The sequence below is a fragment of the Pseudorca crassidens genome, chromosome 9 (assembly GCF_039906515.1).
Source record: "Pseudorca crassidens isolate mPseCra1 chromosome 9, mPseCra1.hap1, whole genome shotgun sequence".
Lineage (NCBI taxonomy): Eukaryota > Metazoa > Chordata > Mammalia > Artiodactyla > Delphinidae > Pseudorca > Pseudorca crassidens.
The window spans coordinates 84,898,437-85,007,273 of record NC_090304.1 but is presented as its reverse complement, the minus strand read 5'-3'; the positions used below and the strand labels follow the sequence as shown (position 1 = coordinate 85,007,273).

At 40.7% G+C, this 108,837-nt stretch overlaps 1 protein-coding gene across 8 annotated transcripts; it reads left to right on the top strand.

The window, feature by feature from the left end:
* Positions 1–4,178: 4,178 nt before the first annotated feature.
* ALKBH8 (alkB homolog 8, tRNA methyltransferase) lies at positions 4,179–75,175 on the top strand. 8 transcript variants are annotated; one of them, XM_067750912.1, is made up of 13 exons: positions 4,191–4,344; positions 10,898–11,033; positions 14,484–14,721; positions 17,441–17,572; positions 18,613–18,708; positions 20,751–20,855; positions 21,970–22,040; positions 38,004–38,110; positions 58,445–58,596; positions 61,424–61,680; positions 73,056–73,205; positions 73,326–73,398; positions 74,203–74,330. In XM_067750912.1, the coding sequence occupies exons 1-13, from the start codon at positions 4,223–4,225 to the stop codon at positions 74,208–74,210; spliced, it is 1,647 nt and encodes a 548-aa protein (XP_067607013.1). In that variant the 5' UTR covers positions 4,191–4,222; the 3' UTR covers positions 74,211–74,330. The 8 variants fall into 8 exon arrangements, with proteins under 8 accessions (XP_067607011.1, XP_067607013.1, XP_067607006.1 ...); XM_067750905.1 differs by lacking the exon at positions 73,326–73,398 and having other exon boundaries at positions 74,203–75,175; XM_067750906.1 differs by lacking the exon at positions 73,326–73,398 and having other exon boundaries at positions 4,328–4,466; positions 74,203–75,175.
* The last annotated feature ends 33,662 nt before the right edge of the window (positions 75,176–108,837 follow it).

Genomic DNA, 108,837 nt, shown 5'->3' with positions numbered 1-108,837 from the left:
CTTGGTCTCTCTTGCTCCAGCCCTGGTAAACATTTTGCTCTTAAGGACTCATGTGGTTATGTTGGACGCCTAGATAATCTATTTAAAGTTTTGCAAACAATTATATCTGCATATTCACAGATTCCCAGGATTAAGGTGTGGATATCTTTGGGAGTCCATTATTCTGCCTACCATTATATGTAACACATAAATATTCAAAGAAAAAAGGGGAATTCCATTGGAGCTTCATTTCCTAGGTGAAAAGATAGAGACTCTGCTCTTTTTATCCAGCTAGAGACGCTAGTGGGGGACAATGTGTCTGGAGTGGCAGCAGCTACCTTGTAACCAGGAGACGTCAAGAATGAAGATAAAAGTCAACATACCAAGGATAGTGGAGCAGGAGACTAGAAAGCACCTAGGTCCTCTTGATGATATTTTTTATTAATTATTTAATTTATTTATTTTTGGCTGTTTTGGGTCTTTGTTTCTGTACGAGGGCTTTCTCTAGTTGGGGCAAGTTGGGGCCACTCTTTATCGCGGCCTCTCTTGTTGCAGAGCACAGGCTCCAAATGTGCAGGTTCAGTAGCTGTGGCTCACGGGCCCAGTTGCTCCCCGGCATGTGCGATCTTCCGAGACCAGGGCTTGAACCCATGTCCCCTGCATTGGCAGGCAGATTCTCAACCACTGAGCCACCAGGGAAGCCCTTGATGATATTTTTGAATAGCAGAACCATGCCAGTGATTGCTTTTGTCTGGATGGCTTGTCATTTGATGAAAAGTAATGATTTGTTTACAAGCAAACAGTTCAGTTTTCTGTCACTGGCAACCAAAAGCAATCTAAATGTTATGTTGCTCCTAGCCCTGATTTCTGGAACTGTACTGTGGGACACATCTCTACTTTTCTACACTTTAAAATGTAGTGTTGGCCAATCTGATTAAATTAATTTATATTGTAATTCATAATAAATGTCTTCAGTGGTGGTGTCAACCTTAGCTTCACCTTGAGGCTGTATTCAGAATTACAGAGTCCAGGAAGAGGGTCCAGAGGTCAGCAAACTATAGCCCATGAGCCAAAGCCTGCTGGCATAAGCCATGGAGTTAAGAAAGGTTTTCATAGTCTTTTTTTTTTGACCTGCACCACACGTCATGTGGGATCTTCCCTGACCAGGGATCGAACCCATGCCCCCTGCATTTGGACCGCAGAGTGTTAACCACTGGGCCACCAGGGAAGTCCAAAAGGCTTTCGTATTCTAAAAGATTGTAACTCCACACCGCCTGCCCCCCAACAACAACAACAAAAAAGAATATGTGACCACAAAACTGAAAGTTTATTATCTGGGCCTTTATGGAAAAATCATGCCAACCTCACTAGTCCCAAAGAGGATTCACCTATCATGAAGTTGAGACTGGGGTTTTACTAAGGAAAGAGTTATTAGGTAAGCATTCAATACCTTTGAAAAATTATTATAAATCACTGTGTAAAGCTTTTGGCACAGGTAAAGATGAATTCTACCTTCAAATTAGGTTTCTTTTCAGTTCAACATTTATTGAATTTCTATTATTACAAGAGTATGGAAGACACTGGAGTTACATAATGAATAAAACAGGGTCTTAATGTAGCTAGAAATCACTTCAGGAAGTCATCTTCTCTGGCAGAAATTATTCACACAATATTCTGAGCAAAAGATAAGGGCCTGTATAAAAAGGATTGCATGCAAAATTTCATATGGATTGGGAATTCCCTGGCAGTCCAGTGGTTAGGACTTGGCTCTTTCACTGAGGGGGCCTGGATTTGATCCCTGGTTGGGGAACTAAAATCCCGCATGCTGCACAGTGTGGCCAAATTAAAAAAAAAATTTTATATGTATCTGCTTTTTCCTAAGGATATGAAAATAAGGATGGACAGCAAGTGGTTGGAAATTTGGGCCTGTAACTCAGGATCAGAAGAGTAGAAAAGGAATGAACAACCATTTAATAGCTACTTTATATATGTTAGTTAAATTGTTATATCAATCCCCAAAGGTAAATGCTGTTTTGCAATTTCTGCTTCACGTCATACTCCAATGACCATATTGCTTTCACTAAATCAAACTGTCTCCTAAAGAGAAGCAGGGACTGAAGATAAGATTAGAAGAGTCACAAATCTCTTTAAAATTCTGGAGAGCCAGATAGGGAGACTGTAGAATAAAAGAGTCAAACACAAAACCTGAAGGATTGCCTGCATTTAATCATGGAAAAAGGAGAGAAGCTAGTGAAAAACTCTGAAAACAAGTGATCAGAATGTGTAAGGAAAACAAGGAGAGAATTGTTTCACAGAGGCCAGGAAATTTAAAAGGTTTAAAAGCTCCAGTACCTTCAAGCAGGGTGGATGCAGAGATGAAATAAACTGAATTTGGTCAACAGGACATAAGGTGATATTTTGTTTTGCTGTCCAATTTTTTTCCCTTTTTAAAATTAATTTTTATTGGAGTATAGTTGCTTTACAATGTTGTGTTAGTTTGTACTGTACAGCAAAGTGAGTCAGCTATACATATACATATATCCCCTCTTTTTCGGATTTCCTTCCCATTTAGGTCACCACAGAGCACTGACTAGAGTTTCCTGTGCTATACAGTAAGTTCTCATTAGTTATCTATTTTATACATAGTATCAATAGTGTGTATATGTCAATCCCAGTCTCCCAATTCATCCCACCCCCTACCCTCCTTTCCCCCCTGGTATACCTACGTTTGATTTCTACATCTGTGTCTCTTTCTGCTTTGCAAATAAGTTCATCTATACCATTTTTTCTAGATTCCACATATATGCATTAATATACGATATTTGTTTTTCTCTTTCTGACTTACTTCACTCTGTGTGACAGTCTCTAGGTTCATCCATGTCTCTACATTGTTGTCCAATTTGGTAGCCACTAGCTAAATGCAGCTATTTACATTTAAATTAATTAAAAAGTCAAAATTCAGCTCCTTAGTTGTATTAGCCACATATGAAATGCTCAAAAGCTACATGTGGCTAGTGGCTAGCATATTGGACAACTCAAAAAAAGTTTCCATCATCACAGAAAGTTCTACTGGAATGTATTTTTTTAAAGCATCCAGTAGTGCAGAAGCAAGAATGCAATGGGGAGATTTAACATGTTTTCCCTTATGCCGTCTATAGTAGTTTGCAACATCTGGTTGATTTGATTTCTCTAGCTTGAGTTTGTGTCTTCACTTTTGCTATTCATTTTCAGTCTCACACTCGTTTTACTGGACTATTGCAATGGCTGCCTATCTGCTTCCCCAACTTGTTCCTTCCTCCTTCTAATCTTTTCTCCATACAAATCATTCATCCTCTCAACAACACTCTTGTCAATGCCACTTTTCCTGAGCAGCCAACCTTAACTTTTACTGATAGTCCACTGTGGTAGGGTGCAAATGGGGGCACTGTCTCAACACCATAAGTGATTTCCTTCCCACTCCCAAGTTTCCTTCCCTGCACTCACACAGCTCATAATCCAATGCAAGCAGCATGATTATAATACATTCATATCACACAAATAACGTTAGAGCAGGAACAATAGCTAATCATCACCCTCTCCTATGTCTTTTATTTCTGATCTGTTACCAAATCTTTTCCCTTTTCACTTCACCACTGCAATAGCCTGTTACCTAGTCTTCTTTTAGTCTCTCCTCCTACCTTCCACCAGAAGCTCCGGTCAAATTACCCAATTTCTTTCAGGGATCCCCTTAGGCCTACAGAGCAGAATGGCGTAAATTCTTCTAAAATGTAGCACAGCCCATCTTTCCTCTCCTACCTCCCTCAACATTCTTCCACACATCTTTCTATCACCCGGTAGTATTCACCATTCCCCTGGCACATTCACGCATATTCACCTCCCACTCTCTTGTCTATGCGGTGTCATCTTTCAGACCCCAAGCTTCTCTCCCATTCCCTTAAGACTCAGGAGGTAAGACGCACAGAGCCCAAGGCGGAGGGGGTCATTACTCAGGGACCGAGGGACAGAAACCTGTTTGACCGTGTCCATTTGGGGAGCTACCCCAAATAAGCTGCACTAACAACCCTTGCTATGCCCCTCGCAAAAGTCAACCTAATTTTCACTGTAACGGAGAGCAAGCCCTTCTCTAGTCAAAGACTCTTGGCAGAGAAACAGGCATTAAAAGCTCTGGGAGGCGAAAGGGATTGTGGGAACGCCGGTCATCTCCCCGCAGACTCATGGGAAATGTAGTGCAGTTTTCTCCAACATGGCTGCGCCCAGGAGAGTTGATGTGCTTGTACCCTCTGCGGCTTCTGGGGATAGAGTGGGAGAAACTGCCGAAGGAGAGAGCACTCGCGTGGCGAGAACCCAACCTGAGTCAAGGCGGAGGTTTGTGGCACTTCTTATTGGCGGACATGATGGATGCAAATCGCCGCTTTCTCTTTTTGGCCTCTTCCGGTCTCCTCTATCTGCCTCAAGAGCTTCGGACCTCACCAGGGAGAGGAGGGATGGTCCGTGGGCAGTAGGTTGTCTGTGCATGGGGTGGTCCTGTCAGAGTTTGAGGTGCACGTGCTTGTATTTGTTGCGGGTGCTCACGTTGTGTCTGTGTCAATGTTCTGTTTCTTTTGGGGTTGGAGACAGGCGGTTGCAACCTGAGGAGTGTTGGTCAGTGGTGTTAGCTTTAGGGGTTTTTTTGACCCTGCCAATGCAGTGAAGAAAGGATGTTGCTGGTGGTCTGGTAGCTTACAAAGCTGAATCTTCCTATGCCCTTTTTTGAGTAAAACCGGAGACCCCTGGGCTTGTGGTACTGTGAGCCTATAGTTTGCGCTGATTTCATTTAACAGATACTTACTGAGTACTTGCTGAACTCTAGGCACTCAAGTGATGTGCCTTCAAGTAGGTCACAGCCTTCTGGGTGAGCCCAGCACACAAACAGGGAATTATAATATAATGTGAAAATTGCAGGGATAGAGATACACATTAGATATTAATGAAAACATTGAAGAGGGCCACCAAGCTCAGAATCCTGGCAAAGAGGTTTAGGAGGTAAGATGGCAAGTTTAATAAGTTTAGGATTACTCAGTAAGCGTTTATTGAGTAACTCCTAGGTGCTAGGTCCTGTTCTACGTGCTGAGTGCTACAGGGTGAATAATACAGACCAAAAAATCTCTACTTTGTTTTTTTCTTATTTCTTATTTATTTATTTATTTACTTTATTATTGGCGGCTCGGGTGAGGCACGTGGGATCTTCGTCGAGGCATGCGGGATCTTTCTTTGTCGTGTGAGCTTCTCTCTAGTTGTGGCGCGTCGGCTCCAGGGTGCGTGGGCTCTGTAGTTTTCTGCACGAGGGCTCTAAGTTGAAGCACGCGAGCTCAGTAGCTGTGGCGCGAGGGCTTAGTTGCCCTGCGGCATGTGGGATCTTAGTTGCCCCGCCAGGGATTGAACCCTCGTCCCCTGCATTGTAAGGTGGATTCTTTACCACTGGACCACCAGGGAAGTCCCAGAATCTCTACTTTCATAGAGCTTACCTTCCTAGTAAGTTAAAGGAGGAAGACAGAATAAAGACAATTACTGAGGGCATTAGAAAATATAGAGTAGGTATTCTTCAAAGAATTAAAATGAGGTGATATGACAGTGATGGGTCAATTTTTTCTAATCATTAAAAAAAAATTTTTTTTAAATAGGTAATGCAATTTGAATAGCTGCTAAATTCAAAACTTACAAAAGAGGAGCTTCTCATTCCTGTACCTACTCTACCTGTTTTCCCTTCCTGGTGGCAACCCATATCACTGATATCTTGTATGTTCTAGAAACCTGTATGTATAATTTGTATGCCTGTACTGTACTTTATAACCAGGGCTCATTTGATAGGAATTGAAGTTGTTTCCAATCTTTGCTATTAATTAAATTTAATTTACATACTAGCATAGGAACATTTGTCTATACTGCTTGGTTCATTTAGGCTGTCTTATTTAAGGAGAGCATAGACACACATATTACCATTACCATTTAGGCAATATCCAATAGGATGTGTTGGGGTTAAACTTACTAACAGAGCAGATGTGATTTATAAACCCTTGTTATCCTATGGAGAGTGTGCTTAGGCTGGACTCAGCCTGGCTGGTATTCTAATAAATAGTGACCTGGCTCCTGTAACATCCCATAACAGTCCCGTAACATGGCAAGGAGCACGCAAGCCTTTGTGCAAATCCCTTGTGGGAAATCCCTTGGCCAGAGAAGTGGCCTTGTTAGAAAGGGGCACCTCCACATCTCAGCAGCTGGTATCAGCCTATTCCTTGGTGAGGTGACTCTACTGGTCTTTCTTCACATGGAGTAATATTGCCTCACTGAGGGAAGAAGGGAAAGGGGATGACAGAAATGTGATTATGAGGCTCCATCTACTGGTGCTGGACTCTAAGTGTCAGACTTGAAAAAATGTATTCAGCATCATCTTTTTTCTCATTTCTTCCACTTTGCAGTCTTTGCTCATGTAACATATTTAGAAAAAAATTCTTAGTAGATTCATCCCTGTTCTTCATTGCTAACTGCAAAAATGATGATCTTGGAATGGAGTGGCAATAAGATAATTCTTTTGAGGGTGCTCAGCTTTTCTTGGTCTTCCTAAACAAGTCTTATCTGGCTCTTCTGGAAATTAACAGTAATTTAGTAATAGACGTATTTAATACTTTTTACAAAGTTATGAGACAGTGTCAAAGAATAACACAGCCAGACATTAGTTAAAGCAGTGAAAACAGACTTTATTTAGTAATTATTGACAGTAGGAGAAAGAGCTAAACTCCATTCCAATTTGTGTGGAAGTGATTGGGGGGTGTGTGTGTGGGTGCTCAGTAGAGTCGGAGAAGTAAAAAATTATAAAGGGTGGGTCAGTGTAAATGCAGTTAGGCCAGCTGGCAGTTGTCAAAGTTAGGATTCCATCCTGTCACAGAGACTGAGAGACAGAGGCCCTGTCCTTCCTTATGATTACATTTCAAAGGGGGAATTCCCTGGCAGTCCAGTGGTTAGGACTCCGTGCTTTCACTCGGAGGGCGCAGGTTCAATCCCTGGTGGGAGAACTAAGATTTTGCAAGCCTCATGGTGCCGCGAAAAAAACAAAACAAAATAAAAAACATTTCAAAGGAATGGTTCTCAGGTTCTTGAGAGAGACATGTCTGAGTTGCAGGAGATACATGTTCACAATTGTAAGCTGGTTTTTCTTTCTCTTTTTTTTTTTTGTGGTACACTGGCCTCTCACTGTTGTGGCCTCTCCCGCTGTGGAGCACAGGCTCCGGACGCGCAAGCCCAGCGGCCATGGCTCACGGGCCCAGCCGCTCCGCGGCATGTGGGATCCTCCTGGACTGGGGCGTGAACCCGTGTCCCCTGCATCGGCAGGTGGACTCTCAACCACTGCGCCACCAGGGAAGCCCTGTAAGCTGGTTTTTTTGGGCAATTTTATTTAATTAATTTATTTTTTGGCTGAATTGGGTCTTCGCTGCTGCATGCGGGCTTTCTTTCTAGTTGCGGCGAATGGGGGCTACTCTTCGTTGTTGGGCTTCTCATTGTGGTGGCTTCTCTTGTTGTGGAGCACGGGCTCTAGGTGCGCAGGCTTCAGTAGTTGTGGCACGCGGGCTCTGTAGTTGTGGCTCACAGGCTGTAGAGCGCAGGCTCAGTAGTTGTGGCGCACGGACTTAGTTGCTCTGCAGCATGTGGGATCTTCCTGGACCAGGTCTCGAACCCGTGTCCCCTGCATTTGCAGGAGGATTCTTAACCATTGTGCCACCAGGGAAGTCCCGTAAGCCGTTTTTAATAAGTGCTTTAAAAAAGAAGGGAGGTCAGGGGCCTATTGTTAGGAGATGTTAGAACAAATAGTGAAATATCCAGGCAGCATTTTAAGTTTTCTCAGGCAGCCATTTTAATGGGGAGCTGGGGTCATCCTAGGGTATGGCTTTATGCTGCTATAAGCTAGAGTTTGGTGAAGTTTTTTAGTGCAGGGTTTGGATGGAGTTATGTGCCAAGAATAGGCACTATTTTTCCTGTTTTATAGGTGAAGAAACCTAAGCACAGAAATAAGTAAGTAACTCGCACAGGGTCATATAGCTAGTAAATTGTAAACCTGAGGTTTAAACCTAGAACCTGGACCCCTAAACACTGTGTTATACTGTCTCAAAAAACTGAAGGAGGCTCTGGGGAAACAAAAATATGATTTAATTCTTGTCATCAAAGAGCTCATAGTCCAGTGGAAGGGGACAAACATTAGAACAAATAATTAGTGCAATGTTAAAAATATATATTCAGCTGTCCCCTTCCTATGTAACGATGACTCCTAAACCTTTCTGTCTAACCTCATTTCTTCTCATTTTTCCACTTTATGTTTTTCATCTGCCAGCCAGACATTGCAACTGTGTATCTGAACGGTACTTCAAACATTATATCCTAAATCTGACTTATCACCTCCCTTACTGAGCAGCTCTTCCTGACCCTCTTCTGACTTTCCAGTTTTGGAATGACATCACTAGCCTCTCAGTCACTCAGACTCTGTCCTGCTAGTAACTGATCTCTGATTCTTCTCTCCCTCATGTCCGAGTAGTCATCAGGACTATTGATTATTCTTGAACTTTTCTTTTGCCCTCTCCCCTTCTCTCCCTATTTCCTTTCTTCCTACATACAGCCTTCACCCTAGATCAGGCCAGCATTTTTACTTGTTAAGCAGGGTTATTGCAAGTCCTTTTGCCTCTCATTTCCCTATTGTGCTGTCCAGCCAGCCTGTTTTACTGGCCTTACCTCCTATCACATGTGCTCCATGTATTAGTTAAACTGGATTACTGGCCGTTGTTTCAATAGTCTCAGCATTTTTCTCTGTACATAAAGATTAATAATTAGAGTTTTGACTGTTTGAGAGCTGTTTTGGAATATGATTTATTTTTATTTTTATTTTTTTGCGCTGCGCTGGTCTCTCACCGTTGTGGCCTCTCCCGTTGCGGAGCACAGGCTCCGGACGTGCAGGCTCAGCGGCCATGGCTCACAGGCCTAGCCACTCCGCGGCATGTGGGATCTTCCCGGACTGGGGCACGAACCCGTGTCCCCTGCATCGGCAGGCGGACTCTCAACCACTGCGCCACCAGGGAAGCCCTGATTTTTCAAAAAATAAATTTATTTATTTTATTTATTTTTGGTTGTGTTGGGTCTTCATTGCTGTGTGTGGGCTTTCTCTCGTTGCAGTGAGCGGGGGCTACTCTTCGTTGAGGCATGCGGGCTTTTCATTGCAGTGGCTTGTCTTGTTGCAGAGCACGGGCTCTAGGTGCGTGGGCTTCAGTAGTTGTGGCACGTAGGCTCAGTAGTTGTGGCTCGTGGGCTCTAGAGTGTAGGCTCTAGAGTTGTGGCGCACGGGCTTCGTTGCTCCGCGGCGTGTGGGATCTTCCAGGACCAGGGCTCGAACCTGTGTTCCCTGCATTGGCAAGCGGATTCTTAGCCACTGCACCACCAGAGAAGTCCCTGGAATATAATTTTATTTAACTTCTTAAACTTATTTCATTTGCTAACTTTGAAGACTTTCAAGTGGGTGAAGAGTGGAATCAGTGGATAAGCCAATATTCTCTGCTCTAAAAAATTATGTCTACTACTCACTGTCTTTGCCAGACACATCTATTTCTATTTTTAGCTTCTGTTCTTTATTGCCTCACTGGATACCCTCCCTTCCACGTGACTGTATATTTCTTGTCCTTTGATACTCAGCTCAAGTCCCCTTTTGTTTTGAAGTTCTCCCAAACTTTTCCAGTTGACATTGATCTTATCTTTTTTGTCTCTAATTTGTATCACATCTAAAGACCATTAACACTTAATTATCTAAAGACACGTCATATTCTTTCATTGTTTAATGTTTGTTTTCCTCAACTAACTTATAAACTGGTTGAAAGCATAAACTATGTATTATATTTGTATGCTGTAGAGTGCTGAGACCATAAGTAGGCATGTGTATATTCACTCATTATCATTTGTTTATCCCTTCAACAAATTTTTGTTGAGCACCTACTGTGTGCTGGCATTCCTTGGAGTTTACATCCTGATGGAGGAATTAAGCCAGCAAATTAATAATCACAAATTGTGTTAAGTTCTGTGAACAAAATAAAATAGACTTCTATAATAAAGCATAATGTAGGGTGCTGATTTGGATAGTGCAAAGACCTTTTTTGGAATAGCACTCAGTAACTACTTGCTGATTGACATATTTCAAAAAAAATGAAAACACAATTCTATGGGGTTCTTATACCTGTTATTTTAAAAATTATAGATACAAAAATATATAACATATAGCTTAAAAATAATAAAACAAACACCTAAACCACCACCTAGCTTAAATATTTTTGATGCCTCTATGTGTCCCTTTCATATCACAGTTCTGTCCTCCCCCCATGAAATAACTTCTCTCCTGAACTTTGTGTTTATCATTTCCTTGCTTTTCTTTGCATTATGCTACATATGTATTTCTAAACAACATATGGCTTACTTTTGGATTTTGAACTTTATATAATGGAATCATACTGTATATTCTTCTGTAAATTTTGTCTGTTTGTTTCTCCCTTTTTTCCTTTCCTAACATTATGTTGTGAGATTTGTTTGTGGCACATTTTACCTTGGACTTCATAAGTAAAGGGAACGCATGTGGGAAAATATCTCACTTAATAGCACTAAAGCATTGACATGTTTTGTAGAACCTACCAGAGATGCTATTAGATGTTCTTGCTTCTTTGTTACCTTCTTAAATATTCCTTTATTGTCCATGCATCTGTTTGTTCTCACTTCTCTTTGTTAGTGACAAGTATGGTAACCATTTAAAAATTATCGCATAGAAATATTTATAAACTATAAAATACATGAATAGTATTATTATAACTGTTTCTTGGGACTCTTTAAGGTTGACATTTTATACTTTTTTTTTTTTTTTAAGTATTGCCATGGACAGCAACCACCAAAGTAATTACAAACTCAGTAAAACTGAGAAGAAGTTCTTAAGGAAACAGATTAAAGCCAGGCATACTTTGCTGAGACATGAAGGCATTGAGACAGTATCCTATGCTACTCAGGTGACCTAAAACTATTATTATCATTTGAATGTAAATGTATTGCCATGTTAGTGTGTTCTAAGTAATATTTCTTAATAATTGCTCAGAGAAGAAGGCTATAATTGTTCCATCATGTGTTACGATCTGTGTTAAATATACATATGATAAGACCTGCTAACTTTCTATTTGGGGACATAGCCTAGTATAGTTTGAATTTCCACTGAGGAAGTTGTAATTCTGTATTAATAACAATAACACTATACAACTGTTTACAGTTTACAAAGCATACTTATATTCATTATTATATTTAATTCCCTAGAAATCCTTATGAGGTAGATGAGAAAACTAAGGTTCTGAAAGGTTGTGATATGTCCATTGATATAAGGTGCTGAATAGAAACCTAAAGCTAGATCTTTTGTACCCTAATGCAGTCTTCTTTCTTCTATTCCTAACTTCATCTCTATTATAAAGTATTTGATTATATGCTGTGAAACATTTCTTATTTATGAGACCTCATTTACAAAGCCTTTTTATTTTCTTATGGGCAATGATTAAATGATATATATGTATGTATGTATAGATACCCCCCCCACCCACCTTCCACACACACACACACACACACACACACACACACATACACACACAAACTCTTCCTGGGCTATGAATGAGAAGAACTTATTTTAACTCTTAGCTTCTCCACGTATTTGTACATGAGCAGTACCCTTTGACTTCAGCTTTCTTCATTTGTAAGGACATAGTATTACATACTTTTTATTCCATTGGATTGTTACATTCTAAAGAGAACACGTATATGATAGTACTTCTTAGTCATTAAAATACCACATGAATGTAAAGTATTCTTATCATATTCTTTCTGGTTGTAAAGATATAGGATAACAGTAGTAAGGCAGCTTAGCTAGCATCTAACTGAGGACCAAAGACATACAATTTAGGAGGTGAAGCTGGGATTAAAATTTAGACCTCTTGATTCTCAGACCAGTACTCTTCTCTAATGCTTTTTCTGTCTTCCGTACTGCATCATAGTTTAGGAATGAGTGCTCTATTTAGGGAGATTTAATATTAGCAGGTAAAAGGCCCAGACTTATATTTTCTTAAATATTAATAACTTCAGGCCCTCTCACCCGTGGCATCCACGCACAGTGTGCCTCACGCCCAGGTTCCTGCACTGTTCCCTCGCAGCCATGAGACGCCAGGTGCTCCTTCTGCTCCTGCCACCCGTGCTGGCCACACTGGGGGCTCGGGGGCTCCATGACCGATGAAATACAGTGTAACGTGATGAGGCAAGCTGCCTGTGGTGGGAGATGCATTCCTGTGGCCTGGCTCTGCAACGGAGGGCAGGAGTGCCTGGATGGGGCGGACGAGCAGTGTGCTTTGCAGGTGCGAAATCTTCATCAAGCGCTAATCACTGAAGAAACAGTTGTAAGGTATCATCCAAAAAAACCAGCATCATGGAGAATTTTTCCTTTCCTGAAGTACACCTTCAATAAAAGCACATATACATGAAAAAAAAAAAAAACCCAATAACTTCAGAGAATTTAAACCAAATCCCTCAAAAAAGGATGGAGTGGATAATAGATTAGAATTAATGTCTGCACGCACTTCCTGCCAAGACCACTGAGGCTGTGAGGCATTCAGAAGATTTATGATATACCCTATTTTCATCAATTCTCAAGCATAACTGGCATTTTTTCCCCTTACAGGGGTTGTGAAGACAAGTGGTAAGAAAAGAAATGGGTTAAGTTTCTTTGCTGCCTCTGAAACTTGTTTCTGGTTGAGGTTGACTTTTTTCTTCAGATCTCTAGAAGCTTTAATCATATTTTATAGTATTGTATTAATGTGTTTATTAGTGTGTGTGTGTATACTTACATACATATAAAGTATTGGCTGCCCCATGAAAGAACAGAGCTTTACTTATTATCCAATTTTTTTTTTGCGGTACGCGGGCCTCTCACTGCTGCGGCCTCTCCCGTTGCGGAGCAACAGGCTCCGGAACCGCAGGCCCAGCGGCCATGGCTCACGGGCGCAGCCGCTCCGCAGCATGTGGGATCCTCTCGGACCAGGGCACGAACCCGCGTCCCCTGCATCGGCAGGCGGACTCTCAACTACTGCGCCACCAGGGAAGCCCTATTATCCAATTTTATAATAATTGTTTTATATTCTTTTAAAACAGTGTTCTAGATATTCCCATTTTATGCATATGAAGCTAAAACATTATGTTCTACACTCATAAATCAGGTGTTGGCAGACTACTGTCTTCAGGTCAAATCTGGCTTGTGAGATAAGAATGAGTTTTCCATTTTTAAGGGTTGTTTAAGAATAAAACAAGACTATGTGGCAGAGGCTTATATGACCTGTGAAGCTTAAAATATTTACTATCTGGCCCTTTTCAGAAAAGTTTTGCCAATACCTGGTATAAATGATGAAACTGATGAGTGTAGGCCATCAGTTGTTTACTTTTGTTATGCTACAGAGTTTAAAGATCTTAATGCTGTGTAGAATGTTTTTTAAGTACAGAGACTATAATGGCACTAGGCCATAAGCATCAGAATAAAAATAGAAAACCTCCCCTACCTAATTCCTTGAGTAAAGTTGAACAGGATTGCAAATGACAGGAAGTAAGCATGATATTTACAAAGGAAAAAAATTTAATTGCAAAATGACTGAATAACCCACAAACAGAGGAAATTTTTCCTGTTTTATGTTCAGTAGAACTTGTAATTGTTTTTTTCTTCCAGCCAGTACCTTTACCTTTAGTTTTTAGTAAACATTGTATAATGGTTATATCAAAAAGTATGGATTCTGGAAACTGACAGAAGTAAATTTGAAACCCAGCTCCAACTAATCACCATCTTAACCTCATTTTTCTGATTTTTAGTTTCTTTCTGTATGAAGTGGGGCTTATATTACCCACTTTGTAGGATTGTTGTGAAGATTATGTTAATGAAGATTGAGTAGGTAAAAACATATAGCACAGTGTCTAGCAAAAAAGCAAGTATTGGGCTTCCCTGGTGGCACAGTGGTTGAGAGTCCGCCTGCCGATGCAGGGCACACGGGTTCGTGCCCCGGTCTGGGAAGATCCAGCATGCTGCGGAGCAGCTGGGCCCGTGAGCCATGGCCGCTGAGCCTGCACGTCCAGAGCACAGGCTCCGCAATGGGAGAGGCCACAACAGTGAGAGGCCCGCGTACCACAAAAAAAAAAAAAAAAAAAAGGCAAGTATTATGTAAATCCTTGTTTCTTCTCTCTGCCTCCTCTGTTTCATTGTGTTAAATTTATGAGCAGTGAAAGTTATCTTTTAATTTGTATGTATATGGTCATTAAGAAATGAATATTTTACTGAAAAGGCTATTAAAAATCAGTATTATTTACAATATCTTATTTTTAAATTTCATTTAAAAATAACAGATTGATATCAATTGCTCATGTTACTTTCTTTTTTTTGTTTTTTTTAGAGCCTGATTGTTGCCAATGGTGGTTTGGGTAACCGAGTGAGTAGGAACCAACTGCTCCTGGTGTTAGAGAAGTGTGGATTGGTGGATGCTCTCTTAATGCCACCTAATAAGCCCTACTCATTTGTAAGATACAAAACTGTAGAAGAATCCAAGAAAGCCTATGATACTCTCAATGGAAAAGAAATAGTGGATGACTTAGGACAAAAGATTATTCTGTACTTGAATTTTGTGGAAAAAGGTATATCATACAGGTATCTTTTTAAAAATGGTTTTTGCTTTTGTGTGTTTTCTTTTCTTACCTCAGTTGGAAGTTTCAGTTATTGTGAAACAGAATTGAATGTCAGTTAAGCAACCCCTTTTTGTTTAACAAACATTCTTTAAGTGCGTAGTTTGTACAGGCATGGGACTAGTAGTTGAAGGGAGGTGATTTAGACATAGCTTACCAACCTAACAATACATGTATTATGTATGCATGTTATTTTGGAGCCCTGCTATCTAATTGTGTCTTTCAAAATTTATTGTTGAGGATTTAGATCACCAATTTATTTTACAGTGTCTACCCAGAAGCTTTCAATGAATCACTTAGGAATTAATTGTGATCCAAATGATTACGTGCCAAGGTTCATGATTATGGAGGAGCAACTTTAGCTACCAAAGATCCCCAAAGCTTTAGAGTGGCGATGTCCAGTAGAACATTCTGTGATGATGGAAATATGTTCATATTTTATATCTGTACTGTCCAACACGATTGTTTGGTTTTTAAATTTAATTTTATTTAAATTAATTAAGTTAATTAATTTAAATAAAAGCTTTGTAGACTGATTTACAGAATTGCTGCAGGGATTATTACATCTTTTCACCACTGAGCCATGGAAATGAGATACATTGAGATGAACTTAGACTTCTAATCTCCTCCTATTATATTCATTTGCCACCTATTTAGGCAATTAAAGAGTTTTGTTTAGATATGCTGGGAGTGGGTAGGAGAGTAGAATATGATCAAATTTATGTTTTATAAAATAAGGTTCAAAGGAAACTTTAACTCCTTTATAGATATATTTTAGAAGTTATAATTCTCAGTGTCTATATGTACTTAATTTTTAAAATTTCTTTAAAAATTTCTTTAATTTATTTATTTTTGGCTGCAATTGGGTCTTCATTGCTGCACGCCGGCTTTCTCTAGTTGTAGTGAGTGGGGGCTACTCTTCGTTGCAGTGCACGGGCTTCTCACTGTGGTGGCTTCTCTTGTCATGGAGCATGGGCTCTGGGCATGCCGGCTTCAGTAGTTGTGGCACGTGGGCTTAGTAGTTGTGGCTCGCGGGCTCTGGAGCGCAGGCTCAGTAGTTGTGGTGCACGGGCTTAGTTGCTCCGCTGCATGTGGGATCTTCCCGGACCAGGGATTGAACCCATGGCCCCTGTATTGGCAGGCGGACTCTTAACCACTGCGCTACTGGGGAAATCCAATATGTACTTAATTTTAAACCTGACTTAAGCTTTCAGATTTTGAAAGCTAGATTTTTTCGTATTTTGTGTTTGTGATCAGTTTTTGAAAATTGTATGCTTTAGGAATAAGTCTTTTTTTTTTTTTTAAAATTGGGGTACAGTTGTTTTACAATGTTGTAGGAATAAGTCTTAATCAAAAAATATTGTCCTTGGGTTTCCCCCCATTCAGCATGTTGAACACTGTAAGAAATTGCATGAAATGAGTTTTGGAGTGTTTTTTATTTGAAATCCTGTATTAGGTCCAGATGTACTTTTTTAATGTATTTTTTATTGAAGTATAGTTGATTTACAAGGTTGTGTTAGTGTCTGGTGTACAGCAAAGTGATTCGATTTTATATATGTGTGTGTGTGTGTGTGTGTGTGTGTGGAAAAGAATATGAGAAAGAATATATATGTATGTATACATATATACATACATATATATTCTTTCTCATATTCTTTTCCATAATAGTTTACTACAGGATATTGAATATAGTTCCCTGTGCTATACAGTAGGACCTTGTTGTTTATCCATTCTATATATAATAGTTTGCATCTGCTAATCCCAAACTCCCAAAACCATCCCTCTCCCACTGCCCACCCCCCTTGGCAACCAACCACAAGTGCATTCTCTATGTCTGTGAGTCTGTTTCATTTGTGTCATATTTTGGATTCCACATATACGTGATATCATATGGTATTTGTCTTTCTCTTTCTCACTTACTTCCCTTAGTATTATAATCTCTAGGTGCTTCCATGTTGCTGCAAATGGCATTATTTCATTCTTTTTTATGGCTGAGTAGTATTCCAGTGTGTGTGTGTGTGTGTGTGTGTGTGTGTGTGTGTGTGTGTGTGTATGTTTGTATTTACCACATCTTCTTTATCCATTCATCTGTCAATGGACATTTATGTTGCTTCCATGTCTTGGCTATTGTAAATAGTGCTGCTATGAACATTGGGGTGCATGTATCTTTTTGAATTATAGTTTTGTCCTGATGTATGTGCAGGAGTGAGATTGCTGAGTCATATGACAACTCTATATTTAGTTTTTTTAAGAAACCACCATACTGTTGTTTTACACTCTTCTATTACTTGACCATAGGAGCAAAAATGAGTATTTAAATTTTTTTATTCAATATTTAGAATCTGGTTTGTTTATGGAGGTGCATACTGTAGATATTATGAGAAACCTTTTTTCTTAGTGAGATTTAAAAAGTGGCTTAATTGTGTTCAAACAAAATATTTAAGTAAATACTGTTCTATTTGCTATTGGTAATTGCAGTGGATAAAATGTACCATAATTTTTATCTTGGCCTTTATTTTTTGTTTTTAATATGTTGTGTGCCTTTCAGCATTCTTATTTCTAAAAATGAGGTTTGGGGTTTTATGAACTGATAAATGGCTATTGGACAGAATTATTTGTCTATGAGAACTTTAAGTTTTGTATTTTGACTATTTTAATTTCATTTCCCCAGCACAGTGGAAAGAGTTGGGGCTTCAAGCCTTGCCTCCAGGCCTCATGGTAATAGAAGACATTATTTCTTCTGAGGATGAGAAAATGCTTTTGGAAAGTGTTAACTGGACAGAAGATACAGACAATCAAAATTGTAAGTAAAACTTAAATCTGGTATTTAAAAGTTTCTGCAAAATGCCTTATCCTCCTTTGGTTTATTAAAACTCTGTTTCCTCAAAATTACTGAAAGTACCCTGGATACAATGTTAGGTAAGTCATACCAACAATTCTTAAGAGCATTAATAATAAATAGCATTTATATAGGTATCAATTTAAAACTCCAAACTGATTAATATTTATTAGTCAACATTTGTGCAACTAACATTTATAAGCCGTTTTATATACAGTTGGTTGTCTGTTCCGTATCCATGAATTCCGTCAACCATGGATTGAAAATATTTGGAAAAAAAAGAGAAATTCCAAATAAATAAAAAAAAAAAGAAAAAGAAAAAAGAAAAATTCCAGAAAGTTCCAAAAAGCAAAACTTGAACTTGCCGCATGTTGGCAACTATTTACATAGCATTTACGTTGTTATTTACAACTATTTTACATAGCATTTACGTTGTACTAGGTATTGTAAATAATCTAGAGATTATTTAAAGCATGCTGGAGGACGTGAAAGCTGTATGAAGGTTACATGCAAATACTGCACTATTTTATGTAAGAGACTTTATTGTCCTTGGATTTTGGTATTTGAGGGAACCAATCCCCCAAGGATACCCAGGGACAACCCTATATTGTCTTATTTGGTTCTCTCCACCCTAAGACAAATTTCCTATGAGGAATCAGCAGTTCAGTAACATATCAGTATAATGTAGTAAGAACCTCCTGGAGAAATTTACAAATTCGTTACTTTGACTCTTTTCCAGATCATTAGCAATCTTATGAGTGGCAGTGGACATGTTTAGCTCTTTCAGATTGACTGGGTGAAACCCTTAAAAGTTTGTTTCAATTTTAGACTTAAAAGAATAGCAGCTATGAGGTAGAATGTTTCATTTTACTAAAGACAATAATTTAGCAGTTAACAAAAGTTACCATTACTAAACCAATCCTTATTCATAAAGTTGACTTTGAAATACATGAGGAATCAAATTCTTTTTCTCCTAAATAGTTTACTTTCTTCTCTTCATACAGTTCAAAAATCCTTAAAACACAGAAGAGTAAAGCATTTTGGCTATGAATTCCACTATGAGAACAACCATGTAGATAAAGATAAGCCATTACCTGGGGGTAAGTAATTGTTGTGTTTTTTTTATACATTAAAAAAAAATTTTTTTAATTTATTTATTTAATTAATTTATTTTTGGCTGCATTGGGTCTTCATTGCTGCATGCAGGCTTTCTCTAGTTGTGGCGAGTTGGGGCTACGCTACTCTTTGTTGCAGTGCATGGGCTTCTCATTGCGGTGGCTTCTCTTGTTGCGGAGCATGGGCTGTAGGTGCATAGGCTTCACTAGTTGTGGCACGCGGGCTCAGTAGTGTGGCTCGTGGGCTGTAGAGCACAGGCTCAGTAGTTGTGGCACACAGGCTTAGTTGCTCCGTGGCATGTGGGATCTTCCTGGACCAGGGGTCGAACCCGTGTCCCCTGCATTGGCAGGCGGATTCTTAACCACTGCACCACCAGGGAAACCCAGTAACTGTTAATAAATAATAAGGACTGGTAAAAATTAATATATTAATAATATTAGGATATCATGGTTGAGATTATTTTTATTTGTCATTTGTAGGTAAACTTATGAAACAGTTGATTAAATTTAAACCATTTTAATTAACTAAATAGTGTCGTTTTGTGTTAAAAATGTTATACATATAAATAAAGCTAAATTTAATTTCTCTTGAACACTATCCATACTCCCATACTCCTCTTCAGAAGTAGTACCATTAACAGTTTAGTGTATACTATTTCAATCCTTATAAATGAGTTTACATCCAAATAACCTGTAAACGTATATAGGTGTTAACACGTAGTATTACATTGTATGTTATAAATTGTATATTCATATATTACCACATTATCACAATATGTCTTAGAGATCTTACATAGGTTTTCATTTTACTGAATGTTCAATAATAGCTTATTCAGTTAATTTCCTTTTGCTAGACATTTAGGCTATTTCTAGTTTTTAGCTGTTACAAGTTGTGCTGCAGTGAATATCTTTGTATACACCTCTTTATGCATTAAAGCAAGAGTTGCTCAAGGGAAACTACTAAATTAGAATTGTGTCAGAGTTATGTTCGTTTAAAAATGTCAATAGACACTGACGAATTGCACCCTAAAAAAGCTATACCAACATACTCTCACGAAGTGTGCACCTCCTTCCCCCTACCCCTAGCAGCATGTGATATTGTAAAACTTTTAACTTTATAATCACCTGATTACTAGTGGGGTTGGCCATTTTTATTTCCTTTTCTGTGAATTCTTTTTCATCTTCTTTACCAGTTTTTTCTAATGGGTGGTCAAATATATTAATAAGAATTTGCTACATAATCAGGATATTAATCCTTTGGTAGAATTGTTCGTTGGAGTTAAATTTATCTGTATTTTTATGACTTTAATCTTATTTAAATATTTCCTTTGCCTCATGAAATAACATTTATGACTCCAATAAAAGTAAGTTAGTTCCACTTTGAAAAGCATGTTTTTTAAAGAGAAATAATTTAAAATAATTAAATTTAAAGTAAATTAATAATTTAAAATAACAAAAAAGAAAGTGGTCAGGATAATTTCCAGTATATAATATCATAAATGTTATAATCTTATTTCTGTTTTACAAAATACCAAAATTGTTGTCTGCAAAATTGTTCTTTTGTACATTTTATTTGATAAAATCAATAAAATAACTTTAAAAGATTCTTAAAATTTTGTTTTAATTTTACTTTGCTTGTGAGTTTACTGTTATGTTTGGATCTGACCACTAAACTAAAAGCTGTGTGATTTTGTTTTGTTTTGTTTTGTTTTGTTTTTGCGGTACGCAGGCCTCTCACTGTTGTGGCCTCTCTTGTTGCGGAGCACAGGCTCTGGACGCGCAGGCTCAGCGGCCATGGCTCACGGCCATGGCTCACGGGCCTAGCCGCTCCGTGGCATGTGGGATCTTCCCGGACCGGGGCACAAACCCGTGTCCCCTGCATCGGCAGGCGGACTCTCAACCACTGCGCCACCTGGGAAGCCCCAAAGCTGTGTGATTTTTATCATAGTGACTATTTTTTCATTCTTGGGTAAAACATGCAAAGTAAATATTTTAATATGTTTCACCTTTATGATTACTGGTTTCAGGTCTTCCGGACATTTGTGATAGCATTTTGGAGAAATGGTTGAAGGAAGGTTTCATTAAACATAAACCTGATCAACTGACTGTTAACCAGTATGAACCTGGGCATGGTGAATATTTCTTCTTCTAAAATTCCAGTCATATATTTCATAACTAAGTGGGTTATATAACTCTAAGATCAAAGATAGTATTTTTTAGCTCGAACTGACTCTTAATACGCTTATGTTTGTTACCTGTGTTGATTTCAATCCATTTGCAAGTCTACGCTCAGTCTCTTGAGGAATTTGCATCTCTAAGTGTAAACAGACACAGTTGCTATTTGTGATTTTCTTTTGTTCTCCCTCAACATTTTTTTTTTAGAGAGGGAGAAGATTGCTTTAAAAACAAAGGAGGCATGTAAAGTGGAAGAAATCAAATAATTTACAGGTACATAGAAGAAGACTAACTGGTTGGATCATCATGCTCTTCTTTCTCTTCTGTCGAGAATGTGGAAGACAATTCTAGGATGACATTTTAGTAAAAAATCTTTAGGTTATTGATTTTTTGCACTTGTTAGCAGCATCTTCGTCTGATATTTGTACTAATCAAATGATATTGAGGGTTTTATTAATGGCAGGAGTTGTGGCGTTTTTTCCTTCTCTGCATTTATCAGGATGTTTTATGATAGCTTATTTACCTATCAGTCTTTCCATTGGTCTATAAGCTCCTTGAGGACAGAGATTGTGTCTTACTAGGTTTAGGTACCCTCACCATGTAGCAAGGTTCCTTTCAAGTAAGAGATACTCATTTAACATAGATTGAGAGACTGGTGGAAGAAGCCATATCTTAGTTATTGATAAGATTAGTCTTCACACCTGGCTGTTGTTTTTGTTCTACAGGTACTTGGGAATCCAGTATTCAGAGGTCAAAATGACTTTGTTAGTTATATTTCACACTTCCTCTTGGGCTGGGATTGAGTAAATGTTCTAGTTAAGGAGTGACTCTCAAATCTTGATTTTACAGTCAAGTCACAATGGTGCTTTAACATGAAGTTATATTTTTAGTTTAGACTTAGTTTAATTTTATTCACATTGACCTTAAATGTTTCCTTTTAACTAAAATTACAGTACGTTCCAGTTTATCAAATGATGTTTTCACTCTAATACTATGAGGCTATATTTAGAGTTGTCTTAAATCTACTAAAAGGAAAAATGAAGTGACCTGTTATCCTATCTTCCATCTCAGGAATTCCTGCTCATATTGACACACATTCTGCGTTTGAGGATGAGATCGTTTCTCTCAGTTTGGGATCAGAGGTAAATATTCAAACATTTTTATTAGCTATCAACAAATGCCTTACCTTATACAATGCCCTTTTCATAGGATTTCTCACATTTCTTAATCCAAGTGAATTAAGATTTTAAAATGAAATGTAAAGGCACCATTAACAGTTTCATTTCTTACAGACTGTGAAATTATCACAGTCTCTTCTTTTAGGTGTCCAAAGTTTTATCTATCAGTTCATCAGATGCCAGGAAAAGTCCTGTAAGTTAATTTTTACATTTTACTTTTAGAAGTTAAATAAAATCCAGACTTCCATTTTGCAATAATTTACTGTAGCAGCATTACCATCTAGTGGCTAAAGATAGTAGCTGCAGGCTATAGATGAAAGAAACAAAACTAAAATGTAAGTGTCTGGAATTGTGATAAACTTTTTCACGTATAGTATATGATTCAGTCCCTTCAACAACTTTGAGTAGTAGAGGGTAATGTCCTTATCTTTACAAATGAATAATAAGAGGTTCATGTTTATTCATTGACTTGTTTTTAATAGTTGTACTTTATTTGAACTGCTAAAGAAGCTATCAAAAGTCTGATTTAAAGCAATCCTTGCAAACTGCAGATAGAATTTTAGATAGAAAACAACTTAAAAGCTTTTGTACAGCAAAGGAAACCATAAGCAAAACGAAAAGACAACCTCAGAATGGGAGGAAATATTTGCAAATGAAGCAACGGACAAAGGATTAATCTCCAAAATATACAAACAGTTCATGCAGCTCAATATAAAAAAAAAACAACCCAATTAAAAAATGGGCAGAAGACCTAAATAGACATTTCACCAAAGAAGACACACAGATGGCCAAGAGGCACTTGAAAAGATGCTCAACATCTCTAATTATTAGAGAAATGCAAATCAAGACTACAATGAGGTATCACCTTACACTGGTTAGAATGGCCATCATCAAAAAATCTACAAGCAATAAATGCTGGAGAGGGTGTGGAGAAAAGGGAATCCTTTTGCACTGTTGGTGGGAATGTAAACCATACAGCCACTGTGGAGAACAGTATGGAGGTTCCTTAAAAAACTAAAAACAGAACTACCATATGATCCAGCAATCCCACTACTGGGCATATACCCTGAGAAAACCATAATGGAAATGGACACATGTACCCCATTGTTCATTGCAGCACTGTTTATGTAGCTAGGACATGGAAACAACCAAAATGTCCAATGACATTTCGAGATGTGATACGTATGTACAATGGAATATTATTCAGCCATAAAAAGGAATGAAATTGGGTAATTTGCAGAGATGTGGATGGACCTAGAGTCTGTCATACAGAGTGAAGTAAGCCAGAAAGGGAAAAACAAATATTGTATATTAACACATATATGTAGAATCTAGAAAAACGGTACAGATGAACCTATTTGCAGGGCAGGAATAGAGATGTAGACATAGAGAACGGACATGTGTTCGTGGGGGGGAGGGGAACGTGGGAAGAATTGGGAGATAAGGTTTGACATAAATACACTACCATGTGTAAAATAGATAGCTAGTGGGAACCTGCTGTATAGCTCAAGGAGCTCAGCTCGGTGTTCTGTGATGACCTAGATGGGTGGGATGGGGGTGGTGGGAGGGAGGTCCAAGAGGGAGGAGAGGACTCAGTGGTTAACAGTCTGCCTGCCAATGCAGGGGACATGGGTTCGAGCCCTGGTCTGGGAAGATCCCACATGCTGCGGAGCAGCTGGGCCCGTGTGCCACAACTATTGAGGCTGTGTGCTGCAACTACTGAAGCCTGTGCGCCTAGAGCCCATGCTCCGCAACAAGAGAAGCCACTGCAATGAGAAGCCCGTGTACTGCAACAAATAATAGCCCCCGTTTGCTGCAACTAGAGAAAGCCCACGCACAGCAACGAAGACCCAATGCAGCCAAAAATAAATAAATTTATTTTAAAAAAAGAGAGAGGAGATATAGATATACGTATAGCTGATTCACTTCATTGTACAGCAGAAACTAACACAACACTGTAAAGCAATTATACTCCAATTAAAAAAAAAGAAATCAGAATTTCAGATCTGTAAGAATCTTTAAAATATGAGGTTGTTTCAAAATCTGATCTTGTTGCTGGATGCAAATACTGTTTACTAGTATTTGTTTGCATTTGCTTAGTTCTTATCACTAACTATAGTGCTTTGGCTTTTTAACTTTTGCTGAGCTTGTGTGATTATGTTGATAATGTGACTACAGAGCTAGTGTATTTGATAAGACAACCATCTTATCAACTACATGTGTGGATTCTTATTAAGTGCTTTCAAAAATAATGAGGACAGGAAGGGAAAAGAGCTCTTCTCTGACTGGTTTATTTTAATTTTACCTCTTATCCTGGCTTGTAGCTTTAGGGGACCAGTAAAGAACATCTTTGTTTTTTCCTTCTGTGTAACCAATTGAGAAATGAAATGAAAGATAAATGAATATCAGACTGTCAACTTAACTACTGAGAAAACATGGAAGATCATGGCTTTGGATCTGTAGCCAAGTGGACTTATTAATAATTCACCTATGAATTAGACATACTGTCCTTTACACTGGTACAACTGGAGACTTTTTCTATAGAGGCAGAGGCTGCCCCTATAACAGAGGACATGAGGAAGCATAAATTAGATTCTGCAAACCAGCGGGATTTGAGAAGGAGAGAGGAAAGGGCTCATCCAAGCAGGTTTGGCTCCAGGCTAACCAATCAGCTGAGGTGCCTTCTCTCCTGGGGAGTTGGAAGTTAAGGAATGGAGAAGAGCGAGGTTTGTTCTTATTACTTTCACTCCTATAGAGATTCTCTCCATTCCTAGGGAAATATAAAAAATGGGGCCTAAGTGTTCCTCCAACACCCTAAAAGTTCATTATATAGTTGTTTTTTTCTGATGTGGACCAGTTTTAAAGTCTTTATTGAATTTGTGACAATATTGCTTCTGTTTTATATTTTCGTTTTTTGGCCACGAGGCATGTGGGATCTTAGCTCCCCCTGACCAGGAATCGAACCCGCACCCCCTGCACTGGAAGGTGAAGTCTTAACCACTGGACCACCAGGGAAGTCCCATTATATAGTTTTTATTTTTTTAACAGACCTTTATCGGGGTATAATTGCTTCACAGTACTGTGTTAGTTTCTGTTGTACAACAAAGTGAGTCAACCATATGCATACATATATCCCCATATCCCTTCCCTCTTGAGCCTCCCTTCCACCCTCCCTATCTCATGTCTCTGGGTCATTGCGAAGCACCTACCTGATGTCCCTGTGCTATGCTGCTGCTTCCCAGTAGCTATTTACATTTGGTAGTGTATACATGTCGACGCTACTCTCACTTCGCCCCAGCTTTCCCCTCCCCTCCCCCATATCCTCAAGTCCATTCTCTATGTCTACGTATTTATTCCTGCCTTGCCACTAGGTTCATTAGTACCATTTTTTTTTCCTTTAGATTCCACATATATGTGTTATCATACGGTATTTGTTTTTCTCTTTCTGACTTGCTTCACTCTGTATGACAGACTCTAGGTCCATCCACCTCACTACAAATAACTCAATTTTGTTTCTTTTTATGGCTGAGTAATATTCCATTGTATATATGTGCCACATGTTCTTTATCCATTCATCTGTCAATGGACAGTTAGGTTGGTTACATGTCCTGGCTATTGTAAATAGTGCCACAATGAACATTGTGGTGCATGTCTCTTTTTGCATTATGGTTTTCTCAGGGTATATGCTCAGTAGTGGGATTGCTGGGTCATATGGTAGTTCTATATTTAGTTTTTTAAGAAACTTCCATACTGTTCTCCATAGTGGCTGTATCAGTTTACATTCCCACCAACAGTGGAGGAGGCTTCACTTTTCACCACACCCTTTCCACCATTTATTGTTTCTAGAGTTTTTGATAATGGCCATTGTGACTGGTGTGAGGTGATACCTCATTGTAGTCTTGATTTGCATTTCTCTAATAATTAGTGATGTTGAGCATCTTTTCATGTGCCTCTTGGCCATCTGTATGTCTTCTTTGGTGAGATGTCTATTTAGGTCTTTCACCCATTTTTTAATTGAATTGTTTGTTTTTTTGATATTGAGCTCCATGAACTGTTTGTATATTTTGGAGATTAATCCTTTGTCCATTGGTTCATTTGCAAATATTTCCTCCCATTCTGAGGGTTGTCTTTTCGTCTTGTTTATGGTTACCTTTCCTGTGCAAAAGCTTTTAAGTTTCATTAGGTCCCATTTGTTTATTCTTGTTTTTATTTACATTTCTCTAGGAGGTGGGTCAAAAAAGATCTTGCTGTGATTTATGTCATAGAGTGTTCTACCTATATTTTCCTCTAAGAGTTTTATAGTGTCTGGTCTTACATTTAGGTCTTTAATCCATTTTGAGTTTATTTTTGTGTATGGTGTTGGGGAGTGTTCTAATTTCATTCTTTTACATGTAGCTGTCCAGTTTTCCTGGCACTTATTGAAGAGGCTATCTTTTCTGCACTGTATGTTCTTGCCTCCTTTATTCATGAATTAGGTGACCATATGTGCGTGGGTTTATCTCTGGGCTGTCTATCCTTTACCATTGATCTATATTTCTGTTTTTGTGCCAGTACCATACTGTCTTGATTACTGTGGCTTTGTAGTATAGTTTGAAATCAGGAGCTTGATTCCTCCAACTCCATTTTTCTTTGTCGGGGTCTTTTGTGTCCATATGAATTGTAAAATTTTTTGTTCTAATTCTGTGAAGAATGCCCTTGGTAGTTTGGTAGGGATTGCATTGAATCTGTAGATTGCTTTGGGTAGTATTGTCATTTTCACAATATTGATTCTTCCATTCCAAGAACATGGTGTATTTCTCCATCTGTTTATGTCATCTTTGATTTCTTTCATCATGTGTTATAGTTTTCTCAGTAAAAGTCTTTTGCCTCCTTAGGTAGGTTTATTCCTAGGTATTTTATTCTTTTTGTTGTGATGGTAAATGGAAGTGTTTCCTTAATTTATATTTTTGATTTTTTTGTTGTTAGTGTATAGGAATGCCAGAGATTTCTGTGCATTAATTTTGTATCCTGAAACCTTACCAATTTTGTTGATTAGTTCTAGTAGTTTTCTGGTTGCATCTTTAGGACTCTCTATGTATAGTATCATATCATCTCCAAACAGTGACAGTTTTGCTTCTTCTTTCCAATTTGTATTCCTTTTATTTCTTTTTCTTCTCTGATTGCCATGGCTAGGACTTCCAAAACTATGTTGAATAAGAGTGGCGAGAGTGGACATCCTTGTCTTGTTGCTGATCTTAGTGGAACTGCTTTCAGTTTTTCACCATTGCTTATGCTGTTTGCTGTGGATTGGTCATATATGGCCTTTATTATGTTGAGGTAGGTTCCCTCTATGCCCATTTTCTGGAGAGTTTTTATCATAAATGGGTGTTGAATTTTGTCAAAAGCTTTTCTGCATCTATTGAGATGATCATACGGTTTTTATTCCTTAATTTGTTAATATGGTGTATCACATTGCTTGATTTGTATATATTGAAGAATCCTTGCATCCATGGGATAAATCCTGCTTGATCATGGTGTATGATCCTTTTATTATGTTGTTGGATTCTGTTTGCTAGTATTTTGTTCAAGATTTCTGCATCTATGTTCATCAGTGATATTGATCTATAATTTTCTTTTTTTGTGATATCTTTTTCTGGTTTTGGTATCAGGGTGATGGTGGCTTCATATAATGAATTTCGGAGTGTTCCTCTCTCTGCAATTTTTTGGAAGAGTTTGAGAAGGATGGGTGTTAGCTCTTATCTAAATGTTTGATGGAATTCGCCTTTGAAGCCATCTGGTCTTGGACTTTTGTTTGTTGGAAAATTTTTAATTATGGTTTCAATATCATTACTTGTGATAAGTCTGTTTATATTTTCTAATTCTTCCTGGTTCAGTCTTGGAAAATTGTACCTTTCCAAGAATTTGTCCATTTCTTCGTGGTTGTCCATTTTATTGGCGTATAGTTGTTTGTAGTAGTCTCTTATAATCCTTTGTATTTCTATGGTGTCAAATGTGATTTCTCCGTTTTCATTTCTAATTTTATTGATTTGTGTCCTCTCCCTTTTTTTCTTGATGAGTCTGGCTTTATCAATGTTGTTTATCTTCTCAAAGAACCAGCTTTTAGTGTTATTGATCTTTGCTATTGTTTTCCTTGTTTCTATTTCATTTATTTCTGCTCTGATCTTTATGATTTCTTTCCTTCTACTGCCTTTGGGTTTTCTTTGTTCTTCTTTCTCTAGTTGCTTTAGGTGTAGAGTGAGAGTGTTTATTTGAGATTTTTCTTGTTTCTTGAGGTGAGATTGAATTGCTATAAACTTCCCTCTTAGAACTGATTTTGCTGTGTCCCAAAGGTTTTGGGTTGTTGTGTTTTTGTTGTCATTTGTTTCTATGTATTTTTTAATTTCTTCTTTGATTTCTTCAGTGATCTCTTGGTTATTTAGTAGTGCACTGTTTAACCTCCATGTATTTATGTTTTTTACAGTTTTTTTCCTGTAATCGATTTCCAATCTTATAACGTTGTGGTCAGAAAAGATGCTGCATACGATTTCAATTTTCTTAAATTTTCAGAGGCTTGATTTGTGTCCCAAGATGGGATCTATCCTGGAGAATGTTCCATGTGCACTTGAGAAGCAAGTGTATTCTGCCACTTTCAGGTGGAATGTTCTATAAATATCAATTAAATCTATCTGGTATATTGTGTCATTTAAAGCTTGTGTTTCCTTATTTATTTTATGTTTGGATGATCTGTCCATTGGTGTAAGTGGGGTGTTAAAGTCCCCCACTATTATTGTGTTACTGTCTATTTCCCCTTTCATGGTTGTTAGCATTTGCTTTATGTATTGAGGTGCTCCTATGTTGGGTGCATAAATAGTTAAAATTGTTACATCTTCTTTTTTAGATTAATCTCTTGATCATTATGTAGTGTCCTTCCTTATCTCTTGTAACAGTCTTTATTTTATAGTCTATTTTATCTGATATGAGTATTGCTACTCCAGCTTTCTTTTGATTTCCATTTGCATGGAATATCTTTTTCCATCCCTTCACTTTCAGTCTTTATGTGTCCCTAGGTCTGAAGTGGGTCTCTTGTAGACAGCGTATATGGGTCTTGTTTTTGTATCCATTCAGCCAGTCTGTGTCTTTTTTGGGGGGCCTTTAATCTATTTACATTCAAGGTTATTGATATGGAAGTTCCTATTACCATTTTCTTAATTGTTTTGGGCTTGTTTTTGTGGGTCCTTTTCTTCTCTTGTGTTTCCCGCCTAGAGAAGTTTCTATAGCATTTGTTGTAAAGCTGGTTTGGTGGTGCTGAATTCTCTTAGCTTTTGCTTTTCTGAAAAGCTTTTGACTTCTCCATCGAATCTGAATGAGATCCTTGCTGGGTAGAGTAGTCTTGGTTGTAGGTTTTTCTCTTTCATCACTTTAAGTATATCCTGCCACTCCTTTCTGGCCTGCAGAGTTTATGCTGAAAAATCTGCTGATAACCTTATTGGGATTCCTTTGCATGTTATGTATTGTTTTTCCCTTGCTGCTTTTAATATTTTTTCTTTGAATTTAATTTTTCTTAGTTTGATTAATATGTGTCTTGGTGTGTTTCTCCTAGGGTTTATCCTGTATGGACTCTCTGTGCTTCCTGGACTTGGGTGACTATTTCCTTTCCCATGTTAAGGAAGTTTTCGACTATAATCTCTTCAAATATTTTCTCAGACCCTTTCTTTTTCTCTTCTTCTGGGAACCTATAAGTTGAATGTTGGTGCATTTAGTGTTGTCCCAGAGGTCTCTGAGATTGTCTTCAATTCTTTTCATTCTTTTTTCTTTATTCTGCTCCTTGGCAGTTATTTCCACCATTTTGTCTTCCAGCTCACTTATTCGTTCTTCTACCTCAGTTATTCTGTTATTGATTCCGTCTAGTGTATTTTTCATTTCAGTTATTATGTTGTTCATCTCTGTTTTATTGTCCTTTAATTCTTCTAGATCTTTGTTAAACATTCTTGTATTTTCTCAATCCGTGTCTCCATTCTATTTCAGAGATTCTAGATCATGTTTACTATCATTACTCTGAATTCCTTTTCAGGTAGATTGCCTATTTCCTCTTCATTTATTTGGTCTTGTAGGTTTTTACCTTGCCCCTTCATCTGTGACATATTGTTTTGCTCTCTCATTTTTTTTTCCTTTTTTTAATGAGTGTGATTGTGTTCCTGTCTTCCTAGTTGTTTGGCCTGTGGCTTCTAACACTGCAGTTTGTAGGCTGTTGGGTAGAGCTGGGTCTTGGTGCTAAGGTGAGGACCTCCGGGAGACCTCACTCTGATGAATATTCCCTGGGGTCTGAGGTTCTCTGTTAGTCCAGTGGTTTGGACTCAGAGCTCCCACTGCAGGAGCTTTGGCCCGACCCCTGGCTCATGAACCAAGATCCTGCAAGTTCTGCGGGATGGTAAAAAAAAGGAAGAGAAAAGGTGGGAAAGGCCTTGGCTGTGGAGGGTGGGGCCGATGCAGGGGTGATGTTTGGGCAGTGGGTGGGCCTATGTTTAGGACCAACAGGGCTGGGAAAGGCTGTGGTGGGGTGGGGGGTGGGGCTTAAGCTCAACAGAACAGAAGGGGCTCAGGAGTGCCTCCTGCCCCTGGTCTCAGAGGGTGGGGGACCCTGCCCTGGGAGCCCAGCAGGCTTCCTGGGCTTGAGTGGGCGGGGCAAACGCCCTCCACTCCTCTCCTGCTCCTCCGGTCCTGGAGGTCCCTTTCCACCTGCCTCTGCTGATCTCCCCGGCCTCCCTCATATGCTCCCAGGGCCCATGAAGCCTGGAGGGGGCTTTGGAGGGCGGGGGACTGGCCTGGGAGGTCAGCAGGCTCCCCGTGCCCAAGTGGGAGGGGCAAATGCCCTCTGCTCCTTTCCTGCTCCTCTGGTCCTGAGGGCTCCTTCTGCCTGCCTATCCTTCTCTCCCGGCTTCCCTCCTACTCCCCCAGGACCAACCCAGCCTGGAGGGGACCTCTGAGGGCGTAGGACCCGGCCTGAGAACCGGGCAGACTTCCCCAGCCAATGTGGTAGGGGAAATGCTGGGCCCACTCCCCCCTGATCCGAGCCCCTGAGGGTCCCTCCAGGCGTGGGAACCCCTCTCCCCTCTCAGCCACCCCTCAGCGGTGCCGGTCCTGTCCAAACTCCACTTCTCCCCGCCTCAGTTCCCGCACATCCTACCATCCTCCTTGGGTGTTAGGCTCCCCGAGCAGAGTCCGGCAGGCGCCCCAGTTATGGGGAGACGTGAACTCTGCATCTTCCCACACCGCCATCTTGACTCTGCCCCCCTCTATAGTTTTTAATTAAAACTGGTAAAGAGGGGAAAACTTACCTCGAGTTGCACTGAAAATCTGCTGTAATTGTTTTCTCCATTTGGTGTCTCTGGAAGCATATACTTTTTTTTTTCCAGTTTTTTTAAAAAAATTGAAGTATAATTGACTTACAGTATTATATTAGTTTCAGGTGTACAGGATAGAAATTTGATATTTTTATACGTTGTAAGAGGATTACCACGATAAGCCTAGTTGCCATATGTTGCGATACAGAATATAGTCAATAATATTGTAATGCTGTACATTATATCCCCGTGACCAATTTATTTTGTAAGTTTGGGAGTTTGTACCTCCTAATCTCCCTAACCTATTTCACTCATCCTTCCATCGTCCTCCCCATTGGAACCACCAGTTCTCTGTATCTGAGTCTGCTTCTGTTTTGTTATGTTTTTTTTAGATTCCACATGTAAGAGATCATAACATCTTACAGAAAAAACCGGAACGAACTTTTTTGGGCAACCCAATGTTTGTCTTTCTTGTCTGACTTATTTCACTTAGCATAATACACTCTAGGTTCATCCCTGTTGTCGCAAATGGCAAAATTTCCTCCTTTTTTATGGCTGAATAATATGTGTGTGTGTGTGTGTGTGTGTGTGTGTGTGTGTGTATCTCACATTTTCTTCATCTATTAATGGACATTTAGGTTGCTTCCATGTCTTGGCTGTTGTAAATAATGCACATGAGGGAGCACATATCTTTTCAAGTTAGTGTTTATTCCTTTGAATAAATACCCGGAAGTGGAATTGTTGGATCATATAGTAGTTCTATTTTTAATTTTTTGAGGAACTTTCATACTGTTTTCCTTAGTGGCTGAACCAATTTACATTCCTACCAACAGCATGCAAGGTTGCATTTTTCCCATATCCATGCCAACACTTGTTATTTCTTTTTGATAATCGCCATTCTGACAGGTGTGAGGTGATACCTCATTGTGTAGCAATCACCTATTCTATGCTAGGCCTGAGGTAGGTACTATAGTAAGTTTTTCCTCATGAGGAATAGCGAGGTCCTCAGGAATAGATATACATACAACTACTATTGTTCTTGTGCTAGCTGTCTTATTTGGGTTATCTGTGTATATGAATCTGGTGATTTATTTTGCTTAAGGAGGAAAGCCCAGGACATAAATAAATGGAATTTAGGAAGCCTTCTCTCCAAAAATGTACGATACACCACCTATATTTTCAAATAAATTATTTATGATGAACTTATTCATTCATTTATTCACCCCAAAATATTTGTGGAATATAATCTACTAGACAGAATCTAACAAGTAAATGAGGATAAAATCCAAAAAATTTTTATTTAAGCTAAAATGTTTCATTACCTATGTAGCCTTATCATTTACAAAGGAAAACTTAATTTTACTGAGGTGGTTTGTGACTGATCTTGCTTTGAGAGTCCTTATTTGGATGGTGGTGGATTTCACTTCACAGTACCTCCAACATATCCTAGGCAAAATTCCTATTAATTCCTCTGCTTTGGAAAAATATGGTATACCACAAGCTTCTTTTTCAGCTACTTTTCAGCTTAGGAAAGTATACTTCTGGGAGTGTCATCTTTTGTAGAAGGACAAAAAGTTATATTTGTTTTACTAAAAATTTTACTAAAAATGTTCAGGGTTGCTCTTCTCCCTCACAATGGACTAATTATCTCATGATATGGTGGGATTCTATATTTATGAATCCAGGGAACGTATGTTAACAGACATTTTTGATATTGTTGTATTTCTTCCTTTGTAAGTAGTTTGTAGCTTCAGTCTTGTATCCTTGCAGTTGTGTCTGTCTCCCTTTTTCCTCTTCTCCTTTCTCACGTGTCCAAACATGGCAGACATGGCCATGATGAGGTATATGGAATCACTTGTTTGCTGTTTAAAATAAAAAGCAAACTTACTTCATTTTGTTACTGAACCAAACTTGGGTCTGCTTGCCCGCATGCAGTAAAGCCAATCTACTGACACTGGATTGTGGTGAGGGAAAGGGCAGCATTTATTGTAAAGGTGCCAATACAAGGAGGATGGGTGGCTCATGCTCTAAAACCCTAAAGTCTCCGAAGGGTTTCAGAAAAGTTTTTTTAAAGGCAAGGTGAGGGAGGGGTGTCCCAGGATATGTGATCAGCTTCTGCACAGTTCTCTGATTGATTGATGGTGATCAATCCTTAGGTGCCAGATGGTTTGGAGGCTACGTGCTCATAATCATTAAGTAATTTCTTCCTTTGGTGGTGGTTTTAGCATGTAAAAAACTCAGGAAATATGCGTCAGATACTATTATCTTGGTACTTCAGAGAGGAGCTAAGACAGACGATATGGGGGAGGGGTCTGTCCCAGGAAGACCCCATAGGGTCCTGCTCAGTTACAGGTGGGTCCAGTTAGGGCAACTTAGATTTGGCAGGCTATGGGAAACAGGTGGACTTCTTTCTAGTCTGCTAAATTCTCAGGTACGAAATATTTTCTCCAGCTAAATATAGTCACTTCTGTCCTCTCAGCTTTCATCATTCTGTATAAATCACACATCATTCTTTACCTCTTATTGTCTCTTGTTGATATACCCTCAAGGGTTTCAAAAGATTAAAGGTCTCAGCCTATTTTTAACCAATAAGGATCAGGATTAAGTTTGTCTTCTTTCTCAGAAGTGTTCCCAGTAGCAATATGTTTTTTCATTTTCCTGTTTAGCCAACATGGAGGAGATCTGTTTCATGTACTTTCTGTTATGCATCTTATCTTTTTTTTTTTTCTTTTTTTTTTTTGGCTGTGCCATGCGGCATGTAGGATCTTAGTTCCCCGACCAGAGATTGAACCTGTGCCCCCTGCATTGGGAGCCCGGAGTCCTAACCACTGTACCGCCAGGGAAGTCCCTGCATCTTATCTTTATTTGAGTAAATATTTGAGTGATAGCTGTGTCTGGGTTTTTTTTTCTGTTGTATTTTGGTTGTGTTAAAGGTTTTATAAGATCAGAATGTCTAGGATTTTTTGTTTGTTTGCTTTGAACTGAACATTACCCTCAGTCATGCCCCATTGTTGGAGGAGAAGGGAGTGTGAGAGAATGGTCATGTCCCAGGTCTTGGGTGAATTCCTGGGATGAGCTACCAAGTGAGGATTCTTGGCTTCACGTAGGAAAGAATTCTAGGGCGAGCCATAGTAAAATGAAAGTTTGTTTAGAGAGAGACACATTCCATAGACAGAATGTAGTCAGTCTCAGAAGGTGAGACCGGGGTCCCAGGCTGTGGGGGTGGTTAGTTTTTATGGGCTGGGTAATTACATATGCTAACGAGTGGGAGGAATATTCTAACTGTTTTGGAGAAGGGATGGAGATTTCCAGGAACTGGGCCACAGCCCACTTTTTGGCCATTTGTGGTCAGCCTGGGAACCATCATTGTGCCTATGGGTGTGTCATTTAGCATGCTAATGTGTTACAATAAGCTAATGCATTATAATAAGGCTCAAGGTCTACTGGAAGTCAAATCTTCTGCCATCTTGGGCCTAATTAGGCGGATTAGTTTTTATTGTATCCTCAATGGCTGTGTCATTCTTTTAATGATTGTGCCCTGCCCCCTTCCCTCCTGTCTTACCATGAGCTTGCTGGGAACTTGATCTTTATTGACTCTGCCATCTCAGAAAATAAAGAATATAGGTAAAGCCAAAAAGAATAATTGGAAAAAGCTCCTGTGGAACAAAGCTGTCACAGGGCAGAATGATTCAGCAGTTGCTGGCAAGCACTATTTATTGTGAGTCCTTAGTGAATTTTTGAAAAAAACTTTTTTTTTTTTGGCCTTTAACAAGCATTATATATTTTTTAAATTTATTTATTTATTTATTTTTGGCTGTGTTGCACATAGGCTTTCTCTAGTTGCAGTGAGTGAGGACTACTCTTCATTGCGGTGCATGGGCTTCTCATTTTGGTGGCTTCTCTTGTTGCAGAGCGTGGGCTCTAGGCATGTGGGCTTCAGTAGTTGTGGCACGTGGGCTCAGTAGTTGTGGCTCACGGGCTCTAGAGCACAGGCTCAGTAGTTGTGGTGCACAGGCTTAGCTGCTCCACGGCATGTGGGATCTTCCCGGACTGGGGATCGAACCCATGGCCCCTGCATTGGCAGGCAGATTCTTAACCATTGCGCCACCAGGGAAGTCCCACAAGCATTATATTTCAGATACAGATACTGTGATGATATTGATAATACTTTATTTTTATGATGGAATATTTTAAGGAAAATTTGATTTTCATAGAAAATGTACATTTAATTTTATAAATAAGAGTCATTTCCTTAAATTCACAAAAACTTCCCAGAGAGGGGAGAGGGTCTGGAAATGGAGTTAATAATTAATCATGCCTACATGAGGAAGCCTCCATAAAAATCCCAGTAGTATAGAGAGATTCCAGGTTGATGAACACGTGGAGGTGCTGGGAGAGTGGTGTGCCCAGAGAGGGCATGGATGTTCTGTACTCCTTACCTTGTCCTATACATCTCTTGCGTCTGATGTTCATCTGTATGCTTTATCATATCCTTTTATAATAAACTGATAAACAGTAAGTAAACTGTCTTCCTGAGTTCTGTGAGCTTCTCTAGTAAATCAATTATTATCAATTATAATCATTAATAAGTATTCTGTACATTTTCTAACATAATTCCCATAACATTTGGATTATTTGGTAGTGTATTTTTCTTCCTTGAAACTTGGCTTTTATATTTCAGCACAAATGTTTCCACATTAATTAGTGTCATGTTTGTATTTGTCTTGTCAGTTCTAATCATTTGTTTAAACTGAGATTTCCCTATTTTAAAATCATTACTCTGTTGATAGGAGGGGATGTGTTTGAATTTCACAAATATATATGTATTTTGTATTTTTAAAACATGTGGAATATTAATTAGCCAGAAACTGTAATCTCTAGGTGGGCAGAGAATATGTCTCTTATTCACCATTGGAGTCTTTGATGCCTCACACAGTGATTAATAAATATTTGTCTAATGAATGAGTTATAGTCTAGTCTCTCAGAATATTTTCCCATCAAGAGTTTTCACCCAGACAGTTTTCATTCCTTTAAGCCACAACTGATCATCTCTAATAATGTAATTAATAAATACGCTATTATTTTTTCTTATGTGTGGACCTTAGTGTCTATTCAGAAAATTGAAGCCTATATATAATGGCTTAAAAATGGGCCACAGTGGGGTTTTCTCCCCTTTTCCTAACATTTTATTATGAAAATTTTCACACCGAAAAGTTAGTATTATACAGTAAATCCCTGTATACTCACCACCTGATCCTACAGTTAACATTTTAATATGCTTGCTTTATTAAATATCTGTTCATCTAACCACCCTCTGTCTGTCAGTCCATCTTTTATTTATACGTTTCAGGGAAGTTTCATTTCACACCCAAAACTTCAGAATTTATCTACAGTGTTTATAAAATAGAATGCTTTTGGAGTATGACTATTTGAAATTATATGTCATCATTTGGAACAGATAATTGTTTGGAAAATTAAATTCTATCATCTTACTTTATTTTCCATACTTAGATTGGAATGGCAGATGAGAAGGGGAAAAAACCAGCTTAGATCTGTATAATTTTGTATAGTTTACAAAGAATTTTCATGTCTATTATCTAATTTGATCCAATATTATTATTAATAATAGTAGGTAACAGTTACTGAATGCTTTCTTTGATGCCAGGTACTGTGCCAAGTTTACCTTTAATGAAGGTACTATGCTAAATTATATTATCCCACTGATATTTGGTTGTCATATTTATTTTTCAGATGGATTGATTTGTTCATTTAAATATTTTTTAGCCCTGTCACACGCCTTTTTAAAATTCACATTTGTTAGCTGCTGCTACGTTTAGACTGAAGTCATCAGTGTTTGGGTTCCTGAGCACAAAAACATTTTCTCGGCTGTTGTACCTTTATATGTTGCTATTTATAATATTTCATCATAATTTAGGAAGAATTGCTGAAAATCCTCCTGTGTTCTTTGTTTATCTCTTGTAAATCAGTCTCTAAAATCCAAAATGTTGCATGACTTTAAAGACAAATGGATTATATGAGAATCTGCATCTAATAGTTACTTCCCCTTATATTATGAATTATTAATATTTCTATGAATAATAATAGTGTTTTTTGTATTTATGTTGTACCAGATACTGTAATTTATATCCACTTAACAATCCTGTAAGAGTTGAGGAAACTGGACACAGAAGGGTTAAATGACTTGTCCTGAATCATATGGCCAGTAAATGAAAAATCCAGGATATGAATGTTTCAGCTCCTAAGTCCTTGTGTTTGACCACTACCCTAGTGTTTTGCATAGTATATGTGTGTTCCTCAGACCATCCGCATCATAATTTCCTTAGAAATTATGTTAGAATTATGTTAAAAGTGCAGATTCCTGAGCCTCATGATACATCTACTGAGTTTCTCTGTGGATTAAATATGTTTTTTAGTCATTCAGTTGATTCTTATGTACACTAAAGTTTGAGAACCTCTGTGCTATGCCATCCTATAAGCATTACCATGTTTTAATCTCTATTAGCCTAGAAGGATAGCCAGAATCATTCTTATTCTTGGAGTACATGACATTTTGGATTGATCTTTATGCTTTTGTCTTTACTTCAAGATTGTCATGGATTTTAAGCACCCAGGTGGTGTCACAGTGCCTGTTATGCTGCCTTGTAGGAGTTTGCTGGTGATGACAGGAGAATCTAGATACCTTTGGACCCATGGGTATGTACTGAAATGACCTTGATGACAGGATACCTTTTGCTTTGTGGGAGTTCTCATTCTTTTCTTCCTGAGCCACCAGAACCATGCTCCAGGCTTGCACATTGAGGCTTCTGGGTTTAAAACCCCAGGGACATCTATGGCTTTTTTAAAACTTTTTATTTAAAAAATTCAAATTTAAAGAAAAGTTGTAAGCGTAGTATGGTTAATTCCCTTCACCTTTCACATAGATTTACAAATCGTGAATATTTTGCTATGCGTTTTCTCTCTCACATGTTATCATTATTATTATTTTTGCTGAATCATTTGAGAGTAAGTTGCAGCCATCATGACTCTTTACCCTTACATGCTTCATTGCATATTTTTATTTTTTAATTTTTTTAATTTATAAAATTTTTTTAACTTATTTTTTTTTAGAAGGTGTTGGGGGTAGGAGTTTATTAATTTTATTTATTTATTTTTGCTGTGTTGGGTCTTCATTTCTGTGCGAGGGCTTTCTCTAGTTGTGGCAAGCAGGGGCCACTCTTCATCGTGGTGCACGGGCCTCTCACTATCACGGCCTCTCTTGTTGCAGAGCGCAGGCTCAGTAGTTGTGGCTCACAGGCCTAGTTGCTCCGCGGCATGTGGGATCTTCCCAGACCAGGGCTCGAACCCGTGTCCCCTGCATTAGCAGGCAGATTCTCAACCACTGCGCCACCAGGGAAGCCCATTCATTGCATATTTTTAAAGAGCAAGGACATTGTCTGTATCAGGGGTTGGCAAACAATGGCTCGTGAGTCAAATTCAGCCCTTATTTTTACAAAGCTCTTGAGCTAAAACTGGTTTTACATTTTTAAGGGGTTGTAAAGAACAAAACCAAAAAAGAATATGTGGTAGAGACTATATGTGGCTCTCTGTGCCTGTAATATTTACTATCTGGCCCTGTTATAGAAAAAGTTTGCCAGCCCCTGTTTTATGAAACTGCAGTGTAAGCCTCAAATTCAGGAAATTCAACATTGTAAAATACTCTTATCATACTCTTATACAATCCATCATGAAATTGTGCTAGTTGTACTTTATAGTATTGTCAAAGAAAAACCAGACCCTGACAGTAGTTAAAGCAGCAAAACCAGATTTTACTCAGGAACTATTGCAACAGGGGAAAAGAGACCTCAGTATAGGAGTGGGCTCAATTTCAATACAAAAAGGAGAAATGGAGTTTTATAGGCAAGGAGCCTGGGATTGGGAATGGGGCAGTGTGGGTGGATAGAAAACTAAGAGGAAACATCAGTGGTAAGGGGGAATTCTGGCTAAACCAACCATAGGATTCTTGCTGAAGGCAGGCCAGGACGATCAGACATCACCTGGGGGAAAGATGCAGGAAGGAATTTGGTCAGATACCAAGGATGATCAGATATCGAGGGTGGGGGATTCGGGCTAAACTGACTTAGCAGAATTCTTGCTAAAATGGGGCTAGATCTAGAACATACCCAAGGATAGGGCCTATTTGGGCTCAGAGGAACCTGAGTAAAGTTTGGTCACGGAGAGAATCTGGCAGTACCTCTTGGTAAGTTTTCCCTCTGATCTAGGATTTGGCCCATTAACCTGCATTACACTTAGTTGTCAATTCTCTTTAGTCTTCTTTAATTTGAAACAATTCCTCAACTTTTCTTTGTCTTTCATGACATTTATGCTTTTAAGAAGGCCAGTTGTTTTACGGAATGACCCTAAATTTGAGTTTGTTCGATTGAATCTAATCTGAAAGAAATGGGTTATTCACTTTTAGCAGGAATGAATCCTTAGCCTTTTGAGGTGGAAGCATCACACTGCTAAAATTTACATATATTGTCATGTCACTTAAAATACTTCTGAGCTCTGTACTTATTAATACTGCCCTGGTTGGAGATTTTAGCTGATGCATTTTTATAAAAATTCAAGGAAGGGGCTTCCCTGGTGGCGCAGTGGTTGAGAATCCGCCTGCCGATGCAGGGGACACGGGTTCGTGCCCTGGACCAGGAAGATCCCACGTGCCGCGGAGCAGCTGGGCCCGTGAGCCATGCCCGCTGGGCCTGAGCGTCCGGAGCCTGTGCTCCTTAACGGAAGAGGCCACAGCAGTGAGAGGCCCGTGTACCACAAAAAAAAAAAAAAAAAAAATTCAAGGAAGTGAACATGTAAATGAATTTGTAACCTGTCTTAAATGAGCCATAAAAACAGATGGCCTGATTTTGTGCACTAAGGATTAAATTTACCTGATTTCTTTTTCACAGCCATTTAAAATATTTTTAACTTTCAGTAATTGAAAATGGTGATGTGATCTAGTGGTGTTTAAAGTATTCCTGTAATTTTGAGAATATTCACATTTTCTTTTGTTTTAGGTTCAAGGATTTTTACTATTGGTACCATTTAAACTTAAGAGTAATAGCAGTACAACAAATACACAATAAGAAATTACTTTCTATAGGCCTGTGTTATGAAAATATTTTAATTTGTTCTGGGTAATAGTATAGATTACTTCTCCTAAACATCATCTTCATCAGATTATTTTCTTGTTAAATGTTAGGAGTAGGATCTCTGGAAGATTGACTTGCAGGTTAATATTTATTTTTAAACCTTTCTCTAGAATGAAAATTTTCTATAATAATTTCAGGGGAAAAAGAACCTTCAGTATTATTTTTAAAGGCTTCCACTGATACCCGTTATCTGTAATGTGATTTGTATGTGTGTGTGTGTGTGTGTGTGTGTGTGTGTGTGTCAAGAAGAGAGAGAGAAGGAGGGAGGGAAGGGAAGGGAAGACACACAGAAACAGGAACAGAGAGAGACTGACCAAACAAATGGTATATCAACTACTGACGGGTTCCTTGGAATCTGGATGGAAGGGAAGATAAATTGAAAAAGCACATTTAGTGCACTTAAAAATACATATAAACTATAGAAATAAACCTTGATTAAAAACAGTTTGATCTCTGTGCTATAAAAGCACTAGAAAGCACTACTGAAGAAGGCTGTTGATTAACGCGGCCAATTCCAAATACTTTTAATTTGATATATAGTTTACTATTCTAGCCAGCAGGCCCTAAATCAAATATGGCAAACTGGCAACACATGGGTCAAATATAGCAGTCAGGCTGTTTGGCTGGTGTGGTAGTGCTCAATGTTGTGGCATTTTAAAAAATTGGTTACACGTGAAAATTAGGAGCTTTTACACAAGAATCTGAATTTTCAGCTTCTTTTGAAAATTGAGAAGATCTGAAACCACAGTATCTTTTGGGAGCAGTAGCTGAGACTATCAATGGCTTTCTATAGGTGAGACCTACATTTTCAGATTCTCTAGAGTTCCTACCACTTTCTATGACTCCCTGAACTACGGCTGAGTATCAGTTGTCATTTATCATTGTGCTTGTACTGTTGTTTTTATCTTAAAACAGAGTTAAGTGAAAATTAAATATTTCTTAAACTCATGTCTGTTTTAAAAGTGGGGAAAAAAGGTAGAATGAGCAGGAACATGTGTTTTAAGAAAAATGGAAGAGAACACTTTTTTTAAATGAAGACAATTCCTATGTTTTTAATGGCAAACAATATATTTCTAAACAAATCTACCTGCTTCACTCATTTATGTTAGTTGACTAGCCTTGGGTTGCATTAGTTCACGAGTTTGTGTGAGCTCTCCTTTTAAATTATTTTTGGAGCATTTTCTTTGTGCCAGGCATTGTCTAAAAGCTTTACATATATTAACTGATTTAACTCATATCGTCACAGTGGAAAGTTTTTTTCGTGGTTTTGTCCCCATTTTTAAAGGAAATTGGAGCATAACTTGTACAAAGTTACAAAACCATTAAAGGGCAGACACAAGACCAGAAAGCCAGGGAGTCTGGCTTCAGGATCTGTGCTCTTAACCATACTGTTATAGCTAAACTTGTTTGCTCCCTTTCATCTGAATTTATACAGTGCCTTGTAGCCTTCAGACTTTTGTCAACTCTTAATGCAATAAATTTCCTTCTCCCTTCCATTCACTTGTTTTTAACATGTAGCTCAACTTTTATTTCCCTTATAATGTATAAAGATTTTTCTGACTGCAGTAGCCTGAAATAATTTCTCTCTTAACTCCTAAAGACTGTATTGTCTCCTACTGGCTTGTGATGTCTTTTCTATTGTATTGAACTGTTATTTAAATCTATAAAAATGTTTTTATCTTTTTTTTTTTTTTTTTTTTTTTTGCGGTACGCGGACCTCTCACTGTTGTGGCCTCTCCCGTTGTGGAGCACAGGCTCCAGACGTGCAGGCTCAGTGGCCATGGCTCACGGGCCTAGCCACTCCGCGGCATGTGGGATCTTCCCAGACCGGGGCACGAACCCACGTCCCTTGCATCTGCAGGCGGACTCTCAACCACTGCGCCACCAGGGAAGCCCTGTTTTTATCTTTTTATTTAATATTTTCCCAACTAGATTATAATTTAAGTACAGGGGGAAAAAAGATGTTCAGAGACATGTAAAGAATTAATTATTTTTAACATATGGATTACCTCTTCCTAAAAATCTGAGATTGGTACCCAAAGCAGTAAGTACTGCTTGACCTTTGCCTAAGATTTAACTCTAGGCAAGTGAAGTCATTGACTTCAGAGAGCCATTATAGAGAACTACTTAGTACCCAAGAGAGAATTGCTAATAAGAGTTTCAAGATATTCATTGTTCTAAAATATCTTGACTTTTGTTCAACACCATAGTTTTAATCATTTTCAGCTATTAGAGTAACAATCATATAATTTCAGGCATTTTTCGCTTGCTTTTACTTCTAAAAAATTGCTTTGAGCATGAGCTCTTTTAAAAGAGCCATTCTCCCAACTCGTTTTATGAGACTGGCATTACCCTGACACCAAAATTTGTTAAGGACATTACAACAAAATAAAATTACAGACCAGTATCTCTCAGAGATGGTAGAAGTCCTTGACAAAATATTAGAAAATCCAATCCTGCAATATATAAAAAAGAAAACACATCAAGACTAAGTGGAGTTTATCCCAGGATTGTAAGATAGGTTTAACATTTGGAAACCGAACATTAAAAGAACAAAAGAGAAAAAGTATATAATCATGTCATCTTGATTGATGCAGAAAATGTATTTGACAGAATTCAGCATCCACTCATGATAAAAACTTGGCAAACCAGGATAAGAAGGAAACTTATTCAGTCTGATAAAGGGCATCAATGAAAAACCCACAGGCAACATCATATTTAGTGATAAAATATTGAATGCTTTTTCCTAAAATATTGAACATGGCAGGGATTTCTGCTCTCATCACTTCTATTTAATATTGTATTGGATGTCTTAGTATAATAATCCAAGAGAAAGAAGTGAAAATCATATGTATTTGAAAGGAAGAAGTAAAACTCTTTATGATTGTAGATGTAGAAAATCCTAGGAAATCTACAAAGTACTAGAATTAATAACTAAATATAGCATACAAGTTTGTAGCATACAGGGTCAATAATCAAAAATTAATTTTGGGCTTCCCTGGTGGCACAGTGGTTGAGAGTCCGCCTGCCGATTCAGGGGACACGGGTTCGTGCCCCGGTCCGCGAAGATCCCACATGCCGCGGAGCGGCTAGGCCCATGAGCCATGGCCGCTGAGCCTGCACGTCCAGAGCCTGTGCTCTGCAGCAGACGAGGCCACAACAGTGAGAGGCCTGCGTACAGCAAAAAAAAAAAAAAAAATTAATTTTGGGGGAAAGAAATAAAATCCATTTTAAAATAGTATCAAGACCATGTTACCAAAACAAACTTGGGTTCACTTGCCCACACGCAGTAAAAGCCAGTCTACTGACATCAGGTTGTGGGTGAAGGAAAGTGGAGCATTTATTGTTGGGCACTGTACAACGAATCCGGACAGCTAGTGCTCAAAAAGCCCAAACTCCTCAATGGGTTTCAGCAAAGTTTTGTTTTGTTTTTTTCAGTATGCGGGCCTCTCACTGTTGTGGCCTCTCCCGTTGCGGAGCACAGGCTCTGGATGTGCAGGCTGAGAGGCCATGGCTCACGGGCCTAGCCACTCCATGGCATGTGGGATCCTCCCGGACCAGGGCACGAACCCGTGTCCCCTGCATCAGCAGGCGGACTCTCAACCACTGCGCCACCAGGGAAACCCCAGCAAAGTATTTTTAAAGGCAGGGTGAGGGAGGGGTATCCCAGGGTATGTGATTAGCCTGTGCACAGTTCTCTGATTGGTTGATGTTGAAGTAACAGGGTGGTGTTACAGGGGTTAATATTATCAATCCTTAGGTGCCAGTAGGTCATGGGTGCTCATGGTCATCAAGTAGTTAATTTCTTTCATTTAGTAGGGGTTTTAGCATCTGTAAAACAATTCAGGAAATGTGCATCAGATACTATTATCTAGGTACTTCAGAGAGGAGCTAAAAGCAGAGGATGTGGGGGAGGGATCTGTCTGGGGAAGACCACATAAGGTCCTGCTCGGTTACAACCTGTAAAATACTTCTTTTCCAATACTCTGAATTAATTAGTTTCAAAAATAAACAGTTTCAGAAGCTGTCAGCCTGGAAATTCTGATTTTTTAATTAAGATTTTATTTATATATAACACTGTATTAGTTCCAGATGTACAGCATACTGATTCGCTCTATGTATATATTGCAAAACGGTCAATACAATAAGTCTAGTTAACATCCATCACCACACAGTTACAAATTTGTTTTTCTTTTATTGGGAACTTTTATGATATACTCTCTTAGCAACTATCAAATATGCAATACAGTATTATTAACTATCGACACCGTTATAGCACCCGGACTTATTTACTTTATTACAGGAAGTTTATACCTTTTGACCACATTTATCATTTCACACACCTTCCCCCACCCCACTTCACCCCACCCCACCCACCTCACAAACCACCAATCTGTTTTCTGTATGTATAAGTTTGTTTTATTTTTGTTTTACATTCTACATGTAAGTGAGATCATATGATATTTGCTTTCTTTCTCTGACTTATTTCACTTAGCATAATGCCCAGTTGTTTCCATGTCTTGGCTATTGTAAATAATGCTGCAATGAACATAGGGGGTACAGATATCTTTTTTTTTTATTTTGCGGTATGTGGGCTTCTCACTGTTGTGGCCTCTCACATTGCGGAGCACAGGCTCCGGACGCGCAGGCCCAGCGGCCACGGCCCACAGGCCCAGCCACTCCGCGGCATGTGGGATCCTCCCGGACCGGGGCATGAACCTGCGTCCCCTGCATTGGCAGGTGGACCCCCAACCACTGCACCACCAGGGAAGCCCCCAGGTATCTTTTTAAGTTAGTCTTTTTGTTTCCTTCAGATAAATACCCAGAAGTGGAATTGCTTTGTTATATGGTAGTTATATTAAAATTTTTTGAGGAATCTCCATACTGTTCCATAAGGGTTGCACCAATTTATATAACCACCAACAGTGTACAGGATTGTCTTTTCTACACATCCTTGCCAACACTTGTTATTTTTGTATTTTTGATAATAGCCATTCTTTTTTTTTTCACAATTTTTTTAACATCTTTATTGGAGTATAATTGCTTTACATTGTTGTGTTAGTTGCTGCTGTATAACAAAGTGAATCATCCCCATATCCCCTCCCTCTTGTGTCTCCCTCCCACCCTCCCTATCCCACCCCTCTAGGTGGTCACAAAGCACGAGCTGATCTCCCTGTGCTATGCAGCTGCTTCCCACTAGCTATCTGTTTTACATTTGGTAGTGTATATATGTCAATGCCTTTCTCTCACTTAGTCTCAGCTTACCCTTCCCCCTCCCTGTGTCCTCAAGTCGATTCTCTACGTCAGCATCTTTATTCCTGTCCTGCCCCTGGTTCTTGAAAACCATTTTTTTTTTTAGATTCTATATATATGTGTTAGCATATGGTATTTGTTTTTCTCTTTCTGACTTACTTCACTCTGTATGACAGACTCTAGGTCCATCCACCTCACTACAATAACTCAATTTTGTTTCTTTTTATGGCTGAGTAATATTCCATTGTATGTACGTGCCACATCTTCTTTATCCATTCATCTGTCAATGGACACTTAGGTTGCTTCCTTGTCCTGGCTGATAATAGCCATTCTAATAGGTATAAGCTGGTAATCTCATTCTGGCTTTGATTTGCATTGCACTGATTAGTGATGTTGAGCACCTTTTCATGTACCCATTAGCCATCTGTATGTTTTCTTTGGAAAAATATCTATTCAGATCTTCTGCCTATTATTGAGTTCTTGATCTTTTTTTTTTTTTGCAGTGGCACATAGATTAAACTGTAGTCAGTTGTTTTCTATTTTCCCTTTAATTTACACTAGAATTCTATAGATAATAAATTTCATCTTAACTTGATCATATTTTTATCATGTTTGCTTTTTTTTTAAACCAAGTTTATCTTTTAGCCTTCCTACTAGTTTTGTAAGTGGTTGATCTACTACATTTACTATATATTTGCCTTTACCAATGAGATTTTACCTTTCACAGTTTTCATATTTCTTATGGTCTTTTCTGCTTAGAAAAGTCCCTTTAGCCTTTCTTGCAAAGCTGCCTTGGTGATGCTAAACTCTTTTAGCTTTTGCTTGTCTGTAAAACTTTTTAACTCTCCTTCAAGTCTGAATGAAAGCTTTGCTGGGTAGAGTATTCTTGGTTGTAGATTTTTCCCTTTCATCATTTTAAATATATTGTGTCACTCCCTTCTGGCCTGCAGAGTTTCTGCTGAATAGTCAGCTTATAACCTTATGGGAGTTCCCTTGTATGTAACGTGTTGCTTTCCCCTTGCTGCTTTTAATATTCTCTCTTTATCATTATTTTTTGCCATTTTAATTACAGTGTATCTGGGTGTGGTCCTCTTTAGGTTGCTCCTGTTTGGGACTCTCTGTGCTTCCTGCACCGGGATGTCTGTTTCTTTTCCCAGGATAGGGACGTTTTCAGCTCTTGTGTCTTCAAATATGTTCTCTGCCCCTTTCTGTCTCTCTTCTCCTTCTGGGACCCCTATAGTGTGAATATTAGTGCAATTGATGTGTCTCAGAGGTCTCTTAAACTGTCCTCATTTCTTTTTTTTTTTAACATCTTTATTAGGGTATAATTGCTTTACAATGGTGTGTTAGTTTCTGCTTTATAACAAAGTGAATCAGGTATACGTATACACATGTTCCCATATCTCTTCCCTCTTGCATCTACCTCCCTCCCACCCTCCCTATCCCACCCCTCCAGGCAGTCACAAAGCACCAAGCTGATCTCCCTGTGCTATGCGGCTGCTTCCCACTAGCTATCTACCTTAAGTTTGTTAGTGTATATATGTCCATGCCACTCTCTCGCTTTGTCACAGCTCACCCTTCCCTCTCCCCATATCCTCAAGTCCGTACTCTAGTAGGTCTGTGTGTTTATTCCTGTCTTACCCCTAGGTTCTTCATGACATTTCTTTTTCTTAAATTCCATATATATGTGTTAGCATACAGTATTTGTCTTTCTCTTTCTGAATTACTTCACTCTGTATGACAGACTCTAGGTCTATCTACCTCATTACAAATAGCTCAATTTCGTTTCTTTTTATGGCTGAGTAATATTCCATTGTATATATGTGCCACATCTTCTTTATCCATTCATCCAATGATGGGCACTTAGGTTGTTTCCATATCCGGGCTATTGTAAATAGAGTTGCAATGAACATTTTGGTACATGACTCTTTTTGAATTATGGTTTTCTCAGGGTATATGCCCAGTAGTGGGATTGCTGGGTCATATGGTAGTTCTACTTGTAATTTTTTAAGGAACCTCCATACTATTCTCCATAGTGGCTGTACCAATTGACATTCCCACCAGCAGTGCAAGAGTGTTCCCTTTTCTCCACACCCTCTCCAGCATTTATTGTTTCTAGATTTTTTGATGATGGCCATTCTGACTGGTGTGAGATGATATCTCATTGTAGTTTTGATTTGCATTTCTCTAATGATTAATGATGTTGAGCATTCTTTCATGTGTTTGTTGGCAGTCTGTATATCTTCTTTCGAGAAATGTCTATTTAGGTCTTCTGCCCATTTTTGGATTGGGTTGTTTGCTTTTTTGTTATTGAGCTGCATGAGCTGCTTGTAACTTTTGGAAATTAATCCTTTGTCAGTTGCTTCATTTGCAAATATTTTCTCCCATTCTGAGGGTTGTCTTTTGGTCTTGTTTAGGGTTTCCTTTGCTGTGCAAAAGCTTTGAAGTTTCATTAGGTCCCATTTGTTCATTGTTTTTATTTCCATTACTCTAGGAGGTGGGTCAAAAAGGATCTTGCTGTGATTTATGTCATAGAGTGTTCTGCCTATGTTTTCCTCTAAGAGTTTGACAGTTTCTGGCCTTACATTTAGGCCTTTAATCCATTTTGAGCTTATTTTTGTGCATGGTGTTAGGGAGTGATCTAGTCTCATACTTTTACATGTACCTGTCCAGTTTTCCCAGCACCACTTATTGAAGAGGCTGTCCTTTCCCCACTGTACATTCCTGCCTCCTTTATCAAAGATAAGGTGACCATATGTGCATGGGTTTATCTCTGGGCTTCCTATCCTGTTCCATTGATCTATCTTTCTGTTTTTGTGCCAGTACCACACTGTCTTGATTACTGTAGCTTTGTAGTATAGTCTGAAGTCAGGAGCCTGATTCCTCCAGCTCCGTTTTTTGTTCTCAAGATTGCTTTGGCTATTCGGGGTCTTTTGTGTTTCCATACAAATTGTGAAATTTTTTGCTCTAGTTCTGTGAAAAATGCCAGTGGTAGTTTGATAGGGATTGCATTGAATCTGTAGATTGCTTTGGGTAGTAGAGTCATTTTCACAATGTTGATTCTTCCAATCCAAGAACATGGTATATCTCTCCACCTATTTGTGTCATCTTTAATTTCTTTCATCAGTGTCTTATAATTTTCTGCATACAGGTCTTTTGTCTCCTTAGGTAGGTTTATTCCTAGATATTTTATTCTTTTTGTTGCAGTGGTAAATGGGAGTGTTTTCTTGATTTCACATTCAGATTTTTCTCATTAGTGTAGAGGAATGCCAGAGATTTCTGTGCATTAATTTTGTATCCTGCAACTTTACCAAATTCACTGATTAGCTCTAGTACTTTTCTGGTGGCATCTTTAGGATTCTCTATGTATAGTATCATGTCATCTGCAAACAGTGACAGCTTTACTTCTTCTTTTCCAATTTGGATTCCTTTTATTTCCTTTTCTTCTCTGATTGCTGTGGCTAAAACTTCCAAAACTATGTTGAATAAGAGTGGTGAGAGTGGGCAACCTTGTCTTGTTCCTGATCTTAGTGGAAATGCTTTCAGTTTTTCACCATTGAGGATGATGTTGGCTGTGGGTTTGTCATATATGGCCTTTATTATGTTGAGGAAAGTTCCCTCTATGCCTACTTTCTGCAGGGTTTTTATCATAAATGGGTGTTGAATTTTGTCGAAAGCTTTCTCTGCATCTATTCAGATAATCATATGGTTTTTCTCCTTCAATTTGTTAATATGGTTTATCACATTGATTGATTTGCATATATTGAAGAATCCTTGCATTCCTGGAATAAACCCCACTTGATCATGGTGTATGATCCTTTTAATGTGCTGTTGGACTCTGTTTGCTAGTATTTTGTTGAGGATTTTTGCATCTATGTTCATCAGTGATATTGGCCTGTAGTTTTCTTTCTTCGTGACATCCTTGTCTGGTTTTGGTATCAAGGTGATGGTGGCCTCGTAGAATGAATTTGGGAGTGTTCCTCCCTCTGCTATATTTTGGAAGAGTTTGAGAAGGATAGGTGTTAGCTCTTCTCTAAATGTTTGATAGAATTCACCTGTGAAGCCATCTGGTCCTGGACTTTTGTTTGTTGGAAGATTTTTAATCACAGTTTCAATTTCAGTGCTTGTGATTGGTCTGTTCATATTTTCTATTTCTTCCTGATTCAGTCTTAGCAGGTTGTGCATTTTTAAGAATTTGTCCATTTCTTCCAGGTTGTCCATTTTATTGGCATAGAGTTGCTTATAGTAATCTCTCATGATCTTTTGTATTTCTGCAGTGTCAGTTGTTACTTCTCCTTTTTCATTTCCAATTCTGTTGATTTGAGTGTTCTCCCTTTTTTTCTTGATGAGTCTGGCTAATGGTTTATCTATTTTGTTTATCTTCTTAAAAAACTAGCTTTAAGTTTTATTGATCTTTGCTATTGTTTCCTTCATTTCTTTTTCATTTATTTCTGATCTGATTTTTATGATTTCTTTCCTTCTTCTAACTTTGGGGTTTTTTTGTTCTTCATTCTCTGATTGCTTTAGGTGCAAGGTTAGGTTGTTTATTCGAGGTGTTTCCTGTTTCTTAACGTGGGCTTCTATTGCTATAAAGTTCCCTCTTAGAACTGCTTTTGCTGCGTCCCATAGGTTTTGGGTCATCGTGTCTCCATTGTTATTTGTTTCTAGGTATTTTTTGATTTCCTCTTTGATTTGTGCAGTGATCACTTCGTTATTAAGTAGTGTACTGTTTAGCCTCCATGTGTTTGTTTTTTTACAGATCTTTTCCTGTAATTGATATCTAGTCTCATAGCGTTGTGGTCGGAAAAGATACTTGATACAATTTCAATTTTTTTGAAATTTACCAAGGCTTGATTTATGACCCAAGATATTATCTATCCTGGAGAATGTTCCATGAGCACTTGAGAAAAATGTGTATTCTGTTGTTTTTGGATGGAAGGTCCTATAAATATCAATTAAGTCCATCTTGTTTAATGTATCATTTAAAGCTTGTGTTTCCTTATTTATTTTCATTTTGGATGATCTGTCCATTGCTGAAAGTGGGGTGTTAAAGTCCCCTACTATGAATGTGTTACTGTCGATTTCCCCTTTTATGGCTTTAGTATTTGCCTTATGTATTGAGGTGCTCCTATGTTGGGTGCATAAATATTTACAATTGTTATATCTTCTTCTTGGATCGATCCCTTGATCATTATGTAGTGTCCTTCTTTGTCTCTTCTAATAGTCTTTATTTTAAAGTCTATTTTGTCTTATATGAGAATTGCTACTCCAGCTTTCTTTTGGTTTCCATTTGCGTGGAATATCTTTTTCCATCCCCTTACTTTCAGTCTGTATGTGTCTCTAGGTCTGAAGTGAGTCTCTTGTAGACAGCATATATATGGGTCTTGTTTTTGTATCCATTCAGCCAATCTGTGTCTTTTGGTGGGAGCATTTAGTCCATTTACATTTAAGGTAATTATCGATATGTATGTTCCTATTCCCATTTTCTAAATTGTTTTGGGTTCGTTATTGTAGGTCTTTTCCTTCTCTTGTCTTTCTTGCCTAGAGAAGTTCCTTTAGCATTTGTTGTAAAGCTGGTTTGGTGATGCTGAACTCTCTCAGCTTTTGCTTGTCTGTAAAGGTTTTAATTTCTCCATCAAATCTGAATGAGATCCTTGCTGGGTTGAGTAATCTTGGTTGCAGGTTTTTCTCCTTCATCACTTTCAGTATGTCCTGCCACTCCCTTCTGGCTTGCAGAGTTTCTGCTGAAAGATCAGCCGTTAACCTTATGGGGATTCCCTTGTGTGTTATTTGTTGTTTTTCCCTTGCTGCTTTTAATATGCTTTCTTTGTATTTGATTTTTGACAGTTTGATTAATATGTGTCTTGGCGTATTTCTCCTTGGATTTATCCTGTATGGGACTCTCTGTGCTTCCTGGACTTGATTAACTATTTTCTTTCCCATATTAGGGAAGTTTTCAACTATAATCTCTTCAAATATTTTCTCAGTCCCTTTCTTTTTCTCTTCTTCTTCTGGAACCCCTATAATTTGAATGTTGGTGCGTTTAATGTTGTCCCAGAGGTCTCTGAGACTGTCCTCAGTTCTTTTCATTCTTTTTTCTGCTCTGCAGTAGTTATTTCCACTATTTTATCTTCCAGGTCACTTATCCGTTCTTCTGCCTCAGTTATTCTGCTATTGATCCAATCTTGATTATTTTTCATTTCATTTATTGTGTTGTTCATCGTTGTTTGTTTCATCTTTAGTTCTTCTAGGTCCTTGTTAAGTGTTTCTTGCATCTTGTCTATTCTATTTCCAAGATTTTGGATCATCTTTACTATCATTATTCTGAATTCTTTTTCAGGTAGACTGCCTATTTCCTCTTCATTTGTTAGGTCTCGTGGGTTTTTATCTTGCTCCTTCATCTGCGGTGTGTTTTTCTGTCTTCTCATTTTGCTTATCTTACTGTGTTTGGGGTCTCCTTTTTGCAGGCTGCAGGTTCGTAGTTCCCATTGTTTTTGGTGTCTGTCCCCAGTGGCTAAGGTTTGTTCAGTGGGTTGTGTAGGCTTCCTGGTGGAGGGGACTAGTGCCTGTGTTCTGATGGATGAGGCTGGATCTTGTCTTTCTGGTGGGCAGGTCCACGTCTGGTGGTGTGTTTTGGGGTGTCTGTGGACTTATTATGATTTTAGGCAGCCTCTCTGCTAATGGGTGGGGTTGTGTTCCTGTTTTGCTAGTTGTTTGGCATAGGGTGTCCAGCACTGTAGCTTGCTGGTTGTTGAGTGAAGCTGGGTGCTGGCGTTGAGATGGAGATCTCTGGGAGATTTTTGCCATTTGATATTATGTGGAGCTGGGAGGCCTCTTGTTGACCAGTGTCCTGAAGTTGGCTCTCCCACCTCAGAGGCACAGCACTGACTCCTGGCTGCAGCACCAAGAGCCTTTCATCCACATGGCTCAGAATAAAAGGGAGAAGAAGTAGAGAGAAAGAATTAGTAGAAGTAGGAAGAGAGAAAGAAAGGAAGGAAGGCAGGAAGAAAGAAGAAAAGAAGGAAAGAAAGACAGGGAGGGAGGGAGGGAGGGACGGTGGGAGGATGGAAGGAAGGAAGGAAGGAGGGAAGGAAGGAAAAAAGAAAGAAGATAAAGTAAAGTAAAATATAATAAAGTTATTAAATTAAAAAATAATTATTAAGAAAAAAATTTTTTAAAAAATGGACGGATAGAACCTTAGGACAAATGGTGGAAGCAAAGCTATACAGACAAAATCTCAAAGAGAAGCATAGGGCTTCCCTGGTGGCGCAGTGGTTGAGGGTCCGCCTGCCGATGCAGGGGACATGGGTTCGTGCCCTGGTCCGCGAGGATCCCACATGCCGCGGAGCGGCTGGGTCTGTGAGCCATGGCCGCTGGGCCTGCGCGTCCGGAGCCTGTGCTCCGCAATGGGAGAGGCCACAGCAGTGAGAGGCCCGCGTACTGCTAAAAAAAAAAAAAAAAGAGAGAAGCATACACATACATACTCAAAAAAAGAGGAAAGGGGGAAAAAATAAATCTTGCTCTCAAAGTCCACCTCCTCAATTTGGGATGATTCGTTGTCTAAAGGAGGGAAGGACGAAGGAAAGAAAGAAAGAAAGAGAGAAAGAAAGAAGATAAAATAAAGTTATTACAATCAATAATAATTATTAAGAAAAAAAACGAACGGATAGAACCCTAGGACAAATGGTGGAAGCAAAGCTATACAGACAAAATCTCACACAGAAGCGTACACATACACACGCACAAAAAGAGTAAACGGGGAAAAATTCCTAAATCTTGCTCTCAAAGTTCACCTTCTCAATTTGGGATGATTCGTTGTCTATTCATATATTCCACAGATGCAGGGTACATCAAGTTGATTGTGGAGCTTTAATCCGCTGCTTCTGAGGCTGCTGGGAGAGATTTCACTTTCTCTTCTTTGTTCTCACAGCTCCCAGGGGCTCAGCTTTGGATTTGGCCCCGCCTCTGCGTATAGGTCGCTGGAGGGCGTCTGTTTTTCCGCTCAGACAGGACGGGTTAAAGGAGCCGCTGATTCGGGGGCTCTGGCTCACTCAGGCCGCAGGGAGGGAGGGGCACGGAGAGCGGGGCGAGCCTGCGGCGGCAGAGGCCAGCGTGCCATTGCACCAGCCTGAGGCTTGCTGTTCGTTCTCCCAGGGAAGTTGTCCCTGGATCCCGGGACCCTGGCAGTGGCGGGCTGCACAGGCTCCCCGGAAAGGAGGTGTGGATGGTGACCTGTGCTCGCACACAGGCTTCTTGATGGCGGCAGCAGCAGCCTTAGCTTCTTATGCCCGTCTCTGGGGTCCGTGCTTTTAGCCGCGGCTCACGCCCCTCTCTGGAGCTCCTTTAAGCAGCGCTCTTAATCCCCTCTCCTCTTGCACCAGGAAACAAAGAGGGAAGAAAAAGTCTCTTGCCTCTTTGGCAGCTCCAGACCTTTTTCCGGACTCCCTCCCGGCTAGCCGTGGTGCACTAACCCCTTCAGGCTGTGTTCACGCTGCCAACCTCAGTCCTCTCCCTGTGCTCTGACCAAAGCCCGAGCCTCAGCTCGCAGCCCCGCCCGTCCTGGCGGGTGAGCAGACAAGCCTCTCGGGCTGGTGAGTGCTGGTCGGCACCGATCCTCTGTGCGAGAATCTCCCTGCTTTGCCCTCCGCACCCCTGTTGCTGCGGTCTCCTCCGCCACCCGCAGTCTCCGCCCCTGAAGGGGCTTCCTAGTGTGTGGAATCCTTTCCTCCTTCACAGCTCCCTCCCACTGGTGCAGGTCCCGTCCCTATTCTTTTGTCTCTGTTTTTTCTTTTGCCCTACCGAGGTACGTGAGGAGTTTCTTGCCTTTTGAGAGGTCTGAGGTCTTCTGCCAGCATTCAGTAGGTGTTCTGTAGGAGCTGTTCCACGTGTAGATGTATTTCTGGTGTATCTGTGGGGTGGAAGGTGATCTCCGCGTCTTACTCTTCCTCCATCTTCCCCTCGTCTCCTGTCCTCATTTCTTTTTATTCTTTTTTCTTTTTTCTGTTCAGCTTGAGTGATTTCCACTACTCTGTCTCCAGCTCGATAATCCATTTCTCTATATATCATCTAATCTACTGATTCCGTCTACTGTAGTTTTTATTTCAGTGGTCGTATTTTTCAGCTCTGTTTGTTTCTTCTTTATATTTTCTAACTCTTTGTTAAAAATTTCTAACTTCTCACTCTGTTCACCCAATCTTCTCCTGAGTTCTTTGATGAACTTTACAATCACTACCTTGAACTCTCTGTTGGGCAGATTGCTTATCTCCACTTTACTTAGTTCTTCTTCTGGGGTTTTTATCTTGTTCTTTCATTTGGAACATATTCCTCTGTCACCTCATTTTGCCTAATTTGCTGTTTTTATTTCTATGTATTTGTTGGGTTATATTTCTCAATCTCAGAGAAGTGATCTTACCTAGGAAGTGTCCTATGGGGCCCAGTAGCACACTGCCCTTTGGACACCAGATCTGTATGCTCTAGGGGTGCTCTCTATGTGGACTGCATGGTTTCTTAAGTTGTGGCGGGCAGACTACTGTGGGCTGTCTGGTAGACATGGTTTGTACTTTAATTATATGGTTGATACTTTTCTAGATGTGTAGTCAACATATCTGATTCTTGATAAAGCAGTATCAACAACTTTAGTATAAAATTATGCTTTTTAAAAGTTTGCTGAGATCTTTCAGGCCTGGCACATTCCCTGTGAGTATGAAACCCACTTCTGTAGGCAGATAACCTTGGTAGAGTGGGTCAAGCAGACAACTTGGCTTTAGAAGATTTAAGTCTCAGAAATAAATTTAACAAAAGATATACAACATGTATACTCTAAAAATCATGAAACATTGGTAAGAGAAATTACAGAGCAAAATAAATGAAGAAATAGAGATGACATAATCATGGGTAGGGAACTTAATATTGTTATCAGTTATTCCCAAATTGATCTAATGATTTAGTGTAATTCCAATCAGAATCTTAAAAGACTTTTTTTGTAGAAATTGATAAGCAGATTCTAAAATTTACCAGGAAACGTGAGTGATCAAGAATAATCCAGGGCTTCCGTGGTGGCGCAGTGGTTGAGAGTCCGCCTGCCGATGCAGGGGACAGGGGTTCGTGCCCCAGTCCGGGAAGATCCGACATGCCGTGGGGCGGCTAGGCCCATGAGCCATGGCCTCTGAGCCTGCGCGTCTGGAGCCTGTGCTCCGCAACGGGAGAGGCCACAACAGTGAGAGAGCCACGTACTGCAAAAAAAAAAGAATAATCCAAACAATCTTGAACATAAGAACAATGTTGCAGGATTTATTCTACCTTACGTTTAAGATTTACTGTCTATAAAGCTACCTAATCAAAAGAGTGTAGTATTGTTGTACAGATAGACAAATAGAGCAGTGGGACAGAATATATTCATAGATATGGTGTCAGTTGATTTTTGACAAAGATGGCAACACAATTCATTGTGGAAAGGAAAATTTTCAACAGATGGTGCTGGGACAATCAGAGCTCTATGTGGAAATAAAATGAGCCTTGATATACCTCACACCATTCACAAAAATTAATATGGGGTAGATCATAAATTTAAATGTAAAAACAAAAACTAGGAGATGTCTAGAAGAAAATACAAGAGGATACTTTTGCAGCTCTGGGGTAGGCAAAGTTTTTTTTTAGAAAGGTTTCAGAACACTGTAAAAGAAAAAGAAGACAAAATAACTGCATCAAAATTTAAAACTTCTGCTTATCAGAAGACAGCATTAAGAAAATGAAAAGCCAGGCTATACATGGGGGAAAAAGTATCCACAATACATATATCTAATAAAAGACTGGGTATAAGATTTGAACAGATCCTTTACCAGAAGGATCTATGAATGGCTAAAAAGCACATGAAAAGAAACAATATCATTAGTCATCAGAGAAATACAAATTATAACTGAAATTTCATATCACTTGCTACTTGCTAAAATGGCTAATATTTAAAACTTAGACAATACCAAGTGTTGGTGAGAATGTCAAGCAGCCTGAAACTCTCATATGTTGCTGGTGGGAGTATAAAATTATGTGCAACCATCTTAGAAAACTGGTAGTTTCTTACACTATGACCCACCAATTTCAATCTTAGGTATTTTCCCAAGAGTAATAAAAGTATATATCTGAAAAAGATGTGTATAAGCTTTATTTGTAATAGTCCCAAACTAAGAATGCCAAATATCAATAAACAGGAGATTTAGGATAAATTATGGCATGTTCATATAATGAAATTTTACTCAGTGATTAAAGAAAAACAGTGAACTGCTGAAACACACAGCTACATGGCTAGATCTCAAAATTATGTTCAATGGACAAAGCCAGATACAAAATAGTGCCAACTATATATGAAATTCAAGAACAGGCAAAATTATACGGATAGAAATCAGAATAGTGGTTGCTTTGAGGGGGGCGGGGAAGACTGACTGGAAAAGGGCACGAGGGAATTTCCTTGGGTAATTGTCTTGATTGGGATGGTGGATACATGGTTGTGTGCATTTGTCAAAATTCATTGAACTGTACACTTAAGATATGTGCATTTCACCCTATAAATTTAACTTTGAAAAGGCCATATTTTCTTACTAAATGATTCCTTTTTCCCGTTCAAAAATTTGATCTTATTTCCAAGGTTCCCTTTAAACTTTCTTATAATCTACAATGGCTTGTACTTTTCTCTCTTTAGTTTTCAATCTTTGTTTTACTTATTTTATCTGTTAATCATATACTTTTTTGTTCCATTATCTGTTGTTTTCTGATGATGTCCTTGACTTGCAGCTAGATTTCACTTACTAAGAAAGATATATTAGAAATTCCAGTGATAATTATGTATTTGTCTGTTTCTCCTTTTAGATTTTATTTTCACTTTTTGCTTTATATATTTTGAGGCTGTGCTATTAGTTAGATGCATACAAATATATAGGGTTTTTACATAATATTTTTCTGTTGGATTGACCCTGTTATCATTATGAAATGTTCCTTTTTATCTCTATTAACACTTATTGCCTTAAAGTCTACTTTGATTAGTATAGCTATACCACATTTCTTTTGGTTTTGCTAGGTATATGCAAAATATTTGTTTTTTGTATGTTGTATCTTTTTTTTCTATCATTTTCAACCATTCTCTGTCCTTATTTATAAGGTGTGTCTCTTGTAATCAGCACATAGTTGGATTTTTAGAAACATCCAATCTGAAATTCTTTGTTCTTTAATTGGATTTAAAGTCCTTTTACATTTAACATTACTGATAATTGGATTTAACTTTACTATCTATTTGTTTCCTCTTTGTTCCATCTGTTTCGTGTTTTTTCTTCCTTGGCATTGGTATTAATTAAGCATTTGTTATTTTTCTACTTTTCCCCCTTGCATAGTTTGTTAGCTGTAAATGATTACCCTGGAGCTAATTTCCTAAGAGACAAAGACTTCTATTTCTTTGATTTTTTTCCACAATGCTTAGCAATTCAGGGAATCCAATAGATATTTGCAATAAATTCTTCTAGATTTACTCTATTCGCTTAATATTTTTAAAGGACATGAAATATTTTTCTGAATACAGTGTTAAATAAACTAATTTGACTGTTGTTTTTAGAATCACACCCAGAAAATTTGATACTGTTCAAGCATCCAGGGGTCACAAAAGTGGAATTATCACTGGAGATGTTGAAGACTTAACTTTAAGCAAGAGGGGATTACGGACATCATTTACCTTTAGGAAAGTGAGGCAAACACCTTGTAATTGTAGTAAGTATATAACTTTGGTTCTCCTGTAAAATGGAGTAAATCTACTATGAAAATCTTTTAAAGTCCCATAAGAACTGAGAAGAGCTTTGTCTTAACTCCTCTAATGGCATTTCCTGTGTTCTGCCTTGTATTGTACTGACATATACTTTTCTTAACCACCCCCGTGGTTAGGTTTATAGTCCTTGAGGGCAGGGACTGCATCTTACTCATCTTTATTTTCCTCAAACATAGTGCTTGAGCATAGTTGGATTCTAAATGAATATTTTATTTATTATAGTCATGGTTAAGAATACTACAGTTTGGGGGCATTAAAATATCACTTGTAGGGGCTTCCCTGGTGGCGCAGTGGTTGAGAGTCTGCCTGCCAATGCAGGGGGCATGGGTTCGTGCCCCAGTCCGGGAAGATCCCACATGCTGCGGAGCGGCTGGGCCCATGAGCCATGGCCACTGAGCCTGCACGTCCAGAGCCTGTGTTCCACAACAGGAGAGGCCACAACAGTGAGAGGCCTGCGTACCGCAAAAAAAAAAAAAAAAAAAAAAAAGATCACTGCACGGTGGGGAAAAAAATAAATAAATAAAATATCACTTGTACAAGAATAAGTTTTTTTGGAAACAGCTTGTCACATTTCTCAATTACTTCTCATTAACTTAACAGGGAAGTTGGAAATGACAAACTGTTCTATAGTAAGTGGCTAACTTTAGGGGGATAAACAGTGTTTGTTTTAGTCAGTTTGGAAAGGAGTGCTCAAAAACTTGTCAAGGATGCTGTTCTGAATTGTCTGTATAAGTGCATCATGACCTGTATTTCTTGGACTCAAATAAAAACCCCTTGTGTTTTATAAATAATATTTTACAATAACAGTGATGTTATGAGCTTTTTACATCCTGGTGGTTTCAGTTATAGGTGGTATCTTAGCAGGAGCTTTTGGATTTAGTCATCTTAAAAACATTTTAAATTAAAAATCTTTATTATATGTATAAGATATTATTCTGTTAGGAAACTTGGACTCTTCATATTTGATAACTTCATGTTAGTGAAGCTTAAAATAGGTTTTAACAGGTTTTTGTTTCTTTTGCTAAAAATGTCACTGAGGACTTAAAAACAAAATTTTTTTATCAATTAAAAAATATTTATTTAGTATTTGATGAACATCTAACACTGCCAGTAGCTTTACAAGGTATAGAAAAATAAAGCATGGCTCTTGTTCTCAAGGAACCTGAAATTTAGTAGAAGAGACAAGTTAGTTTTCTTATGCAAATGTTTTTTTGTTATGGGCATTAATTTAAGGGTTGCTATAAGAAGCTCTGATTATATATTCAGTTTACAGATTTTTTAAAAGTTCAAGGCCATCTTTTGGATACTTTTGGTCAAAATTTGTGGATTTAAGTGATCCTCCTTTTACATAACTGAGATGTTCATAATTTCCAAGAGAATAAAATTTTTAGCAAGACCAGCTTAAGATAATTGTAATGTATATTGTAGTGTAATTGTAATTCTGATGTAACCAACATAATGTAACCCATCTGTTTCCACATGTATGTTTTAGAGCTCTCAAGCTTTCTGGGGCTACCGTTTTCTTAAATGTCTACATAAAGTGTTTAGAGCTTCACTTTACACATTAGTAGGGACTAGATAGTTCCACTCCCATTCAAAGTTTGGAATCTTCTAGTTATATTTAGGGAAAATTCCTGAAGCCATCAATTCTTTGCTGCCACATGCTTTCTAATTATTGCTAAGTCTTGTCTGTGGTTTCTCTGGGAACACTACTTCTTTCTTTATTCTCTAGTATACTACCCATAAAAAAATGTTGTGTGCCACAGACTGGCTGAAGACAAAGGGAAATTATAGCATAGCCAAGAAAAGGCAAGGACTCGAAATGAATATTAGACGTTATTGCAGAGAACAGGGAACACTTCAAAATTAATTTGAGACATTGTATCCTAAATTTCCTCTGTCATCTCCTCTACTTGCTGGTGTTCTCCTTAGGATTTGCTCATTCTATTGAAGGAGGCAACACAGTGTAGTCATTGAGAATGTGGATTCTGGAGTCTCCACTGCCTGGGTTCAAATCTTGACTCTATGACTTAACATCTTTGTCACTTTGGGATCATTATTTAATATTCCATGAGTCAGTTTCATCATCTGTAAAATGAATGTAATAATACCTATTCATAGTGTTACTGTGAGGATTGAGACAATATATGTAAACCGCTTCAAACAGTATTCATTAAATCTTGTGATTATTACCAAATCACACTTTGTTTCTAGGTCTGGTTCTTCTGAGAGTCCTAGGGTCCCCAGAACTCCTACCAAGACAAAAACCCTAAATCCTGTTAATTGCTAAATTTCTTCTGGTTACACCAGGCCCATCAAGATGCTTTCCTGAATAAGAGGACCCTTAATCCCAAGATAAAATAGGCATCTGCATTATAAGGCATGCAGAATTACAGTCATATTTTGTTTCAAATGGATTTACCCCTTCTTATATTAGACCCCTCACATACATAATTGGACTTGCTAGGTAAGAACTACTTTTTTTAACTGATAAATCAGAGCCTATTTAACCCTAGTCATCAAACGTGGATTGATTTGCTTTTTCTTTTGAGAAAACAATCATACCTTATGAATCATTTGGATAAAAATAATGGTTTAGCGACTTCCCTGGTGGTCCAGTGGTTAAGACTCTGTGCGTCCAATGCAGGGGGCGTGGGTTCAATCCCAGGTCAGGGAACTAAGCTCCCACATGCCACGTGGTGCAGCCAAAAAATAAATTAAAAAAACAAACAAATAAGTAAATGGTTTATATTGCTTTCTTTTATTCATTAGGTTACCCTTTGGTCTGTGACAGCCAGATGAAGGAGGCTTCCACATCATTTCCAGAGAGTGATAAAGAAGCCTCACAACTGGAGCAAGAATATGTCCATCAAGTTTACGAAGAAATTGCTAGACACTTTAGCAGCACGAGACATACCCCTTGGCCACACATCGTGGAGTTTTTGAAAGCTTTGCCAAGTGGTTCATTAGTTGCTGATGTTGGATGTGGAAATGGAAAATATCTTGGCATCAATAAGGAGTTATATATGGCAAGTAATTGTTGCTTCTGGCTTTCTTTTTGCTTTATTTGTAAGGGTTATTATCACCTTCATCATGATATAATGCTGTGTTTTTAGGTCACTGCAGAAAATTGTAACCAACAGGTTGAAAATTAATGAACACTCCCATTCTTTTTTATTCCTCTAGAAATTTATGGGCATGCCATTATTTGCAGTTTTTTTTTTTTTTTTTTTTGGTCCCTTCAGATTTTGCTTTCTAAGATTATTTTATCAGTAAAACTGTCTTATATTTATAAAACTCTTTACAGGTTATAAAGGATTTTTATAGAAACCATTTTCTTTCCTAGTTCCTTGTAAGTATGAGAAGTATAAAGCAGATATTTTCGTCCATCTTTTATAAATGAAGAAACTGAGGCTCACAGAGGTTATATTACTTCCTTGGTGTTATATTATTAGAGGATGTAACTGGAACTTGAACCCATGCCTTATGACTCCAAATCTAGTGTTCTTTTACTCATAATAGAAAAAAAAAAAGGTTAGTATTTATTGTTGTCTTACTGTTGAGAAAATTAAACCTCAAGTAGATTAAAATTTTGACCAAGGTTATAGTGCTAGACCTAGGACTTGAACCCACTTCTCTCTGATGCCAAAGTTTCTGTTTTCAGTTGTTATAATTTCCTTTTCTAATGGATCACTTTTTTCTCTGCTGTGCTAAGAAGTAGGAAGTTCTCCCTGCATTAGTGCATTGTTGTAAGTACTTGTGTCAACACTGCTCTGTGAGGACTGGAGCTTCCCTTTCTCAAGATTAGGGGAGGAAGGACTAGAGTAAGGGGAGTATATAAGGAGAATGAGAGCAGTCTACCTTCATGGGCTGTTGTAGTATGTCAGATTGCTTGTAATCTTTATTTTAACCTCATCCTAGATATTGTACACCTACATGAAGAAAGAACAGTAGTACTGCAATTGAGGAAATGTAGACTTTGTGCATTAAGAGGCAGATGAAAGAATCGCTTTTCATCAAGAGAAGACAAGTATTCATATATTGTCATCATGTTTACAATTAAATTTTAGTTTATAAAGAGTAAGGTCTAGTGAATTAAGTTTGTTCATGTTGAAGAGGAAATAGGTTTTAGATTTGTCACAACTCTAACCACAGCTTAAAGTATATCTTCTGATGTTTTAATCTTAAGGTACTATCCAAAAATGTTTCTCAGGAAGCTCTGCTTTTACACTTTCTTGATGATAACCTGTGGCTATGTCTAGTCAGGTATCAATTGTGACAGTGAAACTAGGTTGAAGTCAAACACACTGACTTAGTCATATGATAATATTATCCTGTTACAGTTAAGAAAAATGATTTCTTGATAAACTGAACCAAAAACCTGAAGCTGATTCAAGAAGGAATATATTCAGAAGAAATAGAAAATCATAAGTGTACTCACTCTCCATAATCTACATTCATTTTATCAGTGGCAGTCTGCATGTGTTCTTTCCTGTCTGCTCTTTCTGGAACCTACTGCCATTGTCTGACCTGTAGGGAAGGCTCAGTAGGTGTGGTTCAATGAATGAATGAAAACTACTTGTCTGGGTTGGAGTTATGGTTTTCATTATACAAGAAATGGAATTATGTATGGTAAAAGAAAAAACTACTTTTTTAAGCTGCTGAGGCTCCAACCTGGATGGAGCAATGATACTTGAGTGTATTTTGAACAGCCATCTTTGAGCATGAAAATATGTGCATTTCTTGACATTCATGAGAGGATGTGACCTGAGACATTCATTCTGGGTATTCAAATGTATATCTAAGATAGTCTCAGAATTTAAAAAATTATTAGTGTCACTATTTTATATAATTTCCTTTACAGAGTATATTTTAAAAATACTAGCTGGGGCTCTCATGGAAATAGTTTTATAAACAACTATTCATTTCTCTTAGAAGTAAATGTGGTGAATCTGTTCTTATCTGATCTGAGTTATGCATGAGCTTGTTCTTCTGCTCTTTAATTCAAACTTTCTATATTCTAGCTAAGAAACATTTCTTATTTAGACTCCATAATTCCTAGCATCAGCATTAGCTGTTGGCTTTATTTTCAGAGTTAAATTTTATAAGAAAGATTTTATACCTTCAAGAAACTTATTGCCTTTATAACTGTACCAATAATAGATGAGATGTGCATACCCAGAGCTTGGTCTAGCTTATTCACTACATGATGTTCTGTGCATTGATTTTAGAGTACCTTCAGTCTGAATGTGTTTCTTAGATAAATACTTAACTTAAAAACAAGACCTGTATATATGCTGTCTATAAGAGACCCACTTCAGACCTAGGGACACATAAAGACTGAAAGTGAGGGGATGGCACAAGATATTCCATGCAAACGTAAATCAAAAGAAAGCTGGAGTAGCAATTCTCATATCAGACAAAAAGACTTTAAAATAAAGACTATTACAAGAGACAAAGAAGGACACTACATAATGATTAAGGGATCGATCCAAGAAGATACAAAAATTGTAAATATGCTCCCAACATAGGAGCACCTCACTACATGACAAATGCTAATAGCCATAAAAGGGGAAATCGACAGTAACACAATCATAGTAGGGGACTTTAACACCCCACTTTCACCAATGGACAGATCATCCAAAATGAAAATAAATAAGGAAACGAGCTTTAAATGATACATTAAACAAGATGGACTTAATTGATATTTATAGGACATTCCATCCAAAAACAACAGAATACACTTTCTTCTCAAGCGCTCATGAAACATTCAACAGGATAGATCATATCTTGGGTCACAAATCAAGCCTTGGTAAATTTAAGAAAATTGAAATCATATCAAGTATCCTTTCCCACCACAATTCTATGAGACTAGATTAGGAAAAAATCTGTAGAAAATACAAACACATGGAGGCTAAACAGTACACTACTAAATAACCAAGAGATCAGTGAAGAAATCAAAGAGGAAATCAAAAAAGAAACAAGTGACAGTGAAAACACGACAACCCAAAACCTATGGGATGCAGCAAAAGCAGTTCTAAGAGGGAAGTTTATAGCAATACAATCCTACCTCAGGAAACAAGAAACATCTCAAATAAATAATCTAACCTTACACCTAAAACAATTAGAGAGAGAAGAAAAAAAAACCCAAAGTTTGCAGAAAGAAAGAAATCATAAAGAACAGATTAGAAATAAATGAAAAAGAAATGAAGGAAACAATAGCAAAGATTAATAAAATTAAAAACTGGTTCTTTGAGAAGATAAACAAAATTGATAAACCATTAGACAGACTCATCAAGAAAAAAAGGGAAAAGACTCAAATCAACAGAATTAGAAATGAAAAAGGAGAAGTAACACCTGACACTGCAGAAATAAAAAGGATCATGAGAGATTACTTGCAAGCAACTGTATGCCAATAAAATGGACAACCTGAAAGAAATGGACAAAGTCTTAGAAAAGCACAACCTTCTGAGACTGAACCAGGAAGGAATAGAAAATACAAATAGACCAATCACAAGCACTGAAATTGAGACTGTGATTAAAAATCTTCCAACAAACAAAAGTCGAGGACCAGAAGGCTTCACAGACGAATTCTATCAAACATTTAGAGAAGAGCTAACACCTATTCTTCTCAAACCTTCCAAAATATAGCAGAGGGAGGAACACTCCCAAACTCATTCTGAGAGGCCACCATCAACCTGATAACAAAAGCAGACAAAGATGTCACAAAGAAAGAAAACTACAGGCCAATATCACTGATGAAAATAGATGCAAAATTCCTCAACAAAATACTAGCAAACAGAATCTAACAGCACATTAAAAGGATCATACACCATAGTCAAGTGGGGTTTATCCCAGGAATGCCAGGATACTTCAGTAAATACAAATCAATCAATGTGATAAACCATATTAACAAATTGAAGGAGAAAAACCATATAATCGTCTCAATAGGTAAAGAAAAAGCTTTCGACAAAATTCAACACCCATTTATGATAAATCCTTTATCAGTTGCTTCGTTTGCAAATATTTTCTCCCATTCTGAGGGTTATCTTTTCGTCTTGTTTATGTTTTCCTTTGCTGTGCAAAAGCTTTTAAGTTTCATTAGGTCCCATTGGTTTCTTTTTGTTTTTATTTCCATTTCTCTAGGAGATGTGTCAAAAACGATCTTGCTGTGATTTATGTCAAAGTGTGTTCTTCCTATCTTTTCTTCTAAGAGTTTTATCTTACATTTAGGTCCTTAATCCATTTTGAGTTTATTTTTGTGTATGCTGTTAGAAAGAGTTCTAATTGCATTCTTTTATATGTAGCTGTCCAGTTTTCCCAGCACCACTTGTTGAAGTGGCTGTCTTTTCTCCATTGTATATTCTTGCCTCCTTTATCAAAGTTAAGGTGACCATATGTAAATGGGTTTATCTCTGGGCTTTCTATCCTGTTCCATTGATCTGTATTTCTGTTTTTGTGCCATTACCATACTGTCTTGATTATTGTAGCTTTGTAGTATAGTCTGAAGTCAGGGAGCCTGATTCCTCCAGTTCCGTTTTTCTTTCTCAAGATTGCTTTGGCTATTGGGGTCTTTTGTGTTTCCATACAAATTTTGAAATTTTTTTTTTTTTTTTTGCGGTACGTGGGCCTCTCACTATTGTGGCCTCTCCCGTTGTGAAGCACAGGCTCCGGATGCGCAGGCTTAGTTGCCATGGCTCATGGGCCCAGCCGCTCCGCGGCATGTGGGATCTTCCCAGACCAGGGCGTGAACCCGTGTCGCCTGCATCAGTAGGTGGACTCTCAACCACTGCACCACCAGGGAAGCCCTAAATTTTGAAATTTTTTGTTCTAATTCTGTGAAAAATGCCATTGGTAGTTTGATAGGGATTGCATTGAATCTGTATATTGTTTTGGGTAGTATAGTCATTTTCACAGTGTTGATTCTTCCCATACAAGAATATGGTATATCTCTCTGTATCATCTTTAATTTATTTCACCAGTGTCTTACAGTTTTCTGCATACTGGTCTTTGTCTCCTTAGGTAGGTTTATTCCTAGGTATTTTATTCTTTTTGTTGCAATGGTAAATGGGAGTGTTCCCTTAATTTCTCTTTCAGATTTTTCATCATTAGTGTATAGGAATGCAAGAGATCTCTGCATTAATTTTGTATCCTGCTGCTTTACCAAATTCATTGATTAGCTCTATTAGTTTTCTGGTAGCATCTTTAGGATTCTCTATGTATAGTATCATGTCATCTGCAAACAGTGACAGCTTTACTTTTTCTTTTCTGATTTGGATTCCTTTTATTTCTTTTTCTTCTCTGATTGCTGTGGCTAAAACTTCCAAAACTATGTTAAATAATAGTGTTGAGAGTGGATAACCTTTCCTTGTTGTTGATCTTAGAGGAAATGGTTTCAGTCTTTCACCATTGAGAATGATGTTGGCTGTGGGTTTGTCATATATGGCCTCTGTTATGTTGAGGTAAGTTCCCTCTATGCCTACTTTCTTGAGAGTTTTTATCATAAATGGGTGTTGAGTTTTGTTGAAAGCTTTCTCTGCATCTATTGAGATTATCATATGGTTTTTATTCTTCAGTTTGTTGGTACGGTGTATCACACTGATTGATTTGCGGATATTGAAAAATCCTTGCATTCCTGGGATAAATCCCACTTGAACATGGTATATGATCCTTTTACTGTGTTGTTGAATTTTGATTGCTAGTATTTTGTTGAGGATTTCTGCGCTTATGTTCAGCAGTGATATTGGCCTCTAAGTTTCTTTTTTTTGCGGTATCTTTGTGTGGTTTGGTATCAGGGTGATTGTGACCTCATAGAATGAGGTTGGGTATGTTCCTTCCTCTGCAATGTTTGGAAATAGTTTCAGAAGCATAGATGTTAACTCTTCTCTAAATGTTTGATAGAATTCGCCTGTGAAGCCATCTGGTCCTGGACTTTTGTTTTTGGGGAGCTTTTAATCATAGTTTCAATTTCATTACTTGTCATTGGTCTGTTCATATTTTCTATTTCTTCCTGATTCAGTCTTGGGAGATTGTACCTTTTAAAGAATTCGTTCATTTCTTCTAAGTCGTCCATTTTATTGGCATATAGTTGCTTATAGTAGTCTCTTATGGTCCTTTGTATTTCTGTGGTGTCAGTTGTAACTTCTTTTTCATTTCTAATTTTATTGATTTGAGTCCTCTCCTTTTTTTCTTGATGAGTCTGGATAAAGGTTTATCAATTTTGTTTATATTTTCAAGAACCTTTCCTTCCTCTTTTGTTCTGTTTTGTGATTTGATGACTGTCTTTAGTGTTGTGTTTGGATTGCTTTTTCTTTTGTGTGTGTGTATGTATTGTAGCCTTTTGGCTTGTGGTTACTTTGAGATTTTGATATAGCAGTCTATATGTATATATACAAGATTATTTTAAGTTGGTGGTCTCTTAATTTCCAATGCATTTCCAATATCCTGCATTTGTACTCTCCTCACAGTTGCTGGTTTTCGATATCATATTTGCGTGTGGATGATTTCCTACCTTTATTGTATGTTTGCCTTTACCAGTGAGCTTTCCCATTTGTAATTTTGTTTTTAATTGTGGCCTTTTCTTTTCTGCCTAGAGATGTTCCTTTAGCATTTGTTGTAAAACTGGTCTGGTGGTGCAGAATTTTCTTAGCTTTTGCTTGTCTGTAAAGCTTTTGATTTCTCTGTCAAGTCTGAATGGGGGCCTTGATGGGTAGAATATTCTTGTTTGTAGGTTTTTCCCTTTCATCACTTTAAATATATTGTGCCACTCCTTTCTGGCTTGCAGAGTTTCTGCTGAAAAATCATCTGTAACTTTATGTGGATTCCCTTGTATGTTATTTTTTGCTTTTCCATTGTTGCTTTTAATATTTTCTCTTTGTTTTGAATTTTCGTCAAGTAGATTAATGTGTGTCTCAGCATTTTCCTCCTTGGGTTTATCCTGTATGGGACTCTCTGCACTTCCTGTACTTGGGTGATGTTTTCCTTTCCCGTGTCAGGGAAGTTTTCAGCTATTATCTCTTCCATAATTTTGTCAGGTCCTTTCTCTCTCTCTTCTCCTTCTGGAACCCCTATAATGCAAATGTTGATACATTTAATGTTGTCCCAGAGGTCTCTTACATTGTCCTCATTTATTTTCATTCTTTTTTCTTTATTCTGTTCCATGGCAGTGATTCCACCATTCTGTCTTTCCAGTCACTTATCTGTTCTTCTGCCTCATTTATTCTGCTATCGATTCCTTCTAGTGTATTTTTCATTTTACTTATCGTATTGTTCACCTCTGTTTGTTCTTTATATCTTTGTTGAATATTTCTAGTATCTTCTCAGTCTGTGCCTCCATTCTTTTCCCCAGATTTTGGATCATCTTTACTATCATTACTCTGAATTCTTTTCCAGGTAGATTGCCTGTCTCCACTTTACTTAGTTATTCTTCTAGGGTTTTATCTTGTTCCTTTGTGTTGAACATATTTCTCTGTCATCTCACTTTGTCTAACTTTCTGTGTTTGCAGTTTCTGTTCTACAGGCTGCAGGATTGTAGATTGCAGGCTGCAGGCTGCAGGTTGCAGTATTATAGGTGGGTGAGGCTAGTCTAGAGGGTTGTGCAGGCTTCCTGGTCAGCAGGACTGGTGCCTGCCCACTGGTGGGTGGAGCTGGGCCTTGTCCCTCTGGTGGGCAGGGCCATGTCAAGGATGTGTTTAGAGGTGGCTGTGGGCTCAGGAAGAGTTTTGGCAGGCTGTCTGCTGATGGGCGGGGCTGTGTCCCCTCCCTGTTGGTTGTTTGGCCTGAGGCATCCCAGCACTGGAGCCTACAGGCTGTTGGGTGGTGCCAGGTCTTGGTATCAAAATGGCGGCCTCCAGGAGATCTCACACCAATGAGTACTCCCTGTTACCTCTACCTCTGCCACCACTGTTTTTATTCCCACAGTGAACCACAGCCGCCACCCCACCCCACCCCTCCAGGATACATTCCAAGACCAGCAGGTAGTTCTGGCCAAGCTCCTATGAAGTCTCTGAGTCCCTGGGTCTCGGTGTGCGTGAAACTTTGTGTGCACCCTCCGAGAGTGGAGTTTCTGTTTCCCCCAGTCCTGTGGAGTTCCTGCAGTCAAACCCTGCTGGCCTTCAAAGCCAAATGCTCTGGGGGTTCCTCCTTCCAACACCAGGCCCTTAGACTGGGGAGCCTGACATGGGGCTCAGAACTCTCACTCCCGTGGGAGAAACTTTGTGATGAATTTTCCAGTTTGTGGGTCACCCACCCGCAGGAATGGGGTTTGATTGTGCTGCAAATGTGCCCCTCCTACTGTCTCGTTGTGGCTTCTTCTTTGTCCTTGGATGTAGAATATCTTTTTTGTTGATTTTTGTTCAGCAGTTAGTTGCAATTTTGATGTTTTCTTGAGAGGACTTTAGTGTTTTTGTGAGAGGAGGTGAGCTCAAGTCCTTCTACTCCACCATCTTGTTTCCACCACTGTCAAGAGTTAAGTACATTTATATAAAGAATCTGCTTTAACATATGGTGGGTATTCATTAAAGGCAATTTCATTAGCCTGTTTACCTTTTTCCATATTTTGGATTATTTTCTTAGGATAAATTTTTTGAAGAATGATTATTGGATGAAAAATTGTGAACATTTTTATCTTTCTTAAAAAATGGTTTGTCAGGGCTTCCCTGGTGGCACAGCGGGTGAGAGTCCGCCTGCTGATGCAGGGGACACGGGTTCGTGCCCTGGTCCGGGAAGATCCCACATGCCGCGGAGCGACTAGGCCCGTGAGCCATGGCTGCTGAGCCTACGCTTCTGGAGCCTGTGCTCCGCAACGGGAGAGGCCACAACAGTGAGAGGCCTGCGTACTGCAAAAAAAAAAAAAATGGTTTGCCAAATGGCTTTTTAAAATTGGCCTAGCCAATTTGTACTGTCAACAACACTTTATGACAGGAAGTTGTATCACAGTGCTATCACTGTGGTATACTTTGGTTTTAAAATATTTTTGATACTTTAATAGGAGAAAAGTTAAACCTCGTTTAGTTTGATTACTAAGTTGGATACTTTTTCATTTTTACCAGTACTTCCAGAATTTCATATTTAATATTATGTTGAAGACTTTAAAAATTATATAGAAGTATAAAGTATACATTTTAAGCCCAACCAATATGTGTTTTTATTGTCATTCATCTCCGTCCCACATACAGAAATATGTAGCTTTACATGAGTCCCTTACCATTAATGAGTATTTATACATAAGCTATTTTCTGTCCTGTTTTTGACATTATGTAGCATTATTAGGGAGAATTTCAAATATCTGGTACTATCCTTGGTATAAAAAACTTAAGGGAATTTAAAAATAGAAAGGGAAGAGAAGAAAATACTGTTGATTTGACTATAGTATTTGGAAGACTCAGGCAAAATAAGTGAAAGGTGAAAGTACTGAGCCAGGTATGAGTCAGGACTACATTAGACCTGGTACTTTATGACTAAAATTGCCCCTGATTTCATTTGTTGGTGAAAAGGAGTGCTCTGTACAAATAATTGTAAGAGTCTGGCAGGAAGAAGAAGGAAATTTTCTCTAGTTTTTGTTCGGTTGCTCTTCTCCTTGTTCTGTTTTATCTGTGATCCTCAGATAATAACTCTCCTCCTCTGAGTAACTGTCAAGCTCTATCTCTGGGGATAGGCACATTGGATTTCTTCTTGTTGACTTTTAGCAAGGTAATAGTTGGGCATACTTGAAACTTCTGTTTCCATGAACTGAATTTTATTGTAATAAAACCTGGCAAAGACCAAAATATAATATACATATTGTTTGAGTGGTACTGTCATCTTGATATTGTGACTATTGGCATAAGATATGGAAGAAAATAAATAAGAGTAATAGCCAGTTATGTATCTTATACAGGTAAAGGGAGCAATTAAGTGGGAATTGTGCCACTGTTGTTATTAATGGGCCCTTAGTACTTTTCCATCTTAAAATTATACCAAAATGATATTGCTATACTTTACCTCTAGCTTGGTACCTTTTATTATACCTCAGATATTAATGCAGCTGTGGGCTGGAATACCGAAGCTATTTAATATTTATTAGAAACTGAGCAAATTCATATTAGGTATGATTGGCATGGCAGTGTGACTTAATAAGAATTGTTTTGACATGAAGATTCATATCTTTATTCTCAGATGGACTGAGGGAACCCTGATCCCTTAGCAATGATCAATGCTTACTTATAGCAAAAATTCAAATGAACCTGAGGTGGCTACTTCTGTTAGATGAAATCTACTTATACATATCTTTTCTCTCTTGTAGAGATTGGGTTAAGAAGAAATATCTGGAGATAATTATTAGTGATTTAACATTCTTTAAGCTCCTCCTATTCCTCCCTCAATTTATATGTGCACATTGCACGTGCTTGTGTGTGCTCTCTCTTTGTCTCTGTCTTTGTTCCTGTCTCTCTCTATATATGGTATTTTTAGAACTAAACAGCAAAACTATGTACAAAAACAACAACAAAACTAGAGAGCATATAGGCAGTCCTAGCCCACAAATACTTGCCACAGAACCAGACATATGCATAAGGCATGTTAGGCCTCAGCTGCTTGGGGAGATGAAAGGATGCTGCCAGCTGCCTTCAGTGTTGTCATTCCCATAGAATGGTTTGGTTATGCCAAAAGGTTTAATTCAATAGCATTTTACAAATTTTGAATTCAGGTATTTAGCAGAACAAGACTCAATGGCTTTAAAAAATGAAATAAATTATTTAACTTTATTTGGGAAGATTTTATTTTATGATGGTGCAAGTAATACATAGAGAAAAGTATAAAGGAGAAGGAAAAAAAATAAGCCATCCTCCTGATATCTGGGTCATTACTGAATAGTTTATATACTAATAAGAGATACCTTAGAACCTCTTTATTTGTAGCTTCCCCCAAAAGACTAAATGTCTATGTTTATGCGATAATTTCCATTTTAAAATGTGTGATATTGGACTTCCCTGGTGGTCCAGTGGTTAAGACTCTGCACTTCCACTGCAGGGGGTGTGGGTTTGATCCCTGGTCAGGGAACTAAGATCCCACATGCCGTGTGGCGCAGAATATAAGATACGATAAGATATAAAATAAAATAAAGTGTGATATTACAAAAAGATCAAGATTCTGGGTCGTGATTAATTAGATGCCAATTAGGACCTCCCATTTCCACCAATGTTATTTTTAATTCTAGTTATTTTGTTTCCATTCACTAATTTGAATTGTTTGATACCTGTTAAGGTAATAAATGCTGCCCTGTAAATTATATAAGCTGACTTTGTACTGGTTGTAAGAACCTATAATATCATGGTCTTAGACCCTTTCACAATGAATATGAAATCTGTCTAATAACTTTATGACATTTAAACAAGTTGTTCTGAAATTCTTTCTTTATCTGTTATAGATTGGCTGTGATCGTAGCCAAAACCTTGTGGACATTTGTAGAGAGAAGCATTATCAGGCCTTTGTCTGTGATGCTTTGGCAGTACCAGTCCGCAGTGGGTCTTGTGATGCTTGCATCTCCATTGCTGTTATTCACCATTTTGCTACAGCAGTAAGTATTGTCTTTCTTGCTCCAAGAACTTGTAACTAAGTGGCAGGAAATGTTCATGGATTTTACTGATTTGGACCCCATTTTAGCTTTTCCTTTCTTTCCATTCTCTTTTCTTGTCAGTTTACTGCAGTTTTTAAAGAAAGCCTGTGGAATGGAGATGAGTTACATGGGAGCTGTGATTACTTAAACAGAGGTCTGATGAGACTATGCATTTATTGCTGCACATCTCTGCCTTTTTCCTACCTGAGTCTTACTCATCTTTAAATGTCTTCCTCAAACCCACAGAGTCGCAGAATTTAGCTGTAAGAGACTTTAAGAGATCATCAGCTCTAAGCCTCTTGAGTATTCTCTCTGTCTCCTCAGCCTCTGAGCTTCTTCTTTATTTCCGTTTCCCATCTTGCTTTCTCGGCTCTCACTCTCATTCCTGACATCTGAGTCTCATGTTCTTCCCATTCTATTTTTCTTCTTTTCCTGTTCTTTTCTTCAAAACTCAGGTATTTATATGGTAGTAGTATGCTGATGCTTTTAATTAGTCACTCTGCTTCTAATTTTAAAATAAGTGAATTTAATATTTTATATTTTTCTTATAGGAAAAAAAATCTTATTATTCCTAGGTGTTACTCGTTTCCCCCAATCTAAGCAATAACATTATAGATCCCTTTGTGCTGGAATTCCTGGCAGTTTCAATATATCTTATGATCTCAACTGAATTTCAAACAAAGCAGAAAAGCCTCTATGCCTCTGTATTATTATCAGAAAGAAAAAAAAAGTTTTCCCCTTTTATCAACACTTTTTTTCCTCTCAATTGCAGAGCAAAATTCTCCTTTTTTCCCCCTTTTTTTTAACTATAAGATTTGTTTCATGTTTGATTTTCTGTACTGTCCATCTTAATTGAAAATAGTCCTATAGTCAGTTATATTTTCCTGTTTCCTCTCTGTATCTCTTTCTCATTGATAAATGGCAATATGGTTTTTTGTTGTTTTTTTGTTTTAACTAGGAGCGTAGAGTGGCAGCTCTCCAAGAACTTGTTCGACTCCTAAGACCTGGTGGGAAGGCACTCATCTATGTTTGGGCAATGGAACAAGAATATAATAATAATAAGTCCAAGTATCTTAGAGAAAACAGAATTAGCCAAGAAAAGAAAGAGGAAATCAGCAATGATACATCAGTGCAAGAGTTGCTTGTGAAGCAGATGCCTGATGTGGGCAATCACGATTCAGCACCTTCTGTTCCCTCCATTAATGACTTTCAGGATAGAGGATATAATTCAAGGAAAGTTACTAATTCCAAGTTGCCTATTCACACTAATAGGACTTCTTTTCATTCTCAAGACTTACTGGTTCCCTGGCACCTTAAGGAAAATCCTGGTAAGGGCAAGTCTATTGAGCCATTTGGACCATTAGGATCCCATGACCCAGGTCCTGTGTTTCATCGTTACTACCATGTGTTCTGTGAGGGAGAAATGGAAACTGCCTGCCAGACTTTGAGTAATATCAGCATACTGCAAAGCTACTATGATCAGGGGAACTGGTGTGTGATTCTTCAAAAGGTCTGATCATCTCTATGAACATATATACAGTGAATAAATGTTCAGCTTTTTTTAAAAAAAAGGGAGATTAAATTACCTGTATTATTAGTTAAAGAGAAACCGTGAGGAAAAGTATCAAAGGAGAGTGCCTGAGAGAAATTGTAAGTAGAGATTAGTTAGGAAATATTCGATCTTCTACTATTGCTGACATCATTTAATCCATAAATGTAGGCTTCTCCTATAGGGAGTAACAGGGATGGTTTTTAAAAGTGATTGAAGTAGTTTGTGAAATATTTGGGATCCTAGGGTAAGAGCACAGCATTTTAAAGATAAACTTTTGTTATAAAGTGTTACTAAATGAACTAAATCGTATAGAATCTTAGTGAAGTAATCACATAACATTTTATCAATAATAAAGAAAATATTCCTGTTCAGTAGAAAATTGTCTGAAGTTTTATCTGTGATTGTTAGCTCTGTAAAATCATAGATGATAACCACTCTGTCACTACACCTTACTAGCACAGGGCTTGACACATAGTAGGTACTCAGTAAAATTTTAGTCAATTGGATAGTACCCATATGTTAATATAGGAACTTTCATCCAGTAAATACTTATTGAACCTCTACTCTGTACCAGTTACTATTTTAAGTTCTGGAAGGGGAACAGTGAACAAGAAAAAAACAAAGTCCATGCCCTCATGGAGCTTACATTCTAGAAGGAAAGACAGAGAATAAGCAAACAGATACAGGTGATAAATGCTATGGAAAAAAATTAAAACAGGGGGTTTCACGTGAGAACAAAAGGTTATTTTTAAAGGGCTGAAATAACTACTAATCCTGACTATAGTTATTACCAAGAGTTAATTGGTATTCCTAATGCATTGGTCTGGATGCTAAAGGCAACCCAAATATGCTCTTTTTTTTTTTTTTTTTTGGCTGAGTGGCATGTAGGATCTTAGTTCCCCGACCAGGGATCAAATCCTCGCCCCCTTAACCACTGGACTGCCAAGGAAGTCCCAGCAAATATGCTCTTTTTTCTTTAAATTGTTTTTTATAAATTTATTTATTCATTTATTTAATTTTTGGCTGCATTGGGTCTTCGCTGCTGCATGCCGGTTTTCTCTAGTTGCTGAGAGCAGGGGCTACTCTTTATTGCAGTACACGGGTTTCTCATTGCGGTGGCTTCTCTTGTTGTGGAGCACGGGCTCTAGGTGCACAGGCTTCAGTAGTTGTGGCTCGCGGGCTCTAGAGCGCAGGCTCAGTAGTTGTGGTGAAAGGGCTTAGTTGCTCTGCAGCATGTGGGATCTTCCCGGACCAGGTCTCGAACCCATGTCCCCTGCATTGGCAGACGGATTCTTAACCACTGCACCACAAGGGAAGCCCCACAAATATGATCTTTTAACTCCTTTATTTAAATAGCAAAACTTAAGAATTGTCAGTTAGACCTAATTATTCTCTGTTAGCCAAAGCTATGGTGTCATTATTGGGTATTTCTAGTTCTTTCATAGTTTGTTCCAGTCCAGTGCAATCAGGGATTATGTTTTACCTACATATATGCCATAGTTACCCAGTTAACATACCTTATGTCAAGCTTCCAGGAGGCACAGAGGTCAAATTATCATGCAGAAGGGAAAACATTTTGGTTTATTCTTTTTTTTTTAACATCTTTATTGGGGTATAATTGCTTTACAATGGTGTGTTAGTTTCTGCTTTATAACAAAGTGAATCAGTTATACATATGTTCCCATATCTCCTGCGTCTCCCTCCCTATCCCACCCCTCTAGGTGGTCACAAAGCACCGAGCTGATCTCCCTGTGCTATGCAGCTGCTTCCCACTAGCTATCTATTTTACATTTGGTAGCATATATATGTCCATGCCACTCTCTCACTTTATCCCAGCTTACCCTTCCCCCTCCCCATATCCTCAAGTCCATTCTCTAGTAGGTCTGTGTCTTTATTCCCGTCTTACCCCTAGGTTCTTCATGACCTTTTTTTTTTTTTTTCTTAGATTCCATGTATATGTGTTAGCATACAGTATTTTTCTCTCTCTTTTTTTTTTTTTTTTTTTTGTGGTACGCGGGCCTCTCACTGTTGTGGCCTCTCCCGTTGCGGAGCACAGGCTCCGGACACGCAGGCTCAGCAGCCATGGCTCACGGGCCTAGCCGCTCCACGGCATGTGGGATCTTCCCAGACCAGGGCACAAACCCGTGTCCCCTGCATCAGCAGGCGGACTCATCCACTGCACCACCAGGGAAGCCCTCTTTCTGACTTACTTCACTCTGTATGACAGACTCTAGGTCCATCCACCTCACTACAAATAACTCAATTTCGTTTCTTTTTATGGCTGAGAAATATTCCATTGTATATATGTGCCACATCTTCTTTATCCATTCATCTGTTGATGGACACTTAGGTTGCTTCCATGTCCTGGCTATTGTAAATAGAGCTGCAATGAACATTTTGGTACATGACTCTTTTTGAATTATGGTTTATTCTTAATACTGTACTCTCAGCATGCATTGCTTTGTAGTAGTAATGCTTTAGACTACCTAAAGAAAAAACTCTTTCTGTGAACGATGGCTGTGCAGGCAATTATATATCTTGTTACTATATGTTAGTGATGCTAATCTTCAGCATTAAGCTTTCAAAACAGTAGTCATCAAAAATCAGTCTTAGATGAGACACTGATTATTTTGTTGTGGAATTTCTGAATAAGATTATAATTGTTCACTATAGATGAATTTGTAAGGTTCATGATATGGGAAGAAAGAATTGCAGGGTGAAAAATAGTTTTATTTCTGATATACATTCTAGGACTTTACATCACAATTTGAAGTTTAACACATACTAATAAATTTTAACATCTAGATGGAATAGGTGATTTTCTTATTTTATGTTTAAAGAGTAAGGTAATTTATTTTCAACATTTGTATTTATATAAGAAAACTCTTTAAAATTAAGGTGAAAATTTAGATATAGCTTTTTAAATGATGGAGAGTATAGATAGTTTTTCAAAATTCTATTAGAAAAAAATTAAGACCCCTGCTGGGGACCGCAGACAGTCACAGAAGCCATGGTCAGATTTCCACCAGCCTGGCCAGTGATTGACATTTATACATCTCCACACTAGAAAGGGTAGGTTGGCAGGTATCTCAAACATTTCACTAGCTACTCCAAATCCTGTGTACAAGTTCCATACACTGAAAAAACAATCCATATAAAACTTTGTTCATCTAGATTATAAGAAACGAATATATTTTCTATCTGGGAAGCTAGCATTTTCTTACAGTATTAAAAGCCTTCACTCTTACCTTTAGAACTCGAACCTTGACACAGCTTTAAAGTACCTTGAGAAAGAGCAGTTGTACGGATCTCTGAAAAACTATATTATTATACATACACCACACTTCAAATATATCTTATACTCAATGAAAGAACAAAGTGCATAGTACTTATTTCTTACATTAGGAAACAATTGGCTGCATTCTCCTTCTATGAAAATCATGTTTACCTATGCCCAGTGAAAGGATTCTGCTTTCAATTGGAGAGAGCACAGTAAGTGGAGATCAACATCCTTTAAGAATAATAAGTGCTGGATACACATAGGCAAACCACAAGGTATAAAATTGTTAGAAAAACTTTGTGCTTGGTAGCTTGGTAACAAGATCTTCTGGTTACTCTAAGGAACTCTTCATTGTCAGGTGGTTGAAGAAGCCTTGATCCCATTATCTTCACCTTGATCCCATTATCTTCTCCATGAGCTACTGCATACAGGAAGATTCAAGGTAGCCTATACAAACAAAAGAGTTCCTAGTCTAGGAAATCAAACACTGCCTGCTTCAGCCACCTGGGTTGAGTTCCATCCCCTTTGCCTCAAAGTTCTTTCATCTACCTAGTGAGAAACATATACATTTACAGAATGAGAAACAAGACTCTCTGTAGAGTGCAAAAGCCTCCCGCCCTCAGTTTCTTTGGCCATGGAAGAGAGCTCCACCGCAGCTTGCAAGGACAGGTGGGAAAACTAGCTTTGCAGGTCTCCCAAACATTTCAGCAGCTGCTCCAAATCCCGGATACAAGTTCCACACCCTCCATGAACAATCTGTATGAAACCTACTCCTACTAGCGTGTAAGAAAAGCTTCCATTTTCTCTAAGGGAAACGCCTTTCCTGCGGTGTGAAAGGACTTCACTCCCATTGGTTTTTAGAACAATGCATTCTGGGTGGGCTTGATGGTTCCTATAGGAGAAGCAGTAGGACAGATCTCTTCAATAGTTCATTTCCTGCATCCACACGTCAAGTGTATCTTATGCTCCAAGAACGAATATGGTGCAGCACTCCTTTCTTATGGTAAGAAACAACTTTCTGACATTTCTTATAGAAGCCTAGTGCATGATGACGCTGCCTGAAAGTCTTTTCCTTTCAATCCCATTGACACCATGTACCTTGAAGTGCAACGTGATGTAAGAGACACAAAGACTTGATTTACAAGTTTATGGAACCACGTTAAGTGAGACATGATCTAAGAAACACAAATACTAGATTCACAAGTGTTAGGATGAAATGCACATGTTACCCTAAAAAACAACTTCCCTAGAGAAAGAACACGGTCACACCCACAAAAATATTTCTTCTTTGTGCTTGGTTTAAAAAAAAAATCTTGTGGGACTATGGGAGACTCTGGGTTGTATGAGGGTTGAAGAGGCCTGTGGCCTCTTCAGTGGGTCAGTAAGGCATTTTCAGGAGGTGAGACACCAAGTATCTTAATGGAACACTGAAGTTACACATCTGTGAACTAAGGGACTACATTCCTCAGCTGCTTGGGTTAAGGTCCTTATCCTGAAACAAGTGTGCCCCATGAATTCTTTCCTTGGAACACGTGAGACATACCATACCATGCAGTTCCGAACACAAGGAAACCAGCATTTCCTGGTCGCTTAACAGGTTAGCATTTCTACTAGGCCGTTGGACAAGGAGCTCCAGGCAGCTCCCAGTGAAAGTTTAGAAAGGTAGTGTTGCAGGTCTACTGCCGTTAGCCCACTGCTCCAGGTTCTGTCTGTAAAGTGCATTCAGTGAGGAGCCATAAACTCTACAACTTCACGCATATTGCTCATAAGGAACACGCACACTTTCTCTGCGGTAAAGAAATCTTTTCCTGCACTCTGAAAGTCTTGGACTCCTATTCCTTATTAGAAAACTGAGTTTGGCACAGCATTCAAAGGACCCCTTCCATAAACGCCATACATATCTCTAAAAGAATATAATCCATGTGTCCCCCTTCATCTACATCTTACCCTTCAAAAAACGCACAAGAGTTCTGGCTTGATAGTAAGAAACAATGGGCTTCCTTCTCCTTCTATAAATATCCCCGTTTCCGTGGGCCTCGTGAAAGGCTCTGGCTTTCAATGGTATAGAGCATACCGACGGGTGTGGAACATCGCTAAACAATGAGAAATGCGAGATACACAACAACTTGCTTCTGAGAAACACATATGTTTACGGGACGAAAAAGAAGCCTTTTTGTAGAGCCTGAAAGCCTCCACTGCTGAACTTCTTTAGCTCTGGAACAGAGAACTTACCGCAGCTTACAAGGACAGGTAGGAAAACTAGGTTTGCAGGTCTCCCAAGCATTTCAGCGCCTGTCCAAATCGCGAGTACAAGTTCCACAGCCTGCATAAACAGCCTGCATAAAACCTAGTTTTACTAGAGTGTACAAAATGCTTCCATTTTCTCTAAGGGAAACAAGGCCTTTCCTGCGGTGTGAAAAGTCTTTACTCCCATTGCTTTGGGGAACAATGTGCTCTGAGCAGGCTTGACGGTTCCTACAGGAGAAGAAGTAGGACAGATGTCTGCTCTGGTATATTTGCTGCAGCCACACCTCGAGTGTGTATTATGCTCCATGAACCAACACGGTTCGCAATACTCCTTTCTGATGGTAAGAAACAACAGCCAACATTTCTTATAGGAGACTCGTGCATGATGAGGCTGCCTGAAAGTCTTTTCCTTTCAATCCTATTGACACCACGTAGCTTTAATGCCACGTGATGTAAGTGACACAATGACTGCATTTACAAGTTTATAAAACCACATTCATTGCGACTTGAGCTAAGAAACACAAATGCTACATTGACAAGTGTTAGGATGAAATGCCTATATTCCCTGCCCCCCCCCCACACACACAAAATAACTTCCCTAGAGAAAGAACCCGGTCACGTTCCCAAAAATATTTCTGCTGTGTGCTTGGTTTAAAAAAAAGAAAATCTCCTGGGGACTATGGGAGACCCTATGCTGTATGCGGATTGAAGAGACTTATAGCCACTTCAGTGGGTCATTGAGGCACTTCTGGGAGGTGAGACGCCAGGTCTCCTAATGAAACCCTAATGAAACTGCATCCACACTTCGAGTGTGTCTTACATTCCATGAACCCTAATGAAACCGTAATGAAACTGCATCCACACTTCGAGTGTGTCTTACATTCCATGAACCAACATGGTGCGCAGTACTTTCTGATGGTAAGAAACCACAGCCGACATTTCTTATAGGAGACTCGTGCACGATGAGGCCACATGAAAGTCTTTTCTTTTCAATACCCTGGACACCACGTAGCTTCAAAGTCATGTGATGTAAGCGACACAATGATTGCATTTAAAAGTTTATGGAGGGCTTCCCTGGTGGCGCAGTGGTTGAGAGTCCGCCTGCCGATGCAGGGGACACTGGTTTGTGTCCCGATCTGGGAAGATTCCACATGCCACAGAGTGGTTGGGCCTGTGAGCCATGGCCACTGAGCCTGCGTATCCAGAGCCTGTACTCCGCAACGGGAGAGGCCACAACAGTGAGAGGCCTGCGTACTGGAAAAAAGAAAAAAAACGTTTATGGAACCACGTTCAGTACAGCATGAGCTCGAAAAACAAATGCTAGATTGACAAGTGTTAGGATGAAACGTCTATGTTCTGCTCCCCTAAAATAACTTCCCTAGAGAAAGAACACACTGACATCCCCACACACATTTCTACTGTGTTCTTGGTTAAAAAAAAAAGGAAATCTCCACATACAGACTCTACTCTGTACGTGGGTTGAAGAGGCTTACAGCCACTTTGGTGGGTCAGTGAGGAACTTCTGGGAGGTGAGATGCCAATTCACCTAATGGAACCCTAGTGTTACACTTCTGGGACCTAAGGCATGACATTCCTCAGCCACTTGGGTTAAGGTCCTTCTCCAAAAACAACAGTGTGTCCAGCGAGTTCTTTTCCTGGAGCTTGTGAGACATAACATAGCATGCAGTACCAAAGAGAAGGAAATCCGCCTTTCCCCATGGTTTGAGGTTAGCATTGCTACTAGGCTGTTGAACACGGAGCTCTAGTCAGCTCCCAGTAAAACTTTAGAAGGATAATGTTGCAGGTCTCTGCCGTTAGCCCGCTTCTCCAGTGTTAAGATCAGGGACAAGAAAATGTTGCCCACTCTTACCACTATTATTCAACAAAGTTTTGGAAGTTTTAGCCACAGCAATCAGAGAAGAAAATGAAATAAAAGGAATCCAAATTGGAAAAGAATAAGTAAAACTGTCACTATTTGCAGATGACATGATACTATACATAGAGAATCCTAAAGACTCTACCAAAAAACTACTAGAGCTAATCAGTGAATTTGGTAAAGTAGGAGGATACAAAATGCACAAAAATCTCTTGTGTTCCTATACACTACTGATGAAAAATCTGAAAGAGAAATTAAGGAAACACTCCCATTTATCATTGCAAAAAAAAAAAAAAAACCTAGTAATAAACCTACCTAAGGGGACAGAAGACCTGTATGCAGAAAACTGTAAGACACAGATGGAAGTAGTTAAAGATGATACAGATAGATATATACCACATTCTTGAATTGGAAGAATAACATTGTGAAAATGACTATACTACCCAAAGCAATCTACAGATAAAATTCAATCCCTATCAAAAAAACAAAGGCATTTTTCACAGCACTAGAACAAAAGATTTCACAAGTTGTATGGAAAGAAAAAAGACCCCGAATAGCCAAACAATCCTGAGAAAGACACAGATGGAGGAATCAGGTTACCAGACTTCAGACTATACTACAAAGCTACAGTACTCAAGACAGTATGGTACTGGCACAAAAACAGAAATATACAACAATGGAACAGGATAGAAAGCCCAGACATAAACCCATGAACATATGGTCACCTTATTTTTGATAAAGGAGGAAGAATATACAAGGGAGAAAAGAGAGCCTCTTCAATAAGTGGAGCATGGAAAACTTTACAGCTACATGGAAAAGAATGATACTAGAACACTCCCTAACATTGTACACAAAAATAAACTCAAAATGGATTAAACGCCTAAATGTAAGGCAAGACACTATAAAACACTTAGAGGAAAACATAGGCAGAACACTGTGACATAAATCACAGCAAGATCCTTTCTGACCCACCTCCTAGAGAAATGGAAATAAAAACAAAAATAAACAAATGGGACCTAATGAAACATAAAAGCTTTTGTACAGCAAAGGAAACCATAAACAAGACCAAAAGACAACCCTCAGAATGGGAGAAAATATTTGCAAATGAACGAACTGACAAAGATTAATCTCCAAAATATAAAAGGAGCACATGCAGCTCAATATCAAAAAGCAAGCAACCCAATCCAAAAATGGACAGAACACCTAAACAGACATTTCTCCAAAGAAGATATATGGATTGCCCACAAACACATAAAAGAATGCTCAACATCACTAATCATTAGAGAAATGCAAATGAAAACTACAATGAGGGGCTTCCCTGGTGGCGCACTGGTTGAGAGTCTGCCTGCCAATGCAGGGGACACGGGTTCGTGCCCCAGTCCAGGAAGATCCCACATGCCATGAAGCAGCTAGGCCCGTGAGCCATGGCCACTGAGCCTGTGCGTCTGGAGCCTGTGCTCCGCAACGGGAGAGGCCACAGCAGTGAGAGTAACGCGTACCACAAAAAAAAAAAAAAAAAACTACAATGAGGTATTACCTCACACAAGTCAGAATGGCCATCATGAGAAAATCTACAAACAGTAAATGCTGGAGAGGGTGTGGAGAAAAGGGAACCCTCTTACACTGTTGGTGGGAATGTAAATTGATATGGAGCCACTATGGAGAACAGTATGGGGGTTCCTTAAAAAACAAAAGTAGAACAAGCATACCACCCAGCAATCCCACTACTGGGCATATACCCTGAGAAACCATAATTTAAAAAGAGTCATGTAGCACAATGTTCATTGCAGCTCTATTTACAATACCCAGGATATGGAAGCAACCTAAGTGTCCATCAACAGATGAATGGATAAAGATGTGGCATATATGTACAATGGAATATTACTCAGCCATACAAAGAAAGAAAATTCAGTTATTTTAGTGAGGTGGATGACCTAGAGTCTATCATTCAGAGTGAAGTAAATCAGAAAGAGAAAAACAAATACCGTATGCTAACACATATACGTGGAATCTAAAAAAAAAGAAGAAAATATGGTTAAGAAGAACCTAGGGGCAGAACAGGAATAAAGATGCAAATGGAGAGAATGGACTTGAGGACAAGGGGAGAGGGAAGGGTAAGGTGGAACGAAGAGAGAGAGTGGAATGGACTTTCATATACTACCAAGGGTAAAATAGGTAGCCTAGTGGGAAGCAACCACATAGTACAGGGACATCAGCTCAGTGTTTTGAGACCACATAGGGGGTGGGATAAGGAGGGTGGGAAGGAGATGCACGAGGGAGGAGATATCGGGATATATGTATATGTATGTGCTTCACTTTGTTATATAGCAGATTTATACTGCAATAATGATGTTAAAAAATAAAAATGGGGCTTCCCTTGTGGCGCAGTGGTTCAGAGTCCACCTGCCGATTCAGGGGACACGGGTTCGTGCCCCAGTCTGGGAAGATCCCACATGCCGTGGAGTGGCTGGGCCCATGAGCCATGGCCGATGAGCCTGTGCTTCCAGAGCCTGTGCTCTGCAACGGGAGAGGCCACAACAGTGAGAGGCCCGCGTACCACAAAAAAATAAATAAATAAATAAATAAATAAATAAATAAATAAATAAATAAATAAATAAATAAAAATGGTCAAACAGCTGCTATAATGATGAAAAAAAAAAAAATCAGGTCTCCCTGCCATTGGCTCGTGCTCAGCTTCCAACTGTAAGGTGCATTCAGTGAAGAAACATTAACTCTACAATTTCCCGCACCTTGTTATTTAGGAACAGAACCTTCCCTCAGCGACTGAGAAGCCTTTTCTTACAGCCTGCCAGGCTTGGACTCCTACCCCTTTTCAGAACACCGAGTTTGGCATAGCGTTCAAATGACCCCTTCCCTCAATGCCGTACACGTGTTAAAGAATATACTCCGTGTGTCCCCATTCATTCCGTCTTACTTCCTATGAAACACAAAGGAGCTGCAGCTTGATGGGAGGAAACAATGGCCTCCTTCTCCTTCTATGGATATCCCGTTGCCAAAGGCCCCGTGAAAGGCTCTTGCATTCAAGGGTGTAGATCATATCGACAGGCGCCAAACACCGCTAAATGAGGAGAAATAAAACATACAGAACATGCTCCTGAGAAACACGTACATTTAACTGCACGAAAAGCATGCCTCTTTGTGGAGTCCGAAATCCTCCCCAGCTCAGCTTTTTTTGCCATGGGGCAGAGTGGTAACTGCTGCTTCCATGGCCAGCTAGGAAAGGTAGGTTTGCAGGTCTCGCCTGCCTTTCAGCGCCCGTCCAAACTGCGTGGACAATATCCACAGCCTGCCCGAACATCCTGCACAAAACCGAGTTTTACAAGAGTGTAGGAAATGCTTCCAAGTTCTCTCAGGGTAAAGAGGCCATTGCTCTGGCTGGTCGGCCTTCACTCCCACTCTTTTGGAGCACAGTGCCCTCTGGGCAGTGTTGATAGTTATGGTAGGAGAAGCAGTTGAACAGATGTCTGCCCCGGTATACTTAACTGCATCCACACTTCGAGTGTATCTCACGCTCCAGGAACCAACACGGTGCACAGAACTCCTCTGTGGTGGTAAGAAACAAGAGGCAACAGTTCTTCTCGAGACTCATGCGTGATGAGGCCTCATGAAATTTTGTTCCTTCCAATCCCGTTGACACCCCGTAGATTGATTGCCACGTGATGGAGCGACACAATGACTGCTTTTACAAGTGCATGGAACAACGCTCAGTGGGACGTGAGTGTAAGAAACTCTAGTGTTACACTGACAGGGTTAGGATGAAACGCCTCTGACCCCCTCCAAAAAGGAACTTTCCAAGAGACAGCACATGGTCACATCCCCAAGAACATCTCCGCCCGTGTGCTCGGATAAATTAAAGGAAATCTGGCAACTCTGGGAGACTCTGAGGTGTACGTGCCTTGAAAATGCTTATAGCCACCCTGGGGGTCAGTGTGGCACTTCTGGACAGTGAGACACCAGGTCTCCTCATGGAACCCTAGGGTTACGTTGCTGGGACTTAAGGCCCAACATTAATCATCTGCTTGGGTTATGGTGGTCCCTGTCCAGAAGCAACAGTTGCCAAAGATTTCATTTCTTTGAGCTCGTGAGACAGCATAGCATGTAATACCACAGAGGAGACCTGCCTCTCTCCGGGTTTGCAGAGGTTAGCTTTTCTACTAGGGCGGTGAGCACAGAGATCCAGTCAATGCCCAGTGAGAGTTTAGAAGGTTATTGTTGCAGGTCTCTCTGTGCTTAGGCCACTGTTCAGCTGCAGTCTGTAAAGTGCATTCAGGGAACAACCAGAATCTCTAACACGCCCCGCATCTCGTTGGGAAGGCAGGAACAGCACATTCTCTCCTCGGTGAAGACATCTTTTCTTGCAGACTGCCAGGGAGAACGGAACAGGGAAACAGGGACAGGGAGAGAGAGAGGGAGAGGGAGAGAGGGAGAGAAGGAGGAGAGAGGGAGAAGAAGGGAGGAAGAGACCTCTTTCCCTCTCCCTCTCTCCCTCTCTCTCTCTCCCTCTCCCTCTCTCTCTCCCTCTCTCTCTCCCTCTTCCTCCCTCTCCCTCTCCCTCCCTCTCTCCCTCTCCCTCTCTCCCTCTGCCTTATCTCTGCCTCTCCCTCCATCTCTCCCTCTCTGGGAGGGAGTGAGGGAGATAGAGAGACGGAGGGAGAAGGAGAGTTGGGGCAAGAGGGAGAGGGAGGAGAGGGAGGGAGGGAGAGGGAGAGAGGGAGGGAGAGAGGAAGGGAGGGAGAGAAGTCTTTCGCTCCCTCCCTCTATCACTCTCTCCCTCTCCACCTCTCTCTCTCTCTCTCCCTCCACCTCCTTCCCTCTCCAGAGAGGGAAGGAGGTGGAGGGAGAGGGAGAGGGAAAGAGGTAGAGCCAGAGCGTGTGGACAGGGACAGAGGAAGGGAGAGAGGGAGAGGGAGAGAGGGAGAGGGAAAGGGGGAGAGGGAGAGGGGGAGGGAAAGAGGGAGAGAGAGAGAGGGACAGGGAAAGAGCGACAGGGAGAGAGGGAGGGAGAGAGGCAGAGGGAGAGATGGAGGGAGAGGGAGAGTGAGAGGCAGCGAGGTAGAGGGAGAGAGGGAGAAAGGGAGAGAGAGAGAGAGGGAGAGAGGTAGAAATGCTGAGGAAGGGGGCTCCCTCCCCCTCCCACTCCCATCCTCTCCCTACTGCTTTCTCTTTTTTCTGCTTCAACAAACACCAGGTGCCTTTTAGATCAGTCCTGAAGTCAACGTTGATGCTTGGACAGCCTGACCTCCCTGCTGACTTCCAGCCCAGGACCACCGCTGGGAGATGAAGTCTGCGGGGCCCTGGGCGGTGGGCTGCACAGGCACCTCCTCTGATGCCCAATCTCTCCTCGTTTATGAGGCAGCCCACACTCCCCTCCCTGACTCCCCAAGATTTGGGGCCTTTTTAATATGTGTTGATAATGCCATGACCTACTATTTAACTCTTCCACGAGGACCCATCTCCCAAGATGCAGTGGTTTTCAGCCTTGGCTGCACTAGAGAACCCCCAGGGAAGGGAGAGACGCCTCTCCCTCCCTCTCTCTCCCTCTCCCTCTGTACTTCTGTCTACCTCTCTCTCTCGCCTTCTCCCTCTGGGGTGATGCCCAATGAGCTCAGAGTCGCAGATGGCCCCCCATCCCCTCTCTGTGGCTTGCATGGGGGATGGGCCTTCTCACTGTGGCCCGGGCACGGCCTTGACATTCAGACATCGGGTCCTGCATGGACACTTGTGTTTGTTCCATAGCGCATGTGGCTGCAGTCTGTGCTTCTGTAGATGGGGGCTGTGCATGAGCCCTTCATCTTCGCCACAGACACCACTGGTGCTCGCTCGGCCTCGCGGGTGATGCGGGGGGCACAGGGGACAGTCTTGTGTCCCCACCTTCTTGGGCTACAGACAGGCCATGCTGGTTCTGTGGTGACTGGGGGGTCCCAGGAGAAACCCACCGCAGACCGGAGAGGTGGCCCCAGAGAAGGTGGCGTACGCCTGGGGCCGGGCTGCCTGCAGCACGATGGGAGCTACAGATCGCCATTGTGGCCATGGTGGCCAACTTCAAAAAGCCTACGCCCAACACGCCCTCCCTGCTGCAGCATGATGAGTGGGAGACCTACTTCCATGACTTTGGGCGCGCGATGCACCAGCTCCGCTCCCAGGCGCACGGCTGCAGGCAGGGGGTGGGGAGGTACCAGGAGCACATGGGTCTCAGGCAGGCCCTCGCCATGGGATTCTTTCCCTGATGTCACCCCGCACGTGGCGACGCCCTCGGTGTCAGTTTCCATCATCAAACCCCAGGCACTGGGCGCGAAAACAGCGAATATGGATGCCTTGGAGGCTCTAGAGGCTGGAAGACCCAGATCAAGGAGTCAGGGCTGGTTCCCTGCATGTTAAGTACATGTACTCAGGAGTTGCCTTAGAAAATACAAAAGAAAAGAAAAGAACGTGGCCTGCAAGTCTGCTGACAGCTGGTTATGAGAACCAGAGGGAAGGCTCTGGCGCCAGGGGCGCTGTGCTGGGTGAGGCCCTGGGGTGGGTGCCAGACTCCGAGGAGGCTCAGCAAGTCCCACTCACTTACCCAAGTCGGGGGCTGCCAGCTAAGAGTCTGGGCTCAGGATCCAATGCTCGTTCAGTCTTCCTGCGGTCAGCCCTTCGTCCTGAGAGTGATGCTCGCACAGGCTGCAACGCGAAGCATGGGAACAGTTTATTGAGCTGTGCAGCCGTCACTACTACCATGCTTTGGACCATTTCGATCAACCCCAAAATGTCCCTCACGCCCTTAGCTATCACTCCGTCCCCTCGCCAGCTCCTGATATCCAGGAACTGACTCTCTGACTATGTGGATCTACCTGTTCTGGACGTTTCTCCTCAGTGGTGTCACACCCTGTGTGTCCTTCTGTGTCTGAATGCTCTCGCTGAGCATCGTGTTCTCAGGATGCATCCATGTGGCAGTGAGTGTCAGGGCTTCACCACTTTGTGTGCTGAGGGACTGAGAAAAGAAAAAAGAAAAGAAAGGAACATTGCATGAAGTCTGGTGACAGCTGGTGATGAGAACCAGAAGGAGGCTCTGGGGTCAGGGGCACCATACCCTGTGAGGCCCTGGGGCTGCTGCCAGGCTCCATGGAGGCTCAGGAATTCCCAGTTACTTCCCCAAGTGGGGGGCTGCCAACTTACCCTCTGGGCCAAGGACCCACTGCTCGTTCAGTCTTCCTGCGGTCAGCCCTTAGTCCTGAGAGCGATGCTCTCACAGGCTACACCGGGGAGCATGGGGACAGTTTACTGAGCAGTGCAGCCCTCCTTACTGTCATGCTTTGGACCACTTCCATGGTCCCGAAAATGTCCCTCACGCCCTTAGCTATCACTCCATCCCCTCGGCAGCCCCTGACAACCAGGAAACCACTATCTGACTCTGTGGATCTACCTGTTCTGGACGTTTCTCCTCAGTGGGGTCACACCCTGCGTATCCTTCTGTGTCTGACTTCTCTCGCGTAGTGTAGTGGCCTCAGGGTGCATCCACGTGGCAGGGAGTGTCATGGCTTCAACCCTTTGTGGGGCCTAGTGACGTAAAGAAGACAAGAGACAAGAAAGGAACGTTGCATGCAAGTCTGGTGACAGCCGGTGATGAGAAAACGAGGGGAGGCTAGGGGGCTGAGGGCGCCATGCCCTGTGAGGCCCTGGGGGTAATGCCAGTCTCTGTGGAGCTTCAGCAACTCCCAGTCGCTACCCTAAGTGGGGGTCTGCCAACTGCACGTGTGGGCATAGGACCCACTGCTCATTCAGTTTTCCTGTGGTCAGCCCCTGGTCTTGAGAGAGATGCTCTCACAGGCTACAGTAGTGAGCATGGGGACAGTTCAGTAAGCTGTGTAGCCGTCCCTACTACCGTGCTTTGGACCACTACCATCACACCAAAAGTGTCCCTCACATCCTAAGCTACCAGTCCGTCCCCTCGCCAGCCATGAAAACCAGGAACCCAAGCTCTGACTATGTGGATATACCTGTTCAGGACGTTTCTCCTCAATGGTGTCACACCTTGTGTGTCCTTCTGTGTATGACTTCCCTCGATGAGCATCGTGTCCTCAGTGTGCATCCATGGGGCAGCGAGTGTCAGGGCTTCACCCCTTTGCGTGCTGAGGGACAGAGAAAAGAAAAAGAAAAGAAAGGAAAATTGCATGCAAGTCTGGTGACAGCCGGTGATTACAACCATAGGGAAGGCTCTGGGGGCAGGGGCGACATGCCCTGTGAGGCCCTGGGGCTGCTGCCAGTCTCCGTGAAGGCTCAGAACCTCCCAGTCACTTCCTCGAGTTAGGGGCTACAAACTGTGCGTCTCGGCCCAGGACCCACTGCTCGTTCAGTCTTCCTGCAGACAGCGCTTCTGCCTGAGAGCCATGCTCTCACAGGCTGCACCGGGGAGCATGGGGATAGTTTACTCAGCTGTGCAGCTGTCACTACTGCCGTGCTTTGGACCACCTCCATCACCCCCAATATGTCCCTCACGCACTTAGCTATCACTCCATCCCCTCGCCAGCCACTGACAACAAGGAACCCACTCTCTGACTCTGTGGAGCTACCTGTTCTGGACGTTTCTCCTCAGTGGGGTCACACACTGTGTGTCCTACTGTGTCTGACTTCTCTCCCATAGCGTACAGATCTCAGGGTGCAGCCACGTGGCAGCATCAGGGCTTCACGCCTTTGCGTGGCTTAGTGATGTAAAGAAGACAAGATAAAAGAAAGGAACGTTGCATGCAAGTCTGGTGAGAGCTGGTAATGAGAAACAGAGGGAAGGCTCTGGGGCCGGGGGAACCATGCCCTCTGAGGCCCTGGGGCTACTGCCAGTCTCCGTGGAGGCTCAGCAAGTCCCACTGACTTCCCCAAGTGGGGGGCGCCAGTTGAGCGCCTGGGCCAAGGACACACTGCTCGTTCAGTCTTCCTGCAGTCAGCCCTTCGTCCTGAGAGCGACGCTTTCACAGGCTGCACCGGAGCACGGGGGACACTTTACTGAGCTGTGCAGCCGTCCCTACTGCCATGCTTTGGACCACTTTCATCACCCGAAACATGTCCCTATTGCACTTAGCTATCACTCCGTCCCCTCGCCAGGCCCTAACAACCAGGAACCCACTCTCTGACTATGAGGATCTACCACTTCTGGACGTTTCTCCTCAGGGCTGTCACACCCTGTGTGTCCTTAGGTGTCTGACTTATCTCACTGAGCATCGTGTGCTCAGGGTGCCTCCAAGTGGCAGCGAGTGTCAGGGCTTCAATCCTTTGCGTGCTGACGGACGTAAAAAAGATAAAAGAAAACAATGGAACATTGCATGAAAGTCTGGTGAGAGCTGGTGATGAGAACCAAAGGGAAGGCAGTGGGGCCGGAGGCGCCATGCCCTATGAGGCCCTGGGGCTGCTGCAAGGCTCCGTGGAGGATCAGCAACTCCCAATCATTATGCCAAGTGGGGGGCCACCAACTGAGCGTCTGGGCCCAGGAGCCACTGTTCGTTCAATCTTCCTGCAGTCAGCCCTTCATCCTGAGAGTGATGTTCTCAAGTCTACAAAGGGGAGCATGGGGACAGTTTACTGAGCTGTGCAGCCGTCACTACTGCTGTGCTTTGGACCACTTCCATCACCCCCATATGTCCCTCATGCACATAGCTATCACTCCGTCCCCTCGCCAGCCCCTGACCACCAGGAACCCACTTTCTGACTCTGTGGATCTACCAGTTCTGGACGTTTCTCCACAGTGAGGTCACATCCTGTGTGTCCTTCTGTGTCTGACTTCTTTCGCTGAGCATCGTGTTGTCAGGGTGCATCCACGAGGCAGCGAGTGTCAGGGCTTCACCCTTTTACGTGGCCTAGTTGGGTAAAGAAGACAAGAGGAAAGAAACGAACGTTGCATGCAAATCTAGCCACAGATGGTGATGAGAAACAGAGGGGAGGCTATGGGGATGAGGGCACCATGCCCTGTTAGGCTCTGGGGCTGCTGCCAGTCTCCGTGGAGGCTCAGCAACTCCCAGTCACTTCCTGAGCGTCTGGGCCCAGGACCCACTGCTCGTTCAGTCTTCCTGCAGTCAGGCCTACCTCCTGAGAGCGATGTTGTCACAGGCTACAATAGGCAACCTGGGGACAGTTTACTGAGCTGTGCAGCCATCCCCACTGCTGTGCTTTGGACCCCTTCCATCACCCCAAAAATGTCCCTCAGACCGTTACCTATCACTCCGTCGCCTCGCTAGCCCCCGACAACCAGGAACCCAACCTCTGACTATGTGGATCTACCTGTTCTGGACATTTGTCCTCAGTGGTGTCACACCCTGTGAGTCCTTCTGTGTTTGACTTCTCTCCCGTAGGGTAGAGGTCTCAGGGTGAATCCAATATCAGCGAGTTTCAGGGCTTCACTCCTTTGCGTGGCCTAGTGAGGTAAAGAAGACAAGATAAAAGAAAGGAACGTTGCATGCAAGTCTAGTGACAGCCGGTGATGAGGAACAGAGGGGAGGCTCTAGGGCTGGGGGTGCCGTGGCTCGTGAGGCCCTGGGGCTCCTGCCAGTCTCCTTGAAGGCTCAGCAAGTAACAGTGACTTCCCCACGTGGGGTGCACCAGCCGAGCATCTTGGCCAAGAACCCACTGCTCATTTAGTCTTCCTGCACTCAGTCCTTGGTCCTGAGGGCGATGCTCTCAGAGGCTGCACCGGTGCATGGGGGACAGTTTACTAAGCTCTGCAGCCATCACCACTGCCATGTTTTGCACCATTTCCTTCTCTCGAAAAATGTCCCTCACGTCCTTAGTTATCACTCCTTCCCCTCGCTAGCACCTAACTATCAGGAACCCACTCTCTAACTATGTGGATCTACCTCTTCTGAACGTTTCTGCTCAGTGGGGTCACACCCTGTGTGTCCTTCTGTGTCTGACTTCTCTCGCTGAGCATCGTGCTCTCAGGATGCATCCATGTGGCAGTGCGCGTCAGGGCTTCACCCCTTTGCATGGCCTAGTGACGTAAAGAAAACAAGAGAAAAGAAAGGAACATTGCATGCAAGTCTGGTGACAGGCGGTGATAAGAAACAGAGGGGAGGCTTTGGGGCCGGGGGCCCCGTGCCCTGTGGCCCTGGGGCTGCAGTGAGTCTCCGTAGAGGCTCAGCAACTCCCAGTCACTACCCCAAGTGGGGACCCGCCAATTGAGAGTCTGGGCACAGGACCCACTGCTCGTTCACTCTTCCTGCAGTCAGCCCTTCGCTCTGACAGCCATGTTCTCACAGGCTACAAAGGGCAGCATGGGGACAGTTTACTGAGCTGTGCAATCGTCCCTACTGCCGTGCTTTGGACCACTTCCATCAGCCCCAACTGTCCCTCACGCACTTAGCTATCACTCCGTCCCCTCGCTAGCCCCTAACCAACAGGAACCCACTCTCTGACTATGTGGATCTACCTGTTCTGGACGTTTCTCCTCAGTGGGGTCACACACTGTGTGTCCTTCTGTGTCTGACTTCTCCCGCTGAGCATCGTGTTCTCAGGCTGCATCCACTTGACAGCGAGTGTCAGTGCTTCACCCCTTTGCATGGCCTAGTGATGTAAAAAAGAGAAGATAGAAGAAAAGAACGTTGCATGCAAGTCTGCTGATAGCCGGTGTTGAGAAACAGAGGAGAGGCTCTGGGGCCCGGGTCGCCATTCCCTGTGAGGCCCTGCGGCTCCTGCCAGTCTCCTTGGAGGCTCAGCAAGTACCAGTGACTTCCCCATGTAGAGTGCGCCAGCTGAGCGTCTTGGCCGAAAACACACTGCTCATTCAGTCTTCCTGCGGTCAGCCCTTCGTCCTGAGGGCGATGCTCTAAGAGGCTGCACCGGTGCACGGGTGACAGTTTACTAAGCTCTGCAGCCATCACTGCTGCCATGTTTTGGACCATTTCTTTCTCCCCAGAAATGTCCTTCATGCCCTTTCCTATCACTCCTTCTCCTCGGCCAACCCTGACAACGAGGGACTTATTCTCTGACTCTGTGGATCTACCTGTTCTAGACGTTTCTCCTCAGTGGGGTCAGACACTGTGTGTCCTTCTGTGTCTGACTTCGCTCGCTGACCATCGTGTCCTCAGGGTGCATCCACGTGGCAGCGAGTGTCTGGGGTTCACCCCTTTGCGTGCTGAGGGACGGAAAAAAGATAAAAGAAAACAATGGAATATTGCATGTAAGTCTGGTGACAGCCGGTGATAAGAAGCAGAGGGAAGTCTCTGAGGCAGGTGTTGCCGTGCCCTGTGAGGCCCTGGGGCTGCTGCCAGTCTCCGTGGAGGCTCAGCAAATCCCAGTCACTTCCGCAAGTGGAGGGCCGCCAACTGAGCCTGTGGTCCCAGGACCCACCGCTCGTTCAGTCTTCCTGCGGTCAGCCCTTTGTCCTAAAAGCGATGCTCTCACAGGCTGCACCGGGGAGCATGGGGACAGTTTACTGAGCTGTGCAGGCGTCACTACTGCCATACTTTGGACCACTTCCGTCACCCGCAAAATGTCGCTCATGCACTTAGCTATCACTCCGTCACCTCGCCAGCCCTTGACAACCAGGAACCCACTCTCTGACTCTGTGGATCTACCTGTTGTGGATGTTTCTCCTCAGTGGTGACACACACTGGGTGTCCTTCTGTATCTGACTTCTCTCACTGAGCGTCGTGTTCTCAGGATGAATCCACGCGGCCGTGAGTGTCAGGGCTTCATCCCTTTGCATGGCCTTGTGACATAAAGAAGACAAGAGAAAAGAAAGGAACGTTGCATGCAAGTGTGGTGACAGCCGGCGATGAGAAACAGAGGGGAGGTTCTGGGGCCGTGGGCACCATGTCCTGACAGGCCCTGGAGCTGCTGCCAGTCTCCGAGGAGGCTCAGAAAATACCAGTGACTTCCCCACGTGGGGGGCGTCAGGAGAGCATCTTGGCCGAGAACCCACCGCTCGTTCAGTCTTCCTGCGGTCAACCCTTTGTCCTGAGAGCGATGCTCTCACATTCAGCACCAGTGAGAGGGGACAGTTTACTAAGCTCTGCAGCCATCACTACCACCATGTTTTGGACCCTTTCCGTCATCCAAAATACGTCCCTCATGCCCTTAGCTATCACTCCTCCCCCTCGGCAGCCCCTGACAACGAGGGACTTACTCTCTGACTCTGTGGATCTACCTCTTCTGGACGTTTCTCCTCAGTGGTGACACACACTGGGTGCCTTTCTATCTCTGACTTCTCTCGCTGAGCATCGTGTGCTCAGGGTGCATCCACGTGGCAGCGAGTGTCAGGGCTTCATCCCTTTGCGTGCTGAGGGACTAAGAAAAGAAAAAACAAAAGAAAGAAATATTACACGCAACTCTGCTGACAGCAGGGATTATAGGCAGAGGGAAAGGTCTGGGGTGGGGGCGCCGTGCCCTGTGAGACCCTGGGGCTGCAGCGAGTCTCCGTGGAGGCCCAGCAACTCCCAGTCACTACCCCAAGTGGGGAGCCACCAACTGAGTGTCCGGGCCCAGGACCCACTGCTCGTTCATTCTTCCTGCAGTCACCCTTTGTCCTGAGAGCGATGCTCTCACAGGTTGCAACGGGGAGCATGGGGACACTTTACTGAGCTGTTCAGCCGTCCCTACTGGCGTGCTTTGGACCACTTCCATCACCCCAAAAATGTCCCTCACGCCCTTACCTATCAGTCCGCCCCCTCGGCAGACCCTGACAACCAGGAACCCGCTCTCGGAATCTGTGCATCTACCCGTTCAGGACGTTTCTCCTCAGTGGTGCCACACCCTGTGTGTCCTTCTGTGTCCGACTTCTCTCGCCGAGCATCGTGTGCTCAGGGTGTATCCACATGGCAGCGAGTGTCAAGGCTTCACCCCTTTGTGTGCTGAGGGACTGAGAAAAGAAAAAAGAAAAGAAAGGAACATTGCATGCAACTCTGGTGACAGCCGGTGATGAGAACCAGAGGGAAGGCTCTGGGGCAGGGGGCGCCGTGCCCTGTGAGGCCCTGGGGCTGCTGTCAGTGTCCGTGGAAGCTCAGCAACTCCCAGTCACTGCCCCAAGTGTGGGGCCGCGAACTGAGCGTCTGGCCCAAGGACCCAGTGCTCGTTCAGTCTTCCTGCAGTCAGCCCTTCGTCCTCAGAGCGATGCTGTCACAGGCGGCACCGGGGAGCTTGGGCTCAGTTTACTGAGCTGTTCAGCTGTCACTACTGCTGTGCTTTAATATTTTCTAATTCTACTTGGTTCAGTCTTGGAAAGTTATAACTTTCCAAGAATTTGTCCCTTTCTTCCAGGTTGTCCATTTTGTTGGCATATAGTTGCTTGTAGTTGTCACTTATGATCCTATGTATTTCTGTGGAGTCAGTTGTAATTTCTCCATTTTCATTCCTAATTTTAGTGATTTGAGTTCTCTGCCTTTTTTTCTTCATGAGTCTTTCTAAAGGTTTATCAGTTTTATCTGCTCAGAGAACCAGCTTTTAGTTTTATTGATGTTTGCTACTGTTGATTACATTTCTATTTCATTTATTTTTGCTCTGATCTTTATGATTTCTTTCCTTCTACTAACTTTGGGTTCTGTTTGTTCTTCTCTCTCTAGTTGCTTTACACGTAATGTTAGATTGTTTATTTGAGATTTTTCTTGTTTCTTGAGGTGAGATTGAATTGCTATAAACCTCCCTCATGGAACTGCTGTTGCTGCATCCCATAGGTTTTGTGTCATTGTTTTTTCATTGTCATTTGTTTCTATGTATTTCTTTTTCATCTTTGATATCTTCAGTGATCTCTTGTTTATTTAGTAGCACACTGTTTAGCCTCCATGTATTTGTGTTTTTTACAGTTTTTTTCCTGTAATTGATTTCTAATCTCATAACATTGTGGTGAGAAAAGATGCTTGATATGATTTCAATTTTCTTTAATTTTCTGAGGCTTGATTTGCGACCCAAGATGTGATCTGCCCTGGAGAATGTTCTGTGTGCACTTGAGAAGAAAGTGTATTCTGCCACTTTCAGGTGGAATGTCCTATAAATATCAACTAAATACATCTGGTTTATTGTGTCATTTAAAGATTGTGTTTCTTTATTTATTTTCTGTTTGGATGATCTGTCCATTGGTGTAAGTGTGATGTTAAAGTCCCCCACTATTATTGTGATGCTGTCAATTTCCCCTTTTATGGTTGTTACCATTTGTCTTATGTATTGAGGTGCTCCTATGTTGGATGCATAAATATTTATAATTGTTATAGCTTCTTGGATTGATCCCTTGATCATTATGTAGTGTCCTTCTTTGTCTCTTGTAACAGTCTTTATTTTAAAGTCTCTTTTATCTGATACAACTATTGCTACTTCAGCTTTCTTTTGATTTCTGTTCACACAGAATATCTTTTTCCATCCCTTCACTTTCAGTCTGTATGTATCCCTAGGTCTGAAGTGGGTCTCTTGTAAGTGGGTCTCTTGTAGACAGCACATATATGGGTCTTGTTCTTGTATCCATTCAGCCAGTCTGTGTCATGTGGTTGGAACATTTAATCCATTTACATTCAAGGTAATTATCAATATGTATGTTCCTATTACCATTTTCTTAATTGTTTTGGGTTTGTTTTTGTGGGTCTTTTTCTTCCATTGTGTTTCCTGCCTAGAGAAGTTCCTTTAGCATTTGTTGTAAAGTTGGTTTGGTGGTCCTGAATTCTGTTAGCTTTTGCCTGTCTATAAAGCTTTTGATTTCTCTGTTGAATATGAATGAGATCCTTGCTGGGTAGAGTAATCTTGGTTGTAGTTTTTTCCCTTTCATCAGTTTAAGTATGTCCTGCAAGAAGAATCAGCTTCCCTTGTACTTTTTTTTCCCTTGCTGCTTTTATTTTTTTTCTCTGAATTTAATTTTTGTTAGTTTGATTAATATGTGTCTTGGTGTGTTTCTCCTAGGGTTTATCCTGTATGGGACTTTCTGTGCTTCCTGGGCTTGGGTGGCTATTTCCTGTCCCATGTTAGGGAAGTTTTTGACTCTAATCTCTTCGAATATTTTTTCATACACTTTCTTTTTCTCATCTTCTTCTGGGACCCCTATAATTCGAATGTTGGTGCATTTAGTGTTGTCCCAGAGGTCTCTGAAATTGTCTTCAATTCTTTTCATTCTTCTTTCTTTGTTCTGCTCCTTGACATTTCCACCATTCTGTCTAGCTCACTTATTCATTCTTCTGCCTCAGTTATTCTGTTATTGTTTCCTTCTAGTGTATTTTTCATTTCAGTTATTGTGTAGTTCATCTGTGTTTGTTTGTTCTTTACTTCTTCGAGATCTTTGTTAAACATTTCTTGTAACTTTTGCAATCCATGTCTCCATTCTGTTTCAAAGAATTTGGATCACCTATACTATCATTACTCTGAGTTCCTTCTTAGGTAGGTTGCCTATTTCCTCTTCATTTATTTGGTCTTGTAGGTTTTTACCCCATATCCCTTCCCTCTTGCGCCTCCCTTCCACACTCCCTATCGTACGCCTTTAGGTGGTCACAAAGCACCAAACTGATTCTCCTGTGCTATGCAGCTGCTTCCCACTAGCTATCTATTTTACATTTAGTAGTGTATATATGTCAGTGTTATTCTCTCACTTTGTCCCAGCTTACCCTTCCTCCTCCCCGTCTCCTCAAGTCCATTCTCTACATCTGCATCTTTATTCTTGTCCTGCCCTTACTTCATCAGAACCATATTTTTTTAGATTCCATATATATGTGTTAGCATACGGTTGTGTTCCTATTTTCCTGTTTGACCTGAGGCTTCTAGCACTGGAGTTTGTAGGCTATTAGGTAGAGCCGGTTCTTGGTGCTGAGATGAGTACCTCCGGGAGACCTCACACCAATGAATATTCCCTGGGGTCTGAGGTTCTCTGTTAGTCCAGTGGTTAGGTCTTGGATCTCCCATCAAAGGAACTCAGGCCCGACCTCTGGTTCATGAACCAAAATCCCACAAGCTGCATGGGGCGGCAAAAAAATAAAAAAAAGAAAAAGAAAAAAAGGAGCAGGACAATAAGAAAGAGTAAAAAGTAAAATAAGATTAGAAAACTAACAGATATATTAGAAAAAATAAAATATATAAGTGAAACTATGACTGTAAGGTATAACAGAACCACAGTAGCAGAAAAGAGGGGGAAAAAAGCTGGAAAATGCCTTGGCTGTGGGAGGCAGGGCTTAGGCAGGGACATGGTTTAGGTGGGGTCCAGGACCTAGGCTTAGGGCCCATGCAGCTGGAAAGGGCCCATGGTGAGGGGGGGGCAGGGGGGGCTTAGGCTCAGTGCAGCTGGTAAGGCCCAGGAGTGCCTGTGGCCTCAGAGGGTGGAGGACCAGGCCCGGGACCCCAGCAGGCTCTCCAGGGGCTGAGTTGTCAGGAGAAATATTAGGGGCATTCCCCCTGAACCCCTGATCCTGGAGGGTTCTTCCCTGTTCACCTCCTCTCTTCTTCCCCCCGACCAGGCCCCTAGGACCCATATGGACAGAGGGGGCCCCAGAAGGCAGGGGACAAGGCCTGGAAGCCCAGCAGGCTTCCTGGGGCTTGAGCAGGTGGGAAACTAGCTACATCTCCCCTGATACGATGATCTTGGAGTCTCCTCCCCCCACTGTCTGCCTCTCGTCCTCTTCCCCTTTCCTCCCTCCTTCCCACGCCTTTAGTACCCATGCGGCTGGAGGGGGCCTTGGAGGGTGGAGGCCCCAACCTGGGACTCACCATGCTTCCCAGGGCCTGAGTAGGTGGTGGAAACCCCAGCCGCACCTCCCCTTATCCTCTGGCCTCAAAGGGTCCCCCCACTCTGTCTGTCTCTCCTACTCTTCCCCCCTCCTTCCCCGCTCCTAAGCCCCTAGGACCTATGCAGCCAGAGCGGTCCTTGGAGGGCAGAAGACCAGGCTTGGGAGCCCAGCAGGCTCCCTGGGGCCCAGATGGGCAGGGGAAATGGTAGGCACATTCCCCTTGATCCTCTGATCCCAGAGGGCCCCTCCCCATCCACTTCTCCTCTTCTCCCCCTCATCCCTCCCTCTTACGCCCCTAGGACCCACACGACCAGAGGAGGCCTTGGAAGGTGGAGGACCTGCTCTGGAAGTCCAGCAGGCTTCCCAGGGCTCAAGTGGATGGGGGAAATGCCAGCTGCACGTCCCCTGATCTTCCGGTCCTGGAAGGTCACCCTGTCTGCCTCTCTTCCTCTTCCTCTCTCCTTCCTATGCCCCTAGGACCCATGCAGCTGTAGGGGCCCTCAGAGGGCAGAGGACAAGCTCTGGGAGCCCAGCAAGCTCTCCAGGGCCGAGTGGGCAGGGGAAACACTAAGCATGCTCCCCCATGATCCCCTGATCCTGGAGGGCCCTTCCCCATCCACCTCTCCTCTTCTCGCCCCCCTTCCCTCTTAAGCCCCTAGGACCAATGGGGTCAAAGGGGGCCTTGGAAGGCTGAGGATCCAGCCTGGGACCCCAGCAGGCTCCCCAGGGCCGAGTGGGGAGGGGAAACGCTAGGCGTGCTCCCCCTTGATCCTCTAAGCCCCTGAGGGTCCCTCCAGGTGTGGAAACCCCTCCCCTCTCCCAGCCACCCCTTAGGGGAACTGGTCCTGTCTGGCCTCCACTTCTCTTCCCTACTCACTCCCCTCCATGTCCTACCTGGTTGCTCGGGGGTTCCTCCCATCTCCTTGGGTGTCAAGGTCCCCTACTAGCATCTGGTATGTACCCTAGTCATGGGGAGACATGAACTCCGTGTCCTCCCACTCCACCATCTTGACCCCCCCCCCAAATCCTTAGTGTGTATTTCCTACAAACAAGGACATTCTTCTATATATCAACAATCCAGCTATCAACATTAGGAAATTATCATTGACTTATTACTGCAGTCTATTCGACAAAGCCAGTTCAAGCTTTGCCAATTGCCCATAAATATGCTTTATAGCAAAAGGATCCAGTCAGAGCCATGCATTGCATTTAGTTGCTATGTTGCTTTAGTCTTCTTCCATTTGGAATACTTCCTCAGTCCCACCTTGACTTTTTTTTTTTTTGCGGTACGCGGGCCTCTCACTGTTGTGGCCTCTCCCGTTGCGGAGCACAGGCTCCAGACGCACAGGCTCAGCGGCCATGGCTCACAGGCCCAGCTGCTCCGCGACATGTGGGATCTTCCCAGACCGGGGCACGAACCCATGTCCCCTGCATCGACAGGCGGACTCCCAACCACTGCGCCACCAAGGAAGCCCCCACCTTGACTTTTTTTTTTTTGATGCTGACGGTTTTGAACATTGTCAGTAATTTGCAGAGTGTTCCTCAATTTGAGTTTGATGTTTCCACATGATTAAAGTTGTGCATCTTTGGCAGGAATATCACTGAGATGATGCTTATTCTTCTCATTGCATCCTTGAAAGTGGGTGCTTAATTTGGATTTGTCCCATTACTGGGACTTGATTAACGTGGTGCCTTCCAGGCTTCTCCCTTGTAAAGTTACTCATTCCTCTTTTGTAATTGATATGATTTATGGGGAGCTACTCTGAAATTATGTAAATACGCCATCCTAATCAAATATTCAGTTCATTCATTTGTATTAATAATTTAGATTCAGTGATTACTATTTTATTCACTAGATTATTATTTAATCATTAGATAATCTGTTAATTTCATTATTTATTCTGATGCTCAAACTGGCCAGTGAGAGCTCCTTCAAGTTGACTTCTACGTCCTTTAGACATTTCCCCATCAGTCTCTGTGTACTTCCTTAGTTTCGGGTGTTTTATCCAGACATTTTATCCTCATATATTGCCATCCCTGCCCCAGTCCTGGAATTTTCTGTTTTCTCCAAGAAGCTATGGTTCCTTTTGCCCAGGAGAATCACTTAGAAGCTGTGATCTGGGAACTTGGATTGCTTCTAGTCATTGAGATGCAGCTGCTCCTAGGCTTTCTCAGTGGGCATAAGGAATTTGTTTGACCTATGTGTATGTATGTACACATTACATCTATTTATTTGACCTATGTGTATGTATGTATGTACACATTATATCTATATCCATGGCTATATAATGAAAACAAGTTCACAGTGGCATCTCTAATGCTCATCAAACATCTTAGAGTTCTTTCTAGTTGTTTCCCTTTTCATATTTCTAAACCCCTTCTCCAACAGTTAGAAGGCTGGCTGCCATTATTCCTCTCTTGACTGCCATTGCCTTTTTCTTCCTTACCTCCTCCCCTATACTTGGTACTGTGTAAGAATACCTTCTTTACCTCTTTTGGGCTCCAACATTGCACCTACCTCTTCCCCCCTATTCATCCTCCTTGGGTTGAGTCACTCCCTGCATGGTAGCCCTCTTATATCCTTTTGGGCTCTGACATGCTGTACCAATCCACTCACCATGTGGACTATAATATGCTTAAGCCTCTGGATTCTGTGCTGAGCCTTCCTTCTAGATAGACACATTCTCAACTTTTTCTGGCTCTGACATCTTGTGATGGCCTCCTGTGAACATCCTCCTTACCCTGCTCAGGTTCCAATGCCCTGCTCTTAGCTGCTGCTGCTGCTTTCTCTATGCAAGGATTCCTTCCTCAGCATATGGCAGATCTAACATCCCATGCTGTTGGGCCAACTACCATCTACTCCCTAGGTGGATGCCCTCTGGCCTCCTGTGGGCCCCACTCTGAATGTCCCCCTATATAGAGGTCCTCTTCCCTCTTCTCAATCTCCAGAAAGCTATACCCTCCAGCCTGGGGATGCCCCCCTCACTTTGCTTGGTTTCTGATACCCTGGTTGTCCCTGGGCTGTTGCTTTGTGTGCTTTCCTTATGAACACTCTCCTCACCCTGCCCAGTCTTTCATAGGCCATATTAGGTTGCCTTTCCTGTGAGGACCACCTCATCTCCCTGCTTGGTCTCTGTCTCCTTATGTTGAGCCTCTATGTCTCTCCCCAAGCACCCACATTGCATAGCCACTCACCTTGCTAAGCCCCACCTAATGATGTGGGCTTTGAATAGTTGGAGAGGGAAAGGAAAAAGAAGAGGGAGAAGAAAAGAATATTGAAGACGTTAATTTGAATATTAATAATTTTGCTACATCTTTTATTTTCATGGTTAATCTGGAGATCTTACCATTTTATTTGTTTTTTTGAGTAACAGCTTTAGTTTCTTGATCAGATAGATCTATTTTCCCAGTATTATTTAGATTTCCTTTTTAATTCAAGACTATTGTAGTTTGCTTTTTATATTCTACTTGTATTAAAGAAAGTTTATCGTTTTATTGTTGATTTCTATTTTTATTGTATCTTAGCAAATAATACAAATCATTTATTGAGCCTATTTCAATAATTTATTGAGCCTATTTTGCACATAATATCTGGTCAGTATTTCTAAATGTTTTGAGAGTGTTGGAAAACCAAGTCAGTACCCTCTCTGTTGTGTGTGTTTGTGTGTGCAAATGCATGTGTGTTAGTTATATTATTCAAATATTCTATATCTTTAATAACTGTTACACTTAGTTTTTGCAAGCAGTATTTTAGTTTCTCACTATGTATTTGTCCAATTTGGCAGTTTTGTTTAAATTTTGAGGCTGTATTATTAGGTGAATGTAGGTTTATGATTGTTTTAAATTCTTTATGGATTATTGATTATTTATCCATATGAATGTACCTCTTGATTTCAGTTAATGCTTTTCACATGGAATTTTTTTTTGGATAGATATATATTCTCAAAATTTTTATGTTCCATTTTTTAGAGTAGTATTTTTTTCACTGACACATAATTGACATAATATATTAGTTTCAGATGTACAACATAGTGATTTGATATTTTTATACATTAGTTATCACCACAAAAAATCTAGTAATCATACAAAGTAATTAAAATATTATTGACTATATTCCCTATGCTACACATTACATCCCCATGACATATATTTTACAATTGGAAGTTTGCAACTCTTAAAGCCCTTCTCTTATTTTAACCATCCCTCCTTGAAGGGGACCATACTCCTCCCCTCTGGTAAACACAGTTTGTTCTCTGTATCTATTGGTCTGTTTCTGTTTTGTTTGTTCATTTGTTTTGTTGTTTAGATTTCACACATATAAGTTAAATCACATGGTATTTGTCTTTCTCTGACTTTGTCTTTCTCTGTCTTTACTGCACTTAGTATAATATCCTTTAGATCTATGTTGTCACAGATGGCAATATTTAATTCTTTGTATCGCTGAGTAATATTCCATTATAAATATATACCACGTCTTCTCTAACCATTCATATATTGATAGGTTGCTTCCATTTCTTGGCTATTTTAAATAATACTGCAATAAACATTGGGGTGCATATATCTTTTCAAATTAGTGTTTTCATTTTCTTCAGGTAAATACCCAGAGTGGAACTGCTGGATCATATAGTAGTTCTATTATTAATTTTTTGAGGAAACGCCATACTATTTTTCATAGTGGCTGTAACAATTCCCACAGCAGTGCACAGGGGTTCCCTTTTCTCTACATCCTTCTCAACACTTGATATTTGTTATCTTTTTGATATAGCCTGACAGATGTGAGGTGATATCTCACTGTGGTTTTAATTTGCATTTCCCTGGTGATTAGAGATGTTGAGTATCTTTTCATGTGCCTGTTGGCCATCTCTATGTCTTCTTTGGAAAAATGTCTATTCAGGTTCTCTATTTTTAAAAGATCAGTTTTTTTTGTTTTTGTTTTGTTTTTGCTTTTTTGATACAGTTGTGTGAGCTGTTTAAATGTTTTGGATATTAACCCATTATTTGTCGTACCATTTGCAAATAGTTTCTTTATATATCTATTAATTCTATCTGATCTAACATGTTGTTTAAGGCCAATATTTCCTTATTGACTTTCTGTCTGGATGATCTCTCCCTTGATGTAAGTGGGTGTTAGTCTCCTATTTTATATTGCTGTCAATTTCTCCCTTTATGTCTGTTTATATTTGCTTTATATATTTATGAGTTTCTATTGTTGGGTGCTAAATATTTATGAATGTTATGTCCTCTTCTTTCATTATGTAATGGCTTTTTCTTTTGTTAGAGTTTTTACTTTAAAGTCTATTTTGTCTAATATACACATTGCTACCCTTGTTGTCTGTTTCCATTTGCATATAATATCTTTTTTCCATCCCTTTACTTTCAGTCTGTATGTCTTTAGATATGTCTTTTTATTGGAGCATTTAGTCCATTCACATTTAGAGCAAATATTAATAAGTATGTACTTATTGCCATTTTGTTACTTGTTTTCTGTTTTTTTTTTTTTTTTTTTTTTGTAGTTCTTTTCTGTTCCTTCTTTTCTTGAACTCTTCTCTTGTGGTTTGATGATTTTCTTTAGTGCCATGCTTGAGTCTTTCTCTTTTTTTCCTGTATCTAATGTAGGTTTTTGGTTTGTGGTTACCATAAGGTTCATATATATTGTCCTATATCTATAGTGGCTTATTTAAAGCTGATAGTTGCTTAGGTTCAAGCACATTTTAAAAGCACTACATTTTTAATCCCTGTCTACATTTTATGTTTTTGATGCCATATTTTACATTTAAAAATTTTGTGTATCCCTTTACTTTTTGTAGCTATAGTTATTTTTGCCTTTTAGCCTTCATACTAGCCTTTAAAGTGGCTTATCGACTGCCTTTACCAATGAGACTTTTCTTCTATATATTTTCTTATCTCTAGTCATGGCCTTTTCTTTTCTCCTTAGAGAAGACACTTTAACGTTTATTATACGGCTGGTTTAGTGGTGATGAAGTCCTTTAGCGTTTGCTTGTCTGAGAAACTATCTCTCCTTCAATTCTGAATGATAACCTTACTGGGTAGAGTATTCTTGGGTGTAAGTTTTTAATTTTTCGTACTTTAAATATATCATGCCACTCTCTTCTGGCCTGCAAAGTTTCTGCTGAAAAATTAGCTGATAGTCTTATGGAGGTTTCCTTGTATGTGACTGTTTTTCTCTTGCTTCAAGATTTTCTCTTTATCTCTCACTTTTCCCATTTTAATTATGATATGTCTTCGTGTGGATCTCTTTGGGGTCATCTTGTGTGGGACTATCTGTGCTTCCTGGACTAAGATATGTTTCCTTTTCCAGGTTGGGGAATTTTTCAGCTATTATTTCTTCAAATATTTTTTTCTGCCCCCTTTTATCTCTCTTCTTCTGGGACTGCTATAAGGCAAATGTTAGTATGTTTAATGTCCTAAAAATTAAACTGTTTTCATTTTTTAAATTTGTTTTTCTTTTTGCTGTTCTGATTTCATGATTTCCACTATTCTGTCTTCCAGATCACTGGTTTTCTGCTGTATCATCTAATCCACTGTTTAGTCCCTCTAGTATATTTTTCATCTTAGTTCTTGTGTTCTTCAGCTCTGATTGTTCTCATATTTTCTCTTTGTTGACGTTCTCACTCCCACTGTGATTCTGCATTCTTCTCCTGAGTTCAGTGAGCATCTTCATGACTATTACTTTTCACTCTTTATGTGGTAAATTGCTTATTTTGTTTCATTAGGTTTTTTCCCCCCTGGGGTTTTATCTTGTTCTTTTGTCTGGAACATATTCCTCTGGATCTTGTGTAGACTTCATGTACTGAGTGGCTTTGGCAGGCCATCTGCAGCTGAAGTGGGCATGGAACGGGGGGTGGAGGCACTGGGGCATGCCATGCAGGAGCTGCCTTGGCAGACAACAGGAGCAGGCATGGGCCAGGGGGTTCCTGGGGCTGCACCAAGACCACTTTGGTGGGACAGCTGGAGCTGGAGTGCATACAGTCAGGGGAACCTGAGATGCAGGGCACCAGCACTGCCTTGCGGGGATGGCTTGAGATAGTGTGGACTGGGGTCTGGGGCACACTGAGCTGGCCTTGGCAGACTGACTTAGAGCCCTGGATCACGTTCCCACCTGTGATATCAAGGTGAAAAGGGAATACAAAAAATCTTGCTGTCTTGCACCTCTGACCTTGGAGAGAGTTTCAGCAGTGTCCTTCCCGTTTGGCAGAAGTTCTAGGGTGGGTAAATGAATTTCCCTCACATATAGTCTAGGTGCCCTTTAAACAAGTGTTTCTCCATTGTGCCCCAGGGCAAGCAAGTCTGTGCCTGCCCTTCAGTGATATGCTTTCCTACTGCATGTCACAGTGTTGGGGGTGGGGTTCCTGTCAATACCGTGTTAGGAGGTTTGAAAAGGAAGTAGACTTGTTCAGGCTTCAGAGGCAACATTAGGCCTCTAACTGATTAGTGACCTTGCCTGGACTACATGCCTGCTTGTGAGCTGCCGCCAGCAAGTCCGGAAGCACTTAAGATAAAGAAGGGGGACTTCCCTGGTGGTGCAGTGGTTGGGAATCTGCCTGCCAATGCAGGAGACATGGGTTCAATCCCTGGTTTGGGAATATTCCACAAGCCTCAGAGCAACTGAGCCCATGTGCCTCAACTACTGAGCCTGCATGCCACAACTACTGAAGCCCGCATGCCTAGAGCCTGTGCTCTGCAATGAGAAGCCACCACAGTGAGAAGCACACAATCTGCAATGAAGAGTAACCCACACTCTCCACAACTAGAGAAAGCCCGCACAGCAATGAAGACCCAAAGCAGCCAAAAATAAATAAATTAAAATAAATAAATTTTAAAAAGATGGGAGTGGATCATGGAATTTCTTGACCTTGGGGACCTGGCAAGTTCCTGGGGTCTAGAACTTCTTATAATACACAAAATGAGATAAACAGCATTGCTGAAGAGACTCACAGCTGCATATTTGCATGCAAACTGATGATATCACTTTGCAGCCTGGTATTATAAGCGGGACTCCTCTAAACTGCAATTTGAAGTCTCACCTGCAGAGTGGACACACTGCCTGGATTTTCCCAATTGGGACTCCAGATTACTGTTCTTCGGACTTCCCAGCTCTGTTTGAGTCTGGGTGTAGGTGTTGGCCCAATTTGGTGGTGTACATGCTTTTACTTTTCTTTCCCTTTTCATTTTTTTCTTTATTTTTAATGATTTTCTATTAAAATTAAGTTGAAATTGTCATTTGTGTGACGAGTGGTGTCTTCTTGTTAACGAATCCTTCGAACCTAAAATGAAAGTAAAACTTTTGGCAAGACATACTGTGTCTCCATTTCTCTTACCCATCTCTATGGGTACACCCCTCCTACAAACGTCTCTATCATTTTTGTTGTACAGATGCTGTTCAGTTAGCTGTCAGTTCTTCTTCAGGAGGAATTTCTTTACATGCAGATGTTAATATGTTGCATCCATGAGAAAAGGTGAGTTCAGAATCTTCCCACACTGACACCTTGGGTTAGAACTTTGGGTAGTATTGTATTAGGTGTCTCTTATAAACTATGCCCAGATGCACTTTTAGTCTAATCTGAGAATTTCTAAGAGATGATTTTAAATCATCTCCTGCATTTTAATTATTAAAATATTTGAATTTATTTCTTCCACGTTATTTTGTGTTTGCCATTTAATATGCTCTTACTTCCCTTCCCCTTTCGTATTTCCAACTGTATTCTTTTTTCATCATTTCCCTATCATATATTTTAGAAGTGATATTTTTCATTTCAATATTCATACTGTATATTGTATAAGTACATAGTTAAAATTTTAAATGTATTTTTTTCTAGCTAAATATAAAGCTATTCTGCACTTCAGTTCTCAAAAATAAGACAAAGTTAAAATATTTTGTTTCCTTCTACTCCCTTCTACTTTTCAACTTCCAAGTTTACTTCTTGATAGAGCATGGTCTCTATCAA

What these genes read in the sequence shown, in the direction of transcription:
- ALKBH8 (XM_067750905.1), top strand. Translation starts at nt 4,223, where the DNA reads ATGGCTGCGCCCAGGAGAGTTGATGTGCTTGTACCCTCTGCGGCTTCT. An exon ending in TCAATAAGGAGTTATATATG is followed by an intron (nt 61,681 to 73,055) that starts GCAAGTAATTGT and finishes TATCTGTTATAG; the next exon opens with ATTGGCTGTGATCGTAGCCA. An exon ending in TTCACCATTTTGCTACAGCA is followed by an intron (nt 73,206 to 74,202) that starts GTAAGTATTGTC and finishes TGTTTTAACTAG; the next exon opens with GAGCGTAGAGTGGCAGCTCT.